Source organism: Chiloscyllium punctatum, chromosome 20 (genome assembly GCF_047496795.1).
Source record: "Chiloscyllium punctatum isolate Juve2018m chromosome 20, sChiPun1.3, whole genome shotgun sequence".
Lineage (NCBI taxonomy): Eukaryota > Metazoa > Chordata > Chondrichthyes > Orectolobiformes > Hemiscylliidae > Chiloscyllium > Chiloscyllium punctatum.
In genome coordinates, this window is record NC_092758.1 from 70,879,667 (window position 1) to 71,023,845 (window position 144,179).

Here is a 144,179-nt window from a genome sequence, read left to right on the forward strand (position 1 = left end):
ATAAGCCTACCATGGGGAACCTTATCAAATGCCTTACTAAAATCCATGTACACTACATCCACTGCTCTACCCTCATCCACATGCTTGGTCACCTCCTCAAAGAATTCAATAAGACTTGTAAGGCAAGACCTACCCCTCACAAATCCATGCTGGCTGTCCCTAATCAAGCAGCGTCTTTCCAGATACTCATAAATCCTATCCCTCAGTACCCTTTCCATTACTTTGCCTACCACTGAAGTAAGACTAACTGGCCTGTAATTCCTGGGGTTATCCCTATTCCCTGTTTTGAACAGGGGCACAATGTCCGCCACTTTCCAGTCCCTTGGTACCACCCCCGTTGGCAGTGAAGACGAAAAGATCATTGCCAACGGCTCTGCAATTTCCTCTCTTGCTTCCCACATAATCCTAGGATATATCCTGTCAGGCCCGGGGGACTTGTCTATCCTCAAGTTTTTCAAAATGCCCAACACATCTTCCTTCCTAACAATTATCTCCTCTAGCTTACCAGCCTGTTTCATACTCTCCTCTTCAACAATACGGTCCCTCTTATTTGTAAATACTGAAGAAAAGTACTCATTCAAAACCTCTCCTATCTCTTCCGGCTCAATACACAGTCTCCCACTACTGTCCTAGATCGGACCTACCCTCGTTCTCGTCATTCTCATGTTTCTCACATACGCATAAAAGGCCTTGGGATTATCCTTGATCATACCCGCCAAAGACTTTTCATGCCCTCTCTTAGGTCTCCTAATCCCTTTCTTCAGCTCCCTCCTGGCTACCCTGTAAGCCTCCAACCCTCTGTCTCAACCTTGTTTCCTTAACCTTATGTAAGCCTCCTTCTTCCTCTTTACAAGACATTCACCCTCCCTCGTCAACCAAGGTTCCCTCACACGACCATCTCTTTCCTGCCGGATAGGTACATACATATCAAGGACACGTCGTATCTGTTCCTTGAAAAAGTTCCACATTTCAACGACATCCTTCCCTGACAGCCTATGCTCCCAACTTATGCTCCTCAGATCTTGTCTCGTATTTACCCTTCCCCCAATTGTAAAACCTACCTATTGCACACACCTATCTCTCTCCATAACCAAGGTGAAAGTCACAGAATTGTGGTCACCATCACCAAAATGCTCACCCACTAACAAGCCCATCACTTGTCCCGGTTCGTTACCAAGTGCCAAATCCAATATGGCCTCCCCTCTGGTCGGACAATCTACATACTGCGTTAGAAAAGCTTCCGGGACACACTGCACAAACACCACCCCGTCCAATGTACTTGATCTAAAGAGCTTCCAATCAATATTTGGGAAGTTGAAATCGCCCATGACTACTTCCCTGTGGCTTCTGCACCTTTCCAAAATCTGTTTCCCAATCTGTTTCTCCACATCTCTGCTGCTATTTGGGGGCCTATAGTAAACACCCAACAAGATGACTGCTCCTTCCCTATTTCTGACCAGCCCATACTACCTCCAAAGGCAGATCCCCCTCGAACTGCCTTTCTGCAGCTGTTATACCATTTCTAATTAGCAATGCCACCCCCCCTCCTTTTTTACCACCCTCCCTAATCTTACTGAAACATCTGTAACCAGGAACCTCCAACAACCATTCCTGTCCCTCTTCTATCCACTTTTCCGTGATGGCCACAACATCGTAGTCCCAGGTACCAATCCACGCCTTAAGTTCACCCACCTTATTTCTGATACTCCTTGCATTGAAGTATACACACTTGAACCCATCTCTGTGTCCGCAAGTATCCCCTGTCAGTGCTACCTTCTCCACAGCCTCCCTACAGTCTTGGACATCCTGAAAAACAGCTACCCTACTTGCTGGACTACAAGTCCGGATCCCATCCCCCTGCCAAATTAGTTTAAACCCCCCCGAAGAGTGCTAGCAAACCTACCTCCCAGGATATTGGTGCCCTTCTGGTTCAGGTGCAACTCGTCCTGCTTGTACAGGTCCCACCTTCCCCAGAATGCAATCCAATTGTCCAAATACCTGAAGCCCTCCCTCCTACACCATCCTTGCAACCACATGCTCAACTGGTATAATCATATTTGGCGATGGAGAAGGAAACCTTGAGCTACAGCATATCAACATTTATTTTGTCCATAATGTGTCTGAGATATTTGCGTATTCTGATTGTTATGATGCTGCTCTTTTGACAAAGTTATGTTGCCTTGGCTTTTTTCCAAATAGGTCGTGAAATATTGACTTGAGAAAGCTTTTAAGTGTTATTTTTAACACTTGTACAATGAAAAGGGAATGGCAAATTCTCCTAGTTCAGTGTTTGATTTGTTTTGGTTTGGTTGTGTTTGGTTTGATTTGGTAGGGTTGGGTATGGTTGCCTTGGTTTGGTTGGTGCAGTGACTCCGGACTACGTTCAGACCAACAAAATCACTGCAGCCCCCCAGATCATCTCCTCTGCCCTGAAGCTTTTCAGCCACGTCCTCAAACAGACTCGCTACCACAGCCACATCTCCTTCCTCAGCACCTGCCTACGGAACCGACTGACCCCGCATGGACTCCGGACTACGTTCAGACCAACAAAATTTGGTTTGGTTTGGTTTTAGCAGTCTGGCTGTTTTGTTCGCATCTGCTGGTCAAGTTTTAGTTGGGAACCCAGAGAAGCTGCTGGACTCAAAGAAGCAGTTCCATGTTGATCCTCTCTCCCTGACATCTCTCCTGTCAGAAATTGTGCTTGAGTTTACCTTTTTGCCAAGGCATGTTTATGTAATGTGACAGGCATTTGGAACAGCGTCATTAAGTTGCATTTTTGTGTCCGTTGGGTTTTCAAATAGTTATGTTATTTTAAATTATTGTTGTGTTTGCTTTTGTGTAAATAAATTGTTTTATTTAAAATTGAGAGGTTTGACCAGCTGCACCACTCCTGGATTATCCACTGTACAGCTGCTTAAAGCAACTAGAAAAGTTAGGGCCTGGGCTACCTTCCTGAAATATTTTGAGGGGGTCTGGCATGGTCCATAACATGATCATAAAACCTTAAAGGTTTTGGGAAAACAGTTCCTGACTGCTTATATGCAGCTTATTATTGCAGTCATTCAAATTGAAAATGATTCACGTGCAGGACGAGAGAATTTAATTGCATTGCATAACTTTGATAAAGGAAGAGGGAGACTGCCCATGGCAGGAAAAATGGACTGAAAATAATTGTAGTGATGTATGTTTGCATGCTTAGATTCAATGTAATGTATATGTAGCATCGTGTACAAAAGCATAAGAGTAAAAGTTTATAAAAATTGAGCCCTCTTTGTATATTGACGGTTCATATTCTTCTCAGAAGCAAGGCGTAACGATTGTGTTGCTTTAAGAGATGTACTTTTATTTATTCAAAGCGAGATTTTGAGACAGAGATGACAAACTGTCTATTTGAATCCAACAAATGATACAGCTTGTGAGGTCTTGGGGTGTTACTAACATTTTGAAGTTGCCTGAATCGGTGGGGCCAAGCTCCCCCAGAGCCAGGATTTTTAATTTTAGTTTCTCAGCAACAGTTCCTGCTGGGGACTTGAAGCTGGGTTTGGAAGCTCTAGTACATCCCTCTCTCTCACTGTTCTCTCTCTCGCTCCCTCTCTCAAAGATTTCTCTTGATGCTTTTCATTCTGGACTGGGGAATTGCTAGTGAGACAATCTATTTTACTGAATTTGCCCTTGCCCACAGTTTGTTTGTGTGCTGTTACTGTATTAGAACAATAACTATTTAATATAACATTTAATACAAAGTGCTTCCAAACAAATCTATTGGACTCTAACCTGGTTTGTGATTTTTAACTTTGTCCACCTCTGTCCAGCACTGGTACCTCCAAGTCAATATAAATATCCCATTACTCTGTTAAGATTTCCATTTGAATTAGCTTATTCCAATTCTTGCTTTTGTCGTATTTTAATGATAGTGTATGACTAAAGTGTGTTTTGTATCAAATCAGATAATTTGACCAATCAATTTGCATCTGAAATGCATGACTGATTTTTGCTTTAAAATAAGAAAAATGTAAGGGTGTAGGCTATTGTCTGAATATATTTGTAGGGGTTTGGGCTGTGAATAATAAATCAAATCAGATCAAACCCCCTCCTGTAATCACTGACCAAACCAATAGACGCTATCTCAAGTGTATGACTGCCTCTTGAAAGAAGGTGAATAGGTGACTTACCCCATCTGTCATTAACAACACATCTTTCTTTACTGAACATTTGACTACATTATGCAGTGAATTAAATAGTGATGATCTTGACAGTATTCCCCCGTTTAGATTAGATTCTCTACAGTGTGGAAACAGGCCCTTCGGCCCAACTAGTCCACACCAACCCTCCGAAGAGTACACATCCTGTCCCATTTCCCTCTGACTAATGCCCATTTCCCTCTGACTAATGCACCTAACACTATGGGCAATTTCTCATGGTCAATTCACCTGACATACACATCTTTTGACTGTGGGAGGAAACCGGCGCAAATCCACGCAGACAATGTACAAATTTCACACTGACAGTCACCCAAGGCTGGAATTGAACCGGGGGTCTTGGTGCTATGAGGCAGCAATGCTAACCACTGAGCCACTGTGCCACCGTTTGGTCAAGAAACTGCAACTAGGAACAGTGCCAATGAACCTTATACAATCACCAGGGATTTGTCACAGTTTAAATAATGAACAGCCATCCCTCACTGTGTCATTATAACAGGGGGATTAACACTTGAAGCTGGAGAGTAATTCACTTTCAGAAAGATGTTGTTTGGGACTAAAACATATTTGATAAAGGTTGTATTCTATCCTGTTCTGGCAGCAGTTGGTGTACCTGGTAAGACATTTCTGGGTTATGTTGCTTATGAAATACAACATTCCAACTCTGTGTTACTCTTTAGCTTTCTGGACTGATAACTATCACAAATTCATTGATGCTCTTTCTTCTTGGCATATCTCTTGTTCAGTTTCAGTCTTTGTTTTCTTCAATGCACTTTTATTGTTGGCCTTCAATTCTTTCTAGCATTTATTTTAATGAATGCTCTCATTTAGGTTATCCTCTGGGTTACTCTCTCCAATCTCTCACATTGTCTTTCTCTCTCTCTCTCTTTCTCTCTCTCTACCTCCCTCCCTCTCTCCTGCTGTTCATTTGGTTCCTGGTGTTCAGGTTTATCCTGCTTCATTTCTCTTTGCTGCTATCCTCAGTTGTACTGCCTTTCTCCAGAGTAACATCTTGCTCTTTTTGATTCTATCTGGGTCTTTCCTGTATACATTCCATCTCACCATTTCCAGTATTTGGCCTGGGCTGGAGAGTTTCAGTTGTGAAGAGAGGTTGGACAGACTGGGATTGTTTCCCTTAGAGCAGAGGTGACTGAGAGGGGATATGATTGAAATGTAAATATTATTAGATTAGATTAGATTAGATTACTTACAGTGTGGAAACAGGCCAGGTCTCTGGTGCTGTGAGGCAGCAGTGCTAACCACTGTGCCACCGTGCCGCCCTTATGAGATAGGGTATACAGGAAGTAACATTTCCCCTGATGGAGGCATCATCTGACCTCTCACAAGGGTCAGAGGTTGGGAGGAAATGGGAGGTAAATCTCTTTCAAGGAGTTGGTGATACCACATCTACAGTAGTGTGAGACGATTTGGTCCCTTTATCTATGATATTTATTCGAGGCCATTCAGAGGGATGATCCTCAGTATGGGAGAAGTGTCTAATTAGCAAAGGTTAAACTGGTTGGGATTCTACTCCCTGGAGTGGTGGGAATGTGGAACTCACTACCTGTAGCAGTGGGAGAGGCAGAAACCCTCATTACATTGAAGAAGTGTTTTGATGTGCACTTGCATTGCTAATCCTATGGGCCAACCTCTGGGAAATAAGTTTGAATAGTTAGGTGGTTGTCTTTCATTGCAGCAGACTCGATGGGCCAAAAGGACATTTTTGTAACACTGTGGCTGACCTGTGAAGTATTTTGATATCAACATCATCTTCACTCATACTCACTTTATCATCTCTCTTAATATTTTTGGAATTTTAATATAAATCCTCAACATTCCTATATTTCCTAATCCCATTTAAGGTCATTTCATCCCAGGAACCTGAGTCTCCATCCAATATGATCACAGTTGATCATTAATCATTGCATTTCCCTCTTTCCTGGTATCAGTAAGAAGTGACAGAGGCAACTGTGGTAAAAATAAACAACCTGAGATTCTGATGGTGAAAATGACAGCAGGTCAATGGAAGTGTTTGTAAACAATTTAATTCTCCTGATTAATCTGAATGTCTCCTTGCTGAAACACAGAGCCCAGTATGGAACACTGACAAACTAAGGGATAACAGAAATTAGCAGAAATATTTCAAAGATGGATCAAAAAGAGGATGAGGAAAGAATCTTGTGAGTTGTGTCAACCTCCACACCAAGAACTTTTCAATTAGATAATGAACTACAGGTTGTTCAGGAGCAATTTGGAAAATGGACCATATCAATGTGGTAAATGAATCAAAGGAAATGTGAGGAATGCTGAATGACAGTTTTGTGAAGGGGATCAGTGGGAGAGAGAAGTGGTCAGCCTGCCAGATACCTCACAAAAAGGAAGATTTAATCAGGTAAAATCACAAAATAATGTTGTAATAAAAGCAAGAGCAACAAACCAATTCCTGACATGATTTTGTGACAGGTCCCCAGAGCTTACCAGATAGTCATGGTATGGTCTTAAACAAAGTAGCAGAGAATAATATTGATTTGTGAACTAACTTTCCAAGACCATTTTAATCAGAAAACCTTCATCTCGCTGGTGGTCTTGTGACACAGCGCTAGTGTCCCTATCTCTAAGCTCGGAGACCTGATTTTGAGTGCTGCTAGCTCCAAAGGTGTGTCATAACACTACTGAACCAGTTGATTGAAAATAGCAAGAAAACAAATTCAATATCCCCTGTGATTTAACGAAATGAGGCAAAGATAAAAGGCAGAAATGATATGCAGGTTACTATCAGGTATCTTGGCAGGATATTACCGGAGTCAGTGCATAAGAAATAAACTCGCTACCACCTGCAAATGTTAACAGAGAAAGCGAATGTCCATTTGCAAACGTTACATTTTTCTTCATTCTTTTAGGATTTCTGGGGTTGGTTTTCAACCTAGTGACAGTGAAGATGCAGCAAAATATTTCTGAGTCAAGACTTGAGTGTGGGCTTTTCATATTTATTTCAATTGTAGGACTCATGGATAAAAGTTAATCTGTTCCTCACACTAACTTTGATCGTTGCCCACCACATCTCTGTGAGCTGACCCTCAGCAAAGCAGTACGAGGGGATAGGCTGAAATATTCGAGAGAGATCAGTCTAATTCAAGGAAGTGGTGCAGTGATGATGTCACTGGACAAGTAATAAATGTTCTGGGAACATGTCTTCCACCCAAGTAGGTAGTGAATTTTGAATTCAAAGAGAAACTCGTTAAACAGTAAACATGTATCCATTGACAGTTGATGTAAAACCTGATCTGATTACATAATGTGTTCCAGTAAAGGAAACTTGTTGTCGTTACCTGGTCTAGCCGACACAAGTATGGAGTTGAAGAGTCTTACTGCAACTTACTTACAAATTATTGGTGATGCCACATCTGCAGTAGTGCAAGACGGTTTGATCCCATTATCTATGACATTTATTTGAGGCAGTTCCGAGAAGTTTCACTGGGACGATCCCCAGAATGGGAGGGGTGTCTAATGAGCAAAGGGCCTCTACTCCCTGGGGTTGAGAAGACTGAAAGGTGAACTCATTGAACCATTCAGGATTCTTAAGGGGCTTGACAGGGTAAATACTGAGAGGATGTTTGACTTGATTTATCTGATTTCATTTATTGTTGTCACATGTACCTAAGTACAATGCAGAGTTTCATTTTGCTTGAAGTACAGACATAACATACAAGACATACAGGAAGTAGGGTGATTGGACAGAATGAAGCATACAGAGTTACAGCTGCACGGGAGCTATACAGAAAACATTTTCAACATTAGTTTTGAACCTTGAGAGGTCCATTCAGTGGTCTCATAACCACGAGGAAGAAGTTGTTTTTGAACCAATTGATATTTGTATTTAAAAATCTGTATCTTCTGCTTGACAGAAGAGGTTGGAAGAGATTATAATCAGAGTGGGAAGGATCTTTGATGTTGTTGGCTGTTTTTCCGCAGCAATGAAAAGTGTAGATGAAGTCATTGAGTGGCAGGTTAGCATGTGTGATCATCAGGGCTGCATTCGCACCTCTCTCTGGTTTCTTACGGTTCTGTGCAGATCAGTTGTTGCACCAAAATGTGATGCATCCAGATGGAATGTGTTCTGTGGTGTGTCTGTAAATGTTCATGAGGGCCCTTATGGACATGCTGACTTTCCTTAACATCCTGAGGAAGAAGAGGTACTGGGGCCCTTCATTGGGAGTTTAGAATGAGAGGGCATTGTTCTAGAATGAAGGGGTAGCAATTTAACACTGACATGAGGAGAAATTTCTTCCCTTAGATGGTTGTGTGATAGATTCTCCACGAATCAGAAAATCAAGGGCTGTGGGGAAAAGACAAGATAGTGGATGTGATGAGTGTTGGATTAGCCAAAATCAATTTGAATTGTGGAGCAGGATTAAGCAGTCAGACAGCAGAATCCTGTTCCTACTTTCCAATGGTATTTTGGTCTCACACACACTACTCAGATCAAAAGTAATGTGGTTGACTCGAAACTGTCCTCGGGGCAGTTCGGGATGGAAAAGGGGAGCATATTGGTTAAGGATGGCACAGTGGCTCAGGTTGAAGGGAAACAGCAGTGGTTAGCACTGCTGCCTCACAGCGCCAGGTCCCTGGGTTTGATTCTACCTTTGGGTGACTATCTGTGTGGAGCTTGCATATCCTCCCTGTGGTTGCATGGGTTTCCTCCAGGTGTTCTGGTTTCCTCTCAGTCCAAAGATGTTCAGATTAGTTGGATTAGCCATGGGAAACACAGGCGTGGTTCTTGGTCTGATGCTATTTGGAGGTCAGTATTGATTGATTGTTGGAATGGCCTGTTCCCACACTATAGAGATTCTATAATAAATATTGGCCTAGCCAGTGGCTCCTATGTCCTGTATATGAATTAAAAAGTCAAATCATGATTTAAATCTGTTTTTCTTTCCTCACAGTAAACTTTCTAACAATTAGAATCTTGTCTCAGGGAAGGTGCAGTCTCTCTAAATGTATTACTCACTATCTGTTGGCCATGGCTACAGCAGATCTCATGGTGATTATGTGCAACGTAATATTGTATTGTGTGGCTGCACTTTACTGGTGAAATTCTTTCCTGCTGTACACTCCAGTGTGCAAACTTGTTCTCTATCTCTCTCCCACAAGTGTCGATTGCTTTGTCAGGCTCACCGTGGCTTTTACCTTTGATCACTTTGTAGTTATTTGCTGTCAGAATCTGAAAACAAAGTATTGCACTGGAAGACAGCTGGTGTTGTTATCGTGATCTTGACCGTGCTGTTCTTCTTAAAGAACATCCCATGGCTCTTTGTGTACAGATCATCTACTGTAATTCACAATACACAATGGGGATGCCGTGTATCAACAAACCTTTATATTGCAAGTGCATGGAAAGCATTTTCTTGGCTTGAGCAACTGATTACTCCAGTGTTTCCATTTCTCCTGGTTTTATTGCTGAAAGTTCTCACTGCTAGATATATTTTAGTTACTAGCCAGGCCCGAAGGAGACTTTGGGATCAGAACTGCAGCAAGAACAACAAAGAACCTGAGCTTCTGAATCGCAGGAAGTCGATAGTTTTAATTTTCACAATATCCTGCAGTTTCATTCTATTCTGGATGAGCTCACTCACCTATTTCATGTTTTATAGATTTTCTGCTGCGTTTAAGCGCAAATTGATATTTCACCCCTTTTCAGTATTTCAGGAAGCTGGAGTCATGCTTCAGTTACTGAGCTCCTGCACCAACACAGTCAGTTATACAGCAACCCAGAGAATGTTCAGGCAGCAGCTGCTTGATTTGCTGAAGTTTCCTTTTAGTCTGATCAGAAATTGTATTGAACGAGTAAAATGGCATAATTGAAAGGTGTAATGCCTCCCTCAGTGCCACACTTTAGAGGGAAACCCAAACTTTGGGGGAGCTTGTGGCACATTAGCACTGTCCTTACCTCTAGACCAGGAGGCCCAGTTTCATGTCAGAGCAACCTCTGAGTTGTGTTATAGGTTCTCTAAATAGAATAATCAGTATTTCTCTCCAAACGAAACTTAGCAAAAGTGTTCTGTGAAGGACCAATGTATAGAGCTCTTTCCAATTCCTTTTACATTAAAAGTTAGAATGTGGAGATGCTGGTGTTGGACGGTGGTTGACTAAGTCACAAATCACACAACACAGGCATTTTTAAAATTCCTACTTTGGAAGTAAATCCAATCAGACTCCAGGATGAAATACAAACAGACTTGAAACAAGGCCTCACACCTAAAGCACACTTGCTGACCTAAAACCTGAAGTTATCTTGGGGCAGTGATTTAAATATTCATCAATCAAAACCTGCACCTCCATTTTAACTGATTAAAGTCTTAATTGCCACCGAGGTTTGTTTAATATATTGTTTCAGCTACATGACACTGAGATCTTTTGCTTTAGATTCTGTGTCTTATACTCCAGCTCCACAGATCCGTGATGAAGGACTAGCACTCCAAAAGCTAGTACTTCGAAATAAATCTTTTGGACTATAACCTGCTGTTGTGTGATTTTTTTTAACTTGGAGCTCCCTGATGAAGGAGCAGGGTTCTGAAAGCTTGCCATTTCAAATCAATCTGTTGGACTTTAACCCAGTGTACTGGGAGTTTTGATTAAAAGTTAGACTTAAATCAACTTTTTACAATTCTTACCAAAATAAACAGCTATAAAAGCTGGTCACATTTTGAAAGAATATTGCTTCACAAATACTTTTTCTTTAAGTTACAAACATAGGTATAGCTTTGCCACAGATAGACCTATTGCACAACATTGGGCTGATAAACATTCTCTGTAGCTTCTATAGGAACGGAATGAGTCTTTTTGTTTTTTGGATCTAAGCAATGTAACACCTTCTTGCATTTTGATTCAGTCACCTAACAGTGCAAATGATCAAATAAGGAAGGTGATATTATTTCTAGTCATAGTTGAAATGTCCAAAATGATATGTTCATGTAATATCATTAAGGATAGGTTGTAGAAACTGTATGTTTGTGGAAATTAAAACTGAACATAAAAAACGTCTGTGTATTTCTGTCTCTGTAAGTGAGAAAGAATAAGGCCAGTGTTTGTTTTACAGCCACAATTCTGATCCTTTAGCCCCACAGAACAAACCCATCATTCTGTCAATCCCGGGTTTGTGGCTGAAATAGTGGGATGAGTGTGTGCGAGAGATCGTCACAAAAGCTGGGACCATGTGGAGTGGTAAAGATAAACTCTTAAGAACTAGTCTCTCCATGTTGCTCCCTGCCTGGCTGTGTCTCTAAGCTTCCACTGATCACTATCAGTTTGAGTGTATCTTATTTGCCATCCAGATTACAGAGCAGTGATTGATGGGTCCTCTAATCTACAGAGCAGTGGCTGCTGTGTCGTCCTTATTCGGAGAGAGTGAGGCCTGCAGATACTGGAGATGTCAGAGTCGATAAAGTGTGGTGCTGGAAAAAGCACAGCTGGTTAGACAGCATCTGAGGAGCAAGAGAGTTGTTGTTTAGATTAGATTAGATTCCCTACAGTGTGGAAACAGACCCTTGGGCCCAACAAGTCCACACCGACCCTCCGAAGAGTAACCCACCCAGACCCATTTCCCTCTGACTAATGCATCTAACACTATGGGCAATTTAACATGGCCAATTCACCTGACCTGTACGTCTTTGGACTGTGGGAGGAAACCGGAGCACCCAGACACATGGAGAATGTGCAAACTCCACACAGACAGTCGTACAACGCTGGAATTGAACCCAGGACCCTGACGCTGTGAGGCAGCAATGCTAGCCACTGAACCACCATGCCACCCATTGTTTCAGGCATAGCCTATCATTAGGGCTGGGGAAGGGGAAGGGGCTGAGAAATAAATAGGGGCAGCAGGGTGTGGTAAAGGGAAAGCTAGTTGACATTTTGATAGGTGGGCAAAGGAAGGAAGTAATTGTGATCGGTCCATGGGAAGTATGGAGTGGATAGGTGGGAAGGAAGATGGGCAGGTAGGTCAGCTCAAGAGGGCGGAGACGATTGGCTCTGGGATGGCATGGGGGGAGGGGAGATTTCAAAATTGGTGAATTCAATGTTGAGGCCATGTGGTTGTAGGCTCCCAAGGTGGAAGATGAGGTGGGGGTGTCAGGGTTGAGTAGGGGGGCTGTCCTCCAAGAAGCTGGACATAAGCCATGCATTTCTGCAAATGAGGCATATCAGACATTATTATATGGAGCAACAGTGATTGTCCTGAGTGAAGGTCGCTGCCCGATGTTGGCTGAAATCTAACTGAGTCATTCACGGGTTTCCAAAATGAAGACGTTGGCAAGAGGTTCCATCTGGTGGCCAAGATCGGATGCCACTATTGTTGCATTATTCAGATAGTGTCCAGACTACCAACAAGGACAAAAATTACTGCCAGCAGCACTGCCCACATTCCTGGGAACAGCCAGGTAAACCCTGGACTCAGTTACATGTCAACTATGTATTGATTGCAGTTCCCCACTCAAAGTGGTTGGATGGGTATAGAATTAATTTAGCAAACTCTGGGATGATGATTGAAAGGCTACAAGCATTGTTCATGATACGTGGTCTTGAGAAGCATTAGCAAGGACAAAGAAGTATAATTTACCAGCAGAGATTTCGAGCTTTTCCTAACGTCAAATTGCCTTCAGTATATTTGGGCAGCTCCATACCATCCATTGTCCAATGGTTTGGTTGAAAGATCAGTCAAAACATTGCAGGCAATCTGAAAGAAACAGCCTTCAGCTTCACTCAGTACCAACAGTTCCTGCTGGGGACTTGAAACTGGGCTTGGAAGCTTCAGTACATGTATTATGCTCCAGTTTTTCAATTTGGGATGCTTGGCAAGTATTGAATCAACATTGTGTGTTCCCTTATTGGAATATTCTGATGCACTTCATATTCTGGACTCCAAGGTATACAGAGCTTAAAAATGTGTTGCTGGAAAAGCACAGCAGGTCAGGCAGCATCAAAGGAACAGGAGAATCGACGTTTCGGGCATAAGCCCTTCCCGAAATGTCGATTCTCCTGTTCCTTTGATGCTGCCTGACCTGCTGCGCTTTTCCAGCAACACATATTTAAGCTCTGATCACCAGCATCTGCAGTCCTCACTTTCTCCAAGGTACATATCCATGATTTGTGAAACATCAAATTGCTGTCAGTCAATGAAGGAATGCTAGACAGAGCCATCATTACCATTTCAAATTCTGTATTCAAGCATTAGATGTAGGACCAGAATTAGGCCATTCAGCTTATTGTGTCTGTTCTGAAAAAGACACCTTTATCCCTTTCTCTGACTTCCGCCAGTCAGCTAATCCTCTATCCATGCCAGTACTTTATCCATAACAACACGGACTTGTATCTTATTTTGCAGCCTCCAGTGGAGCACATTGTCAGAGGCCTTCTGTAAATCCAAATTGATCATGTCAACTCCTCAGGGGCAACTTTTTCACACATGTATGGAATGAGCTGCCAGAGAAAGTGCTGGAGGCCAGTACAATTGCAATATTTAAAAGGCATCTGAATGGGTATATGCATAGGAATGGTTTGGAGGGAGCTGGGTGCTGGCAAGTGGGCTTAGGTTGGGATATCTGGCAGGCGTGGACACGTTAGACCAAAGGGTCTGTTTCTGTGCTGTACATCTCTTTGATTCTGTCTTTCTTTCTCTTTTTTTCCCTCTCTCTCAGAGATTTCTCTTGATGCTTTTTGTCCTGGAGTGGAGAATTACCAGTGAGTCAATCTATTTTACTGAATGTACCTTTGCCAAGGGTTTGTTTGTGTGATGTTACTATTTTGGAACAATTACTATTTAGTACCGAAACAATCTATTACTCTGTTAAGTTTTCCATTTGAGTTAACTTATTCCAATTCTTGCTTTTGTTGTACTTTAACTATGGTGTATGCATAAAGTGTGTTTTGCTTCAAATCAGATAACTTGACCAATCAATTTGCATCTGAAACGTAATGACTGGCTCTTGCTTATAAAATAAGAGAAAAGCTAGTTCCTAGGCCATTGTTTTAATATATTTGAGGGGGTTTGGGCTGGACCATAACACTGTATGGCATGAAAAACAATACTTTTCACTCTATCTCTGTACATGAGACAATAAATAAAATAAAATCAAACCCCCTTCTGGAACCACTGACCACACTAGTTGACACTATCGAAAGTGTGTGACTGCCTCTTGGAATAAGGTGAATAGGTGACTTACCCCCTCTGTCACTAACAACACCATCTTTCTTTAACTGAACATTTCGCTGCATTATGCAGTGAGTTGGATAATGAAGATCTTGATGGAATTGCCTCGGTTGCTCAAGAGGTTGTAACTAGATACAGTGTCAATGCAATTTCAAATAATTACTGGGGATTCATCACAGTATAAAGAATGGACAGCTATTCCTCACTGTGACATTGCGACAATTGGATTGAGTACCTAAAGCTGGAGAGTAATTCAGTTTTAGAAAGATGATGTTGAGGTCTCAAACATAGAAGTTGTATTTTATTCTATTCTGGCAGCAGTAGATGAGTCTGGTAAGATATTTCTAGATTCTGTTACTTGTTAAACACAAATTTCTGAATGTGTTACACTTTAGCTTTCCGGTAAATGTAACGAGTTCATTTAGTGCCTTTTTGCTGTGCACATTCTCTTTCTCAGTTCAATCTTTCTTCTCTCCAACACACTTTTGTTTTTGGCCATTAATTTGCCCCAGCAACTTTTTAAAATAATTTTTTTCTGCCCTTTTCTAGTTCACCCTTTGGGTTGTTCTTCCTCTATTTTGCCCTCCTTTTCTTTCTATCCCTCTTTCTTTCTCTCTATCTCTCCCTCTGACCCTCCCTCCTTCCTGCTGTTGCTGTGCATGATGTTAGATTTTCTCATGTGCCTCTGGTCATTGGTGCTGATCTTTCCATGATCTTTTCTCACTTCAATGTTTTTTGCCTTATTCTCCAAGTCTCCATGGCATTGTCTTCCCTTCGTCTCCTCTTTGTTCTTGGTGCTTCATTCTCATTGTTTGGTGATGTTGTTTTCTACATTGATAGCTTTCATCATTAATGATCCCTTCTCTCCAGCTTGTGCGACCCTTGATAAAATCATCCTTTATACCTCCAATCTTACTGACTTTTGTTGAAGATTACTTCCTTTTCTCCTTCATAACTGCCTTCCCTGAAACCTGTTTCCTTGATGTCATCTCCCCTGCTTTGGTCCTTGGTGTTCAGGTTTATCCTGTGTCATTTCTCTTTGCTGTTATCCGCAGCTATACTGCCTTTCTCTGGAGCAACATCCCTGCTTCTTTTGATCCTATCTGGGTCTTTCCTGTGTACATCATGACATCTGTTTCCATCTCATCTTTTCCAGGACGTTGCCTGGGCTGGACAGTTTCATTTATGAAGAGAGGTGGGACCGACTGGGATTGTTTCATTTTAGAGCAGAGGAGACTGAGAGGACATGATTGAAATGTATAAATTATGAGACACGGTGGACAGAAAACAACATTTCTCCGCAATGGAGGGATCAATGACCAGGAGCGTAGACTGAGTTAAGGGTGAGGCGTTTTAGAGGAAATGGGAAGAAAATCCTTTTCACCCAGACAGTGGTCTGAATCTGAAACTCACTGCCTGTGAGGGTGGGAGAGGCTGAAACCCTCATTACTTTGAAGAAGCATTTTGATGTGCACTTGGGATGCCAAGGCAATGGGCCAACTGCTGGGAAACAGATTTAAAACAATTAGGTGGCTAGTGCAGACTTGAGGAGCCAAAAAGCCTATTTGTGTAACTCCATAACTGACCTGTGAAACATTTTGTTGTCGGTGTGGTCTTCCTCATGCTCACTTTATCAGTCATGTTACCTTCTCTCTCATTTTTGTTGAATTTTAGCTTTAATCCTGTGTTCCTTTAATTCTGGAAACAATTTAAGAAAATCAAAGCATGCGAAGTAGGGGCCATTAAGCCTTGGGAACCTGCTCCTCCTTCCAATATGATCACGGTTGATCATTAATCATTGCATTTTCGTGCTATCAGTGTGAACCAACAGAGACAGCCTGTGTAAAGAGAAGAAAACTAGCTGAAATTCTGATGGTGAAAATGAGAGAGGTTCAGTGGAAGTGCTCATAAAGAATTCAATTCAACTCAACCATCTGAATATCTCCTTGGTAAAGTACAGATCTATAGAACGCTGAGGATTTGAGATATAACATGCAGTTACTTGGAAAATTTCAAATGAACGCCAAAAAGAGGGCAAGGAAAGAATCTCGGGAGGTGTGTCAAAGTCCACACCAAGAAAGTTACCAATAAATAAACAAATGAAGATCACAGTGTTCATGATGATGTTGTCAATGAAACAAAGGAACTGGGAAGGATGTGAATTCTTGTTTTCTGCCTGAACTTAAAGGGGTCAGTGGGAGAGAGGAGTAGTCAGCCTGCCCATGACCTCATAAAAAAGATTTCATCAGGTAAAAAGCCTGACAGAAATGTCATCATCAAAACAACAGCAACAAACCAATTCCTGATATTATTTTGTGACAGGACCAGAGCTGGGTTGGGGGTTATACGATGGTCTTAAACAAAGTAACAGAGAATAATGACAATGTGTTAATTAACTTCCCAAGGTCAATTTAATAAGAAATCATTCCTCTTGCTTTGTGCTTCTGAGGATACGAGATCTACATTCGAGTCCCCGAAGGTCCAGAGGTGTGTCTTAATGTTCCTGGACCAGTGGATTACAAATAACAAGGAAAATAATTCGATGCTGTCTGTGATTGAAGGAAATTAGGCACAGGTATAAACCAGAAATGGTGTGAAGGTTCGGGTAAGGTATCTTGTCAGAAAATTGGTAGAATTCTTGCATAAGAAATAAATCACTCACTGCTTGAAATGCCACTGTCCACTTGCAAAGATAGCACTCTTTTCTTTATTCTTTCAAGAGTTCTGAGGTTAAAATTTAACCAGGTGGACAGTGAAGATATAGTGATATATTTCTCAGCAGGGACTTGAGAATGGGGATTTTCATATTTATTGAAATTGCAGGATCATCAGATAAAAGTTCAGATATTCTCACTAAATTTGATTGTTCAGTATTGCAGTCCTCTATATCTGTGTGATCTGGACCCTCCACTAAGCTGTGTGAGGGGATAGGATGAAATATTTAGGAGTGATCAGTCAAAGTAGAGATAATGGTGTAGTGATGATGTCACTGGACAAGTAATGCAGAATCCCGGGCTAATGGTTTGGGAACAGGAACTCAAATCCCACCATGGCAGGTAGTGAAATTTAAATTCGATGAGAATTTAGTTTAGAAGTTGCTCCTCTTGGCTTTGTCGCTGACAGCCAGAGAACGTTGGTCGACTTCTTCTGGGACCAAAAGATGCACTGGGTCGCCGCGCAGGTTCTGAGTCTCCCTATTGAGGAGGGCGGCCAGTCGCTGGTGTGCGTCCGCACCCAGGTCGTGACGTTCCGTGTTCAGACCTTGCGGCGATACCTTTACGTCGAGCCTCCTCCTAGATGGTGCGCCCTGGCGATGTATTTTTTCCGCAAGGTGCGTAACCTCAACTACGACACGCAGCTCTTGTTCATCGACTGTGACGGTTTGGAGGTCGCCCTCAAGGCGCTGCCTGTCCTTTACCAGGACCTGATCACTGTTTGGAACATGGTCGAATCACGTCGCGCCTACCCTCCGGCTGGAGTAGCGGCTGTCGTCAGGGAGCCGTTGCTCAGGAATCCGCACCTCCGTACTCGCGGGTTCGAGTGGCTGTCGGAGGGGAGGGCCATGGCGGCGAGGGTGACCAGGGCCGGGGACGTGCTGGATGCTGGGGGCCAAGGCTGGACGCTGCCACAGGACCGAGCTAGCAGGGCAGCGGTAGACGTCCGGTACGTGGCCACCGCCATCCGACGCCTTAAAACGGCGGTGCTCGGACCCGATGTAGTGCACCAGTTGGAGGACGCTCAGGTGTGCAGTGGGATCCCGTCCGCGCACACCTCAGCCCGGACGGAATTTCACATTGGCCCCAAGGTCCCGTACTTCCCGCGGGAGCCTGTGCCCCACAACCTGAGCCGCCTCCGGAATTTTAATTTTCTTTCTTTCAAAGATGTCAAAATGAGGGCCCTGTATAGACTGCTGCTGCACACCGTCCACCTCTTCTCCCTCATCCACCGTCTGGACACGCCTTGGCGTGCCCATTTGCCACCGGGTGGTGGGGATCCCCAGTGGAGGGCTCTCTACGTGGGAGCCCTCCCCCTTTCTCTCGGGGATCTGGGGTGGAGGGTGCTGCACGCAGCACTCCCCTGCAACCGCAGATTGTGGTGGTTCACGGACTCCCAGCCCAACTGCTTGTTCTGTGGAGTCCGTGGACCATGTATATATTGGGTGTGGGCGTTTGCACTCCCTTTTTGATTTTCTTAAAAACCTCCTCCTCTGCTTTTGTTTGCACTCTAGTCCCATGCTCCTGATCTTCAGGCACCCGGTACGGAGGAGGGAGGGCAGGTCTGAAGACCACCTCGTGGGGTCTGCTCCTGGGCCTGGCCAAACTGGCCATCAACAGGTCCAGGCAGCGGGCCGTGGAGGGGGTCGTGAGGGCCGACTGCCTGCCCCTCTTCCGTGGTTACGTTAGAGCCCGGGTGTCCTTGGAGAAGGAGCGCGCGGTGTCCACCAACACACTGGAGTCGTTCAGGGAGAGGTGGGCGCCGCAGGGAGTGGAGTACATTATTTCCCCCTCCAACTCTATTTTGATTTAATCCCTGCCCTCCCCTTCACTGTTTGATCACACAGCATTGCCCTTTTGTGAAGGGTGCTGCTTGTCACTGGCCAATCGGGTGTTTTCCTATCTTCCTGGTGGTGGAAATTGAAGAAAGATTCGTACACCTTGTGTCTCTCACTGTGTCTCACACCTGCACAAACACAGAAAAAGATTAAAAAAAAACAGGAGATTCAGAGAAATTTCTCTTTCGAGGAACTGTTTATGATCTGGCTGGTCAGAGTCCATGTAAATAAACGGTGACTTGGTGATAGGAGACCAGCCTCTGTTCAGTTATTTCTGTTCTGTGATGACAGTTGAGAAAAGTATCCTCTGGAAGACAATTTGCTCACAACAGTTGTCTTTGAGTTATCTTAAGCATTTCTGGCATCATGCCTTTCTTTGTGAAGCTTCACTCTTTCAATCCTGCTGTCGATGACTGTGAAACAAATGTATTATTTCGTTCCAGGCGAATGACAATGGGGCAGGTGAAGTGCAAAAAGTAATCCTCGCATAGATCAGCTGGAGCAGCAGGTCAAGGCAATGATACATTTACAGGAGCTAAGGCATGTGATGGATGGCAATTGCAGGAAGGGTAATAAACCGAATATACTGTTAGGTAGATGGGTTACCACCAGGAATGACAGGAGAGGGAAGCAGATAGTACAGAAAACCCCTGTGGCTATCCCCATCTCAAATAAGTATATGGTTTTGGAAGATGTAGGAGTAATGGACTCTCAAGGAAATGTTGCACTGACAGTCAGGTTTCTAGTACTGAGACTGGCTCTAATATATCAAGGGGTACATCAAGATCCAAGCGATCGATTGTGATAGAGGTCTGTCTAATCAGAGGTACTGACAGATGTTTCTAGAGTTGACAATGAGATGTCAGAATGGTGTGTTGTGTCCCTGATACCAGGATCAAGGATATCTCCAAGAGGATGCAGCATATTCTCAAATGGGAGAAGAACCAGCAAGAGGTCATTGTACACATTGGAACTAATAACATAGGAAGAGAAAAGGACAGGATTCTGAGAAGATAATACAGGAAGACAGACAGGAAGTTACAAAGTAGGTCCTTAAGGGTAATAACATCTGGATTACGCCGGTTTCATGTAGTAGTGATAGTAGGAATAGGAGTCTAGAGCAGATGAATCAGTGGCTGAGGAGCTGGTGCAGGGGAGAAGGGTTCACATTTTTGGATCATTGGATTCTCGGCTCGGGCAGACGTGACCTGTCTAAGAAGGATGGATTACATCTGATTTGAAAGGGGACTAATATACTAGTGGTGAGATTTCCTAGAGCTGCTTGGGAGGATTTAAACTCGTAAGGTGGGGATGGGCGGTTGGGGCCAGAAGGGTGGGAACCAGGGAGATCACGAGAAGCGATAGCAGTCTGAGATGGATACAGCTGTGTAAAGCAGTAAGTCAAGTAGTCAGGAACAAAGCAGATAAATAGGTAGGATTGAGAAATTAAACTGCATTCATTTCAATGCAAGAAACCTGACAGGTAAGGCAGATGATCTGACGGCATGGCAGGGAACATGGAACTGGGGTAGAATTACAGAATCCCTACAGTGTGGAAACATGCCCTTCAGCCCAAAATGTCCACACCGATCCTCTGAAGAGTAAACCACCCAGACCATTTCCCTACTCTATTTCTCTACATTTATTCCTGACTAATGCATCTAGCCAACACATCCCTGAACACTATGGGCAATGTAGCCTGGCCAATTCACCTAAACTGCACATCTTTGGATTGTGGGAAAAACACAGAGCACCTGGAGGAAAACCACACAGACACAGGGAGAATGTACAAACTCCACACAGACAGTCACCTGAGGCTGGAAACGAATCCAGGTCCTTGGCACTGTGAGGCAGCAGTGCCAATCACTGAACCACTGTGCCACTCCAATATCGTAACAATTACGGAGATGAGGCTCAGTGATGGACAGGACTGGTAGTTTAATATTCCAGGGTACAGATGCTATGTGAAAGATAGAAAGGGGGCAAGGAGAGGTGGGGGAAGTAGCTGGAATACTGATGTATTTATGGAGAATATTGCTGGGAACACATTCATTTATTTGGGTTGAACTGAAAAATAAGAAAGGGAGGATCATCATAGTGGGGTTGTACTATAAAAGCGTCAATAGCAGGAAATCGAGAAACAAATTTGTCAGGCAATCTCAGTTTTCTGTAAGAGTCATAGGGTGGTTATGGTAGGGGATTTTAACTTTCCAAACGTAGACTGGGGGGTGCTATTGCGTTAAGGCCTTGGATGGACAGGAATTCAAGTGCATATAAGGAAATTTTCTGATTCAGTATTTGGATCTAACTACTAGAGAAGGTGCCAAACTTGATCTTCTCTTGGGAAATAAGGGCAGGGGACAGTGACATAATTCTATTAGTTTTAAAATAGTGATGGAAATGAATAGACCTGATCCAAAAAGTTAAAATTTTAAACTGAATGAGGCTAATCTAGACAATATTAAACAATAACTTTCAAAAGTTGAGTGAGGGCAAATGTTTGCAGGGAAAGGGACAGCTGGAAAATGGGAAACTCTCAAAAATGAGATAACTAGAGTCCAAAGACAGTATGTTCCTGTTCGGGTAAAGGGCATGACTGATAAATTTAGGGATTGGCGGATGACTAGAGAAAGTGAGGTTTTGGTTAAGAATAAGAAGGAAGCATATATCAGGCATGGACAACAGAGGTCGAGTGAATCCGGAGAAGAATAACAAGGCAGTCGCACTATACTTAAAAGGGAAATCAGGAGTGCAAAAGGGGGCATGAGATAGCTTTAGCAAATAAGGATATGGGATTTTACAAATACATTAAGGACAAAAGAGTAACTAGGGAGAGAATAGGGCCCCTTAAAGATCAGCAAGGCTACCTCAATGTGGACTCACAGAAGATTGGGGCGATTCTAAATGAGTATATTGCATCAGTATTTATTTTTGGGAAGGATACGGAAGATAGAGAATCTGGTGAAAGACAGAGCAACATCTTGATAAATGTCCATATTATAGAGGAGGAGGTGCTAGATGTCTTAAAAATATAATAACGTGGGACCAGATCTGGCATACACTACAACTCTGTGGGAAGGCTAGGGAAGTGATTGCTGGGATGCTTGCTAAGATATTTGTATCATTGGTAGTCACAGATGTGGTGCCACAATTTAAGAAAGATTGTGATGAAAAGCCAGGGAACTGTGGACCAGTGAGCCTGACATGGCTGTTGGGCAACTTGTTGGAGCAGACTCTGAGGGATGGGATTTATATGCATTTGAAAAGGCAAAGACTGATTAGGGATAGTCAATATGGCTTTGTGCATGGAAAGTCATGTCTTACGAATTTAATTGAGTTTTCTGAAGAAGTTCCTAAAAAGATTGTGAGGGCAGAGCAGTGGATGTGAACTATATTACTTCAATAAGGCATTGACAATGTTCCCCATGGTTGACTGATCAGCAAGGTTTGATCACATGGAATACAGGGAGCTATGTTGATACAGAACGAGCTCAAAGGTAGAAGATAGAGGACGGTGGTGGAGGGTTGCTTTTCAGACGGGAGGCTTGTGACCAATGGTTTGCCACAGATATTGCTGCTGGGTCTGCTGCTTTTTGTCATTTATATGAATGATTTGGATGTGAACATAGGAGGTATGGTTAATAAGTTTGCAGATGACACCAAAATTGGAGGTGTCGTGGACAGTGAGGAAGGTTAACGGGACCTTCATCAGATGGGCCAAAAGGCTGAGGCATAACCAATGGAGTTTTATTTAGATATATATGAAGTGCCGCATTTTGGAAGGTCAACACAGGGCAGGACTTTTTCACCTAATGGTTGGGTCCTGGTGAGTGTTTCTGAACAAAGAGACCTGAGGGTGCAGGTTCATAGTTAACTGAAAGTAGAGTCATCGGTCGATAGTGAAGAAGACTATTGATCAGTTGCAGCTGTGCAGCATGTTAATATGGCCACTTCTGGAATACGGCATTCAATTCTGGCCTCTCTGCTGTAAGAAAGTTGTTGTTAAACTTGAAAGGGTTCAGAAATTATTCATAAGGATGTTGCCACAGTTGGAGGCTACAAGGCTGAATAGACTGGAGTTATCTTCCCTGCAGCGTCAGAGTCTGAGGGGATGACCTTATAGAGGCTTATAAAATCATGAGCGGCATGGATATGGTAAATAGACAAGGCTTTTCCCTGGTGTGAGGGTGTCCATGACTGGAGGGAAAAGATTTAATGTGAGAGGGAGAAGATATAAAAGGGACCTTATGGGGCAACATTTTTACGCACATTGTGGTGTGTGTATGGAATGCGCTGTCAGAGGAAGTGGTTGGGCCAGTACAATTACAACATTTGAAACGCATCTCGATCCTTATATGAATGGGAAGTGTTGAGAATATTATGGAAAATCCTGAGGAGAAGGAGCCTAGGTCAGTCCACAGCAAAATGCCAAAACAAAGCCGAGCCTCGACCTAATGAGTACAATGTTCTTCAGGATCTGGGCAACTTTGAAGTTGCTGCTGGTAAATGGACTCAATACAGCAGGGAGCCCTTTAAGGCCTGACCTGAATAAGGGAGGCGGGTATCCATGAGAGTGCACACCCTGGAAAGCCCACCTATATGTGTTTAGGAATGACTAAATTGTTTAGCAACATCTAAATCAGGAACAATGAAGATAAATGTCTGGTTAAATGATCACACGCTTCTCATGGAGGTTGATGCCAATGTGCCTGTATTAGTGATTGGTGAACCATTCATAGAATCAATAGACAATAGACAATAGATGCAGGAGTAGGCCATTCAGCCCTTCGAGCCTGTACCGCCATTCAATATGATCATGGCTGATCATTCCCAATCAGTATCCTGTTCCAGCCATATCTCCATAACCCTTGACTCCACTATCTTTAAGAGCTCTATCCAATTCTTTCTTAAATGAATCCAGAGACTGGGCCTCCACTGCCCTCTGGGGCAGAGCATTCCACACAGCCACCACTCTCTGGGTGAAGTAGTTTCTCCTCATCTCTGTCCTAAATGGTCTACCCCGTATTTTTAAGTTGTGTCTTCTGGTTCGGCACTCCCCCATCAGCGGAAATATGTTTCCTCCTGCCAGAGTGTCCAATCCTTTCATAATCCTATACGTTTCAATCAGATCCCCTCTCAGTCTTCTAAACTCAAGGGTATACAAGCCCAGTCGCTTCAGTCTTTCCGTGTAAGGCAATCCTGCCATTCCAGGAATTGACCTCGTGAACCTACGCTGCCCTCCCTCAATAGCCAGAATCATACAATCCCTACAGTGTGGAAACAGGCCCTTCATCTCAACAAGTCCACACCAGCACTCTGAAGAGTAACACACCCAGACCCATTCCCCTATCCTGTATTTACCCCTGACTAAGGCGCATAACCTATACATCCCTGAACACTATGGACAATTTAGCGTGGCCAATTCACCTAACCTGCACATCCTTGGATGGGGATAATGTGCAAACTCCACACAGAGAGTCGCCCGAGGCTGGAATCGAACATGGGTCCCTGGTGCTGTGAAGTAGCAGAGCTAACCACTGAACCACCATGCTGGCCGAAATAAGGGAGTCTTTGCGAAGCAGGAGATGAATCAGATATGTCTGCAATTGTGACTGTATGAGGGGTGTCAGACATATGCTGACATATTGGTACAAGTGCTTGCACCAATATACAAGTTTTTAACAAGATTCCCTTTGAACTCCAATCCTAAAGTTTGCACAAAATCACGGCCAGATTAAGAACATACACTGGTGAACCAATACAGATTAATGGTATGACGTTAGTCCCAATCTCGTATGAGAAACAATTATAGAATCATAGAGTCATAAAGATGTACAGCGTGGAAACAGTTACCACCGATTGTAATAAAAGTCTCGGGCCCAAGCCTGCTGGGATGGAGTTGGGTGAGAAAGATTCACCTTGATTGACTCAAAATGTTTTGATGAGAAAATGGCTGCCTATGTGATGTCCAAATGAAATACCCAGAGCGTTTTCAGGAAGGTCTAGGCATTCGCAAAAGAGTTCCCTGATTCTGCAAGGCCCATTCAGTGTCATTTGCTTTATGGCAGTAGAGGTAGAAGTCAGGAGATTGGAAAGCGAAGGAATCATCAAACCGTGACAGCGTGTGGAATGGGCAGTACTATACGTACTGATTGTGAGGCCTGATGGGTTGGTTCACATTTGTAGGGATTTTAAGCAAACAGTAAACTACTTCTCACAAATGGGAAACTACCATTTGTGGGCGGCACGGTGGCACAGTGGTTAGCACTGCTGCCTCACAGCACCAGAGACCTGGGTTCAATTCCCGCCTCAGGCGACTGTCTGTGTGGAGTTTGCACATTCTCCCCGTGTCTGCGTGGGTTTCCTCCGGGTGCTCCGGTTTCCTCCCACAGTCCAAAGATGTGCAGCTCAGGTGAATTGGCCATGCTAAATTGCCCGTAGTGTTAGGTTAGGGGTATGGGTTGGTTGCGCTTCGGCGGGGCGGTGTGGACTTGTTGGGCCGAAGGGCCTGTTCCCACACTGTAAGTAATCTAATCTAATCTAATCTACCCAATCCCTCAGAGAGACGAATTGTAATCAAAACTTTGTGGGGGGGGGAGGGGGGGTTGTCTCCATGAAGTTGGAAAAGAGCAATGCATATCTACAATTGCAACGAGATGAGGGGTGTCAGACGGATGTTACATACAGTCATAGAGATGTACAGCATGGAAACAGACCCTTCGGTCCAACCTGTCCATGCCGACCAGATATTCCAACCCAATCTCGTCCCACCTGCCATCACCCAGCCCATATCCCTCCAAACTCTTCCTATTCATATACCCATCCAAATGCCTCTTAAATGTTGCAATTGTACCAGCCTCCACCACGTCCTCTGGCAGCTCATTTCATACACATACCTCCCTCTGTGTGAAAAAGTTGCCCCTTAGGTCTCTTTTATATCTTTCCCCTCTCACCCTAAATCTATGCCCTCTAGTTCTGGATTCCCCCACCCCAGGGAAAAGACTTTGTCCATTTACCCTATCCATGCCCCTCATAATTTTGTAAACCTCTATAAGGTCATCCCACAGCCTCCGATGCTCCAGGAAAAACAACCCCAGCCTACTCAGCCTCTCCCTATAGCTCAAATCCTCCAAACCTGGCAACATCCTTATAAATCTTTTCTGAACCCTTTCAAGTTTCACAACATCTTTCTGATAGGAAGGAGACCAGAATTGCATGCAATATTCCAACAGTGGCCTAACCAATGTCCTGTACAGCCGCAACATGACCTCCCAACTCCTGTACTCAATATTCTGACCAATAAAAGAAAGTATACCAAATGCCTTCTTCACTATCCTATCTACCTGCGACTCCACTTTCAAGGAGCTATGAACCTGCACTCCAAGTCTCTTTGTTCAGCAACACTCCCTAGGACCTTACCATTAAGTGTATTACACCTCCTAAGATTTCCTTTCCCAAAATGCAGCACCTCACATTTATCTGAATTAAACGCCATCTGCCACATCTCAGCCCATTGGCCCATCTGGTCAAGATCCTATTGTAATCTGAGGTAACCCTCTTCTCTGTCCACTACACCTCCAATTTTGGTGTCATCTGCAAACTTACTAACGGTACCTCTTATGCTCACATCTGAACCACTTATGTGATTGACAAAAAGTAGAGGACCAAGCACCGGTCCTTGTGGCATTCCACTGGTCACAGGCTTCCAGTCTAAGAAACAACCCTCCACCACTATCCTCTGTCTTCTACCTTTGAGCCAGTTCTATATCCAAATGGCTAGTTCTCCCTGTATTCCGTGAGATCTAACCTTGTTAATCAGTCTCCCATGGGGAACCTTGTCGAACGCCTTAGATCACACCTACTACTTTGCCCTCATCAATCCTCTTTGTTACTTCTTCAAAAAACTCAATCAAGTTTGTGAGACATGATTTCCCACGCACAAAGCCATGCTGACTATCCCGAATCAGTCCTTGCCTTTCCAAATACATGTACATCCTGTCCCTCAGGATTACCTCCAACAATTTGCCCACCTGTGACATCAGGCTCACTGGTCAATAGTTCCCTAGCTTGTCCTTACCACCCTTCTTAAACTACGTCAGCCAACCTCCAGTCTTCTGCACCTCACCTGTGACTATTGATAATACAAATATCTCAGCAAGAGGCCCAGCAATCACTTCTCTAGCTTCCCACAGAGTTCTAGGGTACACCTGATCAGGTCCTGGGGATTTATCCACTTTTATGTGTTTCAAGACATCCAGCACTTCCTCCTCTTAATATGGACATTTTGCAAGATGTCACCCTCTATTTGCCTACATTCTATGTCTCCCATATCCTTTTCCACAGTAAATACTGATGCAAAATACTCGTTTAATGTCCCCCCCCCCATTTTTTCGGCCTCCACACAAAGTCCACTTTGCTGATCTTTGAGGGGCTCTAATCTCTCCCTAGTTACCCTTTTGTTCTTAATGAATTTGTAAAAACCCTTTGGATTCTCCTTAATTCTATTTTCCAAAGCTATCTCATGTCCCCTTTTTGCTCTTCTGATTTCCCTCTTAAGTATACTCTTACTGCCTTTATATTCTTCTAAGGATTCACTCGATCTATCCTGTCTACACCTACATATGCTTCCTTCTTTTTCTCAACCAAACCCTCAAATTCTTTAGTCATCCAGCATTCCCTATACTTACCAGCCTTTCCAATCATCCTAACAGGAATATACTTTATCTGGATTCTCGTTATCTCATTTCTGAAGGCTTCCCATTTTCCAGCTTTCCCTTTACCTGCGAACATCTGCCCCCCAGTCAGCTTTCAAAAGTTCAAAAATACTGTCAAAATTGGCCTTTCTCCAATTTAGAACTTCAACTTTTAGATCTGGTATATCCTTTTCCATCATTGTTTTAAATCTAATAGAATTATGGTCGCTGGACCCAAAGAGCTCCCCCACGGACACCTCAGTCACCTGCCCTACCTTATTTCCCAAGAGTAGGTCAAGTTTTGCACCTTCCCTAGTAGATACATCCACATACTGAATCAGAAATTTTTTTTGTACACACTTAACAGATTCCTCTCCATCTAAACCCTTAATGCTACGGCAGTCCCAGTCTATGTTTGGAAAGTTAAAATCCCCTACCATAACCACCTTATCATTCTTACACATCGCTGAGATCTCCTTACAAGTTTGTTTCTCAATTTCCCTCTCACTATTAGGAAGTATATAATACAAACCCAATAATGTGATTATCCCTTTCTTATTTCTTAGTTCCACCCAAATAACTTACCTGGATGTTTTTTCCAGGAATATCCTCCCTCAGCACAGCTGTAATGCTATCCCTTATCAAAAATGCCACTCCCCCTCCTCTCTTGCCTCCCTTTCTATCCTTCCTGTAGCATTTGTATCCTGGAACATTAAGCTGCCAGTCCTGCCCATCCCTGAGACATGTTTCTGTAATTGCTATGATATTCTCGTCCCATGTTCCTAACCATACCCTGAGTTAATCTGCCTTACCTGTTAGGTCCCTTGCATTGAAATAAATGCAGTTTAATTTATTAGTCCTATCTTGTCCCTGCCTACTCTGACTGTTTGACTCACTTCTGTTCTCAACTGTACCAATCTCAGATTGACCTCTTTCTTCACAATCTCCCTGGGTCCCACACCTCCCCTCCCCCACCCCACCTTACTAGTTTAAATCCTCCTGAGCAGCTCTAGCAAATTTCCCTGCCAGTGTATTAGTCCCCTTCCAATTTAAGTGCAATCTGTCCTTCTTGTACAGGTCACTTCTACCCCAAAAGAGATTCTAATGATCCAAAAATGTGAATCCTTCTCCCATACACCAGCTCTTCAGCCATGCATTCATCTGCTCTATCCTCCTATTCCTGCCCTCACTAGCTCGTAGCACTGGGAATAATCCAGATACTACTACTCCCGAGGACCTCCTTTTTCAGTTCCTGTCTCCCTGTAATCTCCTTTCAGAATGTCAACCTTTTCCCTTCCGATGTCGTTGGTTTCAATGTGGACAATGACCTCTTGCTGGCCCCTCTTCCCCGTGAGGACATTCTGCACCCTCTCTGAGACATCCTTGATCCTGGCACCAGGGAAACAACACACCATTCTGATTTTTCACTGCTGGCCACAGAAACGTCTGTCAGTACCTCAGACTAGAGAATCCCCTAATACAATTGATCTCTTGGAACACAACTCGTGGGCGGCACGGTGGCACAGTGGTTAGCACTGCTGCCTCACAGCGCCTGAGACCCGGGTTCAATTCCCGCCTCAGGCGACTGACTGTGTGGAGTTTGCACGTTCTCCCCGTGTCTGCGTGGGTTTCCTCCGGGTGCTCCGGTTTCCTCCCACAGTCCAAAGATGTGCAGGTCAGGTGAATTGGCCATGCTAAATTGCCCGTAGTGTTACGTAAGGGGTAAATGTCGATGTATGGGTGGGTTACGCTTCGGCTGTGTGGACTTGTTGGGCTGAAGGGCCTGTTTCCACACTTAAGTAATCTAATCTATGTTCTATGTACCCCTCATTGCATTAGAGCCAGTCTCAATACCAGAAACTTGGCTGTTTGTGATACGTTCCCTGAGAATCCATCACCCCCGACATTTTCCAAAACAGCATATCTGTTTGAATGGGTATAGCCACAAAAGACTCCTCAACTAGCTGCCTACCTCTTTTACCTTTCCTGGAGTTAACCCATCCACGTGATTGTATCTGAGATATTTCCCCCTTCCTACAACTCCCATCCATCACATACTGTTGCTGTTGCAAATCCCTCATTGCTTCTAACTGTTTCTCCAACCGATCCATTTTATCTGATAATGCAACCGACAGCATTTATGGCAAAAAGGTAAAAAAAAATGACTGCAGATGCTGTAAACCAGATTCTGGATTAGTGGTGCTGGAAGAGCACAGCAGTTCAGGCAGCATTCGAGGAGCAGTAAAATCAACATTTTGGGCAAAAGCCCTTCCAGCACCACTAATCCAGCATTTATGGCAGACATAATCCACAGTAACCCTTAAACTCTCTTTAAACTCCCACATCTGACAAGAAGCACATATCACTCTACTAAAGGCCATTTTTGTTCCTTCACAATCTACAGACCGAGAAAATAACACTGTCTTGTTCCTCTATAAAGACTGCCCCAGGTTAAATTAACAGTTATGCCTTATATTTTAAGTTTAATCAAGAGACATATCTCCAAAAACATAAAATCAAGAAAGAACCCGCTCTACTCACTACTGCAGACTTTCTGTATGCCACACTTAAAACAAAATACACTTATCTGATTCTGTGCTGTGAACTTCACCCAACAGTTCCTCCAAGATCAGTTGAGAATTTCACTGTTTGTTAATTTTCCCAGACGCACTCCGATGTCCAGTGATTCATGAATTCAAACAGCAAAGGCAGTGTCAGTTTCTTTCTCTCTCTCTCTCTCCAGCACTGACCTCACCGTGTGCTTCCTTTGTCTGTTCTTTTCCCTTTTAAAACTGCTGTTGTTTTGACTTTTTTCCCGCAAAGTTCCAAAACAATGCATCAGCATATAAAACAGTAAATGCTGCTCCTGGAATTCAAGGAAATCACCTCGAGCAACTAAAATACCTCAAAAAAGAAGCAGCTGTTACAGCTAGAAACTTTTCCCAACCTCCATCTTGGATTACCAGAATCCTCCAAAAATACCTATTAAAGTTTGTACCAATACATAAAACTGCCACTTGGGGTATCATCAGCCTACACCTTTTTCCAGTGGACAATGGAGAACATTTTAAAAGGGTTACCCCAGGTTACCAATAATCTGAATTAAGTCCAATCAAACAAGAAGACAAGTAAGAGCACTTAGGGAACTTGGACATAGTGCTTATATGTTTCTATGAGAGTGGTTATGCCTGAGAAGGGAAAAATGTGTTCCAGGTGCCCCAAGTGATCGACTTGGGTCAAGAAGTTGGCAAGATCAGATTACAACTATTGGAAGATAAAGTGAGTGTGATCATAAGTGCCTGGCTCTACTGGAGCTTATGTCTGTCATAGGATTGTTGAATTATTATAGAAATTTCATATGTTAACCTGGCCTCCCTCTTGGCACCCTTGCACCTGCTATTGTAAAAGGGTCAGCCTTTGAAATGGTCATGCAGCCAAGAAGTAGCATTCATGGAAATGAAAAAAGCAGCTATCTTTAAAAGGGTGTTGGCACACTGTGATCCCAAGTGAGCGGTGATCCTGACAGACGATGCCTCCCTATAGGGTATCAGGATAATGTCAGCTCACTGGTGGCTCAACAGAGAGGAACGCCCAGTAACGTATGCTTTCCAGTCTTTGGCTGATGTCAAACTCAAATGCACTCAGAGCAGGAAGGTTTAGCGGTCTTCTTTGCTGTGAGAAAGTCGCTTTGAGAATTTAGAATAGTGGGAATGGAGGTTAGGGCAGTTGAATGTTCCTCTTGCAGAATGTGGGAGGTAAGGGTCACCACAAGTGTCTCTGCTAACTACATCTGCAGGACATGCACCCAACTCCAGCTCCTCAAAAACCGTGTTAGGGACCTGGAGCTGGAGCTGGATGAACTGCGGATTATTTGGGAGGCAGAGGGAGTTATTGAGAGGAGTTACAGGGAGGTAGTCACTCCTAAGGTACAAGAAAAAGGCAGATGGTTTACAGTCAGGGGATGGAAAGGGAACCAGCAGGCAGTGCAGGGATCCCCTGTGGCCATTCCCCTCAACAATAAGTATACCGTTTTGGATATTGTTGTGGGGGATGACTTATCAGGGCACAGAGTCTGTCCCTGCTGCTCAGAAGAGGGAAGAGGAGCAGAGCAGTAGTCAGTGGGGACTCCATAGTTAGGGGGACAGATAGGAGGTTCTGTGGGGATGAGAGAGACTCATGGTTGGTGTGTTGCCTCCCAGGTGCCAGGGTTCATGATGTCTCTGATCGTTTTTGGGATCCTTAAGGGGGGGTGGGGAGCAGCCCCAAGTCATGGTCCACATAGGCACCAATGACATAGGTAGGAAGAGAGATGGGGATTTAAGGCAGAAATTCAGGGAGCTAGGATGGAAGCTTTGAGCTAGGACGAACAGAGTTGTTGTCTATAGTTTGTTGCCCGTACCACGTGCTGTGAGGGAAGGAATAGGGAGAGAGAGGAGTTGAACACGTGGCTACACAGATGGTGCAGGAGGGAGGGTTTTGGATTCTTGGATAATTGGGGCTCTTTCTGGGGAGGTGGGATGTCTACAAGCAGGATGGTCTTAATCTGAACCAGAGAAGTACCAATATCCTGGAGGGGATATTCGCTAAGGATATTGGGGTGGGTTTAAACTAATCCAGCAGGGGGATGGGAACCAAAATTGTAGTTTGAGTATAGACAACGTTGGGAGTAGGGAGGTCTGAAATCAAGTTTCAGGGACGCAAGATGGCATCGGCAAGCAAGAAGTTGGTTTGAAGTGTGTCTACTTCAACGCCAGGAGCATCTGGAATAAGGTGGGTGAACTTGCAGTATGGGTTGGTACCTGGGACTTCAATGTTGTGGCCATTTTGGAGATACGGATAGAGCAGGGACAGGAATGGTTGTTGCAGGTTCCAGGATTTAGATGTTTCAGTAAGAATAGACAAGATGGTAAAAGGGGGGGAGGGGGGGTGGTATTGTTAGTCAAGGACAGTATTACAATTGCAGAAAGGATGTTTGGGGACTCGTCAACTGAGGTAGTATGGGCTGAGGTTAGAAACAGGAAAGGAGAGGTAACCCTGTTGGGAGTTTTCTATAGGCCTCTGAATTGTTCCAGAGATGTAGAGGAAAGGATAGCAAAGATGATTCTCGATAGGAGTGAGAGAGACAGGATAGTTGTCATGGGGGACTTCAACTTTCCAAATATTGACTGGGGACACTATAGTACGAGTACAATAGATGGGTCAGTTTTTGTCCAGTGTGTGCAGGAGGGTTTCCGAGACAGTATGTAGAAAGGCCAACAAGGGGCGAAGCCACATTAGATTTGGTACTGGGTAATGAGCCCAGCCAGGTGTTAAGACTTGGAAGTAGGTGAGCACTTTGGTGATAGCGATCACAATTGTGTTATGTTTACTTTAGTGATAGAAAGGGATAGGTATATACCACTGTACAAGAGTTACAGCTGGGGGAAAGGCAATTATGATACGATTAGGCAAGATTTAGGAAGCATAGGATGGGGAAGGAAACTGCAGGGGATAGGCACATTAGAAATGTGGAGCTTATTCAAGGAAAAGTTCCTGTGTGTCCTAGATAAGTATGTACCTGTCAGGCAGGGAGGAAGCTATAGAGTGCGGGAGCTGTGGTTTACGAAGGAAGTGGAATCTCTGGTCAAGAGGAAGAAGAAGGCTTATTTTAGTATGAGATGTGAAGGCTCAATTAGAGTGCTTGAGGGTTACAAGGTAGTCAGGAAAGACCTAAAGAGAGAGAGCTCAGAAGAGCCAGGAGGAGACATGAGAAGTTGTTGGCAGATAGGATCAGGGTAAGCCCGAAGGCTTTCTATAGGTATTTAAGGAATAAAAGAATGACGAGAGTAAGACTAGGGCCAATCAAGGATAGTAGTGGGAAGTTGTGTGTGGAGTCAGAGGAGATAGGGGAAGCACTTAATGAATATTTTTCGACAGTATTCACTCTAGCAAATGACAATGTTGTCGAGGAGAATACTGAGATACAGGCTACTAGACTAGGTGTGATTGAGGTTCACGAGGAAGAGGTATTAGAAATTCTGCAGCATGTGAAAATAGATAAGTCCCCTGGGGTGGATGGGATTTATCCTAGGATCCTCTGGGAAGACAAGGAGGAGATTGCTGAGCCTTTGGCATTGATCTTTAAATCGCCATTGTCTACAGAATAATGCCAGAAGACTGGAGGATAGCAAATGTGGTTCCCCTTTTCAACAAGGGGAGTAGAGGCAACCCAGGTAATTACTTCAGTTGTTGGTAAAGTGTTGGAAAAGGTTATAAGAGATAGGATTTATAATCATCTAGAAAAGAATAATTTGATTAGGGAGAGTCAGCACAGTTTTGTGAAAGGGTAGGTCATGCCTTATTGAGTTCTTTGAGAAGGTGACCAAACAGGGAGATGAGAGTAAACCGGTTGATGTGGTGTATATGGATTTCAGCAAGGCGTTCGATAAGGTTCCCCACAGTAGGCTATTGTACAAAATGCAGAAGAATGAGATTGTGGTAGATATAGCAGTTTGGATATCAGTAATTGGCTAGCTGAAAGAAGACAGAGGGTGGTGGTTGATGGGAAATGTTCATCCTGGAGTCTGGTTACCAGTGGTATACTGCAAGGGTCCAATGCTATTCGTCATTGTTATAAACGACCTGAATGAGGGCGTAGAATGGTGGGTTAGTAAATTTGCAGACGACACTAAGGTCGGTGGAGTTGTGGATAGTGATTAGATTAGATTACTTACAGTGTAGAAACAGGCCCTTCAGCCCAACAAGTCCACACCGACCCTCTGAAGAGCAACCCACCCAGACCCATTCCCCTACATTTACCCATTCACCTAACACTACGGGCAATTTAGCGTGGCCAATTCACCTAACCTGCACATCTTTGGACTGTGGGAGGAAACCGGAGCACCTGGAGGAAACCCATGCAGACACGGGAAAAATATGCAAACTCCACATAGACAGTTGCCCAAGGCAGGACATGAACCCAGGTCTCTGGCGCTGTGAGGCAGCAGTGCTAACCACTGTGCCACCGTGCCGTGATGAAGGATGTTGTAGGTTACAGAGAGACAGATAAGCTGCAGAGCTGGGCTGAGTGGTGGCAAATGGAGTTTAATGCAGACAAGTGTGAGGTGATTCACTTTGGTTAGAGTAACCGGAATGCAAAGTACTGGGCTAATGGTAAGATTCTTGGTAGTGTAGATGAGCAGAGAGATCTCGGTGTCCAGGTACACAGATCCTTGAAAGTTGCCATCCAGGTTGACAGGTTGTTCAGAAGGCATACAGTGTTTTAGCTTTTATTAATAGAAGGATAGAGTTTCGGAACCATGAGGTTATGCTACAGCTGTACAAAACTCTGGTGCGGCCGCACTTGAAGTATTGTGTACAGTTCTGGTCACCGCATTATAAGAAGGATGTGGAAGCTTTGGAAAGGGTGCAAAGGAGATTTACTAGGATGTTCCCTGGTATGGAGGGAAGGTCTTATGAGGAAATGCTGAGGGACTTGAGGCTGTTTTCGTTAGAGAGAAGAAGGTTGAGAGGTGACTTAATAGGGACATATAAGATAATCAGATGGTTAGATAGGGTGGACAGGGATAGCCTTTTTCCAAATATGGTGACAGCGAGCACGAGGGGGCATAGCTTTAAATTGAGGGGTGATAGATATAGGACAGATGTCAGAGATAGTTTCTTTACTCAGGGAGTAGTTAAGGTATGGAATGTTTTGCCTGCAACATTAGTAGATTTGCCAACTTTAAGTACATTTAAGTCATCATTGGACAAGCATATGGATGTACATGGAATAGTGTAGGTTCGATGGGCTTCAGATTGGTATGACAAGTCGGCGCAACATCGAGGGCCGAAGGACCTGTACTGCGTTGTAATGTTCTATGTTCTATATTTATGTTCTAAAGTTCCATCTATACTTTTATGGGCATAAATTGCAATAGTGACAGATCACAAAAATCCTGCTCGAGCTACTTAAAAGGGAAAGTGGTACCATCCATCGCTTCTGGTCAAATTCAGTGGTAGACCCTTATTCTCAAAGCATACAATTACAAGTTATAACATCACCTGGGAGGACACGGGATGGATGCTGATATCTTGAGCTGCCACCCATTGGCAGAAACACCACCTGTGGTGCCTCCCCTGGAAGAGTTTTGTTTCAAACTTTCTGCACACCCTTCGGATCACTGCTGAAAATATCTAACTGTGGACACTAAAAGACTCCGTCCTGGCAGAACTAAAACAGCTGGTGGTGAATGGGGGAAACAGAAGGGTAATTACAACCAGGATTGAAACTTTCTGACCCTGGTGAGACCAGATCACTGTAGAGCTTGGCATTTTATTATGGGGAGAAGAGTGATTGTCCCAAGTAATGTTCGCTGCCAGATATTGGCTAAAATCTGCCAGGATCATCCAGGTATTTCCAAAATGAAAATAGTGGCAAGAGGTTATGTCTGGTGGCCAGGATAGGATCGTGGCATAACCACCTTGGTGCAGCAGTGCCCAGAGTGCCAATTTAGGACAAAATCTACTAGCACCAGTGCCCCATTTGTGGGAATGGCCGGGTAAACCCTGGATTCAGTTACACGCTGATTATGTTGGTTCTTTCATGGGCTCCATGTTCTTGGTTATTGTGGATGCTCGTTCAAAGTGTTTGGATGTGCATAGAGTTCATTTGGCCAACTCAGGGATGATGATTGATAAGAGGTGAGCATTAGTCATGACACACAGACTCCCAAAAATATTGGTCATGGACAATGAAGCATCATTTACCAGCTGGAGTTTAAAGTATTTCCTGAAGTTGATTTGCATTTGGCATTTTCAGACAGTTCCATACCATCCATCATCCAATGGTCTGGCAGAAAGAGCAGTTCAAACTTTGAAGGCAGACTTAAGAAACAACCAACAGCTTCACTTGATACCAAACTGTCCTATTCCTGTTCAATTATAGGACCACCCCTCACACGACAACAGGGATAGCTCCAGCAGAGTTGCTGATGGAGAGGAAACTCCACACCAAGTTAAGCCTGATATTCCTGGAGGGCTAGGGTGAAACAGCATCAGGTACAGCAACACTAGCCACATGCCTCCTCTAAGCGCAAGAGACAGTTCACTTCAGAGAATGAAGTTTGATGTGGAATCCACGGAAATGGCTGTGCCTGGGTATGGAATGAGGTTGACGTGAGGTGGTCCATGACAAACAAATTTCCAGTCAGTGAGGTAATCATGAACATACAAGTGGATTACCTGAAAGCTGCTAGCTCACAAACGGAGCAGGAGCAAAACATACCTGGCCAGTCAGAAATGCTGTCAGGAACTGTGGGTTTGCCCCCACTGTCTTGCATCAAAGAAACCTCTGAGTCTGAGATGGATGTAATCTCAGCACCATTACAGCCTGAAGAAGAGGAGGCAACTCTCCCAAGGTGCTCCAGAATCAAATGACTGGCTATAGTCCGGTTCACACCACCGTATTAAAGTCACAATCAGGACCTGGAGGAAAAATGACTCAGGAGAAACTACAAGAGAAAGAACAGATCTACATCCCTGGACTTCGAGCGTGAGGGATGTAATAACTGGAGTGAGGGCCAGATGGATCACACTGACTGTAAGACCCTTGTAATCTGGGTTGTTAACCTGGCACCCAGGGAGCCCTGGATGACAGTTATAAACAGGAGTTTCAAAGAGTTTCCTCATTCTCGGGACTGGATGTGAACGGCTGGACAGAACCCATGTCCTGTGCACATGTAAGTAAAGGGTGACTTGGTGATGGAATAGCGGCCTCTGTGCAGTTTTTTCATAGATCCTTCATTTCATTAAGCAAAGGTTGATATATCCCCAACATTGCTGAAAATGTGTTGCTGGAAAAACGCAGCAGGTCAGGCTGCATCTAAGGAGCAGGAGAATCGACGTTTCGGGCATGAGCCCTTCTTCAGGAATGAGGAAATTGTGCCATGCAGACTAAGATAAAAGATAGGGAGGAGGGACTTGGGGGAGGGGCGTTGGAAATGTGATAGGTGGAAGGAGGTTAAGGTGAGGGTGATTGGCCGGAGTGGGGGTAGGGGTGGAGAGGTCAGGAAGAAGATTGCAGGTTAGGAAGGTGGTGCTGAGTTCGAGGGTTGGGACTGAGACAAGGTGGGGGGAGGGGAAATGAGAAAACTGGAGAAATCTGAGTTCATCCCTTGAGGTTGGAGGGTTCCTAGGCGCTCTTCCTCCAGCCGTCATGTTGCTATGGTCTGGCGATGGAGGCATCCAAGGACCTGCATGTCCATGATGGAGTGGGAGGGGGAGTTGATGTGTTGAGCCAGGGGTGATTGGGTTGGTTGGTCTGGGTGTCCCAGAGGTGTTCTCTGAAATGTTCCGCAAGCAGGCTGCCTGTCTCCCCAATATAGAAGAGGCCATATCGGGTACAGTGGTTGCAGTAAATGGTGTGTGTGGAGGTGCAGGTGAATTTGTGGCGGATATGGAAGGATCCCTTGGGGCCTTGGATGGAAGTAAGGGGGGAGGTGTGTGCGCAAGTTTTGCATTTCTTGCGGTTGCAGGGGAAGGTGCCAGGAGTGCAGGTTGGGTTGGTGGGGGCGTGTGGACCTGACGAGGGAGTCATGGAGGGAGTGGTCTTTTCGGAACGCTGATAGGGGAGGGGAGGGAAATATATCCCTGGTGGTGGGGTCCGTTTGGAGGTGGCGGAAATAACGACGGATGATACGATGTTTATGGAGGTAGGTGGGGTGGTAGGTGAGTTCTGTCCTGGTGGCGATTGGAGGGGCGGGGCTCAAGGGCAGAGATGCAGTGGAGAGCATCGTCGATCACGTCTGGGGAGATGCAGTGGAGAGCATTGTCGATCACGTCTGGGGCGAAATTGCGGTCTTTGAAGAAGGCCATCTGGGTTGTTCGGTATTTGAACTGGTCCACCTGTGAGCAGATGCGGCGGAGACGAAGGAATTGGGAATATGGGATGGCGTTTTTACAGGGGGCAGGGTAGTCTAGGTAGCTGTGGGAATTGGTCAGTGTATAGTAAATGTTTGTGTTGTTTCAGTCGCCCAAGATAGAAATGGAGAGGTCTAGGAAGGTGAGGGAGGAGTGTGAGACGGTCCAGATAAATTTGAGGTCGGGGTGGAAGGTGTTGGTAAAGTGGATGAACTATTCAACATCCTCGTGGGAGCACGAGGCAGCACCAATACAGTCATCGATGTAGCGGAGGAAAAGGTGGGGGGTGGTGCCGGTGTAGCTGCGGAAGATGGACTGTTCCACATATCCTACGAAGAGGCAGGCATAGCTGGGGTCCATGCGGGTGCCCATGGCTACTGCTTTGGTTTGGAGGAAGTGGGAGGATTGGAAAGAGAAGTTGTTCAGAGTGAGTTGCAGTAAATGATGTGTGTGGAGGTGCAGGTGAATTTGTGACGGATTGCAGTAAATGATGTGTGTGGAGATACAGGTTACACATCTAGTTGCCAGGAAAGGCTGCCAACATCATCAAAGACCCATCCATCCTGGTAACGCTCTCCTACAACTTCTTCCATCTGGCAGAGAAGCTTGAACACACGCACCAGCAGGTTCAAGAACGGTTTCTTCCCTGGCGTTATTAGACTGATAAATGGAATCTCTAACTTCAAGTATTCCTAATCTTGTTAACACTGATCTTGGCTAGTGCATGGTGTAACCTGTATGCCTTACTCTGTCCAAGGTTTCTTTCCCCGTTTGGTCTGTAAGTCCTTGCTTACTACAATCTGCCTGTCCTGCACGCAGCAAAGTCTTTGCACTGTACTTAGGTATACGTAACAGCCTGTTTAGCCATTGCTCATAAGACAAGCCCTCCCATCCGAGTGAACCTTCTCTTAACTGACTAAATGAAATAATATATTTGATAATTTGGGACCAAAACTGCTGACCATGATGCAACCATCACATGGTCTAGCTGCAGTAAAGTTCTTCTACTCCATACTTGTGAAGGCTAAATGAGGTAAAGGCAGCAAAGGTCCTTCCCTGTAACACATTTGTAAACCAGAAGGGTTTTTCCAGCAACTGACAATGGTCTCCATTAAACTAGCTTCTCACTGAACTTAAACATCACCAGCTGCCATGGTGGGATTTGAAGCCGTGTTCCCCTGGGATTCTGGTCTATTTGTCAACTGGCATTTTCACTATACCATTGTCTCCAATTTGATCTCTGTCGAATATTTCAGCCTATCCCCTCATTCCATTTTGCTGAGGGTTGAGAACCCAGAGATTCAGAGGGCTGCAAATCAAACTGAATGTGAAGAACAGCTGAACATTTATCTGTTGGCCCTGGAATTGAAATCAATATGAAAAACTGACAATCAAGTCCTGATTGAGAAATTTATCACTGTCACCAGGTCAGAACCTAACCTCAGAATCCCTGAAAGAATTAAGAAAAATACAACCTTTACAACTGGCAATTTTTCGTCACACATGGAAGGAATATTTGCAGCATTGACCAGAATTACTCAATTAAGTCTGCAAGGCACACTTAATGATAAAGATGTTGAACAGTGAATTCACAAAAGCCCAAGTCACATTTCTGAGCCATGTCTTTGGACACAGAAAAATGGCCCTTTGGGAGTTAAAGCAAAGGTTATTAGGGAATTTCCCATAACATTGATGAAGAGGGAGGTCCAATGATTTCTGGGATTGAGTGGTTTTATTTCCATTTCTATTGATTTTTAACGATGTGGTTGCTCCACTGACTGACGTTTTGAGAAAGTGCAGAGATTTCAGTGGACAGAAAAGGCATTTGACAGCCTGAAATCTATGTTAACCACTGCCCCTGATTTAAGTCACACTTACATTATGCAAAGAAAGCTGGAGAGTAATTCACTTTCAGAAAGATGATGTTTCAGTCTGAAAGGTCTTTGATAGAACTCATAAGCTACCCTGTCCTGGCAGCAGTTGGTATAACTGGTAAGACATTTCCAGCGTCAGCAGCTGAGGGGTGACCTTATAGAGGTTTACAAAATTATGAGGGGCATGGATAGAGTAAATAAGCAAAGTCTTTTCCCTGGGGTCGGGGAGTCCAGAACTAGAGGGCATAGGTTTAGAGTGAGAGGGGAAAGATATAAAAGAGACCTAAGGGACAACATTTTCAGGCAGAGGGTGGTGCATGTATGGAATGAGCTGCCAGAGGAAGGAGGCTGGTACAATTGCAACATTTAAGAGGCATTTGGATGGGTATATAAATAGGAAGGGTTTGGAGGGATATGGGCTGGGTGCTGGCAGGTGGGACTAGATTGGGTTGGACAGATTGGCCCCAAGGGTCTGTTTCCATGCTGTACATCTCTATGACTGTAACTCTATGAAACAAAACAGGTTTTTACATTTTTCTGACCAAATGTAGGCAACATTTGCACATATTTAAACAGATCCCCAGCAGGTCTTTGGCGATGTGGGATTGCTCTCCATTCGTGTCATCACCACTACTCCTACATTTCACTTCTACCTCTGCCATTTTAAATTGACTTTGTATTTTCAGTTCCAATCGCTGAAGTTCAAAAGTTTTCTGTTTCTGCCTTGCTTTGTGTAAAACATCTGAAGTGACTTCTTCCATCCCCAGGAAACTCTGAGTGACTGAAAGAGTCATTAATATACAGGGGTCACCCTATTTACAGCAACTGAATGGAACAGCAGAAATGAAAAACAACAACACTCAGCACTCAGCCTTTAATTCAACAATTCGAAACCCAATCAAGAATTAAAGGTTTCATCCCAACAAGAGTCCTCAGTTTGTTATGGCCCAGATCAAACCTCCTCATAATCTATTAGGATGATAGCCTAGAGATAAACGTTTTCTTATTATAAAGGCTAGTATAATGTGTTGCATTCCTCATGCAAACACACTAGTCAAAATAACAGATATGAGGCAAAACACACTTTATTTGTACACTCTAGATAAGTGCAACAAACTAAGTAAATGATTTAAATCTATTGGAAAGTGGAACAGAATAATAGATTTAATGAATTACCTGTAACTGTTCCAAAATAGTAATGCCCAACAAACGAACTCTTGTCAAAGGGAAATTCAGTAAAATGGATTGTCTCACTGTCAATTCTCCAATCCAGGAGATAAAACAACAACAGAAAGCTCTGAGAGGGAAAGTAGCAGAGAGAGATGTACTCCAGCTTCCAGTCTAAGCTCAAAACCTATGTAGCAACTGCTATGGAAAAACTATAATAAAAATCCTGTCTCCAGGGAACTTGAGCCCATCAATTCAGCTAGTCTCTATTGTTCCAATCCCTTTTAAAATACCCAAGACCTGCACGGTATTTTTTGGATTCAAATAAAAAGCTCTCCACTTCTGTCTTAAATGCTCTCTGAAATTAAAAAAGTACAAAATACATCCCTTAAAGCCATAGTAAAGACAAAACAGGCAAACTTTACCTTACGTAAGTATAGCATGGTAATATAAAGGAATGCAGAATATACAGCTACAGAGAAGTGCAGAGAAAGATCGATGCTAATATATAAGAAGTTCATTCATAAGTGTCAGAACATTAGGGAAGAAACCATTCTTGAATCTTTTTGTATGCATTTTCTATCTTCTGCCCAATGGAAGAGGTGGAAGAGATTATAACTGAAGTAGGAGGGCTCTTTTATTATTTTGGTTTCTTTCCCAAAGCAGCAGAAAATATGGACGGTGTCAGTGGATGGAATCCTAGTTTGTGTGATGGACTGGGGTATATTTACAGTTCTCTGTAATTTCTTGTACCAAGCTGTGATGTATCTGGATAGGATGCTTCCTGTGGTGCACCTTTGAAAATTGAGGCTGATGGTGGCTTTGTGAACAAGGTGCCTCTGAGATCTTTCTTGCATCTCATTGAAAAGGCTATGATGATAATACACCTCTTGCAATCTCTACCTTCAAAAAAGTGACCGAGTGTGCTAGACTCTCCCAGAAAAGGAAATGTCCTTCCCATATTCACCCTATCCAAGCTGCTTATATTCCTCTTTCTCTTCTAAACTCTGCCGAATATGAGTCAGCCTGTCCAGCCTTCCCTCACACAATCCCCATGCCAGTGATTATTTGTGTAAACATTTTCTGAGCTGTTTAAATGTTTTACATCTTTCTTTAAGGATGGGGGTCCAATGTTATCCTTACTGCTCTAGATGTTGTCTCAGCTATGCATTGAATATGTGAATATGTGATGCATTACCTCACTGCTTGTGTATTTAACTCCCATTGAAGTAAATGACAGCAAGTTGTTAGTTTTATTCCTTACTTGCTCTGCCTGCATTCTCACCATTTCTGACACATGATCAAGGACACCAAGATACCTCTGCTTCTCACAGATCTGAAATCTCTGTCGATTTAGATATTAGGCTTCTATTTGACAATCTTTCTGTCAAAATAAACAACTTCACATTTTCTCACATTGTACTCCATCTGTCAGATCTTTGACCCCTCACTTAACCGATCTGCACTCACTTTCAGCCTCCTTGTGTTCTCCCCACACCTTACCCACCTATCCCTTTCTACTCAGGATATTTAACATACACATATTCTGCTCCTAGTGATTCATATCAATTGTAAACAGTTGAGAACCAGAAAAATATCAATTTGTGACTGTAGTCTGCTCCCAATCAACCATCTAACTTTCTACTCATGCTCATTTTGTTACATCCTACACTTAAGTCTTTTTTTCCCACAATAATAGCCCTTAATATAAGCCATACCATACGATTTCTGGAAAGTGAAGTACAATTTGAGCTCTGCTGCTGCTCTGAACATGGAATCTAACGCCCTCAAATGTCTAAAAGACACTTAGCTCATGACATGAATAGGAGGGGTCTGGAGGGATATGGGCCAGAAGTAGGCAAGTGGGACTAGTTTAATTTGGGATTATATTTGGCATGTACTGTTGGACCTAAATGATTATATCGTGTTTTTTTATCACTGTGACTCTATAAGTCCTGTCAGTTTGGTGAATAAGCTTCACCTTCCACAGAACCATGTTGTACCATCATTTTGCAACAATTTAGTTTAATTTGAATAAAAAGTGAGTCAGACTGTTTGGTGATAAATTAATTAACCACTCAAACATGTTGGTGTATTTTACTTTGTGATAATTTCAAAACCAGAAAAGAGCCAAGCATAATCTTAGCAAATTACTTTTCACAAAAGTTGTATGTAACCTTTGTTACAATGTTTTGTTTTCAGTTTCTAAAACAAATTATGAAAACATCTTTTTTGTTTAACTAGACAGCAAGTCTGTGTATCTCTGCTTGACATTTACTGCCGCCAACTATGGGGGTTCATGTATGCATGTGTGCGCTGAGCGGGGAATTTGACATCTTCAGTGCTTTGGAGCCTCCTGTGAAGCACTGCTGTATTGTTGTCTGGAATTTATTTGGTTCCATTCCTGCTGCTTCCAGTTGCCGGTTCCAGTTGTTCATTGTAGGAGCTAGTATAGAACATAGGAAAATACAGCACGGAACAGACCCTTTGGCCCACAATGTTGTGCCTAATGTAAAATATAATAACTTAAGCTATGCACCCCTCAACTCACTGCTATCCATGTGCATGTCCAGCAGTCGCTTAAATGTCCCTAATGACTCCACTGCTAGCAACGCATTCCATGCATTCACAACTCTCTGCATAAAGAACCTGTCTCTGACGTCACCTCTATATCTTTCTCCTAATATCTTAAAACTATGACCCTCGTACCAGTCAATCCTGCCCGGGGAAAAGTCTCTGGCTATTAACTTTATCTATTCCTCTCATTAGCTTGTATACCTCGATCAGGTCTCCTCTCTTCCTCCTTCTCTCTAGAGAGAAAAGTCTGACCTTATTCAACCTTTCTTCGTAAGGCAAGCCCTCCAGTCAAGGCAGCATCCTGGTCAACCTTCTTTGCACCCTCTCCAAAGCCTCTGTATCTTTCCTATAGTAGGGCGAACAGAAATGGACGCAATATTCCAAGTGTGGTCTCATCAGGGACTTGTAGAGCTGTAGAAAAACCTCGCAGCTCTTAAACTCGATCCCCCTGTAATGGGTCTTGATCAATGTGTTTGTGGATGGAGTCCCTGGATGAGCTCCATGCGTCTATAAGTTGCCTGGTTGTCCTCTGTTTAGCTTGTCTGATCATTGTGTTGTCCCAGTCCAATCTGTGGTTCCTGTCATTAGATTACTTTACAGTATGGAAACAGGCCCTTCGGCCTAACAAGTCTACACTGACCTGCCGAACTGCAGCCCACCCATACCCCTACATTTACCCCTTACCTAACACTACGGACAATTTAGCATGGCCAATTCACCTGGCCTGCACATCTTTGGACTGTGGGAGGAAACCCATGCAGACACGGGGAGAATGTGCAAACTCCACACAGTCAGTCGCCTGAGGCAGGAAATGAACCCGGGTCTCTGGCACTGTGAGGCAGCAGCGCTAACCACTGTGCCACCGTACCGCCCATCTATATGGAAAGCTGCTAGGGACAGCTAGTCGTGGTGTTTATTGGCTAATTGTTGCTGGTGGATGTGGATTTCTAGTTGTCTGCCTATTTGTTCTGTAAAGAGTGTGTGTAATGTTTACAGTCCCCAGAAGAGGGAGATCAGAATGTGATTGGCAGTGTAGAAAAGTGATACTGACAGAGCCCTGAAGAGGGAGATTACTGTTGGTGGTGTGTGTGCAGTAATTGACATTACCTTGAAACATCTTTAACACAATTTGTGTTTAGCAGCTAATTCTGAGCCCTGATAGATGAACTTTCAATGAAAACGTGAAACAGCTTTGTAATATCCCTTGGCATTGGAAATGCTTGTTTCATTATCTTATGTTCAATCCTATCATGCACTTCTGTTCATTTTTGTGATAAACAAATGTTCATTTCTACAAACACCTTCTGTTAAATTGTAAATACACTGTGTTCAATTATAGTACAGGTTTATCTCATTTGAACAAAGCACAAGCTCATTGAGCTTGCTGACCCCACTTCTTCATTTCAGTGACATTAATGTTTGCAAAACTCTTGTGCACAATTGTTCAAGAATTTTGTTTTCATTTGTAGACTCCTCCCATGTTGTGGCTGATCTGAGTTTGAAGCTGTGGCTTTGTGTCTCTGTGTATTCCAAGTCTGGGTCTATTCCATTGGGGATAGGGGAAAGACAGTGGAAGACTCGGGCAAGATTAGGCTAAAATTCTGATTTACTGCTTTCCCCCATACACCTCACCTATCCACAAAGATGATTGTTAGTGTGTTTCACATCTGCGGGAGGTATGCTTCAGCTTGAGGAAGCTGCACACTGATTGATTGAAGTAGCATTTGGGACAAGATGGGCTTTTAATGACAGACCTGTGGGGAATTTAGACCTGACTCTGTCAGCCACAGTCCTCGTGTAATGTTGACCGACCAGGGATAAGGTTTGTTGTCTCTGTTGCCACCGCCGCCACCACCACCACCACCATCTCTGTGTGTGAGAGAGACCTGCTTGAATCTTAATCCCAGTTTTGATCCTTTAAGTCTGCCCAAAGCAGCCATGCTTTCCCTGTCAGCAGACTCAAATTGTGTCTATCCCTGATGGGAGACAAAGAGAGAGACAGACAGACAGAGAGAGAAACCATGGAGAGAGCTCTCCCTCTCTCACTCACTGGCAGTCTCATTTTTGTTTCTTTCTCTATTACACTTTTTTTTCCTGTCTCTTCTCTTGTGATTTCTTTACTTTCTGTGCCTCTCTCTTTACTTTCTGTGCCTCTCTCTTTATTCTCTGTCTATCTTTTTTAGTTCTCTTTCTGACTCCTCTCTCTTCCCCTTCTGTCTGCTTTCTCTCATTAATTTTTTTAACTTTATCTCTTTGCTTTCTCGTTCTGACTTCTACTTACGGTTCTAGCTTTTTCTCTTCACACTATCTTTCATCTCTCCCTCTCTCTTTTCCATCTCTCTTTCTCTTTCCCACTCTGCTTTGTGTCCATCTCCTTCTCTCTTTGGTCTATCTCTTCTCTCCTTGCTTCTCTCTCTCTCGTCACTCCAGACCTACATTCTCACTGCTCCTCTGGCTTCCTGTTTTCCCGTAGGACATATCGCCCCAGAACTTCCCAACCCCTGTCTCCCTACCCTCTCAATACTCTACCATCAGACTCACTCTCTCTGCAAATATCTCTTCCCCTGATTACGCAACTCCCCCTTCAAATTTGTGCCTCGTGCACTGTCAGCCATCCCCCAAACAAACTTTCAAACTTGAACATGTACTCCTCCTTCCCAAAAATTTGCATCTCCCCAACTCATGCTCATTCTTTTCAGAATCATTTTAATGGATTATTAAGTATTGATTTAAATCTTCGAACAGAAACAATATCTTTTGGGGTTCCTTCCACAGATATTCCATTGTACCTCCTAAATAAGGGTAGGTTTCTCGGACCATGCCTATTAGGGTTCTCCTACAATGTATTACATTTAACCGTGGAAATTGGAACTGAAAGACAAATTTAAACCGGTGATATATTTTACCTTTTGGTCAGTGATGGTAATTTTTGTACTATGGTATTTTTCCAATGCCTGCCTGCCCAATTACTACAGTTGTTCCAAACCTGTCTGTTTCATTGTCTACTCAACAATTTATTGAACTGAAGGACATGTTTTCTCCGGAGGTATTCATTTGGTATGTTTTCATGATCTTCTCGATCTTTTCACTCGTTTTCAATCATTTCAGCAGTGCAAATAGAAGCAGTAATTGTTAAGTGTGTGTAATTCTCATCCAATGCACAATCTCTTGCAAACTGCTTTCCTGTCACTAGGGTGAATTAGAGTTTCTTCCTCTGCTTTTGTAGGTGATCTTTGTGCCGAAGCTCTATCCCTTCAATATAAAGCGATAATCCAAAATATTCATGTGGCATTCAATTCAGTGAACCTTTTGATCATAAAGAACTTGACTTTGCTGAAAGAAAGTTAATTTTTTCCATATGCATGCATCAGAAAAAAAAAAACAAGAATTACCAATATAACAGGAAAATCATATGCCTCCATTCTGAAAGGACAGTGCTAATTGGTGGTAAGAGGTCTCTGATAGATGGATTTCCCATGGCAATGATTCTTCTTTATTTGCCAACCAATCAGCAATCTCACCCAGTGCAACTGAATTGTTTCTTTTACTTCATATTGATATTTCTTGCCAATTGTCCTGATGTGCATGAAATAAAACTCTTGGACAATATACTTTATTTTTCCACAATACACAATGATGAATAATAATTATACAGAAATAATTTTTAAACAATCAAATACATGAAGGAAATTTAACCTTATATACAGTCTAATATATACCCTCTGCTCTGTAATATGGAGGTAGCATCAACCACTGCTATATACTGTTGGGGATACCTAACACCCCACCAACCTCCATATACAGCGTATCATCCATAGTCATTTCTGCCACCTCCAAACTGACCCCACCACCAGGGATATATTTCCCTCCCCTCCCCTATCAGCTTTCCAAAAAGACCACTCCCTCCGTGACTCCCTCGTCAGGTCCACACCCCCCCCCACCAACCCAACCTCCACTCCCGGCACCTTCCCCTGCAACCGCAAGAAATGCAAACCTTGCGCCCACACCTCCCCCCTTACTTCCCTCCAAGGCCCCAAAGGATCCTTCCATATCCGCCACAAATTCACCTGCACCTCCACACACATCATTTACTGCATCTGCTGCACTCGATGTGGCCTCCTCTATATCGGGGAGACAGGCCGCCTACTTGCGGAACATTTCAGAGAACACCTCTGGGACACCCGGACCAACCAACCCAACCACCCTGTGCCTCAACACTTCAACTCCCCCTCCCACTCCACCAAGGACATGCAGGTCCTTGGACTCCTCCATCGCCAGACCATAGCAACATGACGCCTGGAGGAAGAGCGCCTCATCTTCTGCCTAGGAACCCTCCAACCACAAGGGATGAACTCAGATTTCTCCAGGTTTTCTCATTCCCCCTCCCCCCACCTTGTCTCAGTCCCAACCCTCGAACTCAGCACCACCTTCCTAACCTGCAATCTTCTTCCTGACCTCTCCACCCCCACCCCCACTCCAGCCTATCACCCTCACCTTAACCTCCTTCCATCTATCGCATTTCCAATGCACCTCCCCCAAGTCCCTCCTCCCTCCCTTTTATCTTAGCTTGCTTGGCACACTTTCCTCATTCCTGAAGAAGGGCTCATGCCCGAAACGTCGAATCTCCTGCTCCTTAGATGCTACCTGACCTGCTGCACTTTTCCAGCAACACATTTTCAGCTCTGATCCCCAGCATCTGCAGTCCTCACTTTCTCCTAGAAGATTTTAACCTACTGCGAATCCTCTTGCAAGGATGCCTTCCTTGAAGAAGCTCTCTTCCTCCCTCTACAAGGATTTCAGTGAGTCCCTCTCTCACTGCACACCCCAGGTCATCTCCACTGTCCAGAAGCTCTTCAGCCATGTTCTCAAACAGACTCGCTACCACAGCCACATCTCCTTCCTCAGCACATGCCTACGGAACCGACTGACCCCACACGGAATCCGGACTACGTTCAGACCAACAAAATTTGGACCCAACCAGGACAACCAGTACCTACAACAAATCCGAAGCCTCCAGCAACAGACCTCCCTCCGGATCCTCCGCTCCACGCTTGCAGCCATGCGCCGCTACCCACATTCCCTGCAATTAGACCTACCCCAGCTCAGGAGAACACTCTCACAGCCCTGCAAAGGACCTCTACTGTTCTTCATCCACAGAAGAATCCATACACTAAACAAACATTTCTTCCTAGCCATATCAGAAATTAAAGACAGTAAGTACCAAAAACTTTCATGTACTTACCCTCACACTCTGGGTTCCTTAACTGTTCCAGAAACTTCCATCGGCCTCTGAAATCACTCGGGCGCCATTAACCACGCGGCCGCTGCAGCACCCGCGGCAGCAACCACCCCCGCGAACCATGATGCCACTTCTGCCCCCACCGACCTTGCAGCTTCCGTGATCACCGCCCAGACAACTGCCTCCACGAGCGCCAGGAAGACCATCGCCGACAGATTCGCAGCCTCCGCAGGGTCCACAGCTATCGGGAACAACACCGCTCCTGCTGTCGCCACAGCCACTTCCGCCCCCTGGGTTGCTGTCGCCGCAGCCACTTCCACCCCCAGTGACATCACTAACCTGCACAACGACCACGCTGCATGCGTCTCCGCCCCCACGCCGATCTCCGTCATGCTTAACCCCGCCCCCACGCCAATCTCCGTCACCACGCCTAACCCCGCCTATGCCGATCTCCATCTGCACGCCTAACCCCGCTCCCACGCTGATCTCCGTTCGCACGCCTAACCCTGCCACCACTCCCAGCTCCAGCCCCACACCAGGTCCTAGCTCCCAGCCCTGCTGTGTTTTCACCATCCCTCCAGAACTACCCCTCTCTGAGGATGAAAAGTCAGTCATCGGCAGAGGTCTCATTTTCATTCCCCTACGCTCTTGGATTAACGAGTTCAACACGCGGCGAGACATTGAACAATTCTTTCGCTGACTTCACCTCCTTGCCTACTTCTTCAACCAGGATTCTCGCCCACCCTCTGACGACCCCTTCTCCCACCTCCGCCCCCATCCACCTGGACACCCAGTGCTGGCCTCTTACCTGCCCTCGATCTCTTCATAGCCAACTGCCGCCGCGACATTAACCGCCTCAACCTCTCCACACCTCTCACCCACTCCAACCTCTCACCCCTGGAATGTGCAGCCCTCCACTCCCTCCGTTCCAAACCCAATCTCACCATCAAACCGGCAAACAAGGGAGGCGCGGTAGTAGTTTGTCGCACCGACCTTTACACCGCTGAGGCTAAATGCCAGATTGCGGACACCTCCTTCTACTGCCCCCTTGACCATGACCCCACCTCCCACCACCAAACCATCATCTCCCAGACCATCCATAACCTCATCACCTCAGGGGATCTCTCATCCACCGCCTCCAACCTCATAGTCCCACAACCCTGCACCACCTGTTTCTACCTCCTGCCCAAAATCCACAAACCTGACTGCCCCGGCCAACCCATTGTCTCACCCTGCTCCTGCCCCACCGAACTTACCTCTGCATACCTCGACACAGTCCTATCCCCCTTAGTCCAAGAACTCCTCACCTACATTCGGGACACCACCCACGCCCTCTACCTCCTCCATGATTTTCGCTTCCCCGGTCCCGAATGCCTTATCTTCACCATGGACATCCAGTCCCTGTACACCTCCATCCCCCATCACGAAGGACTCAAAGCCCTCCGCTTCTTCCTTTCCCACCGTACCAACCAGTACCCTTCCACTGACACCCTCCTTCAACTGACTGAACTGGTCCTCACTCTGAACAACTTCTCTTTCCAATCCTCCCACTTCCTCCAAACCAAAGGAGTAGCCATGGGCACCCGCATGGGCCCCAGCTATGCCTGCCTCTTCGTAGGATATGTGGAACAGTCCATCTTCCGTAGCTACACTGGCACCACCTTTTCCTCCGTTACATCGACTGTATCGGCGCTGCCTCGTGCTCCCATGAGGAGGTTGAATAGTTCATCCACTTTACCAACACCTTCCACCCCGACCTCAAATTTACCTGGACCATCTCACACTCCTCCCTCCCCTTCCTAGACCTCTCCATTTCTATCTCGGGCAACCGAATCAACACGGACATTTACTATAAACCGACCGACTCCCACAGCTACCTAGACTACACCTCCTCCCACCCTGCCCCCTGTAAAAACGCCATCCCATATTCCCAATTCCTTCGTCTCTGCCGCATCTGGTCCCAGGAGGACCAGTTCCAATACCGTACAATCCAGATGGCCTCCTTCTTTAAAGACCGCAATTTCCCCCCAGACGTGATCGACGATGCTCTCCACCGCATCTCCTCCACTTCCCGCTCCTCCGCTCTTGAGCCCCACACCTCCAATCGCCACCAGGACAGAACCCCACTGGTCCTCACCTACCACCCCACCGACCTCCATATACATCGTACCATCTGTCGTCATTTCCGCCACCTCCAAACGGACCCCACTACCAGGGATATATTTCCCTCCCCTCCCCTATCAGCGTTCCAAAAAGACCACTCCCTCCATGACTCCCTCGTCAGGCCGCACCCCCCCACCAACCCAACCTCCACTCCCAGCACCTTCCCCTGCAACCGCAAGAAATGCAAAACTTGCGCCCACACCTCCCTCACCTTCCAAGGCCCCAAGGGATCCTTCCATATCCGCCACAAATTCACCTGCACCTCCACACATATCATTTACTGCATCCGCTGCACCCAATGTGGCCTCCTCTATATTGGGGAGACAGGCCGCCTACTTGCGGAACATTTCAGAGAACACCTCTGGGACACCCAGACCAACCAACCCAATCACCCCGTGCCTCAACCCTTCAACTTCCCCTTCCACTCCACCAAGGACATGCAGGTCCTTGGACTCCTCCATCGCCAGACCATAGCAACACGACAGCTGGAGGAAGAGCGCCTCACCTTTTGCCTAGGAACCCTCCAACCACAAGGGATGAACTCAGATTTCTCCAGTTTCCTCATTTCCCCTCCCCCCACCTGGTCTCAGTCCCAACCCTCGAACTCAGCACCACCTTCCTAACCTGCAATCTTCTTCCTGACCTTTCTGCCCCACCCCCACTCTGGCCTATCACCCTCACCTTAACCTCCTTCCACCTATCACATTTCTAACGCCCCTCCCCCATGTCCCTCCTCCCTACCTTTTATCTTAGCCTGCTTGGCACACTTTCCTCATTCCTAAAGAAGGGTTCATGCCCGAAATGTCGATTCTCCTGCTCCTTGGATGCTGCCTGACCTGCTGCGCTTTTCCAGCAACACATTTTCAGCTCTGATCCCCAGTATTTGCAGTCCTCACTTTCTCCAACTAGACGTGTAAATGGAGTCCGCAGATGGGAGGTTCTATGATGGTCCTGGGTGTGCACATAACCTTCCGTAGTTTCTTCTGGTCCTGGGGAGCACAGTTGCCGTACCAGGCTGTTATGCACCTGAATTAAATGCTTTCTGTGGTGCATTTTTAAAAGTTGGTGAGGGTCGTTATGGACTCACCACATTACCTGAGCCGCTTGAGGAAGAAAAAGTGTTGTTGTGCCTTTGGCGACAATCACATCTACATGGGAAGTTCAGGACTGGTTGTTAGTTATCGTAGGAAGTTTACACTCTCAACCTCTGTTCCATTGCTGCAGTTGGAGGCCTGTTCGCCTCCATTCTTTCTGACGTCAATCATCAGTTCTTTAGATTTGCCGACACTGAGAGAGAGGTTGTTATCATTGCATCAGGTCATCCGTCATACTGCGGTGGTGTCACCAGCAAACTTGTAGATGGTGTTTGTTCACAATTTGGCAACAGAGTCATGAATGTACAGGGAGAACAGTAGGGGTCTGAGAACGCATCTTTGGGGGGGATCCACTGTTGAGTGTTACCGTGGAGGAGGTATAGTTGTCTATCTTCACTGATTGCAGTCCGTGGGTCAGGAAGCTGAGGCTCCTTTTGCAGAGGACTGAGGTACGACCTAGGTCTCGGAGTTTTGAGATCAGTCTGGAGGGGATAATGGTGTTGAAGCTGGAGATGTAGTCAATGAGTAGGAGTCTGACATAGGTGTCATTGTTAAAAAGTGTGGAGCTGGAAAAGCACAGCAGGTCAGGCAGCATCTGTGGAGAAGGAGAATTAATGTTTCAGACATAAATTCTTCATCAGGAATGCGGGGGCCCCACAGAGGCTGGGAGATAAATAGGAGGTGGGGTGGGGCTGGATGGGAAGGTGGCTTGGAAGGTGTAAAGTAGATGAATGGGGTGTGTGATGATGATAGCTCAGAGCGGAGGGTGGAGACGATAGGTGTGAAGGAAGATGCTCAGAGAGGATAGTTCAATAGGGTGATGTCAAATTGGAGGGTTGGATCTGGAATAAGGTAGGGGGGAGGGGAGATGAGGAAACTGGTGAAATCGACATTGGCGCCATGTGGTTGGAGGGTCCCAAGGTGAAAAATGAAGCATTCTTCCTCCAGGCATTGTGTGGGTTGGAGTTGGCTACATCCTCCAGTCTGAACGATCACCATCACCCTCCATCTTCATCTACCTATCGCCTTCAAAGCCACCTTCCTGCTCACCCCACCCCACCCCTCCTATTTATCTCTCAGCCCCTTTGGGCCGCACAACCCCCCAATTCCTGATGAAGAGCTTACGATTGAAAACTGGGTTCCAATTGCAGTCTGTGACTCATTATGTTAAAATTAAAATTCATCAATATTTGACACTCACCATCATTGTGTTAAACTCATTGTGTTAGGTACGATAAATCAGTCTCACACCTTCACTGGGTGTTACAGTGACAGTACATCAGTCTATGACACATTGTCTCTTACAGTGGTGCCAAGACTGTAACTGCAGCACAGTGAATGTAACTGATATACAGTGAGTAACAAAGGCTGCTGTGCTGTCACTGTAACACACTAAAGATTGGCATGATGATGAGGATGTTGTACTTAAATATATGCAGTGCAGGAAACAGGGCAAATGAGCTCGTACTGTAGATTGAAATTGGGATGTACAACTTTGTGGGTATCTCAGAGATTAGATTAGATTAGATTAATTTAGATTATCTTACTTAGATTACTTACAGTGTGGAAACAGGTCCAACAAATCCACACCGACCCGCTGAAGCGCAATCCACCCAGACCCATTCCCCTATATTTAACCCTTCACCTAACACTACGGGCAATTTAGCATGGCCAATTCACCTAACATGCACATATTTGGACTGTGGAAGGAAACCGGAGCACCCGGAGGAAACGCACGCAGACATGGGGAGAATGTGCAAACTGCACAGTCAGTTGCCTGAGGCGGGAATTGAACCCAAGTCTATGGTGCTGTGAGGCAGCAGTGCTAACCACTGTGCCACCGTGCTGCCCAGATGTTGCTGCAAAGGGATTAGGGCTAGGAACTAAATATCCTAGTATACATGTTGTATCAATAGAATAGGCACAAGGCAGAGCGGTCAGGGTTGCCCTGTTCATACGAAGTGAAATTAAATTGATAGCAAGTAGTGTAGAGTTGGAAAGCATAGAGTCTTTGTGGGTAGAGTTAAGGAACCACAAAGGAGAAAATACCCTGATGGAAGTTATATATGGGCCTCATAGCGGTGGCCAGGATGTGGTGCAGAAAATAAACTGGCAGACAGAAAAGGCATGTAAGAAAGCAAGGGGGATTTCAATATGCAAGTGGACTGGGAAAATCAGCTTGGTAGCAAATCTCAAGAAAAGGATTTCATGGAATGTCTACAAGCTTTGTTTTGGGGCAGCCCACTCGGGAAGAAGCAATTCTGGATTTGGTGATGTGATGTTAAAGTGAAGCAACCTCTAGGGGGAATTGGCCATAATTTCATAGAATTCACCCTGCAGGTTCAGAGTGAGAAGCTGGAATAGTTTTAAAAATTCAATTCATGGGTTGATGGCATTGCTGGATTTATTGGCCAGCATTTATTGCCTTTCCCTAATCGCTTAGGAGGCAGTTGGGAGTCAACCACATTGCTGTAGGTCTGGAATCACACATTGGCCAGCCCAGTTGAGGATTGTAATTTCCTCAATTACAAGGAAACTGGTGAAATCGGCATTGATGCTGTGTGGTTGGAGGTTCCTAAGGCAGAAGATGAGGCGTTCTTCATCGAGGCATTGGGTGGCTTGGATTAGGCTATACCCTCCAGTCCAACTGATCACCATCACCTCCCGACCTTTATCTACCTTCTTGCCAGCCCCACCCCCTCCTACTTACCTCTCAGCCCCCTTGATCCTGCGCACCCCCCCCCCCACCATTCCTGATGAAGAGCTTACGATTGAAACATCGACTCTCCTGTTCCTCGGATGCTGCCTGACCAGCCGTGCTTTTCCACACTTTTTGACTCTGATGTCAGCAGCTGTAGTCCTCACTTCCACATAGGTGTCATTGTTGTCAAGATGTCCCAGGGATGAGCACAGGCCTAGTGAAATGATGTCCACTGTGCACTTGTTATGTCAAGAGGCAAATTGCAGGGGATCGAGACAGGCTGGGAGACTAGAGTTGATGTGCACATGACCAGCCTTTCGAAGCACTTCATGATGTCAGACTTCAGAGTCAATAGGCAGTAGTCATTAAGGCATGTTGTATGTATCCTTCTAAGGTACTGTGATGATGGTGGTCTTCTTGAAGCAAGTAGAGATTTTTTATTCAAAGATCCAAGTTACCACATTACCCTTTAGACTTGAGCTAACAAATCCAAGACAGACCACAAAGACATCTCTTATCATTGTCCCCACATTCAATTCCCCTGGCCAGGGCATTAGCTTCCTCTGCAAATACCATGAGAACACAACCTCCAAAAGAACTATGACACCTTGCTCACACCTCAAGAATTGTGGTTGATTTAAAAACCATAAACTAAAAGAAGATATCTTTAACATGCTGTAAAGCATGGTTTCGACCAGAGAGAGTGGGTGATGTTGATGGGCTGTCATTCCTGATCTTTGGAGACACGTGCTCACGATCCCCAGGCCCAGGGCTGTTTGCTCTGTCCCGGTGCTGGAGCAGATCTCTTGGATGGGTGAAAGGAGCCTCCTCCTGCCTTCTGGTCTTAAGTTCATGCTGTGACATGGAAAGGGAAGGATTTGTATGTGAACAGTCGATCATGTCAACTCCTCTTTCATACAAAAGGAAAGAAAGAACACTGAAGAAATAACTCAGAAGCTGTGAAGAAATAGACAAACTGTGATAGAAGAAGTGGGGACTTAGCGTCAGAGATCTATTTTCTAAAGAATGAAGATTAGTAACAACAGTTCAGGGATTAAATTAAGTCAATGGACAAGCAAGATGCAGATAAACTAACAATGGAAGGAAAAACATAACAGCACAGAAAACATCATTGGTATAAGTTTTAAATTTAAAGCAAGAGGAAGGCATTAAATAAAAAAATAAGTGAAGATGCCCAAATCCATCACATTGTTTTAACTCAAGGTCAGTAGGTAAAAAATGCAGGAAGGGCAAAGTAAGTCAATACACAGTACAAGGACTTCCACTCACCTCTCTGAGAAGACTCCAGGAAGCATGGCATAACTCCAATTCACTCATGCAGTACACAGTGCACCTACAAGTCAAGAGCAAACAACATACTTGTACAGTCAATTACTGTTCATCATAGACCTGTACACGATTTTAACATGGTAGCACAGCCATGGAGCAGGACAAGTTCCATCACGACACAAAATACTCTATATACAGTACAACTAGCTCCACAACACTAGTTCAACAACCTCCATTCCCAAACTCCTACACAACCAACTCTATTATCTAACAGCCCCCTTGAACCAGCTCCATTACTGCAGCATGGTGGCTCAGTGGTTAGCACTGATGCCTCACAGCACCAGGGACTCAAGATTGATTCCCACCTTGGGTGTCTGTGTGGATTTTGGACATCCTCCCCTGGGTGCTCCGGTTTCCTTTCACAATCCAAAGATGTGCAGGCCAGGTGAATTAGCGAGGCTAATTAAGGGGTAAACATAGGGTAGGGGAATGAGTGTGGGTGGGTTACTCTTCAGAGGGTCTGTATGGACTTGTTGGGCCAAATGGCCTATTTCCACACTGTAAGAAATCTAATCCAATCCCACAATCTGTACAACCCCCTCTCCTACCACACAATCAGTTCCATTGCCCCTATCCCCACATAAACTGTCCCATCACTTCCATACCCTCTTCATATACAACCAGCACCATCCTACTGTAACTGTCCCAACACCCACTCCCACGTCTCCCCCCCCGAAACCTACTCCTGTCACCCCCCCGACACCCACTTCCGTCTCCCCCCCCGACACCCATTTCCGTCTCCCCCCCCGACACCCACTTCCGTCTCCCCCCCCGACACCCATTTCCGTCTCCCCCCCCGACACCCACTTACGTCTCCCCCCCCCCCGACACCCACTTACGTCTCCCCCCCACCGACACCCACTTACGTCTCCCCCCCCCCCGACACCCACTTACGTCTCCCCCCCACCGACACCCACTCCCGTCTCTCCCCCCCGACACCCACTCCCGTCTCTCCCCCCCTCCCGACACTCACTCCCGTCTCTCCCCGACACCCACTCCCGTCTCTCCCCCCCCGACACCCACTCCCGTCTCTCCCCCCCTCCCGACACTCACTCCCGTCTCTCCCCGACACCCACTCCCGTCTCTCCCCCCCCGACACCCACTCCCGTCTCTCCCCGACACCCACTCCCGTCTCTCCCCCCCCGACACTCACTCCCGTCTCTCCCCCCCCCGACACACACTCCCGTCTCTCCCCGACACCCACTCCCGTCTCTCCCCGACACCCACTCCCGTCTCTCCCCCCCCGACACTCACTCCCGTCTCTCCCCCCCCGACACCCACTCCCGTCTCTCCCCGACACCCACTCCCGTCTCTCCCCCCCCGACACTCACTCCCGTCTCTCCCCCCCCCGACACACACTCCCGTCTCTCCCCGACACCCACTCCCGTCTCTCCCCGACACCCACTCCCGTCTCTCCCCCCCCCGACACCCACTCCCGTCTCTCCCCGACACCCACTCCCGTCTCTCCCCCCCCCGACACCCACTCCCGTCTCTCCCCCCCCCGACACCCACTCCCGTCTCTCCCCCCCCCGACACCCACTCCCGTCTCTCCCCCCCCCGACACCCACTCCCGTCTCTCCCCCCCCCCGACACCCACTCCCGTCTCTCCCCCCCCCGACACCCACTCCCGTCTCTCCCCCCCCCGACACCCACTCCCGTCTCTCCCCCCCCCCGACACCCACTCCCGTCTCTCCCCCCCCCCGACACCCACTCCCGTCTCTCCCCCCCCCCGACACCCACTCCCGTCTCTCCCCCCCCCCGACACCCACTCCCGTCTCTCCCTCCCCCCCGACACCCACTCCCTCCCCCCCGACACCCACTCCCTCCCCCCCGACACCCACTCCCTCCCCCCCGACACCCACTCCCTCCCCCCCGACACCCACTCCCGTCTCTCCCCCCCGACACCCACTCCCGTCCCCGACACCCACTCCCGTCTCTCCCCCCCTCCCGACACTCACTCCCGTCTCTCCCCGACACCCACTCCCGTCTCTCCCCCCCCGACACCCACTTACGTCTCTCCCCGACACCCACTCCCGTCTCTCCCCCCCCGACACCCACTCCCGTCTCTCCCCCCCTCCCGACACTCACTCCCGTCACTCCCCGACACCCAATCCCGTCTCTCCCCCCCCCCGACACCCACTCCGTCTCTCCCCCCCGACACCCACTCCCGTCTCTCCCCCCGACACCCACTCCCGTCTCTCCCCCCCCTCCCGACACTCACTCCCGTCTCTCCCCGACACCCACTCCCGTCTCTCCCCCCCCGACACCCACTCCCGTCTCTCCCCCCCCCCGACACCCACTCCCGTCTCTCCCCCCCCGACACCCACTCCCGTCTCTCCCCCCCCGACACCCACTCCCGTCTCTCCCCCCCCGACACCCACTCCCGTCTCTCCCCCCCCGACACCCACTCCCGTCTCTCCCCCCCCCGACACCCACTCCCGTCTCTCCCCGACACCCACTCCCGTCTCTCCCCGACACCCACTCCCGTCTCTCCCCGACACCCACTCCCGTCTCTCCCCCCGACACCCACTCCCGTCTCTCCCCCCCCCGACACCCACTCCCGTCTCTCCCCCCCCGACACCCACTCCCGTCTCTCCCCCCCCGACACCCACTCCCGTCTCTCCCCGACACCCACTCCCGTCTCTCCCCGACACCCACTCCCGTCTCTCCCCCCCCCGACACCCACTCCCGTCTCTCCCCCCCCGACACCCACTCCCGTCTCTCCCCCCCCCGACACCCACTCCCGTCTCTCCCCCCCCGACACCCACTCCCGTCTCTCCCCCGACACCCACTCCCGTCTCTCCCCGACACCCACTCCCGTCTCTCCCCGACACCCACTCCCGTCTCTCCCCCGACACCCACTCCCGTCTCTCCCCCCCCCGACACCCACTCCCGTCTCTCCCCCCCCGACACCCACTCCCGTCTCTCCCCCCCCCGACACCCACTCCCGTCTCTCCCCGACACCCACTCCCGTCTCTCCCCGACACCCACTCCCGTCTCTCCCCGACACCCACTCCCGTCTCTCCCCCGACACCCACTCCCGTCTCTCCCCGACACCCACTCCCGTCTCTCCCCGACACCCACTCCCGTCTCTCCCCGACACCCACTCCCGTCTCTCCCCCCCGACACCCACTCCCGTCTCTCCCCCCCCCGACACCCACTCCCGTCTCTCCCCCCCCCCCGACACCCACTCCCGTCTCTCCCCCCCGACACCCACTCCCGTCTCTCCCTCCCCCCGACACCCTCTCCCCGACTCCCACTCCCTCCCCCCGACACCCACTCCCGTCTCTCCCCGACACCCACTCCCGTCTCTCCCCCCCCCGACACCCACTCCCGTCTCTCCCCCCCCCGACACCCACTCCCGTCTCTCCCCGACACCCACTCCCGTCTCTCCCCCGACACCCACTCCCGTCTCTCCCCCCCCCGACACCCACTCCCGTCTCTCCCCGACACCCACTCCCGTCTCTCCCCCGACACCCACTCCCGTCTCTCCCCCCCCCGACACCCACTCCCGTCTCTCCCCCGACACCCACTCCCGTCTCTCCCCGACACCCACTCCCGTCTCTCCCCCGACACCCACTCCCGTCTCTCCCCCCCCCCGACACCCACTCCCGTCTCTCCCCCCCCCGACACCCACTCCCGTCTCTCCCGCCCCCCGACACCCACTCCCGTCTCTCCCCCCCCCCGACACCCACTCCCGTCTCTCCCCCCCCCCGACACCCACTCCCGTCTCTCCCCCCCCCCGACACCCACTCCCGTCTCTCCCCCCCCCCGACACCCACTCCCGTCTCTCCCCCCTCCGACACCCACTCCCGTCTCTCCCCCCCCCCCGACACCCACTCCCGTCTCTCCCTCCCCCCCGACACCCACTCCCTCCCCCCCGACACCCACTCCCTCCCCCCCGACACCCACTCCCGTCTCTCCCCCCCCGACACCCACTTACGTCTCTCCCCGACACCCACTCCCGTCTCTCCCCCCCGACACCCACTCCCGTCTCTCCCCCCCTCCCGACACTCACTCCCGTCTCTCCCCGACACCCACTCCCGTCTCTCCCCCCCCCGACACCCACTCCCGTCTCTCCCCCCCCCGACACCCACTCCCGTCTCTCCCCCCCCCGACACCCACTCCCGTCTCTCCCCGACACCCACTCCCGTCTCTCCCCGACACCCACTCCCGTCTCTCCCCGACACCCACTCCCGTCTCTCCCCGACACCCACTCCCGTCTCTCCCCGACACCCACTCCCGTCTCTCCCCGACACCCACTCCCGTCTCTCCCCGACACCCACTCCCGTCTCTCCCCCCCCCGACACCCACTCCCGTCTCTCCCCCCCCCGACACCCACTCCCGTCTCTCCCCGACACCCACTCCCGTCTCTCCCCGACACCCACTCCCGTCTCTCCCCCCCCCCGACACCCACTCCCGTCTCTTCCCCCCCCCCGACACCCACTCCCGTCTCTCCCCCCACGACACCCACTCCCGTCTCTCCCCCCCCGACACCCACTCCCGTCTCTCCCTCCCCCCCGACACCCACTCCCTCCCCCCCGACACCCACTCCCGTCTCTCCCCGACACCCACTCCCGTCTCTCCCCGACACCCACTCCCGTCTCTCCCCCCCCCCGACACCCACTCCCGTCTCTCCCCGACACCCACTCCCGTCTCTCCCCCCCCCCGACACCCACTCCCGTCTCTCCCCGACACCCACTCCCGTCTCTCCCCGACACCCACTCCCGTCTCTCCCCCCCCCGACACCCACTCCCGTCTCTCCCCGACACCCACTCCCGTCTCTCCCCCCCCCGACACCCACTCCCGTCTCTTTCCCCCGACACCCACTCCCGTCTCTCCCCCCCCGACACCCACTCCCGTTTCTCCCCCCCCCCGACACCCACTCCCTCCCCCCCGTCACCCACTCCCTCCCCCCCGACACCCACTCCCTCCCCCCCGACACCCACTCCCTCCCCCCCGACACCCACTCCCTCCCCCCCGACACCCACTCCCATCTCTCCCCCCCCGACACCCACTCCCGTCTCTCCCCCCCTCCCGACACTCACTCCCGTCTCTCCCCGACACCCACTCCCGTCTCTCCCCCCCCCGACACCCACTTACGTCTCTCCCCGACACCCACTCCCGTCTCTCCCCCCCTCCCGACACTCACTCCCGTCTCTCCCCGACACCCACTCCCGTCTCTCCCCCCCCCGACACCCACTCCCGTCTCTCCCCCCCCGACACCCACTCCCGTCTCTCCCCGACACCCACTCCCGTCTCTCCCCGACACCCACTCCCGTCTCTCCCCGACACCCACTCCCTTCTCTCCCCCCCCCGACACCCACTCCCGTCTCTCCCCCCCCCGACACCCACTCCCGTTTCTCCCCCCCCCGACACCCACTCCCGTCTCTCCCCGACACCCACTCCCGTCTCTCCCCGACACCCACTCCCGTCTCTCCCCGACACCCACTCCCGTCTCTCCCCGACACCCACTCCCGTCTCTCCCCGACACCCACTCCCGTCTCTCCCCGACACCCACTCCCGTCTCTCCCCGACACCCACTCCCGTCTCTCCCCGACACCCACTCCCGTCTCTCCCCGACACCCACTCCCGTCTCTCCCCGACACCCACTCCCGTCTCTCCCCGACACCCACTCCCGTCTCTCCCCGACACCCACTCCCGTCTCTCCCCGACACCCACTCCCGTCTCTCCCCCCCCCCGACACCCACTCCCGTCTCTCCCCCCCCGACACCCACTCCCGTCTCTCCCTCCCCCCCGACACCCACTCCCGTCTCTCCCTCCCCCCCGACACCCACTCCCGTCTCTCCCTCCCCCCCGACACCCACTCCCGTCTCTCCCTCCCCCCCGACACCCACTCCCGTCTCTCCCTCCCCCCCGACACCCTCTCCCTCCCCCCCGACACCCACTCCCTCCCCCCCGACACCCACTCCCTCCCCCCCGACACCCACTCCCTCCCCCCCGACACCCACTCCCTCCCCCCCGACACCCACTCCCTCCCCCCCGACACCCACTCCCTCCCCCCCGACACCCACTCCCGTCTCTCCCCCCCCCCGACACCCACTCCCGTCTCTCCCTCCCCCCCGACACCCACTCCCTCCCCCCCGACACCCACTCCCGTCTCTCCCCCCCCCCGACACCCACTCCCGTCTCTCCCTCCCCCCCGACACCCACTCCCTCCCCCCCGACACCCACTCCCGTCTCTCCCCCCCCGACACCCACTCCCGTCTCTCCCTCCCCCCCCGACACCCACTCCCGTCTCTCCCTCCCCCCCGACACCCACTCCCTCCCCCCCGACACCCACTCCCTCCCCCCCGACACCCACTCCCTCCCCCCCGACACCCACTCCCGTCTCTCCCCCCCCGACACCCACTCCCGTCTCTCCCCCCCTCCCGACACTCACTCCCGTCTCTCCCCGACACCCACTCCCGTCTCTCCCCCCCCCGACACCCACTTACGTCTCTCCCCGACACCCACTCCCGTCTCTCCCCCCCCGACACCCACTCCCGTCTCTCCCCCCTCCCGACACCCACTCCCGTCTCTCCCCCCTCCCGACACTCACTCCCGTCTCTCCCCGACACCCACTCCCGTCTCTCCCCGACACCCACTCCCGTCTCTCCCCGACACCCACTCCCGTCTCTCCCCCCCGACACCCACTCCCGTCTCTCCCCCCCCCCCGACACCCACTCCCGTCTCTCCCCCCCCCGACACCCACTCCCGTCTCTCCCCCCCCCGACACCCACTCCCGTCTCTCCCCCCCCCGACACCCACTCCCGTCTCTCCCCCCCCTCCCGACACTCACTCCCGTCTCTCCCCGACACCCACTCCCGTCTCTCCCCGACACCCACTCCCTTCTCTCCCCCCCCCGACACCCACTCCCGTCTCTCCCCCCCCCGACACCCACTCCCGTTTCTCCCCCCCCCGACACCCACTCCCGTCTCTCCCCGACACCCACTCCCGTCTCTCCCCGACACCCACTCCCGTCTCTCCCCCCCGACACCCACTCCCGTCTCTCCCCCCCCCCCCCGACACCCACTCCCGTTTCTCCCCCCCCCGACACCCACTGCCGTCTCTCCCTGACACCCACTCCCGTCTCTCCCCGACACCCACTCCCGTCTCTCCCCCCCCCCGACACCCACTCCCGTCTCTCCCCCCCCCCGACACCCACTCCCGTCTCTTCCCCCCCCCCGACACCCACTCCCGTCTCTCCCCCCCCGACACCCACTCCCGTCTCTCCCTCCCCCCCGACACCCACTCCCGTCTCTCCCTCCCCCCCGACACCCACTCCCGTCTCTCCCTCCCCCCCGACACCCACTCCCTCCCCCCCGACACCCACTCCCGTCTCTCCCCCCCCCCCCGACACCCACTCCCGTCTCTCCCCCCCCCCCCGACACCCACTCCCGTCTCTCCCCCCCCCCCCGACACCCACTCCCGTCTCTCCCGCCCCCCCGACACCCACTCCCTCCCCCCCGACACCCACTCCCTCCCCCCCGACACCCACTCCCGTCTCTCCCCCCCCGACACCCACTCCCGTCTCTCCCTCCCCCCCGACACCCACTCCCTCCCCCCCGACACCCACTCCCGTCTCTCCCTCCCCCCCGACACCCACTCCCGTCTCTCCCTCCCCCCCGACACCCACTCCCGTCTCTCCCTCCCCCCCGACACCCACTCCCGTCTCTCCCTCCCCCCCGACACCCACTCCCGTCTCTCCCCCCCAGCATTGTCCCTTTTCCCCAGCCCTGTCCCACACCTTCAGCCAGGTATTCACACACTCCCAGCTGCGCTCCCACATCCACAGGCCCGCCCTCATCGATGGCCCGCCCTCATAGACGGCTGCCCCACCCCCACAGAAGCCCAACCCCCAGAGTCCCAGCTCCGCCCCCAGGCCCCTCAACATCAGTCCCCCCCCCCCGATACATCGGCCTATAGCTCCGCCCCACGTGCCTGTACGTCGGTTTCTGTTCCGCCATCTGTTGTTGGTTGTGAAGAGGGTCTTGGGGTTGACGGTTGTTATGGTGACCATGGGGGATATTACTGGATGCTGTTCCCCCGATCTCCCGCACAACCCAGTCCGGGAGATCGCGACTCCGTTGCGCCATTTCACCCGGAAGCGGAAACTGCCCCCTGTCAGAGGTGGTTCCGGGGCGCAGGCACAGCGTAGACACGAGGTGAGTGTCCATAATTCTCAGCAACGTCAACAAAGAGATAATATACCACTCAGGTCCCATCACTAACATTTCTGTGTCTTAAGCTTACAGTACTACATGGTATCTGACACTGTACAGTGACAGTATTTCAGTCTCGGACTTACAGTACGACATTACTTAGTATCTGGTAACAGTGTTACAGTGATAGTTAGTGTCTCACTCTTACAATGCTACCTTACCTTTCAGTGATAGTCTCACACGTACATTACATAATATCTGACACTAGTACAGTGACAATATATCAGTCTCACAGTACTACGTTACATAGTATTTGACACTGATGCAGTGACTGTATATCAATCTCACATTTACAGTATGACATTACATACTATCTGACACTTTGTTACAGTACAGTTTGTCATGTCCCCATACTTAGTACTACATTGCATATTATCAGACACCGTTGTAGTGATAGTAAATCAGTGTCTCACGCCAGTACATTGCATAGTAACTGACACTATTATAGTGATAGTAAGTCAGTGTCTCACACAGTACTACATTACAATGTATCTGGTGTGGTGTGACCGTGATTGTAAGTCAATTTCTCACACTTGCTGTACTACATTATAAAGTATCTGACACTGTGTTACAGTGATAGTATATCTGTCTCACACAGGACTACATTACATTTTGTCAGTATCAGTCTAGCTACAGTACATGAGGCTGTAACACTGCCTCAGAATGCAGTACATCAGTCTTGCATTCACTGTATTATACTTTCAGTCCAATAATCTGACATTCATTATGGATTTCAGTACGTTAGTCCGTGACATTCATTGTGTTAAAATGAAAGTTCATCAGTATGTTAAACTCACTGTGTTAGGTATGATACATCAGTCTCACGCCTTTACTAGGTGTTGCAGTGACAGTGCTTCAGTCTATGGGACACCCTTTGTTATAGTGGTGCTGAGTGTGAAACATTGTACTGTAACTGCAATACAGTGAATGTAACTAATATACAGTGAGTAACAAAGACTGCTGTGCTGTCAGTGTAACACACTAAAGATTGTCATGACAATGAGGATGTTGTACGTAAATATAATCAGTGCAGGAAACAGGGCAAATGAGCTCATAGTGTATATTGAAATTAGGACTTGCAATGTTGTGCACTAGAAACTAAATATCCAAGTATACATGTTGTATAAATAGGATATGCACATGAGTAGAGCGATCGAGGTTGCCCTGTTCGTATGAAGTGAAATTAAATTGATAGCGAGAAGCGGTGTAGAGTTGGAAGGCGTAGAGTCTTTGTGGGTAAAGTTAAGGAACCAGAAAGAGAAAATACCCTGATGGAAGTTATATATGGGCCTCCTAGCGGTGGTCAAGATGTGGTGCAGAAAATAAACTAGCAGATAGAAAAGGTATGTAAGAAAGCAAGGGGGATTTCAATATGCAGGTGGACTGGGAAAATCAGCTTGGTAGCAGATCTCAAGAAAAGGATTTCATGGAATGTCTACAAGCTTTGATTTGGGGTAGCCCACTCAGCAGCAAGTAATTCTGGATTTGGTGATGTGATGTTAAAGTGAAACAACCTCTAGGGGGAATTGACCATAATTTCATACGATTCACCCTGTAGGTTGAGTGAGAAGCTGGAATGGTTTTAAAAATTCAATTCATGGTTTGATGGTGTTGCTGGATTTATTGGCCAGCATTTATTGCCTTTCCCTAATTGCAGTTGAGAGTCAACCACATTACTGTAGGTCTGGAAATACGCATTGGCCAGCCCAGGTATGGATTATAATTTCCTTCTCTAACAGACATTAGTGAACTAGATGTATTTTTCTGACAATGAACTTTTAGACTTTAGACTTTTAATTCCAAATTTTTGTTGAATTCAAGTTTCACCACATGTTGTGGCAGGAATCAAGCCCAGATACCCAGAACATTAGCTGGATCTCTGGATTAACAGTCAAGCCACAATGCCGTGAGGCCATCACCTCCGCTATAATGGTGCGACAATTAAGTAAAGATAGGAATGAAGACAGGGAGGAGCTAGCCAGAGTTAAATAGAAGAGAAGCCTAGTAGGCTGATAGTGGAGCAGCAATGATAGGGGTTTCTTGGGGTAATTTGGGAGGCACAGCAGCAATTCATCTCAAGGAAGAGGAAACGAAGGGGAGGACGAGGCAACTATGGCTGAAGAGGTAAGTCAGGGACAGCAAAAGAAAAAGTATTCAATGTTGTGTACACTAGTGGGAATGTGGAGGATTGGGAAGCCTTTAAAACCTGGCAGAGGATAAAAATCAATAAGGGGTGAGAAGATGAAATATGAGAGTAAGCTTCGGAGCAACCAGTCCACGTTGAACACAAACCCAAACTAAGCTGGTCCCACCCTGCCTACTCCTGGCCCATATCCCTTCAAGCCTTTCCTGTTCATGTATGCATCCAACTCTCTTTTAAACATTGTAATTGTAACGGTATCCACCACTTCCTCGGGAAATTCATTCCACAAGCAAACCATCGTCTGTGTTTAAAAAAAAATTTGCTTCTCATGTCATTTTTAAAATCTCTGTCCTCTCACCTTACAAATGTCAACTGTGTCTTGAAATTCTCCATCTTAGGGAAAAACCAACTTCCATCAACTCCCTCTATACCTCTCATTATTTTATAAACTTCTGTCAGGTCGCTTTTCAACCTCCCACGCTCCAGTGAAAAAAGTCCCAGCCTTTGTTGCCTTTTTTTTTATAACTCAAACCTTCCATACCCAACAATATCCTGGTAAATCTCCTCTGAAACCTCTCCAGCTTGATAATATCCTTTCTATAACTGGATGACCGAACTGGACACTATTCCAGAACAGGCCTCAATAATGTCCTGTACAACCTTAACATAACGTCCTATATTCAAAGGACTGAGCAATGAAGGCAAGTGTGTCAAATGCCTTTTTAACCACCCTGTCTATATGTATCACAAACTTCAAAGAATTATGTGCCTGCTCCCATAGGTCCCTCTCTTCTACAGCACTACTCAAGGCTCTACCATTAATTGAATGAGCCTACATTTGTTTCTTGTATCAAAATGCAATACCCCACACTTATCCAGATTGAACTCCATCTGCCATTTTACAGCCCACTGACTCATTTGATCAAGATCCTTTTATAATCTTAGAATACCTTCTTCACTGTCTATTTTGCCACCAAATTTGATGTCATCCACAAACTTACTAATTATGCTTTCTGTGTTCTCATCCAAATCATTTATTTAAATCACAAACAAAAGTGGACCCAGAACCGATCCCTGTGGATCACCAGGCCTCCAGTCCAAAAAGCAACCCTCCACCATTACACTCTGTCTCTTGCTGTGAAGCCAATTATGTATCAAATTGGCAAGCTCGCCCTGAATCCCATGTGTTCAAACTTTAAGAATTAATCTACCTTGTGGAACCTTGTCAAAGGCTTTACTAAAATGTAAATAAACAAGGTCTACTGCTGTGCCACCATCAATCTTTTTGATAACGTCTTCAAAACATTGTCAAGTTTTTGAGAAACCATCCTGACTATCCCTAATCAATTTTTGCCTCCCTTAAGTGTCCATAAATTTTATAATCGCCTCCACAACCAAAGTCAGTGTCACAGGTCTATAGTTCTCCTTACAACCTTTCTTAAGCAAAGGTTAGCCTCCCTCCAATCATCATGCACCTCACCTGTAGTTATAGATGATGCAACTATTTCTGCAAGGGATTTCATGATTTCCTCCCTTACTTCCCACAATGTTCTAGGATACATTAGATCAGATCCTGGAGCATTATTGATCTGTATGTTCTCTAAGACCTCTCGAACTTTCTCTTTTTAAAACATCTAAGTTTATTTTTCTGCATTCTCTAGACTCCATTTCATTCTCCACAATAAAAACTGATGTGAAGTATTAATTTAGTATCACTCCCATCTCGTGGAGTTCAACATAAAGACAAGCTCCTTGATCTTTAAGAGGCCCTATCCTCTCTTCAGTTGTCCTCTTGCTTTTAATGTATTTGTAGAACCTCTTTGGATTATCCTTAACATTATCTGCCAGTGCTATCTCATAGCATATCTCTACATCCTCTTTGCCTTCCCAATTTCTCTCATAAGCATGCCCCTACACTTTATATTGATTAAGACATTCAATTGAACCAAGTTGTTGACACCTAAAATAAGATACTCTTTAATTCTTGACTAGAACCTCAACATCTTTATTTATCCATTATTCCTTAATCGTACCAGCCTTACTCTTCACTCTAACAGGAACATAATGTTTCTGAACTCTTTTCATCACACCCTTGAAAGCCCCCCACTTGTCACACTTACCTACGAACAGTCTACCCCAATCAACTTTTGAAAGTTCTTGTACCATTAAAAATTGTCTTCCTTCAATTAAAAACTTTCAATTTTATGGAAATCTTATCCTTTTCCATAATCATTTTGAAACTAATCGAACTATGATCACTAGACCCAAAGTGTTCCCCCACTTTAACTTCAGCCACTTGCCTGCTTTATTGCTCAAAAGAAGGTCTAGTTTTGCTCCTATTCTAATAGAGCATCTACATATTGTAAAAGAAAATTTTCTTGAACATATCTGACAAATTTTTAACCATCCAAACGTTTAACACTCTAGTAGCCCCAGTCACTGTTTGGAACATTAAAATCCCCCATTATTACAGCTTTATGCTTAGATAGTAGATTAGATTCCCTGCAGTGTGGAAACAGGCCCTTTGACCCAACCAGTCCACATTGACCCTCTGAAAAGTAACCCACCCAGACCCATTTCCCTCTGACTAATGCACCTAACACTATGGACAATTTAGCATGGCCAATTCACCTGACCTGCATCTTTGTGACTGTGGGAGGAAACCGGAGCACCGGGACAAAACCCACGCAGACAGAGGGAGAATGTGCAAACTCCACCCAGACAGTCACCCAAGGCAGGGACCTGGGACCCTGGTGCTGTTAGTAGTAGAACCATTGAGCCACCGTGCTCTATATCTGAGATATCCCCACATATTTGTTTCTCTATTTCTCGCTTACTATTGGGGCGAGGAGGGGGAGCTATAGCATAATCCCAAAGTGATCTTTCTTATTTGTAATTTCTACCCATAAACTTTCACTGGATGATTTTCCAGAAATATCTTTTCTAGTTACAGCAGTAATGTATTCCTTAATCAAAATCGCTATTCCCGCTTTCCTTTCTTGCCTTTTTTCCTATCCTTCCAGTAGCATCTAAAAACCAGCACATTGAGATCCAGTCTTGTCCATTTTTCATCCAGTTTCTGTAATAGCTATGACGTCCCAATCCCATGTTCATAAACATGTCCTGAGTTCATCAGCCTTACTTTTAAGACCCCTTGTATTGAAATAAATGCAATTTAGTTCTTCAGATTTACTACTTACTCTAACTCTCTCCTTGTTTTCCTTTTTCTAATTGATGTGCTCTTCTCTCTCTTTCCCCCCCCCCCCCCATTCAGAACCTTCCCCATCAATCCTTCCATTTACACTGCTACTTAGAATTCCTCTACTTGCCTTAGCTAGGCCAAACAGGGAAGGCAGATGAACTTGGAGCATGGGACTGGACAATCATAGCAATTACAGAAATGTGCTTTAGGGATGGACAGGACTGGCAGCTTAATGTTCCAGGATACAAATGCTATAGAAAGGACAGAAAAGGAGGCAAGAGAGGAGGGGGAGAGGCGTTTTTGATAAGGGATAGCATTACAGCTGTACTGAGGGAGGATATTCATGAAAATACATCCAGGGAAGTTATTTGGGTTGAACTGAGAAATAAGAAAGGGATGATCACCTTATTGGGATTGTATTGTAGAGCCCTCCCCCCCCCAACAGTGAGACGGAAATTAGGAAACAAATTTGTGAGGAGATCTCAGTTATCTGTAAGAATAATAGGGTGGTTATGGTAGGGGGTTTTAACTTTCCAAACATAGACTGGGACTGCCATAGTGTTAAGGGTTTAAATGAAGAAGAATTTGTTAAGTAGGTACAAAAAAAGTTTCTGATTCAACATATGGACGTACCTACTAAAGAAGGTGCAAAACTTGACCTACTCTAGGGGGAAAAAGGTAGGGCGCGTGACTGAGGTGTCAGCAACTTTGGGGCCAGCAACCTCAATTCTATTAGTTTTAAAACAGTGATGGAAAAGGATAGACCAGATCTAAAAGTTGAAGTTCTAAATTGGAGGAATGCCAATTTTGATGGTATTAGGCAAGAACGTTCAAAAGCTGGTTGGGGGCAGATGTTCATGGGTAAAGGGAAGGCTGGAAAATGGGAAGCCTTCAGAAATGATATAACGAGAATTCAGAGACAGTATAATTCTGTTAAGGCGAAAGGAAAGGCTGGTAGGAGTGGGGAATGCTGGATGACTAAAGAAATTAGAAGACTATAAAGGCAGTAGGAGTATATTTGGGCGGCACGGTAGCACAGTGATTAGCACTGCTACCTCTCAGTGCCAGAGACCCGGGTTCAATTCCTGCCCCAGGCGACTGACTGTGTGGAGTTTGCACATTCTCCCCGTGTCTGCGTGGGTTTCCTCCAGGTGCTCTGGTTTCCTCCCACAGTCCAAAGATGTGCAGGTCAGGTGAATTGGCCATGCTAAATTGCCCGTAGTGTTAGGTGAAGGGGTAAGTGTAGGGGTATGGGTGGGTTGCGTTTCGGCGGGTCAGTGTGGACTTGTTGGGCCGAAGGGTCTGTTTCCACACTGTAGGTAATCTAATCTAATTTAAGAGGGAAAGCAGGAGGGCAAAAAGAGGACATGAAATAGCTTTGGCTCATAGAGTTAAGGAGAATTCAAAGGGTTTTTATAAATACATTAAGGACAGAGTTAAAGATCAGCAAGGTGGCCTTTGTGTGGAGCTGCAGGAGATGGGGGAGGTACTAAACAAGTATTTTGCATTAACGTTTACTATGGAAAGGGCATGGATTATATAGAATGTAGGGAAATAGCTGGTGACATCTTGAAGAATGTCCATATTGCAGAGGAGGAAGTGCTGGATGTCTTGAAGTGCATAATATTGGATAAATCCCCAGGACCTGATCAGGGAAGCTAGGGAGGGGATTGCTGGGCCCCTCGTAGAGATATTTGTATCATTGATAGTCACAGGTGAGGTGCTGGAAGATTGGAGATTGGCTAATGTGATGCCACTGTTTAAGAAGGGTGGTAAGGACTAGCCAGGGAACTATAGACCAGAGAGCCTGACATTGGTGGTGGGTAACGTGTTGGAGAGAATCCTGTTGGACAGGATATACATGTATTTGGAAAGGCAAGAACTGATTAGGGGTAGTCAACATGGCTTTGTGCGTGGGAGATCATGTCTCACAACTTGATTGAGTTTTTAAAAGAAGTAACAGAAAGGATTGATGAGTGCAGAGCAGTAGGTGTGATCTATATGGACCTTAGTAAGTTATTCAAAAAGGTTCCTCATGGGAGACTGTTTAACAAGGTTAGATTTCATGGAATACAGGGAGAACTGGCTCAGAAGTAGAAGATAGAAGGTGGTGGTGAAGGGTTGTTTTTCAGACTGGAGGCCTGTGACCAGTGGAGTGCTACAAGGATTGGTGCTGCGTCCACTGTTCATCATTTATATAGATGATTTGGATGTGAGCTTAAGAATTATAGTTAGTAAGTTTGTAGATGACACCAAAATTGGTGATGTAGTGGACAGCGAAGAAGGTTACCTCACATTACAATGGGATCTTGATCAGACAGGCCAAGGGGCTGAGAAGTGGCAGATGGGGTTTAATTTAGATAAATACGAGGTGCTGCATTTTAGGAAAGCACATCTTAGCAGGACTTATACACTTAGCGTAAGGTCCTAAGGACTGTTGCTGAATAGAGACCTTGGAGTGTAGGTTCATAGCTCCTTGAAAGTGGAGTCGCAAGTAGCTAGGATAGTGAAGAAGGCTTTTGGTATGCTTTCCCTTATTGGTCAGGGTGTTAGTGCGGGAGTTGGGAAGTCATGTTGCGGCGGTACAGGACATTAGTTAGGCCACGTTTGGAATATTGCGTGCAGTTCTGGTTGTCTTCTCATCGGAAGGGTGTTGTGAAACTTGAAAGGGTTCAGAAAAGATTTACAAGGATGTTGCCAGGGTTGGAGGATTTAAACTATAGGGAGAGGTTGAATAAGTTGGGGCTGTTTTTCCTGGAGCATCGAAGGCTGAGGAGTGATCATATAGAGGTTTATAAAATCATGAGGGGCATGGATAGGATAAATAAATAAATACTCTTTCCTGGGGTGGGGAGTCCAGAACTGGAGGGCATAGATTTAAAGTGATTGGGAGACCTAAGGAGCAATACTTTCACGCAGAAGATGGTACGTGTAGGGAATGAGCTACCCGAAGAAGTACAATAGCAACATTATTTTCCTATAGATTCCATACAGTATGGAAAAAGGCCCTTTGGCCAACAAGTCCACACTGACCCTCTGAAGAGTAACTCATCCGAACCCATTTCCCTCTGACTAATTTTCCTAACACTATGGATAATTTACCATGGCTGATTCACCTGATCTACACATCTTTGAACCGTGGGAGGAAACCAGAGCACCTGGAGGAAACCTACGCGGACACAGGGAGAATGTGCAAACTCCACACGGATAGTTACCTGAGGCTGGAAACAAACCTGGGTCCCTGGCACTGTGAGGCAGCAGTGCCAACCACTGAGCCACCATGCTGCCCCAAACCTTGATGCCACAGAACACTCGGAACCTCCCCAGCAGCGAATTGTACCTCAATCACCCGCATGATAGGTGGGGATACTAACCACTATACTACTGAGGGCAGAAAGACAACTGGATTGATATATGAACAGGAAAGGTTTTGAGGGATATGGGCCGGATGCTGGCAGGTGGGATCAAAAGGTCTGTTTCCATGCTATACATCTCTATGACTCTATTACATAAAGTCTCCCTAATGGAATGAACAAATATCCCTCCTAGGATATTGGTCCCTTTCATGGAACAATACAGCGCAGAACAGTTCCTTCAGCCTTGATGTTGCGCTGACCTGTGAACTATTCTCAGCTCGCCCCCCTACACTATCCCAAAATCATCCATGTGCTTATCTAAGCATTGTTTAAATCTCCCTAATGTGGCTGAATTGGCTACATTCGCAGGTAGGGCATTCCACGCCCTTACCACTCTCTGTGTAAAGAACCTGCCTCTGATATCTGTCTTAAATCTATCACCCCTCAATTTGTAGTTATGCCCCCTCGTACACGCTGATGTCATCATCCCAGGAAAAAGTCTTTCTCTGTCTACCCTATCTAATCCTCTGATCATCTTGTATGTCTCTATCAAATCCCCTCTTAGCCACCGCCTTTCCATTGAGAACAGACCCAAGTCTCTCAGCCTTTGCTCATAAGACCTTCCCTCCAGACCAGGCAACATCCTGGTAAATCTCCCATGCACCTTTTTCCAATGCTTCCACATCCTTCCTGAAATATGAAGACCAGAACTGTATTTCAACTGTGGCCGCACTAGCATTTTGTATAGCTGCAGCATGATATTGTGGCTCCAGAACTCCATCCCTCTACCAATGAAACTGAACACACCGTATACCTTCTTAACAGCACTATCTGCCTGGGTGACAACTTTCAGGGATCTATGTACATGGACTGTGCACATCCATACTACCAAGAATCTTTCCATGACTCTGCCTTCCTGTTATTCTTCCCAAAGTGCATCACCTCATATTTAGCTGCATTGAACTCCATTTGCCACCTCTCCTCCCAAATCTGCAGTTTATCCAAGTCCCCCTGCAACCTGTAACATTCTTCCAAACTGTCCACTACTCCACCAACTTTAGTGTTGTCTGCAAATTTACTAATCCATCCACCTATGCCTGCGTCTAAGTCATTTATAAAAATGACAAACAGCAGTGGTCCCAAAACAGATCCTTGTGGCATGCCACTAGTAAACCGACTCCAGGCTGAATATTTTCCATCAACTACCACTCGCTGCCTCCTTTCAGAAAGCCAGTTTCTAATCCAAACTGCTAAATCACCCTCAATTCTATGCCTGTACATTTTCTCCACAGCCTACCATGTGGAACCTTATCAAAGGCTTTACTGAAGTCCATGTATACCACGTCAACTGCCCTACCCTCATCTACATGCTTGGTCACCTTCTCAAAAAATTCAATGAGGTTTGTGAGACATGACATGCCCTTGACGAAACCATGTTGACTATCTGAAATCAAATTGCTGCTTGATAGATGATTACAAATCTTATCTCTTATAATCCTTTCCAAAACCTTACCTACAACAGAAGTAAGGCTCACTGGTCTATAATTACCTGGGTCCTCTCTACTGCCCTCCTTGAACAAGGGAACAACATTTGTAATCCTCCAGTCCTCTGGTACTAAACCTGTAGACAATAACGACTCAACTATCAAAGCCAAAGGCTCTGCTATCTCCTCCCTAGCTTCCCAGAGAATCCTCGGATAAATCCCATCCGACCCAGGGGACTTGTGTACTTTCACTCCTTCTAGAATTGACAACGCCTGTTGGTAACTAACCTTAACCCTTTCTAGTCTAATATCTCCTACCTCATTCTTCTCCTCTGCAATATTCTCCTTTTTGAGTGAAAACTGATGAGAAATTTTTGTTTAGCAGCTCTCCGATCTCCACAGGGTCCACACTCAACTTTCCACTTCTGTCTTTGACTGGCCCTATTCCTATCCTAATCATCCTTTTATTCCTCACATACCCATAGAAAGCTTTAGGGTTCTTTATTCTATTTGCTAAAGACTGCTCGTGTCCTCTCTTTGCTCTTCTTAACTCTCTCTTTAAATCCTTCCTAGCTGATCGATAACTCTCCATCACCTCATCTGAACCATCTTGCCTCATCAACACGTAAGCCTCCTTCTTTTGCTTAACAAGAGATGCAATTTTTGTAGTAAACCATGGTTCCCTTACCTTACCACTTCCTCCCTGCCTGACAGGGACATACCTATCAAGGACATGCAATATCTGTTCCTTAAACCAGCTCCACATTTCGATTGTCTGCATCCCTTGCATTTTGCTACCCCAGTCTATGTATCCTAATTCTTGCCTAATTACATTATAATTGCCCTTGCCCCATCGATAACTCTTGACCTGTGGCATGTATCTATCCCTTTCCATCACTAAACTAAACGTAACTGAATTATGGTCACTCTCTCAATTGCTCACCTACAACTAAATCAAACACCTGGCCTGGTTCATTACCAAGCACCAGATCCAGTGTAGCCTCCCCTCTTGTTGGCCCATCGACATACTGTGTCTAGAAATCCTCCTGTGCACATTGAACAAAAACTGATCCATCCGACATTCTAGACTTGTAGCATTTCCCGTCAATGTTGGGGAAGTTAAAATCCCCCATAAAGACCACCCTGTTTCTTTCACTCCTACCCGGAATAATTTTGCCAATCCTCTCTTCCACTTCCCTGGAACTCTGTGGAGGCCTATAAAAAAACTCCAAGCAGTGTGACCTCCTGTCCTGTTTCTAACCTCAGCCCACAATACCTCAGTAGACGAGTCCTCGTCAAAAGTTCTTTCAGCCATCGTTATACTGTCCTTGATTAACAAGACCACACCTCCCCCTCTTTTACTGCCTTGCCTGTTCTTAAAGAAACATCTAAACCCTGGAACTTGCCACATCCATTCCTCACCCTGTTTTATCCATGTCTCCGAAATGGCCGCAACATCGAAGTTCCAGGTACCTCTCCATGCTGCAAGCTCACCTACCTTACTTCGTTAAAAATCAAACAACACCAGGTTATAGTCCAACAGGTTGAATTGGAAGCAGGTAAAGGAGCGTCACTCCGAAAGCTAGTGTGCTTCCAATTAAACCTGTTGGACTATAACCTGGTGTTGTGTCATTTTTAACTTTGTACACCCCAGTCCAACACCGGCATCTCTGAATCATGACTACCTTACTTCAGATACTTCTGGTGTTGAAGTAGACACACTTCAAACCAATCTGCTGTCTGCCAGCACATTCCTGTGACCCTGAAATCCTGTCCCTGTCCTTCCTACACTCATCCTCCTGTGCACTGTAATTACACCTCAGGTTCCCATCCCCCTGCTGAGCTGGTTTAAACCCATCCGAATAGCACTGGCAAATTTCCCACCCACGATATTAGTACGCCTCTGGTTCAAGTGAAAACCATCCTGTTTGTACAAGTCCCACCTTCCCCAGAATGAGCCCCAATTATCCAAGTACCTGAAACACTCTCTCCTGCACCATCCTTGCAGCCACGTGTTTAGCTGATATCTCTCCCTATTCCTTGCCTCACTATCATGTGGCATGGGTAACAAACCAGAGATAACAACTCTGTTTGTTCTAGCTCTCAGCTTCCACCCTAGCTCCCTGAAATCCTGCCTTACATCCCTAAATCTCTTTCTACCTATGTCGTTAGTACCTACATGGACAACGACTTGAGGCTGGTCACCCTCTCCCTTCAGGACCCCAAAGATACAATTTGAGACATCATGGACCCTGGCACCCGGAGGCAACACCCCAACCGCGAGTCTCCTTCGTTCCCAACAAACCTCCTATCTGAGCCTCTAACTATTGAGTCTCCAAAGACTAACACACTCCTCCTTTCCCTCCTTCCCTTCTGTGCAACAGGGAGACGCTCGTTCCCCTCAACAGTATCCAAAACAGTATATATGTTTTTCAAGGGAACAACCACAGGGGATCCCTCCACTGACTTTTTTTCCCCCTTTGAACAGTCACCCAGCTTTCTTCGTGCCTAGGAGAAACTACTTCCCTGTAACTCTTATCTATCACAGACTCTGCCTCCTGAATGATCCGAAGTTCATCCAGCTCCCGCTCCAGCTCCCTAACACGGTCTTGGAGGAGTGAGAGATGGGAGATGTACTTGGATGGGACACTAATGGCATCCCTCACCTCAAACATCATGCAGGAGAAACATTGCTCTCCCTGGGGCACTGCCATTCCTGCTAGTCCCCTTATCACAAAGTGAAAAAGAAGAGACGCTTAACTGATGTGTCCTAGTGTTTAAGGTTAGAGGAGGTAGTTGGGTGGGAGGCCCTACAAAGGTAGCGTCTCGGGATGAGAAAACACTGACTTATGTAGCTGGATGGAAATTTAGGTTAGATCCATCCATTTTGAATATGTTTTTTCTATCCCAAAATACATTCCAATTGTCCAAAAACCTGAATCCCTGAACAATATGCTAGCTGATCAGCCATTGATTTAGCTCCTTTAACCTTTTTTGTTCCTTCCCTCATTTGAGTTTGTCATTGGGAGTAAATCAGAATTTACTACTTCCAAGATTTTATTTTTTAATCTTCTACCTAACCTCTTAAATTGACTCTGTACCGCTTTAATCTTTTCCCTAAAATGTTATTCCTACTAATGTGTACAATAATTTCTATATCCTGAATCTCATCTTTTAATAATACACTTGAAATGCTCAGCAATGTCCTTGATCCCAACACTAGGAAAGCAGCAAAGCATTCTAAACTTAATGCCACAGAATCTCCTGCCTATGCACCTGACGGAGAATCCCTTATAACAATAATTCTATTAAATACTGTCAAACGCTGCTTAACATAAGAATCATTCCGGGTCCAATAACTAACTGGCCCTTCCATTTTCCTCTGAGAGACAATCACCTTCAACTGTTCCAAAAACTGCATATCTGTTTGATAGAGGAATAGCCAACGGAGACTTTTGAACTACCTTCTTACCTTTCCTGACATTCACCCATCTATTTGATTAATCCTGCTGCATCATAACTTTTCTAAATCTACTAGCCATCTTACTCTGTACCTTTATATATGGCCTTAATAACATTAAGTCTGAAAAAAGGATGTTTCAATAAGACCTTAATATATTAAAATAAACTACCGTTCATTATCTACAGAAAATAACATTAAAGTGGAAATAAAATATATTAGATATATAAATGATTCTGTTTCAATAAATTTCTCAAAGAAAAAAAAATTCTCCAAAGCTGACCAGGTCTAAGACACTCTGGAGTGAAAACGCAATTCTTTATTTTCAAAAAAAACCTTCTAAAACATGTATAGATTTCGAAAATGTCTGAATTAAGAATAAAGTAAAGGGCGGCACGGTGGCAAAGTGGTTAGCACTGCTGCCTCACAGCACCAGAGACCCAGGTTCAATTCCTACCTCAGGCGACTGTGCAACTCCACACAGACATTCTCCCCGTGTCTGCGTGGGTTTCCTCCGGGTGCTCCGGTTTCCTCCCACAGTCCAAAGATGTGCAGGTCAGGTGAATTGGCCATATAAAAATTGCCCGTAGTGGTAGGTAAGGGGTAGATGTAGGGGTATGGGTGGGTTGCGCTTCGGCGGGGCGGTGTGGACTTGTTGGGCCGAAGGGCCTGTTTCCACACTGTAATCTAATCTAATGTCGACTGTTAAAAAGCTTGTTTTTAAAAAAGTCCATTTGAGGAAAAAAAACACAATTCTTTTGTTTGGTGTTTGAACGTTAAAAAACCAAAATGGAAAAAGAAACTTATTATTAAATTATAATAACTAATAAAAATTGTAATAACTGTTTTACTAATGTTATGATGGGGGTAAACCCTTCTGCTAATTTAAACCAAACACACAGAAAAGCTCACCTCGCCCTGTAATCTTTAACATATGAGTGACCGAGAATTACCCAAATTCGGGTGTTTAAAGAAAAAATTAACAACTTATTCTTTAACTCTAAAAGAGAACATCAAACAACTATCTACACTGTAAGCCTCCTTTCTCTTAAAATTTGTTATCTACCTCCCACACTGTAACAATATACTGATCCAATAAAGCCCCTACAGAATTTACAGCAACTGAATTTTCAAAACCAGTTGTCGTCTTCGGGTGTCGAAGTTCCTCTATATCTGTAGATTCCCCTTGGGTTGTCTTAGGTCTTCTGCTGCATAGATTTTTCATATGAGAAAGGTACTTTTTAGAGAGAGGGTCTGCGGGGAGCCTATTGATGGCAAGAGATGCTCTTTGTCTCTCTGGCGAACTGTTCAAAATGCCTGCTTTTTATATCCTAAAACATTGGACTGTCTGATCAGTTTGATGTCAAAACAGTAAAATTCTAATTCAATTGGGTTTTTGTATCTTAGGATATAATTTTAAACTGGTTGACAGGAGAAATTGTATGAATACGCAAGAGGAAAAGGGAAGCGTACACAAGGTCTAGGCAGCTTAGAACAGAACGGGCCCTGGAGGAATATCGGAAGAGTAGGACAAGTCTTAAACAAGGAATCAAGCGGGCTAAAAGGGGTCCTGAAATAGCTTTGGCAAGCAGAATTAAGGAAAATCCCAAAGCATTTTATTCTTATATAAGAAGCAAGCGGGTAACTAGAGAAAGAATTGGCCCACTAAAAGATAACGAAGGAAGGCTATGTGTCGAGCCTGAGAGAATGGGTGGGATTCTGAATGATTATTTTGCATCAGTGCTCACTGAGGAGAGGAACATAATGAATCTTGAGATCAGAGATAGAAGTTTGATTAGTCTGGATTACGTTGACATAAGTAGGGAAGATGGGGAAATCATGTCTCACAAACTTGATTGAGCTTTTTGAAGAAGTAACAAGACAATTGATGAGGGCAGGTCAGTAGATGTGATCTATATGGACTTCAGTAAGGCGTTTGACAAGGTTCCCCATGGGAGACCGATTAGCAAGGTTAGATAGAACGTAGAAGAGTAGCACAGAACAGGCCCTTCAGCCCACGATGTTGTGCCGACCATTGATCCTCATGTATGCACCCTATAGAACATAGATCTCATGGAATACAGGGAGAACTAGCCATTTGGATACAGAACTGGCTCAAAGGTAGAAGACAGAGGGTGGTGGTGGAGGGTTGTTTTTTAGACTGGAGGCCTGTGACCAGTGGAGTGCCACAAGGATCGTTGCTGGGTCCTCTACTTTTTGTCATTTACATAAATGATTTGGATGTGAGCATAAGAGGTACAGTTAGTAAGTTTGCAGATGACACCAAAATTGGAGGTGTAGTGGACAGCGAAGAGGGTTACCTCCAGGTTACAACAGGATCTGGACCAGATGGTCCAATGGGCTGAGAAGTGGCAGATGGAGTTTAATTCAGATAAATGTGAGTTGCTGCATTTTGGGAAAGCAAATCTTAGCAGGACTTATACACTTAATGGTAAGGTCCGAGGGAGTGTTGCTGACCAAAGAGACATTGGAGTGCAGGTTCATAGCTCCTTGAAAGTGGAATCGCAGGTAGACAGGATAGTGAAGAAGTCGTTTGGTGTGCTTTCCTTTATCGGTCAGAGTATTGAGTACAGGAGTTGGGAGGTCATGTTGCGGCTGTACAGGACATTGGTTAGGCTACTGTTGTAATATTGCGTGCAATTCTGATCTCCTTCCTATCGGAAAGATGTTGTGCAACTTGAAAGGGTTCAGAAAAGATTTACAAGGATGTTGCCAGGGTTGGAGGATCTGAGCTACAGGGAGAGGCTGAACAGGGTGGGGCTGTTTTCCCTGGAGGGTCGGAGGCTGAGGGGTGACCTTATAGAGGTTTACAAAATTATGAGGGGCATGGATAGGATAAATAGACAAAGTCTTTTCCCTGGGGTCGGGGAGTCCAGAACTAGAGGGCATAGGTTTAGGGTGAGAGGGGAAAGATATAAAAGAGACCCAAGGGGCAATGTTTTCACGCAGAGGGCGGTAACTGTATGGAATGAGCTGCCAGAGGATGTGGTGGAGGGTGGTACAATTGCAACATTTATGAGGCATTTAGATGGGTATATGAATAGGAAGGGTTTGGAGGGATATGGGCCGGTTGCTGGCAGGTGGGAATAGATTGGGTTGGGATGTCTGGTCGGCATGGACGGGTTGGACCGAAGGGTCTGTTTCCATGCTGTACATCTCTATGACTCTGTGTTAGGTATACTAAAGGTTATTTAGGTGGACAAATTCCCAGGGCCAGATGGGATCTATCCCAGGTTGCTGAGGGAGGCGAGTGAGGAAATAGCTGGGGCCCTGACAGATATCTTTGTGGCATCCTTAAGTACAGGTGTGGTACCGGAGGACTGGAAGGTTGCTCATGTTGTCCCCCTGTACGAGAAGGGTAGTAGGGATATTCCGGGTAACTACAGACCAGTGAGCCTGACGTCATTGGTGAGGAAGTTGTTGGAGGGGTTACTGGGAGATAGGATCTATTTATATTTAGAAAAGAATGAGCTTATCAGTGATAGGCAACATGGTTTTGTACGGGGGAGATCGTGCCTTACCAACTTAATAGAGTTCTTTGAGGAAGTGACCAAGTTGTTAGATGAGGGAAGGGCTGTCGATGTCATATACATGGTCTTTAGTAAGGTGTTTGATAAGGTTGCCCATTGTAGACTAATGGAGAAAGTGAAGTCACATGGTGTGCAGGGTGTTCTAGCTAGGTGGATAAAGAACTGGTTGAGCAACAGGAGACGGAGTAGTAGTTGAAGGGAGTTTCTCGAAATGGAGAAAGGTGACCAGTGGTGTTCCACAGGGGTCAGTGTTGGGGCCACTGTTGTTTGTAGTATACATAAATGATCTAGAAGAGGGCACTGTTGGTATGATCAGCATGTTTGCAGATGACACAAAGATTGGTGGAGTAGCAGAAATCATAAGGGACTGTCAGAGAATACAGGAGGATATAGATAGACTGGAGAGTTGGGTGGAAAAGTGGCAGATGGAGTTCAATCCAGGCAAATGTGAGGTGATGCATTTAGGCAAGTCTAATTGTAGAGGGAATTATACAATGAATGGAAGAGCCTTGGGAAAAGTTGATGGGCAGAGAGATCTGGGAGTTCAGGTCCATTGTACCCTGAAGGTTGCTGCACAGGTGGGTAGAGTGGTCAAGAAGACATATAGTATGCTTGCCTTCACTGGACGGAGTATTGAGTATAAGAGCTGGCAAGTCATGTTAACTTTGTTCGAGACATTGGTCCGGCCGCATTTAGAATACTGTGCACAGTTCTGGTTGCCACATTACCAAAAGGTTTTGGTGAGGGTGCAGAAATGCAGAGAGGGATTATGAGGATGTTGCTTGGTATGGAAGGTGCTAGCTATGAAGAGAGGTTGAGTAGGTTAGATTTCTTTTCACTAGAAAAAAGGAGATTGAGGGGGGACCAGATTGAGGTTTACAAAATAATGAAGGGTAGAGACAAGCTTTTTCCCAGGGTGAAGGATTCAATAATGAGAGGTCACGGTTTCAAGGTGAGAGGTGGAAAGTTTAAGGGGGATACACGCAGCAAGTACTTCACACAGAGGGTGGTGGGCATCTGGAATGCATTGCCAGCAGAGGTAGTATAGGCAGGCATGGTAGATTCATTTAAGATGCGTCTGGACAGATGCATGAGTTGGTGGGGAGCACAGGAATACTAATGCTTAGGAATTGACCGTCAGATTTAGACAGTACATTTGGATCGGCTCAGACTTGGAGGGCCGAAGGACCTGTTACTGGGCTGTAAATTTTCTTTCTTTGTTCTTTGGTTGAATTTGAATTGTTGTGTAAACAACTCGGTAGCTGAGTTACATCTCAAATATTACATCTTCAAATTATCCAGTACACTTTGTGCCTGCAGTCAGCCACACGACAGACTTGCCAGCTTTTCAATTTTAACTCTATCTTAAAGGTACAGTACATGCCATCAACTCCACAACACTAAGCCTGCAATCCCAGGAGCAGGTGCAAGATCCATGCTGCTCCCCTGCAAGAGTATTTCGGGAGATCTAAAAGGTAAGAGAGATTGGACTACTGGAAAATGAGGCTGGAGAAGTATGGGGAACAAAACAATGGTGGAACTGAATAAGTACTGTGTATCAGTTTTCACAGTGGAAGACACCAGCAGCACATCAGAACTTCAAAAGAGTGAGTGTAGTGGCCATCACAGAGGAGAAGGTGCTGGGGAACCTGAAAAATCTGAAAGTGGATAAATCACTTGGACTGGAAGGACTATGCCTTAGGGTTCTGAAGGAGATATCTGAGGAGATTACAGAGGCAATGATGGTGATCTCTCAGGGATAACTGGAGTCAGGAAGGGTCCCAGAGCTCTGAAAAATGGCTTATGTCAAAACTTGTTTGGGAAGGGTGGGCGGTAGAAGACAGAACTGTAGACCGAATAGCCCGATCTTGATCATTGGTAAGATTTTAGAGTCCCTTATTAAGGGTGAGATTGAAGAATACTTGAAAGTGAATGATAAAATAAAGCTGAATTAGTGGACTTTCATTAAGGGAAGATCATACCTGATAAATCCATTAGAATTATTTGAGGTGGTAATGAATAATGAATAAGGAGAGCCAGTGGACATGATCTTTTTGGATTTCCAAAAGGCCTTTGACAAATGCTGAACAGGGGGATGCTAAATAAGAGAAGAGACCATGGTATTAGGGACAGTGTACTGGAAAGAGGATTGGCTGACTGGTACAAGAGTAGGAATAAATGTTTATTTTTGAGGATGGCAGCTGGTGACTAGTGGAATTCTGTAGGGGTCTATGTTGGGACCACAACAATTCACATTGTCCATTAATGATCGAGATGAAGGAACTGAGGGCAATGTTGCTAAATTTGAGAGGGTGATGTACTATCATTGAGTGTGAGAGACTGATGTAACTAACTCAATGAGTGTCATAGACTAACTTTCTGTCACTGTAACACAGTGAGCATCAGTGATTGATGTATAGTGTGAGAGACCGATATAGATTAGATTACTTGCAGTATGGAAACAGGCCCTTCGGCCCAACAAGTCCACACCGACCCGCCGAAGCGCAACCCACCCAGACCCCTACATTACGGGCAATTTAGCATGGCCAATTCACCTAACTTGCACATTTGTTTGGATTTTGGGAGGAAACCGGAGCACCCGGAGGAAACCCACAGACACTGGGAGAATGTGCAAACTCCACACAGACAGTCGTTTGAGGCAGGAATTGAACCTGGATCTCTGGCGCTGTGAGGCAGCAGTGCCACCCAGACTATAACTGTAAAACACAGTGAATATTACAGATTCCCCAAAGCCTGTCTGCCATCTAGCAGTGACAGCAGTGTGTTCTATCTATAAGACACACTACAGAAATTCACCAAAGATCCTTAGACAACGCCTTCCAAATTCACAACCTCTTCTATCTAGAAAGGTAAGGGCAGCAGATACATGGGAATACCACCAAGTTCCCCTCCAAGACGCTCACCTTGCTGACCTGGAAATATATCGCACATGCCTTTGCTGTCGCTGAGTCAAATTCCTGGAATTACTTCCTTAGGGACATTGTAGGCCAACCTCCATGAAGGACTGCAGCTCCAGAAGGCACTCACCACTGCCTCCTCAAAAACAATGGGGAGCAAGCAATAAGTGCTGCTCCAGCCAGTGATGCCTAAGTCCCATGAGTGGGTAGTAACATTCCTCAATACCCGCTATGAAACCTTTTCCAATCTCATTAATAATCCCCACACAATCACCTCCATCTCCACATAGTCCTGTACGACCAGCTCTGTTCACCTCCCTCTGCTCCTGTACAACCAAATTGTTTTGCTTGGAGCAAAGGAAATTGAGGGGAGTCATTGGAAGTTTCTGAGATAATGACAGGTTTAGATAAGGTAACAATAAGAAATGGTAGTGATGCATCTGTGGATTGTACAGGAATTTGTCAACACAGAATTTAAAGTCTGAAATGCTGTGAGAATCTACAGTGAGTGGCAACTGCTACAGTGAGTGGCAATGTCCTGGAATTTTTGCCTGGCAGCATAATGGAGGAAAAGAAACATTAATAATTTGAAAGGGAATTTGAATAGGGTCTTTGGTGAACTTAAGTTGCATAGTTGCAGTGGTTGACTGGAGGAGTGGAACTACATTGCTGTACAGGGATTGCTCAAGTTCTGAAGGCTTACAAGAGCCAAAACATTAACTCTGCTTTCCCACTCCAGATGCTGCCAGGTTTGCTGAGTTTCTTCAGCAGTTTCTGGTTTTGTTACTCTACAGAGAGCCAGTATGCAAGTGATAGACTTAATAAGGCCATAAGACATAGAAGCAGAAATTAGGCCATTCAGCCCATCAGGTCTGCTTCGCCATTCAATCACTGCTGATAAATTTCTTAACCGCATTCACGCACTTCCTCTCCATAACCCTCGATCCCCTTGACAATCATGAACCTATCTATCTCAGTCTTAAACATACTCAATGATCTGGCCTTCTACGGCAGTGAATTCCATAGATTCACAATTGTCTGCTGAAGACATTTCTCCTTATCTCTATTCTAAAAGGTCTTCCCTTTACTCCGAGGCTGTGTCCTCGAGTCTCAGTCTCTTCTCCCAATGGAAACATCTTCCCAATATCTACTCTTTCCAGGCCAATCAGTATTTTGTAAGTTTCAATTAGATCCCCCCTTATCCTTCTAAACTCGAACGAATGTAGATTCAAAGTTCTCAAACGTGCCTCATATGTTAAGCTTTTCATTCCTGGGACCATTCTCGTGAACCTACTCTGAACATGCACCAGGGCCAGTACACCCTTCCTGAGGTATATGGCCCAAAATTGCAATCAGTACTCCAAATGTGGCCTGACCAAAGCCTTCTAGAGCCTCAGAAAAACATCCCTGCTTTTATATTCAAGTCCTCTCAAAATAAATGCCAACATTGCATTTGCCTTCCAAATAACTGACTGAACTGGAACTCCCAAGTGTCTTTGCATTTCACACTTCTGAAACTTTACCCCATTTAGAAAACAGTTCTTCTATTCTTCTTACCAAAGTGCATGACCTCACACTTTCCCACATTGCACTGCATCTGCTACTTTTGCCCATTCTCCTAACCTGTCCAAATCTTTCTGCAGCCTCCCTGCCTCCTCAATACTACCTGTCCTTCTACCTATCTTTCTATTGTCTGCAAGTTTGGTCAGAATGCCCTCAATTCCTTTAACTAGATCATTAATGTATAAAGTGAAAAGTTGCCCCAGCACTGACTTGTGTGGAACACTATTTGTCTCTGGCTGTCATGCTAAGAAAGACCCTCTTATTCCCACTCTGCTTTCTGCCAGACAGCCATGCTTCTATCCATGGTAACACCTTACCTCTAACAGCATGAGCTCTTACCTTACTCAGCAGCCTCCTTTAACATCTTATCAAAGGCCTTCATAATGACCTCCTCAGCACCATGAATGACTGTATTAGTGTGTTGTAAAGTTGAAATACATTGAGAATGTTTGTATCTTAGCCAGACACGAGGGGTGTCCTCAGATTGACCTGAGCTGAGATTTTCCCTAACCTTGTATGTAGGCTGCCTTTTTAAAAATGATCAGCAGTCCAGTTTTATGTTTAAACCAGGAGCAAGTTTAGCATATTCACAACTATTCTGCAAGATATTTAATCCAAAAATGAGAAACCTATTTGCTAAAATACAAATGCACAGGTTTAAAACCAATTACTTAAGTATAAAGATAAAAGTGAGATCAGTCTCTACTATACTTGCAAACCTAGTTTGCTTGCAGATTCACTTTCTAGACTGAAGGGTTCAAAAACTTGGAGGCTGCTTTGTTTCACTTTTGCGGGTCAGCAGACTGTTGTTCTTTATACAAAAATAGAAAATGCTGGAGAATCTCAGTAGGCCTGGCAGCATCTCTATTGAGAAAACAGAGATAGAAAACGCTCACCAGAGTCAAAATGTTATCTCTTGTTTTCTGCCCTCAGATGGTGCCAGACCTGCAGATCTCCAGCATGTGTAGTTCTTTGTTTAATTTTTTTTGTTAATTTTGTTCTGGAAGCCACTCTGTGTCTCCCTATTGAGAAGCTTTGGTGTTTCGCAATCTCTCTCCCATATGCGCATGGTATTCAGATGCTTCTCCTCAAAATGGCTGTTTTTCCAGCCACCTTTATCACAATAAACCAACATTGTTACATTCATTTTGAATCATTGCAGCACAAAGGTAAGAGAGTTCAAAGAACTGAAATGTATCATAGAATTCCTACAATGTGGAAAGAGGCCATTCAGTCCATCGAGTCTGCACCAACGCTCCAAAGAGTGTCTCACCCAGACCCAGCCTCCACCCTATTGCTGTAATCCCACATTTACCATGGAGAACCCACGTACCCTGGACATCCCTGGGGCAATTTACTATGCCAATCTTCCTAAAGTATTCTTTGAACTTTGGGAGGAAATCAGAACACCCAGCGGGATCCCATGCAGATGCTGGGAGAGCAGTCACCCGAGGCTGGAATCAAACCCAAGTCCCTAGCACTGAGACAGTAGTGCTAACCACTGAGCCACAATGCCACCCTAAGTCGAAACACAAGCTAGTACAAACATCCAACCAGTCAGTTGCAGTGGAATTCCCTAATGCTGCCCCTCCTGTCTTCTGTTCAACGCTGCTGCAGGTTTTGTTGTTTCACGCTTGAGAGATCTTGAAAGTCTTGAATTATTCAGTAGCCTTTTGTGATTGATAGTTTGAGCGGCTGAAATTGAATCCGTAAGAGAAGGTACGTTGCTTTAATGAGGCATTGTAAGGCTCCCTTTGTCCATTTAAAGACAGATTAGCTTCCTTTACAAAACATGTATATTATAACTACACCATCATCCTTGTTCATGATGTTCAAGATCATGTATTTAATACGAGGTTTTATTTGAGCATTTTACATGGTGGAAATGTCTTTGTAATTCATTTATACCATTGTGTCTTAACAATGTGCTTTCTTTAAAACTTCTTCAGGGACAAGCAGCACACCAGATGATGTTAAGAGGATCTATCTTCAAAGTGAGCTCATCATTTAATTAATTATTCATTATGACTTCTTTGGGTTTGATTATGCCAGATAGTTTGGATCAAAGTCTGTCTTCTGATTGTTTATTTGTGTCTTGGCACAGTGGAGAGATTGTATTGATCAGTCCATCAGCTGAGGTAACAGTGAGGCTTACTGAAGGCAGTTTATTGGGCGTGAAGTGTATTGACTTTCATAAGGTGCTCAGTAAAGTGCCACATCATAAACTTGCTAGAATAATTGAAGCCTGTGCAATAACAAGGAATTGGTCCAAGCCACTAAAATGAGAGAAATATGAAGGCTGTGGGAAAGGGCAGGTGATTGGGAGTAACTGAGTTGATCTTGCAGGTGGACAGCATGGATGGAGTGAATGGCCACTTGCTGTATTATAACCATTCTTAGACAGTTGGTTAACAGCCTGTCAGTCAGGCATTTCAGCCCTTGATATCGGATTACATTATGAAATGGTGTTCCTCCTCACTGGGAATCCAGTCCATTCCCAGAGTTGTCACAAAAGTTATGATTTCATCAAACTATACAAAATGTCCCCAATTTAGCTGTCAGTTTAAACAAAGTCCCTCTGATTGAACAATGCAGCCATATAAGCAACACTTAGGATGAATTTCAGTAATTTGCTTTTAAAAATGCAGCAATCCCATCACACTGCTTGGTTTCCATACTTCAGTCCACAATCAAAAATACAGAAAAGTAAAAAGATATGATACTTCCCACCATTCAGTGAGGCTAGTCTGACTGTTCTCCTGGCTCAGGACATGTTAGTCTGAGTGTATGATTTTATACTGCTGTGTTAGACTGACTGTTCAGGATTAGTCTGGTTGGACCACCTGTTCGGGATCAGACTGGTTGGTCTGACTGCCTGTTCAGCATTATACTTGTCGGTCTGATTGCAGGTTCATGATTGGACCTCAACTGTTTGATTCTCTATATGATGGTTATGTTGATATTCCTTCAGGTAATCCATCAGCAAGTGAGACATCGAGTCACTGATGCCTCTTCTCTTATATTGGAGAGATGTAAGTACACTGATTTTCTTTTACTCAATATTTAATTTGCATTCAGACCTGCTTCCACTACCCTCTCCCTCCCTCCATTCCCCCCAACTACCCCTCTCTCCACCCTCTCCCCTACCCCTCTATAGTTCCACCCTCTCTGCTAGGTGATATAGAATGTGCTTACCATTGAAGTGGAGGTGCCGGTATTGGACTGGGGTGGATAAAGTTAAAAATCACTCAGCACTAGGTTATAGTGCAACAGGGTTATTTGAAAGTACAAGCTTTCAGAGCGCTGCTTCTCCGTCAGATAGCTAGTGTGCAGGATGATAGGACACAGAATTTATAAGTAATAGATCAACTGATGCAATGTTTTAGACAAACCCAGGTAGCTGTTAAGTCTTTAATCACTTAGAATGGGGATGCAGGTTTCAATGGATTCATATGTAAACCACAGAATTTCTTTCAAGTCACTGCCCCAAGATAACTTTTTAAGTTCTATCAGTGGTGACGTCTTAGTTCAGACAATGCATTAAAGATGTGAGGTTAGAGTCTGCCTGTATCCCAACCTGGAGTCAGACTGGTTTTATTTCCAAAGTAAGAATTCATAAAATCCCACACAGACTGATTGCCTACAGATTGTGTGCTTTTTGAACAAAATAGAATTTATCTGCAAATACAAATTCACCCCATAGACTTTTATATGTGTGTGTGTGTGTATGAGAGAGAGAGAGAGAGAGAGAGAGAGTCTCTGCGAGAGTGTGGGTGTGTAAGTGTGTGTAGTGCAGTAGAGTCACTTATAGTGTGATATGAACCCAAGATCCCAGTTGAGGCCATCCTCATGGGTACTGAACTTGGCAACCCTGCGTTGTTGCATATCCCAAAGTCCACCTTGGAGGACAGTCACCTGAAGATCCAAGGCCAAATGTCCTTGACCACTATTTTGTTCGAAACACACACAGTCGGGAGGCAATCAGTCAATGTGACATTTATAAATTCCTACTTTGGAAATAAATCCAGCCTGATTCCAGATTAGGATACAGACAGACTCTAACCTCACACCTTTAATACATTGACTAAGCTGAGATTTCACCTTCTTTACCCACTGTTAGAACCTTAAGTTATCTTGGAGCTGTGACTTGAAAGACATTCTGGGATTTACATATTAGTTAATCGAAACCTGCATCCCCATTCTAAGTGATTAAAGACTTAACAGCTGTCTAGTAAGATGCCAGTCAAATAGTTGAACAAACTGCATTTGGACAAATTTCTACCCACCTTTTTAAAAGTTGTTCATGGGATATAAGTGTTGCTGGCTAGACCAGCACTTATTGCACATCCTTAATTGCCTCGACAGAAATGTGTCAACCCAACTGCTGTGGGTCTTACACCATGTAGACTGGACTTGGTAAAGATGGCACATTTACTTTCCTAAAGGATGTTCGTGACCCAGATGTTTTTATGACAATTGACACTTGTTACATGTTGCTGTTTTGTCAGCTCTATTCCAGATTTCTGTTTAATTCAAATTTCACTATCTGTCATTGTGAGTCTAATGACAGTACCACTATGCTACCACCTACCCATCTGCTATTTCTCACTTAATAATTCCCAATATCTGTATATGAAATGGAATTCAATTTTGTAACATTGTGCATTTATGGTATCTCTGAAGTAAAGCTTACTGCAAATCCTCTTGCAAGGATGCCTACCTTGAAGTTCTCGTCCACTCTCCACAAGAATCTCAGTGAGTCTCTACTCTTTGCCACCTTCCCCCACCCTCACCCCTTCCCCATTTATCTCTCCACCCTGGAGGCTCCCTGCCTCCATTCCTGATGGAAGGCTTTTGCATGAAACGTCGATTTTCCTCCTTCTCGGGTGCTGCCTGACCTGCTGTGCTGTTCCAGCACCACTCTAATCTAGATAGCTGTCTAGGTTTGTTTAATACATGGCATCAGTTGTATCACACTTTGATCTTTTATTTACAAATTCTGTGTCCTATGTACCTGTCGCACTAGCTACCGGACGGAGGAACAGCACTTCAAAAGTTTGTATTTTCATATAACCCTGTTGCACTATAATCTGGTGTTGTATGATTTTTAACTCTTCCCGTTGGAGTCCTGCTGTCTGCTTTGTACCCATCAGGACAAAATTGTAAGATTATCAAATCTTAAACAGGAGCAACTATTCCAATTGCTCATGAAATGGGTACAATTGATTGAAAAAATGCCTCTGATTTAAGCTGTTGCCATGCACAAAGCCCAAGAAACTATAATCCCTATTAACATTTCACAAAAGCACAATGCTTTGGGTTGGCAGTGGGCGAGAATCCATTTCGTACTGCTTGAGTATATCCTCTTGCCCCACCTGTTCGATCTTATTCTCCAATCCGATGCTTTGTGAAGGTGCCCCAGCTATGCCTGCCTCTTTGTCAGCTACATCAAACGGTTCCTCTTCAGTGCATACACAAGCACTGATGCCCAACACTTCTGCCGTTGCATCGATGTTGCATCCTGCACCCAGGCTAAACTAGAGCAGTTCGTCGACTTTGTCAACAACTTCCACCCACCCTTTAATTAATGTGGTATATCTCGGACATCTCCCTTCCCTTTCTTGACCTCTTGTTTCCATCTCCAGTGAATTACACAGACAGGCATCTACTATAAATCCACAGACTCCCTTAACTATTTGGACTACACCTCCTCCCACCTAGTATCCTGCAAGAACTCCATCCTATTTTCCCAATTCCTTTGTCTCTGTTGCGTCTGCTTTGCCAAGGAGACATTTCACGCCAAAGCATCCCAGATGTCCACCTATTTTCGACAACGTGCTTTCTTCCCTCTGTCATCCAGACAGCCTCCACTACACCGTCTCCATTCCCCGTACCACTGCTCTAAACCACCCCCACTCCGAATGCAGTGAAGACAGGATTCTTCTTGTCCATCAGTTCTTCCACTCCATCAGTCTCTACATCCAACAGATCCTTTGTACTGTCATCCTCTGCATCCGTAAGCACTTCCACAAACTCCAACTAGACCACATGGCCAAGTACATCTTCGCCTCCCCTTTCTGCCTTCCGCTAGCATTGTGCCCTTTGTCACTGCTTGGTTCATGCCACTCTCCCCAGCAACCCTGCCAACATAAAAAAATGCAAAACCTGCCAGCACACCACCCCTGTCACCTCCATTCAGGGTCGCAAACAGTTCTTCCAGGTGCGACAGAGGTTCATCTGCCAATCTACTTTACTGTATCTGGTGCTCCCAAACTGGTCTTCTCTACATCGGGGAGACAAAACATAAACTCGGCATGTTTCGCTGAGCATCTCAGCCGGGTCCACAGGGGCTGACCGAACCTCCCAGTTACTGACCATTTCAATTCCCCTTCCCATTTCCTCTCAGACATGACATCCTCCATTGGCACAATGAATGAGACCTCAAATTGGAGGAACAACACCTCATCTTCAGTCTGGGCAGTCTACAGCCTGTAGGACTAAACATTGAGTTCTCCAATTTCAAATAACCTCCTTTTCCATCTCTGACACCCTTCCCATCTCCTCCCCCTCCCTTTCACTCCTCTGACCGACCCTTCCTTCCAGCCACCAAACGGATTAATTCCTTCCATCAACCAACCAGGTCGTACCTTCTACCTGTGTTTATCTGTCATTACCTCACCATTCTGCCCCTCTCCCACCCTCTTTTTTTTTTCCCCCACCACCTTTTTATCTGCAGGTCTCCTTACACCCCTCCACCCCCAGATCTGATGAAGGGTTATACCTGAAACGTTAATTTCTCGATCTCCTAATGCTACCTGGCATGCTGTGTTCTTCCAACCTCCTGCTTGTCTACTTGTGAAGATATTACCATGTGGTTTCTGATGCAGACTGGGATTGCTTAGAGTGTTGGCATTCTGCATGTTTCTTTCTCTCCAGCCCTGAACCGGGTTCAGCTGCTCGGCCGAGTTGGGCAGGACCCTGTGATGCGACAGGTGGATGGCAAGAATCCTGTGACAATTTTCTCCTTGGCAACCAATGAAATGTGGCGGTCAGGGGACAGTGATACATTTGCATCAGGTAATGGTACTGGACAGCAAAGACCTAGCAATGCTGTCTGAATATATGCTGCTGAGAAGTTATTTGAAGTTTTATTTATTCCAATGCTGTGAGCGTCTCTAGCCCAGCATCATTGCAAATCACTAACTGCCCTTGAGAAGATACTACAGTGAGTTTCACAGTGTCCAACTTGTGAATCTCAGTGGCCAACCATCATAACATGTTATTTCACTGGATTTGTTAAAATATCGGAAAAATATTAACCTCTTAGCACACGCTTTTCTCCACCATGTTTCATGTCCCTTTTTCAAGTTACCCTCATCTTTCTTGATTAGTGATTTCCATTCTATGTACATGCTCATGTCAGTACTTCAGACTAGAATTACATTCTTGCATCAGTGATTGAATTCTGGTGCATTATTTTACAAAACAAGTATACATTCATGACATGTGGGCATTGTTGGTGTGATCTGTGTTTATTGCCCATTCCTAATTGCCCAGAGGGCAGTCAAGAGTCAATCGCATTGATGTCACATGTAGGCCAGACTGAGTTATGGTGGCAGTTTCTTTCCCTAATGGACATTAGTAAACCAGATAGTTTTTTTTTTCCAACAATCAACAATAGTTCCATGGTCATCGTTAGATCTTTAATTGCAGATTTTAATTGAATTAAATTCCACTACCTGTCATGACAGGATTTTAAACTGAGTTCCCAAGGCAGTGAAGAAGGCATATGGGATATTTACGTTCATTAGCTGAAGATAGAAAAACTGCACATACTGAAATCCAAGGTAGACCAGCAGGAGGCTGGAAGAACACAGTAAGCCATGCAGCATCAGGAGGTGGAGATGTTAACGTTTCAGGTGTAACCCTTCAGTTTGGGTATAGAGTGTAGCGGCTTGGAGATGTTGTCACAACTGTATAAAACATTGGTAAGGCCACAGATGGAGCATTATATGCAGTTCGGGGTCACCACACTATTGGAAAGGCATGATTACACTGGAGAAGGTACAGAGGAGTTATGAGAAGAGAGTGGATAGGCTGGATTTGTTTTCCTTGGAGCAAAAAAGGCAGATGTGCGGATTGAGATATATAAAATTATGAGGCATAGACAGAGTTAGTTGTGAGAATCTCTTCCCCATGTCTAAGACCAGAGTGCACGAGTTTAAGGTAAGGAGTAAATGGTTTAGAGGAGATCTGAGGAAATAATCTTTTCACCCAGAGGCTGGTAAATATATGGAAAGTGCTGCCAGAGAGGGTGGTGGAGGCAGATACTTTCGCAATATGTACGAAGCATCTGGGTGAATACTTAAAGTGCAACTAAATGGGATTAGAGTTTTGGTGTTTATTGGTCAGCATAGATATGGCGAGCCGAGGTTTCCATGTTGTTTAATGGAATTAAAAAAGCAATTGTCATTAATTGTCATTAAAATGGCAATTGTCATTAAAATACCACTTGGTTCACTAATGTCCATGAGGGAAGTATATCACAGGAGTTGTAATCTAATGCATGCTACATACCTATGGCCCTTTGGGTCATAGGGATTGATGGATAATTTGAGAGTTTCCAAAACATGAACCGCCTATAAAAATAGGAGGTGCTGGAGGTCTTAAAATATATAAAGAGTGATAAATCCCTAGGACTTTAATCATGTGCACCTTAGGTAATCATGGGAAGCTAGAGAAGAAATTACGGGACCACTGGCAGTGACATTTATATCATTGACAGCCATGAGTGAGGTGCCTGAAGTCTGGAGGATGGCTAATGTTTCTTCATTATTTAAGAAATGCTGCAAAGAAAGCCAGGGAGCTACACACTGGTGAGCCTAGTATGTCAGTAATGTAAGGGTTCTTACAGATAAGGCTGATGTACTCCGGGCATGTTTAAGAACATGGGATTGGGAATTAATAGCTATTACAGAAACTTAGCTGAGAGATGGTCAAGTCTGGCAGCTCAATGTTCCAGATTTTAGAAGCCATAGCAATGATAGGAAAGGAGGCAAGAAAAGTGGGAGTGGCGATTTTGATTTAAGGACAACATTACTGTGGTAACTCGAGATATTTCTGAAAAATGGTCCAGTGAAAATACAAGAGGGGGAGAAAAGAAATAAGAAAGGAATTGATGGGATTGTACTGTAGGCCCCTCTTCATAGTCAGCAGGAAATTGAGAAACAAATGGGCAGCATGGGTGGCTCAAGGGTTGGCTCTGCTGTCTCGCAACACCACAGACCTGGGTTCGATTCCCACCTCGGGCCACTCTGTGTGTGGAGTTTCCACATTCTCCCCATGTCTGTGTGGGTTTCTACCGGGTGCTCAGGATTACTCTCCTGTCTAAACCTGTGCAGATCAGGTAAATTGGCCATGCTAAATTGCCCATAGTGTTAGGTCCATTAGTCAGGAGTAAATATAGGGTAATAGGTAGCGGAATGGGTCTGGGTGGGTTACTCTTCGGAGGGTCGGTATGGACTTGTTGGACAAATAGCCTGTTTCTACACTGTAGGGAATTAATCTAATCGCTCTATGTAAGCATAATAAGGTTGTAATAATGGGGGGTTTTAATTTTCCACACATTGGCTGGGGTTACCATAGTGTTAAAAGTTTGGATGGTGAAGAATTTGTCAAATGAGTTCAAGAAAACTTTCTTTATCAAGATGTGGATGCTCCTGCTAGAGAAGGAGCAAACTAGACCTCCTTTTGTGCAATAAGGCAGGGCAGGTGACTGAAGTAAAGTTGGGAGAACACTTTGGGTCTAGTGAACATAATTCTATTAGTTTCTAAATGGCTATGGAAAAGGATTAGCTTTCCATAAGAGTTAAAGTTTTTAATTGGAGTAAGACAGATTTTAATGGTATGAGTCAAGAACGTTCAAATGTTGTTTGGAATAGACTGTTCACTGGTAAAAGGACATCTGACATATGGGAGGCTTTCAGGAATGTGATAACGAGAATTCAGAAGTATTATTAAATTAGATTAGATTAGATTACTTACAGTGTGGAACCAGGCCCTTCGACCCAACAAGTCCACACCGCCCCGCCGAAGCGCAACCCACCCATACCCCTACATCTACCCCTTACCTAACACTACGGGCAATTTAGCATGGCCAATTCACCTGACCTGCACATCTTTGGAGTGTGGGAGGAAACCGGAGCACCCGGAGGAAACCCACGCAGACACGGGGAGAATGTCCTGTTAGAATGAAGGTTAAGGCTGCTCCGAATAAGGAACAATTAATGAATAAAGACATTGATGTTCTCGTCAAGAATAAAAGAGAATCTTATTTTTGATATAGGCAACTTAGTTCAGTTGAATGTCTTAATCAAATAAACGGTGTAGGGGCATTCATAAGAAGGAACTCAGGAAGCCAAAGAGGAAATGTGAGATAGCATTGACAGATAAGATCAAGGATAATCCAAAGCGATTCTACTAATACATTAAGAGCAAGAAGGTAACTAGAGAAAAGGCAGGGCTCTTAAAGATCAAGGAGATCGTCTTTGTGTTGAACCCGAGGAGATGGGAGAGGTAGTAAATGAATATTTTGCATCAGTTTTTATTGTGGAGAAAGAAATAGTGTCTAGAGAATGCAGAGGAATAAACTTTGATGCTTTAAAAACAATTTACATTGCAGAAGAGGACGTTCAAGAGGTTTAGGGAATACAAAAAGTAGATAAATTTCTGGGATTTGACCTAATGGATTCCAGGATATTGTGGGAAGTAAGGGAGGAAATTATGAGATCCCTTGCAGAAATATTTGCATCATCTGTAACTGCGGGTGAGGTGCCTAATGACTGGAGGATGGCTAATGTTGTATCTTTGTTTCAGAAAGGTTGTAAGGAGAAACTGGGGAACTATAACCTGTGAGTCTGACTTCAGTTGTGGGTAAATTGTTGAAGGTGTTATAAAATATAGGATTTATGGGCATTATAGAGAGGCAGAAATAATCAGCATGGTTTTGTACAAGGAAAATTGTGTCCCACAAACTTGATTGAATTTTTTGAGAACGATGCCAAAAAGGTGGCCACAGCAGTTGACCTTATTTATTTGAATCTTCATGAAGCCTTTGACAAGGTTCCGCACGGTAGACTAATTAGTAAAGTTAGGTCACGTGGGATTCAGGATGAGCTTGCCAATTTGGATACATAATTGTCTTAATGACAGGAGTAATGGTGGAGGGTTGCTTTTCGAACTGGACTCTGTGACCAGCAGTGTTCCATAGGGATCAGTTCTGGATCCTGTTTTGTTTGTCATTTATATAAAAGATTTGGGTGAGAATATAGAAGGCATAGTTAGTAAATTTGTGGGTAACACCAAAATTGGTAGTATAGTAGACAGTAAAGAAGGTTTTCTAAGATTACAGAGGAATCTTGATCAAACAGGTCAATGGGCTGAAAAATGGCAGATCGAGTTAAATCTGGATTAATGCGAAGTATTGCATTTTGGTACAACAAACAAGGGTACACTTAATAGTAGGGACTTGGGTAGTGTTGTCGAACAGAGGGACCTAGGGCGCAGGTACATTATTCTTTAAAGTTTGAGTCACATGCAGGCAGGATGGTGAAAAAGGCATTTGGCATGTATGCTTTCATCCCTCAGTCCTTGAGTATAGGAGTTGGGAAGTCATGTTGAGGTTATACAGGACATTGGTGAGACCTCTCCTGGAATACTGTGTCCAGTTCTGGACGTCCAGTTATAGGAAAGATGTTATTAAGCTGGGGTCCAAGGAGAGCTCGCCAAGTGGATTGGGAATTGGCTTAATGGTAGGAGACAGTGTGGTGGTAGTGCATTGTGGTTTAGACTGGAGACCTGCGACTAGTGGTGTGTTGCAAGGAACTATGTCTACTGCTGTTTATCATTTATATAAATGATTTGGATAAGAATATAGGAGACATGGTTAATAAGTTTGCAGATGGTACCAAAATTAGTGGTCAGTAAACAGTGAAGAATGTTATCTAAGAGTATAATGGAATCTTCATCAACTGGGCCAGTGACCAGGGGAATGACAGATTAAATTTAATTCAAATCAATGCAAGATGTTACATTTTGGTAAGTAAACCAAAGGCTGGATTCACACACTTAATGGTAGTGCCCTGAGGAGTGTTGTTGAACAAAGAGACCTAGGGATGCAAGTACATAGTTCCTTGAAAGTGATGTCCAAGCTTGAAAGCTTGGTGATGAAGGTATTTGGCACGCTTCCCTTCTCCAGCCAGACCATTGAGTAAAGGAGTTGGGACAACATGATAAGGCTTTCCAAGAAATTCGTAAGGGTCACATTTGAAGAACGATGTACAATTTGAGTCACCCTACTGTAGGAAGAATGTTATTAAACAGGAAAGGTTGCAAAAAGATTAACAAGGCAGGTTTGAGCTATAACAAGAGGCTTGATAGATTGGGACTTTTCTCCCTGGGGTGTAGATGGCTGAGGGGTGGCCTTTTGGGGTTTATAAAATAATGGGGGGCTTGAATTAGATGAATAGTCAAAGTCTTTTACCCAGAGGAGTCCAAAATCCAAAGGCATCGGCTTTGTGTGAGGGGAAAGATTTTAAACAGAACCTGAGGGGTAACTTTTTCACACACAGGGTGGTGCATAAATGTAATGAACTCCCGGAGGGTGTGGTAGAGATGGGTATAATTACAACTTTTGAAAGACCAAGGAAAGGAGTGCAGGAGAGCTGTTGTCAGCAAATGGTACAAAAGCATCAAACAGATGGCACTACTGAAAAGTGACTGAAGAGGATTCTGGGAGGAGGTGGTTCATATTCATAAAAGGGGAAATAGCTAAGGTCTTTTCCCTGGGGATGGGGTGTCCAAAACTAGAGGCATAGACTTAACATGAGAAGGGAAACATATAAAAGGGACCTAAGGGGCAACGTTTTCACGTAGAGGGTGGTGCGTGTGTGGAATGAGCTGCCAGAGGAAGTGATGGAGGTTGGTGCGATTACAGCATTTAAAAGGCTGGATTAGTATATGAATAGGAAGGTTTTAGAGTATGGGCCAAATGCTGGCAAATGGAATTTGTATAGGATATCTGATCAGCATGAACAAGTTGAACCAAAGGGTCTGTTTCCCTGTTGTATATCTCTGACTCTGAGTTAAAGTTCTAAATTGGGGCAAGACCCCAACTTTGATAGTCTTAGGAACTCTCAAAAATTGATTCGGAAGCTGTTAGCAAGCAAAGGGGTGTCTGATAAGTGGGAGCTTTTCAAAGGTCAGTTAATTGAGGGTTTAGGGTCAGCATATTCCTGTTGGAGTGAAGGGTAAGGCTGGCAGGAGTAGGGAACCCTGGATGTCTGAAGTTATTGAGGCTCTGCCCTTGAAAAAGAGCAAGGCGTATGACATGTATAGGCTGCTGAGATCAAGTGAATCCTTTGAGTATAGAGAATATCAGAGTACACTTAAGAGAGAAATCAGGAGGGTAAGAAGGGGACACAAAATGACATTGGCAGGTAAGGTAAAGGAGAATCCAAAGAGATTCTACAAATAATGAAGAATAAAAGAGTAACTAGCGAGAGAATAGAGCCTCTTAAAGAACAACAAGGTCATCTATGTGCAGAGCCACAAGAAATGAGTGTAATCCTAAATGAATATTTCTTGTCTGTATTTATCATTGTGAAACGTATGGATGTGAGAGAACTAGGGAAAATAGATAGTGACACTCTTGAAGAGTGTCCACATTACAGAAGAGGAGATGCTGGAAGTCCTAAACTGCATTCATGTAGATAAATCTCTGGGACCTGATGAACTGTATACCAGGATGTTTTGGGAAGCTAGAGAGGAAGTTGCGGGGCCCCAGGGGAGACATTTGTGTCATCAACAGCCATGGGTGAAGTATGCAAAGACTTATGTTGTGCCATTATTTAAGAAAGGCTGCAGGGAAATGCCTGGGAAATACAAACCTGTGAGCGTAATTAAGAGATTCTAAGAGGCAGGATCTACGAGCATTTGGAGAGGCAAGGACTCATTTGGGATAGTCAGCATGGCTATCACAAACTTGATGAGGTGGAGTCAATGGATAGAAGGTTGGTTTGCGTGATGGACTGGGCTGTGTTCACAATTCTCTGTAGTTTCTTACAGTCTTGGGAAGGAGCAGTTGCCTTACCATGTTGTGATAGTTCCAGGTAGGATGCTTTTTATGATACGTCTATAAAAATTGTTAAATCCTTGTGGACATTATGAATTTCCTTAACTTCCTGAGGAAGTAGAGATGTTGATAATTATATCAACGTGAGTGGACCTGGACAGATTGGTGATCATCACTCCCAGGAACTTGACACTCTTAACTATCTCCGCTTCAGCACCAATGATGTGGTTGGGGCGTGCCCTCCTCTCCACATTCTGAAGTCAATGACCAGCTTCTTTTGCTGATGTTGACCAAGAAGTTGTCTTTATGCCACTAAGCATTCAACCTCTTTTCTGCATTCTATCACGTCATTGTTTGAGATCCAACCTACAGTGGTGGTGTCGCCAGCAAACTTGTAAATGGAGTTGGTGTAGAATATGGCCACAATGTCATGAAGTGTCTGAAGAATATAGTGGGGGGCTGGATACACAGTCTTGCAGGGTACCACTGTTAAGGATTATGGTGGAGGTGGTGTTGCAGCCTATTCTCACTGATTGCAGTCTATGGGTCAGGAAATCGAGGAGCCACTTCCGGGGGCGGGGGGGAGCAAAACCTCGGTCTTGGAGTTTAGAGGTGAGTTTGTTTGGAATTATGATGTTGAAGACGGAATTGTAGTCAATAAGTAGAAATGTGACATAGGTATCCTTGTTATCCAGATGTTCCAGGGATGAGTGAAGGGCCAAGGAGATGGTGTCTGCTGTGGACCTGTTGCACCAGTTGGCGAATTGCAAGGGATCAAGGCAGTTTGGAAGGCTGGCGTTGATATGAGCCTTGACTAACCTGTTGAAGTGCTTTGTAAATGTGGAGTTCAGAGCTACCGAGCAGTAGTTGTTAAGGCATGCTACATAATTATTTTTTAGACACTGGAGTGATAGTGGATTTCTTGAAGCAGATGGGGACTTCGGATTGAAGTAAGGAGAGGTTAAAGATGCCAGCTGATCCACACAGGATCTGGTGGACATGGAGCTGAAACAAAAGTTATTCTCATGTGATATTTAACTCCAATTGAACCAGGCATGTTGACTCTAATTGGTTGCTGTGTTACCATCGGGATGCAACAGTGATTTGGCTGTCTGCAAATTCCTTTTCTCCGTGTATGGACAAACAAAAACAGGGTTCCTTGTGTACATTTCTACTCGTTGTTTCCACCTGCCAAGTCCCTTGTCAGTTGGTGTCCAGCTCAGAGTGCACTCCTTTAGGGTATTGTCACTGCCAGCAGTCTTCAGCACTGAGTGCATGTTTGAGAGTGACACACTTCTAAACATCCTACCTCTTCCTGCTCTTCCTGATGGTCACCTATCTCTCAGCCTGAATCCTTGCTGACCTTTAGGCTAAGATCCTCCTCAAATTTACAACCCAGGGAACTCTCACCCTCCCAGATGCTGCAAAGTGATTCCAACTTCCCTGTAAACTCAGAACCCCTGCACCTAAGCTGAAGCAGCGGAAGATATTTCCTACACCTCTGTCTTCAAGATGCATGAGTGTCCCAAGCTCCCACAAAGAACAGAAATTATGGGCAACAGCTGCTCATGCATGATGTCAAAGAAAAACATTCCAATTCCCTTTTAACAGTGTAGCATGTGCCCTGTTTAAATTATTTCAAATAGTATCCCAGATCTTATTTAATTTGCTATTATAGTGACTTGACTTAAACGGGGAGGTGAGGAGAGGTGATGGGCGTCTAGTGTTATCACTGGACGTATTAACCCAGTGACCTAGCTTCTAGAACATACAACAGGACAGCACAAGAATGGGCCCTTCAACCCACGATGTTGTGCTGAACATGATGCCAAAGTAAACTAATCCATTCTGCTTGACCTTGGTCCATATCCCTCCATACGTTGCGTTTTGATATGTGATTATCGAAAACTCCCTCAAACGCCTATCATGTGCGCCTCCACCACCAGCCTGGCAACATGTTCCAGACTTCTGCAACTCTGTGTTTAAAAAAAATTCCTCTCACATCTCCTTTGAGTTTTCCCCCTCTCACCTTCAATGCAGACCCCCTGGTATTAGACATTTCAATTCTGGGAAAAAGATTCTGACCATCAACCCTATCTATGTATCTCATAATTTTATAGACTTTAATCAAGTCTGCCTTCAGCCTCCGCTGCTCCAGAGAAAACAACCCGAATTTTTCAACTTCTCCTTTATAGCTCATACCCTCTAATCCAGGCAGCACCCTGGTAAACCTGTTCTACACTTCCCCAAAGTCTCCACATCCTTCCTGTAATGTGGTGACCAGAATTGAACACAGTACTGTAAGTGTGGCCTAACCAAAATTTTATAAATCTGCAAAATGACATCCTGACTTTCATACTCAATTCCCTGACCAATAAAGGCAAGCATGCCATTCACCTTCTTTACCACCCTGTCCAGTTGTGCCTGGATTAAACTCCATTTGCGATTTCTCCACTCGTATCTGAAACTGATCTACGTCCCACTTCAACCTTCTACACTATCCACAACTCCCCTGATCTTTATGTTCACTGCAAACTTACTAACACACCCACCTACATTTTCATTCAGTCTTTGAGATGTATCACAAACAGCAGAGATCCCAATACGGACCCCTGCAGAATACCACTAATCATGGACCTCTAGCCTTTCTGGAGAGAGAAAAAAGTCCCCTTCTACCACTTTCCTCTGCCTTTTACAGGAAAGCCAATTCTGAATCTGACTATCCATGTCACTGTAGATCCCAAGCATCTTAATCTTGTGGACGAGCCAGTGATGAGGGACCTTGTCAAAAACCCTGCTAAGATCCATGTAGACAACATCCACTGCTGTACCCTCATCAATCACCTTCGTCATCTCCTTGAAAAGTTCAATCACATTAGATATGACTTGCCCTGCATAAAGTCATGCTGATTGATCCTGATTAGACCATACTTTTCCAAAGTTTGTAAATCCTATCCCTAAGAATTCACTCTAATAGCTTCCTAACCACTGATGTGAGACTCGCCGGTTTCCTGGGTTGTCCCTATTTTCCTTTTTGAACAGAGGAACAACATTAGCTACTCACCAGTCCTCAGGGACCTCTCCAGTCACTAGTGTGGATACATAGGCCTTGATCAAGGCCCCAGCAATCTCTTCTCTTGCCTCTCTCAATAACCTGGGGTAGATATCATCAAGCCCTGGCGACCTATCCACCTTAAGAGAACCAACATCTTTCTTTGTCTCAAAGTGCCCCAAGATTATTAGCATGCTGTACACCAATCTCCATATCCATCTGGGTGAATACCAATGCAAAGTACTCATTTAGGATCTCTCCCACATCCTCTGCCTTAAAGCACAAGTTTCCTCCTTTATCATTGAGTGGTCCTACCTTCTCCTTAGTTATCCTCTTGCTTTTAATCTTTGTATAGACTACCTTGTGATTCTCTTTAACCCTACTTGCCAAAGTCAGTTCATGGCCCCTTCTTGCTCTCTAATTCCCTGCTTGAGTTCTTTCCTGCTTTCCTTGTATCCCTCATGTGCCCTATCCGATTTTAGCTTCCAAAACCTTATGTACGCTTCTTTTTCCCTTTTGACTAAAATCACAACTTCCTTTGTTATCCAAGGGTCCCTTACCTTGCCATTCTTGTCTTTTCTCCTTACTGCAACATGCTGGTCCTGAACATTGATCAGTAGGTCAGGGAACCTGAGTTCAAATCCTTCGTGGCAGAAATTTCGTGTGAATGGAATTCAAGTTTTGAAAGTCTGGATTTGGAAGTTAATGAATATGTTGTCGATTGTCAGGAAAATATCCATCTGGTTCACTAATATCCTGCAGGAAAGGAAATCTGCTCTCCTGATCTGCTCATCTGACTGACGTTTGGGGTTGAAAAATAAAATGCTGCCCTAGCCAGTGATGTCCTCATCCTGTGAATGAATAAAAGAAGTTTCTCACATTCTCACACCAACAATACAGGTAAAAAGAGAGCACAGGACAAGATCTTACAAGCTGAGTTTATGGAGTTAGGTGTTAAACTGAAAAGTAGGACCTCAAAGATGGTAAGCGTAGGATTACCAGTGCCACATGCTAGCCAGAGCAGGGAATAGCAGGATAGCTAAGATAAATATGTGGCTTGCAGGATTGTGCAAGAGGGAGGCATTAAACTTCCTGGAACAATGGAACCAGTTCTGGTGAATGTGGGACCAGTACAACCTGGACTGTACGGGGACAGGTGGGACCAGTACAAACCGGTCTGCACCTGGACAGGTGGGACCAGTCCAAGTCGGTCTGCGCCTGGGCAGGTGGCACCAGTCCAAGCCGGTCTGCACCTGGACAGGACTGGAACCAAAATCCTTGGGGGAGTGTTTGCCAGTGATGTCGGGGAGGGTTTAAACCACTATGGCAGGGAGATAGGAGCCAGTGCATGAAGTTAGAGGGAAGTGAAGTGAGGACAGATACAAAGGACAGTAAGGGGGGAAAGTGAAAGTGGAAGGTAGAGAAACCAAAGACAAAAATAATGGCTATGTTTCACAATGATTCTAAATGCCAAAAATATCAGCATACAGGCTCTGCCTCTCAATGCAAGGAACATTTGTAATAAAATGGATGAATTAACTGCACAAACAGTTATTAATTGGGATTACGAAGACCTGTCTTCAGAGTGGCCACGGATGGGAACTCAATGTCCGAGGGTATCCAATTTTCAGGAAAGACAGACAGAAAAGTGAGGTGGGGTAGTCTTGCTGATTAATGAGGAGATTAGCACAATAGTAAGGAAGGGCATTAGCCAGGACAATGGGGAATCTGTATGGGAGGACCTGCAGAACACCAAAAGAAAAAAAATGTTAATGGGAGTTGTGTACAAACCAGCAGAGTAGTTTTGAGGTTGGGGATAGCATCAAACAAGACTTAGAGATGTGTACTATAAGGGTATAGCAGTTATGGGTGATTTCAATCTACATGTTGATTGGACTAACCAAACTTGTTGCAATGCAATGGAGGAGGATTTCGTGGAATGTATGAGGGTTGGCTTCCTCGACCAATATGTCAAGAAACCAACTGAAGAAAAGTCATCCTAGACTGGGTATTCTATAACTAGAGAGGATAAATTTGCAATATGACAGTGCAAGATCTTTTGGGGAAAGGTGACCATAACATGGTAGAATTCTTCAGTAAGATATAGAGACTCAATTAAATCTGAGACTCGAGTCTTGAACTTAAAGAAAGCTAACTTTGGTGGTATGAGGCATGCATTGGCTGGGATAAACTGGCTAAGGATACTTAAGGGGTTGACGGTGGATAGGCAGTGGCAGACATTTATAGAACACATGGGTGAACTTCAACAATTGGACATGCCTGTCTGGCATAAGAGTAAAACAAGGAAGGTGACCCAACCATGGCTAACAAAGGATATCAGGAACAGTGGTAAAGCCAAAGAGGAGACATATAAATTGGCCAGAAGAAGCAGCTAACACAATGACTGGAAGAAATTAAAAATTCAGCAGAGGAAGACAAAGGGTTTAATTCAGAAAAAAGAAATAGAATATGAAAATAAGCTTGCAAGAAACGTAAAATCTGACTGCAAAAGCTTTGAAAGATATGTGAGGAGAAAAAGACTGGTGAAGACAAATGTAGGTCCCATGCAGTTAGAATCAGGTGAATCCATAATGGCAGACCAGTTGAACAAATACTTTGCGTCTGTCTTCACTGAGGAAGTAACCTTCAGGAAATGCAAGGGGACAGAGGGTCATGTATGAAGGAGGAGCTGAGGAAATCCTTATAAGTCAGGAAATGGTATTTGGGAGATTGATGAGATTAAAAACCAATAAGTCCCCAGAGCCTGATGCTTTGCATCCGAGAGTACTTCAAGAAGTGGCCGTAGAAATAGCGGGTGCGTTGGTGGTCATTTTCCAGCATTGTGTAGACTCTGGAAGAGTTCCAATGGACTGGAGGGTAGCTCAAAAAAAGGAGACAGAGAGAAAAATGACGAATTGTAGGCCAGTTAGCCTGACATCAATGGTGGCTTCAATCATTAAGGATATAATAGCTGAGCATTTAGAAAATGGTGACAAAATCGGTCCTAGTCAGTTAAAGGGAATTCAAGCTTGACAAATCTACTGGACTATTTTGAGAATGTGGTCTGTAGAGTCTACAAGAGTGAATCTGTATATACGGACTTTCAGTGGAGAAAATGCCTGTCAACAACTGCCTTCTTAACCCTTTCCTTTAAATCCATTGACTCCCCATATCTCTACCCCGTCTGTCGCAGCGCTCCATCTATTTCCTATCACCTCCTTTCCTTTGAACTAACCATTCTATGTGAAGCCCACTTGCAGAAGTGATTGATAAGAATGAGAAACTTTGGTTATGAGGATGGATTGAAAAGGAGAGCTGTCCTCCGAGGAGCAAAGAAGCATGAGCAAAGATTTGATGGAGGTTTTCAAAACCACGAGCGAGTTGATCAGGGTAGATGGAAAGAAGTTCCTGCTCAGAAAAGGAACAAGAACGAGAGGGCATAGATTTTAAAAATGATATGTGATGAAGGGTGATGTGAGAAATTTTTTTTCCCCCAGATCTGCCTTAAAGGGACCAATTGGGCGGGTCTTTCACTGAGCGGGAACCTTCATGAGAATCGGCACGATTCTGAGACTCAGATTATGACCAGTTTGAGAATCCGCTCAGTATGATGATGTGTATCAGTCTGTACATTGAAGAACCGCATACTAAAATTCTTAATGAATTATTGCAGGTGACATCAGTCAGAAGACAACGTGGCACCGAGTTTCTATATTCCGACCCGGTTTGAGGGACTTGGCTTATCAGTACGTGAAGAAAGGGTAGGTGCAGTCACATTACACTTGGTCATTTGCTCTCACTTCCCTGTTGAGCTGAGGTTGATTATCAGATGTTGGAAGGTGTATAGAGTCTGCTCGCCACTACGCAATCACAGAACAATCATAGTGTAGAAGTAGGCCACTCGGCTTATTGTGTTTCTACTGGCTGTTTGCACGAGCTACTCCCCCAGTCCCAAATCTTCCCTCTGGCCTTGCAGATTTTTTTCTTTTCAATGAGTTGCCCCACCAATTTTGAATGCCTCTCTTGTGCATCACACTCTCAGTTCAGATCTGAAACACTCACAGTAGAAAACCTCTTTCCTGGTGTGCTGTCACTTCTTATGGGACGTGTGCCAGTGTGGAAATGTGGAAAGACCTGGACAACATTTAGGTTTGCTGGAAAAGCGCAGCAGGTCAGGCAGCATCTAAGGAGCAGGAGAATCAATGTTTCGGGCATGAGCCCTTCTTCAGGAATGAGGAAAGTGTGCCAAGCAGGCTAAGATAAAAGGTAGGGAGGAGGGACTTGGGGGAGGGGAGTTGGAAATGCAATAGGTGGAAGGAGGTTAAGGTGAGGGTGGTAGGCCGGAGTGGGGGTGGGGGCGAAGAGGTCAGGAAGAAGATTGCAGGTTAGGAAGGTGGTGCTGAGTTCGAGGGTTGGGACTGAGACAAGGTGGGGGGAGGGGAAATGAGGAAACTGGAGAAATCGGAGTTCATCCCTTGTGGTTGGAGGGTTCCTTGGTGGAAGATGAGGCGCTCTTCCTCCACCTGCATGTCCTTGGTGGAGTGGGAGGGGGAGTTGAAGTGTTGAGCCACGGGATGGTTGGATTGGTTGGTCCGGGTGTCCCAGAGGTGTTCTCTGAAACGTTCCTCAAGTAGGCGGCCTATCTCCCCAATATAGAGGAGGCCACATCGGGTACAGCGGATGCAGTAAATGGTGTGTGTGGAGGTGCAGGTGAATTTGTGGCGGATATGGAAGGATCCTTTGGGGCCTTGGAGGGAAGTAAGGGGGGAGGTGTGGGTGCAAGGTTTGCATTTCTTGCGGTTGCAGGGGAAGGTGCTGGGAGTGGAGGTTGGGTTGGTGGGGGTGTGTGGACCTGACGAGGGAGTCACGGAGGGAGTGGTCTGTTCGGAATGCTGTTGGGGGAGGGGAAGGGAATATATCCTTGGTGGTGGGGTCCGTTTGGAGGTGGCGGAAATGACGACGGATGATACGATGTATATGAAGGTTGGTGGGGTGGTAGGTGAGGACCAGTGGGTTCTGTCCTGGTGGCGATTGGAGAGGCGGGGCTCAAGGGCGGAGGAGCGGGAAGTGGAGGAGATGCGGTGGAGAGCATCGGTCACGTCTGGGGCGAAATTGCGATCTTTGAAGAAGGAGGCCATCTGGGTTGTTCGGTATTGGAACTGGTCCGCCTGGGAGCAGATGCGGCGGAGACGAAGGAATTGGGAATATGGGATGGCGTTTTTACAGGGGCAAGGGTGGGAGGAGGTGTAATCTAGGTAGCTGTGGGAGTTGGTTGGTTTATAGTAAATGTCCGTGTTGATTCAGTCGCCCGAGATAGAAATGGAGAGGGCTAGGAAGGGGAGGGAGGAGTGTGAGATGGTCCAGGTAAATTTGAGGTCGTGGTGGAAGGTGTTGGTAAAGTGGATGAGCTGTTCAACATCCTCGTGGGAGCACGAGGCAGCACTGATACAGTTATCGATGTAGCGGAGGAAAAGGTGGGGGGTGATGCCAGTGTCGCTGCGGAAGGTGGACTGTTCCACATATCCTGTGAAGAGGCAGGCATAGCTGGGGCCCATGCGGGTGCCCATGGCTACCCCTTTGGTTTGGAGGAAGTGGGAGGATTGGAAAGAGACGTTGTTCAGGGTGAGGACCAGTTCAGTCAGTCGAAGGAGGGTGTCAGTGGAAGGGTACTGGTTGGTACGGCGGGAAAGGAAGAAACGGAGGGCTTTGAGTCATTTGTGATGGGGGATGGAGGTGTACAGGGACTGGATGTCCCTGGTGAAGATAAGGGGTTGGGGACCGGGGAAGCGAAAATCATGGAGGAGGTGGAGGGCGTGGATGGTGTCCCGAATGTAGGTGAGGAGTTCTTGGACTAAGGGGGACAGGACGATGTTAAGGTGTGCAGAGATGAGTTCAGTGGGGCAGGCGATCGCCAGGAAGACCATCGCCGACAGATTTGTGGCCTCCGCGGGGCCCACTGCTATCGGGAACAACACCGTTTCTGCTGTTGCCACAGCCACATCCGCCCCCTGGGTTGCCGTCACTCACTCTGCCAACTCCTGGCCTCCTCACCCCTCCCTCTTTCCCTCTATTTCTGCCTATGTTGCTCCCAGCATCTCACTGTCTGCCTGCTCCAAGCCTTGCACTGTCTCTCCTGACTCAACTCCCAGTCTCATTCTCTAACCTTGACTGTGGGCATGGGTCAGACACACTCGTCGTCTTGTTACATACTCAAAAAATTCTCATCAGTTTATCAGTCACGTTTTCCCTTTCAGGGCCATATTGATTCTATCTTATTGTGTTCTGATTTTTGAAATGCCGTTCTAATACCAGCTCATTATTGGATTCTAGCAGTTTTCCAATGACTGATGTTAAAGTAACTGGCCAAACGTTTCTTATGTTCTCTCCATCCTTGCGTGAAGGTATTACGTTTACAGTTTTCTAATTCACTGGAACCTTCCCAGAATTTACGGCATTTTGAGAACTATTGATTCCAATGCCTCTCTAGCCCATTTCTTTAAGACTTTAGGAAATCAGCCATTACATCAGGAGAACTTGGCAGTCATTGAGTTTCCCATGACTTGTTCTGTAGTGATTGTGACTACTTAGCTCCCTTCGTCCCTTTTTGTTCCTTGATTTTCTACAAGTTTTGGGATTCTTTTTGTGATGTCTGCTTTGAAGACCGATGCAAAATACTTATTCAAAGCCTTTGTTGTTTTCTCAATTTCCCCTTATTAATTCCTCAACCAAAACCTCTAAAGGATTCCACGCTCACTTTAGCCACTTTTATATACACTTGAAGAAGCTATTACTTGTTTGTTGTTTACGTTTCTTGCTAGGTTACTCTCATACTCCAATTTCTCCCTTTTTTTTTCAGTCCTTATTTGCTGTTTTCCATCATTTTCCCAATCCTTTGGCCAACCACTGACCTTTGCAACATTGTATGTCTTTAATGTTCTCTTTGATTTCGCCACATTTGATTCATCTTTGGTATATACATTTTGATTTTTTAAGACAAGATAATTTCTCATTTTGGTACTGATATCATCATTTATTAACAAAGCTACCTCACCTCTTCTTCCTTGTTTCCGGTTCTTCTGAAATGCCAGGTACCTTTAAATAAGGAGATTCCAGCCATGATCTCTTTGCCATGACACAGATGTGGTTGAGTCAAAAGAAACAAGTTTTTAATCAGAAACGGAATGATGGATAATGGTGTAAAGGCAGGACTTGGAGTTAAAAAAATTACCAGATGAGTCAAAATTGAATGGCAGGATGGAATCAGTGGGTTGAATAGGATACTGCCGTTCCTAGGTCTTTTGGTCTTTTGTGTCAGGTGTCATTGGGTAGTGCACTAAAAATCAAGCTCTACTATCCCTCGAGTCGTGATGAGTTAAAGTTTGTGAGAAGTATGCAGAGTTTCCCAATTTACCTACCATTTACACCAAGGTTGACAGAAAGAATGGACCAGGTTTTTGAACTTTGGAGGAATTGCTTTTTTTTTACAAATAGATTGCAATTACAGGGAAACAATAATGAACTATCCATTTAAGACTAACCCATTTTTAAGTCTCCCTCTGTACAAACAGACGCAAAGAAACATGGGTGTCATGGATGGAAAGGAAGTCTGGGAATTTGCAGATCAGAATGCTGCTTCTCGATCTTCCTTATCATCTCCAGATGCTTTTGTTTGCTTGCAGGAGGCACAGAGTGACTGGTTTGCACTTCTAAATGTCTCAGTGTTATTCCTTTAAAATTACATGTTATAGCAACTGATGAGGGAAGAAAAAACTAGCTATCTTCAGATTTGAGATGCTTTTTACTGCAGAGCAAGAACAGGCAGCTGCCTCCCTCCTGGAGGTCTGATGGCTTCTAAATCAAACATTCACACTCGCAAACCATTCAGTTATTTGTGAGTCAATAGACAATAGACAATAGATGCAGGAGTAGGCCATTCTGCCCTTCGAGCCTGCACCGCCATTATATATGATCATGGCTGATCATTCCTAATCAGTATCCTGTTCCAGCCTTATCTCCATACCCCTTGATTCCACTATCTTTAAGAGCTCTATCCAATTCTTTCTTAAAAGAATCCAGAGACTGGGCCTCCACTGCCCTCTGGGGCAGAGCATTCCACACAGCCACCACTCTCTGGGTGAAGTAGTTTCTCCTCATCTCTGTCCTAAATGGTCTACCCCGTATTTTTAAGTTGTGTCCTCTGGTTCGGCACTCCCCCATCAACAGAAATATGTTCCCTCCTGCCAGAGTGTCCAGTCCTTTCATAATCCTATACGTTTCAATCAGATCCCCTCTCAGTCTTCTAAACTCAAGGGTATACAAGCCCAGTTGCTTCAGTCTTTCCGTGTAAGGCAATCCTGCCATTCCAGGAATTGACCTCGTGAACCTACGCTGCACTCCCTCAATAGCCAGAATGTCTTTCCTCAAATTTGGAGACCAGAACTGTACACAGTACTCCAGGTGTGGTCTCCCCAGGGCCCTGTACAGCTGCAGAAGCACCTCTTTGCTTCTATACTCAATCCCTCTTGTTATGAAGGCCAGCATGCTATTAGCCTTCTTCACGACCTGCTGTACCTGCATGCTTGCCTTCATTGACTGGTGGACAAGAACACCCAGATCTCTCTGAACAGCCTCTTTACCTAATTTGATACCATTGAGGTAGTAATCTGCCTTCCTGTTCTTGCCACCAAAGTGGATAACCAGACATTTATCCACATTAAACTGCATCTGCCCACTCACCTAACTTGTCCAGGTCACCCTGTAATCCCCCAACATCCTCATCACATTTCACCCTACCACCTAGCTTTGTGTCATCAGCAAATTTGCTAATGTTATTGCTGATACCATCTTCTATATCATTTACATATATTGTAAAAAGCTGCGGTCCCAGCACGGATCCCTGCGGTACCCCACTGGTCACTGCCTGCCATTTCGAAATGGAGCCGTTAATCACTACCCTTTGTTTCCTATTAGCCAACCAATTCTCTATCCAATCTAGTACTTTTCCCCCAATCCCGTGCGCCCTAATTTTACTCACTAACCTCTTGTGTGGGACTTTATCAAAAGCTTTCTGAAAGTCCAGGTACACTACATCCACTGGATCTCCCTCGTCCATCTTCCGAGTTACATCCTCAAAAAATTCAAGAAGATTAGTCAAGCATGATTTCCCCTTCATAAATCCATGCTGACTCTGTCCTATCCTGTTACTATTATCCAGATGTGCCGTAATTTCATCCTTTATAATAGACTCCAGCATCTTTCCCACCACTGAGGTCAGACTAACTGGTCTATAATTTCCTGCTTTCTCCCGCCCACCCTTCTTAAAAAGTGGCACAACATTAGCCGCCCTCCAATCCTCAGGAACCGACCCCGATTCTATTGAACTCTGGAAAATAATCACCAGCGCATCCACGATTTCCCGAGCCACCTCCTTCAGTACCCTGGGATGCAGGCCATCAGGTCCCGGAGACTTATCAACCTTCAGACCTAACAGTCTCTCCAACACCAAATCCTGGCAAATAGAAATTCCCTTAAGTTCAGGTCCTTCAGCCACTGTTACCTCAGGGAGATTGCTTGTGTCTTCCCTTTAGTCAAACATGTGGTAGTTGGCAAGAAAAAGACCTTTGTCATCAATAACAAGTCACTAGTGTGCAAACCAATCAATGATTTGTTCCATTCCTACACTCCTCCCAGGTCCAGCTTGTAGAGATTGTGACTTTGAACTGCATGGACAGAGAAGCAGCTGCACTTACAATAAGTGCAGCAATCCTTCAAGTAGCCTTGGACTGGAAAACAATTCTTTTCTCATTTCAAACCAACATAACAAAGATAAAAAGAAGTGGTCTTTGCAGTTGTGACCATCAGTTATAACTATTTGGACTTGGAATTCTTTTATCTTGTTACCCAATCAGTGAATGTTCAGATAAGGAGCCTTTAATTTTGTCATTTTGTAATTTTTCCCAAACTGACCATACTTACTCATATGCACCCTTCTGTCTGTACACGGTGTCCTTTCCTGTAGCACTCTGGTTACCATAATGCATACACTCAGCACTGTTAGATTGCCCTTCTCTTTAGCTTTCCTGTTCATTGTACCATTCCACCCCCCACATCCCCCTCAATCATTTACCCACTCCACCATCCACACAGCCCTCTCTGCATTCTGTTCTACCACTTGCCAGGTCTCAGCATGGTCTAGGTATAGCCCATCCCAATAGTGCATCTGTCTTCCTCCGTATTAATGCCGAATTAAACTCCATTTCTTTGACACCATTCTGTGAGCCATACATTCAATTCTGTGAACTTTATTTCCACTTTGCCAATTTGCCAGAGTTGAGGTAGTAATCTAGAAGTTATTTACCTTTTTTGAAGTTCTACTGATTAGTTTAGCCCCTACCTAATCAGTAGAACCTCATTTTTACAACCGACCTCTTTGTTGCATTCCCCTGGACCATGACCACTTTAATCATTTCTCAGCCACTGCCAGTTCCTCTCTGGCTCCGGGGGAAACGTCCACAACCCTTGCCCTGGACAGACCACATAGCCTTGGATACCGATGTTCAGCCAAAGCACTGAATGATAAGTTGCCTGTTAAGACAAAGCACTCAGTAAGAAGTTTCCTTTCCGAATAGAGCTCTGATAATTCCTAAACTCAGCTGGGGGATTTTCCCCATTGGAGATTTGTTGAAGAACACCATCTTTAACTCCAGCATTTGAGTCAACAGAAATCACTTGACAAGTAGTCCCATGCTCAGGAGATCCGTGCTGCTGCTTCTGGAATTATTTATCATTTTTGTTTACTGAATAGGGCCAGAATTTATGTAGAGGGGAAACTAGACTATGGTGAATATGTGGACAAGAGCAATGTTCGAAGACAAGCAACGACAGTGGTGGCAGGTAAGCCTCTCCCTGTGACCTGGCTTTAATCTCTCACACAAGGTAAAAAAGAACAGAAATGGCAAATGGGTTTTCAAAGGTCAAGTCATGTTACTTCATGACAAGGCCGGAAATCTTGTGAATGTTGAAGTGCTAAATCGTGGGATCTTACAGCAATGAAGGAGAATGTTCTTTAAAAGCATTGTCCAATAATTCTCCATACTCTGTCTTTTCTCCACAGTTCTGCAGATTTTATCCTATTCTTTTTGAAAATATACATTGTTCTGTTTTTATGACTATTTGATGTAATATATTTAATTTTTTCTGCAACAGTCTGACTCATAGAATGCTTGCAGTGCAGAGGTGGCCTTTCAACCCATTGTGTCTCTGCTGGCTCTCTAAAAGATCAATTCAGTTCTTGCCCCTCCTTAGGCTTCTGCACATTCTTGCTCTTCAGATAAAAACCCTGAAGCCTGGTTTAGGACTCAGTGCCTTCAGTTCCTAACCACTTGAGTGAGCCTGCCTCCATTATGTCTTCAGACAGTACATTTAAGATCCCAACCATTGAAGTGAACCCATCTCCACAGGACATTGGGAGAAAGTGAGGACTGCAGATGCTGGAGATTGGAGTCAAACAGTGTGGTGCTGGAAAAGCACAGCCAGTCAGGCAGCATCCAAGGAGCAGGAGAGTTGATGTTTTGAGCAGAAGTTCTTCATGAGGATGAAGAGCCTATGCTCAAAACATCAACTCTTCTGCTCCTGACTGGCTCTGCTTTTCCAGCACCACACTTTTTAACTCCACAGGACATTGCAGACCCAACCATTCGAGTGAACCTGCCTCCATCTCACACGCTCATGCCGTGCAATCCAGACCCTAACCACTCCCTGGAGAAGTGGTTTCTCCTCATGTCCATTTTGTTTCTCTTGTCAGTTACTTTAACTCTGTGGTCTATAGATGAGAGTTGCTGGCCAGTCCAAACCACATCACTGTTCAGTGCTAGACATTGCTGGGACAATATGTGGCAATCCATGAGGAAATCAGCATGGGTCCCCCAAAGGCATGCAAGGTGCAGCTTTTTGGACAGGAATGTGTTAGGAATTGTCTGGGTAGGAGATTGGGGCTAGCATTGGAAGCTTGGTCAACGTTAGATACATTTCTCAGGGGGTGCCTCTAACACCCACCTTGTATCCTGTGAAGTAGGTACAGCCTTTCCTCCTTGCCTTCTCAGCAGTGAGCAAATGGTGAGGAATAGGTTTTGCCACTCTCACCCATCTGCCATTGCGAATGGGATTGAATATCGGATGTGGACATTGGTTGGCCATCTAAGGCCACAGTGGACATAAGGTCAAGCAACTTATCCATCCCAGTGTCCTGGAGACCAGGTCAGAGGTAGCCAGAGAGGCAGTAGACCAGACAGGCGGCACTTATTACATTTCTTCCAACCTGAAACACTCTTGGCTGATGGGAGGGGACAGTGATTGCACAGGTCTCTATTGAAGCTAAACTCTCTCACAGATGTACAACTGGCTATTTGGATCTGCATTTAATAATGATCTAAAATGTGAAATAATCTAAAGTTTAGAATATACCATAAAATCAAAGTAATGTGTTATTATTCACCAAATTTCCCTGTTGAACCTATTTGTTATTTTCCTTTACAGATAATATAATATTTCTAAGCGACTCTGGCAAGGATAAAGTCTAGCCAGCGCCTTCCCAGTGGTGGTTTTTGATTGTTTCTCTGTATCTATGTTTATGAGTGTGAATTAGACTCCAGCAATGGGCCATAGCAATCTTACTTTCTGAATGGATCATGTAATTTTGATATTTTGATAATTGTTCAATGTGCTGAGATTTAAAATAAAGTAATGACTGATCATAGTAACCTGTCAGTTGCCTTCAGTCACATACTGAGGTAATGAAGGAGCAGCGCTCTGAAAGTTAGTGCTTCCAATTAAACCTGTTGGATTATAACCTGGTGTTGTGTAATTTTTAAGGTAATATCAGTAGCTCACGGCTGCGGTTTACAGCTGTTATTTTCAAAGAAGTGAAGGAGCTGTCAACGTCCCTGGAACTTTTTTCTGTGTCAATTGAGGCTCTATTGGTAACACTGTATCTGAGTGGGAAAGTTGTCAATTTATATGTCACTTCAGAGACTCGATTCATTGTTTCAGACTAGTGCCTCAGTGCAGTGCTAAATATGTCGTCAGGACTATCACCTTTCAACAAGATGTTAAACTGAGGCCTTGCCTTCCCTCTCATAGCAACAGTTTTGTTGAAGCTGGTTCTCCACAGTATCATGGTCAGGTAAAGAATACAGTTGGTAACAGGCTCAATATTGAAGGTCCAGGAGAGAGAAGGAAAAGTAAATATAAGAGATAGATAGAGCATGGGCAGTGACTAATAACAAATATAAAAGGGAATCCCAAAGACAGTATATAAATATAAATAGTAAAAGGGTAGAAAAAGGAGGAGTAGGACAATTTAAGACCTGAAAAGCGATTTCCATCTAGCAACAGGGCATTTCAAGGACACACTCAGAGCCAGCTCCAGGCATCTGGCATCAGGAACAAAGACTCCATTGAGAACCACACCCTGTCCTTGCTACCAACTACCTATCCCCACTCTCCCCTTCAATCATCATCCGAGAACACCCTTCCTATCACTGCTCACCAATGCCTGGCTCCCTCCTTGATCTGTGGTTTTGAATGGCAATAGCAGTGACCACCATCTTCCACTACTCATTTGTACAGAGAGCTGCCGCCACTGGGATCCTCAACATTCCTATCGGAAGGATGTTGTGAAACTTGAAAGGGTTCAGATATGATTTACAAGGATGTTGCCAGGGTTGGAGGATGTGAGCTAGGGGAAGAGGCTGAATAGGCTGGAGCTGATTTCCCCGGAGGGTCAGAGGCTGAGGGGTGACCTTATGAGAGGTTTATAAAATCATGAGGGTCATGGATAAGATAAATAGATGAGGTGTTTTCCCTATTTGGGGGGGTGGTGGAGAAAGAGTCCAGAACTAGAGGGCATAGGTTTAGGCTGAGAGGGGAAAGAGGTAAAAGGGACCTATGGGGCAACTTTTTCACAGAGGGTGGGTACCTGTATGGAATAAGCTATCCGAGGAAGTGGTGGAGGCTGGTATGATTACAAATTTAAAAGGCATCTGGATGGGAAAATGAATAGGAAGGGTTTAGAGGGATATGGGCCATGTACTGGCAAATAGGATATCTGGTCAGCATGGATTAGTTGGACTGAAGGGTCTGTTTCCAGACTGTACTTCTCTATGACTCCATGATCGATCCAACAGAGGGTGGCAGAAAGGTGTCACTGAGGAGCATTCTAGGAGGAGTTGGCTCAGTCACCATGACTGAATAGTGGATCGTAGAAGAACTATTGTTAAGGAACAGTAATGTTCCAGTCAGGAGGAAGGAAAAGGATGGCAAGGTAAGGGACCTTTAGATAACAAGGGTCAGAAGGAAAAAAGAAGAATATGGAAAGTTTAGGAAACGGACAGGCCCATGAGGAATATAAAACAACAAAGAATTCAAGCAGGGAGAGCAAGAACAAACAATTCAAGCAGGGAGAGCAAGGAGGAGCCATAAAATGACCATGGCAACTCGGGTTAAAAAGAATCCCAAGTATACACATCAAAAACAAGAGGATAAGGGGGAAGGTGGGACCAAGCAAAGATATAGGGGTGAACTCGTGCTTGGTGGCTGAGGATGTGGGTGAGATCCTAAATGAGTACTTGGCGTCAGTATTCACCCAGGAGAAAGATACGGAGGATGGTGAGATTAGTGTGGAGTATACTAATATGATAAGGCATTTTGAGATCAGGAAAGAAATGTTGGGTCTCCTGAAGAGCATCAATGTGGGTAAGTCCCCAGGGCCTGATGGTATCTACCACAGGTTATTGAGAGAGGCAAGCTAGGAGATTGCTGGGGCCTTAACCAAGATCGTGGTTAGCCACTGGAGAGGTCCCAGAGGAGTAGCTAATCTTATTCCTCTGTTCAAGAAGGGAAATAAGGATAATCCAGGAAACTATGAACTGATGAATATCTCATCAGAGGTTGAAGAGCCATGGTCTAATTAATGATAGCATGATTTTGTGCAGGGCTAGTCATGTCTTACTAACTTGATTGATCACCTTCGTTACCTCCTTGAAAAATACAATGAGGGAAGAGGAGTGGATGTTGTCTACATGGATTTTAGTAAGGCTTTCGACAACATCCCTCATGATAGGCTCATCCAGAAGATTAAGATGCATGGGATCCACGGTGACTTGACCACATAGATTCAGAACTAGCTTATCCATAGAATGTAGAGGGTAGTGGTGGGAGGGTGTTTTCCTGGCTGAAGGTCCGTGACTAGTGGTGTTCCATAAGGATCCATGTGGGATCTCTGCTGCTTGTGATATATATAAATGATTTGGCTCTATGCATAGTTAGGTGGGTTAGTAAGTTTGCAGACAACACAGATCTGTGGAGTTGTGGACAGTGTAGAAGGTTGTCAGAGTATACAGTGGGAAATAGATCAGTTGCAGATATGGGCAGAGAAATGGCAGATGGAGTTTAAGCTGGGCAAGTATGATGTGCTGCACTCTGGGAAATCAAATGTTAAGGAAAAGTATACAGTGAATGCCAGCATTGAGATGCAGAGGGATCTTGGGATTCAAGTCCATTGCTCCTTGATAGTGGCCACCACAAGTAGATAGGGTGTTAAAGAAAACATATGGCTTGCTTGCATTTGTTGATCAGGGCATTAGGTACAATAGTCAGGATGTCATGTTGAAGCTTTATAAGACTTTGGTTAGGCTATGCTTCGAGTATTGCATTCAATTCTGGTCACCACTTTATAGGAAGAAAGTGGAAGCTTTGGAGAGATTTACAAGGAAGCTGCCTAGATTAGAGGGTATGAGCTATAATGAGAGGGTAGAAAAACTTGAGTTAGTTTCTCTGGAACAGCAGAAGCTGAGAGGAGACTTGGTGGAAAAGTATGAAATGCATAGGTAGGGTTGGCAGTCAAATTTTTTTTTCCCCTCAGAGTCGAAATGTTTATTACCGGGGCCATGCATTTAAAGTGAGAGGGGAAAGTTCAAAGGAGATGTGAGGGGCATGCTTTTTTTACAGTGTGTGGTTGGAGTGTGAAACATGCTGTCAGGGATGATGGTGGAGGCAGATACAGGCATTTAAGGGGCTTTTACATTAGCACATGAATATGCAAGGAATGGAGGGATATGGACTAAGGGCAAGTGGAAGGGATTAGTTTGATTTGGTATTATGTTCGGCACAATGCTGTGGGCTGCAGAGCCCATTCCAGAGGACTGTTCTCTATGTTTTATGGTGGGGAGAGCCTGCCACTGGCATGTTAATTGCTCAGGTGGCACAAAATGCTGAGGCCTTCTCAAATAGAGATGATTATGGTCTCTAGCTGGCTCGCCAATCAGTGGCTAGTTGACAAAAGTTGTGACTGACTGACACTCCCTGTGACTGACAGTCCTTGTAATTATCTCCTCCAGTGACTAACATTCCCAGAGACTGAAATTCCCTTTCAGTCGTCTTTGGAAACCTGTCACCTCCAAGCATGGAACCTGCTGTCCCAGGTGACTGATATTGTCAGTAATTGAGATTTCCAGTGACAAACATTCCTAATTACTTACACAGGCTTTCCAGGTGACTGGTTCTCAGATTCCCCATTTCTCTCTGTGAGTGGACCTTGGAGTGAGTGAATCTGAGGTTGCTAATTATCCTCTTAGTCTCTTTCACCAGTATTACCATACCTTAAACATGGCTTTTAAGTGTTTCTCAACCTCTACCTCTGCCAGAGTAGACATTTATTGTCATTTCACAGATTGTATTTGATGCAATGTGTATTGCTCCTTGTGATTAGCAGCTAATTGCATTTGATCCCCACTATCTGACCGACTCTGCTGTTTTTCTTCATAGTGTTCAGCACCATTCACAACTCCTTAGGTAATTATACGATCTGTGTTCAAATGCAGCAAGACCTGGACAATATTCAGGCTTGGGCTGACAAGTGGTAAGTAGCATTCACACCATACAAGTGTCAGGCTATAACTACCAGCAACAAGAGAAAATCGAAACATCCCCTATTGACATCCAGTAGCACTACCGTCACTGAATCCCCTACAATCAACATCCTGGGGCTTATCATTGACCAGAAACTGATGGGATTTGCCATATGAATACAGTGACGAAAAGAGCAGGTCAGAAGCTAGAAATTCTGTGGCAAATAACTCACCTCCTTGACTTCCCAGAGCCCCATCAATATGGTGAGATTTGTGGCTTACAGACTGTTATCAGTATTGACTGTGGTTTTAAAGTCTGTTTTGTGAGACATTCTGAACTAAATAAGAAACCAAGACTCTAGAGTTTTGAAAATCAAGTTTGGGTTTGTGGTCTAACATTGAATCCCTCTTGTGACATTAGGCTTATGAGTGATTCAGTTGAATCAATGATGAATTTACAGCTAAGTTCGATGTCCTACAGAAGCTGTTCCAGGAAAATGAGAAACTTAGTTAAATTGACATTGCCGCATCAAAATTAGTCGGGGGAGAGACCAAAAATGACTTGTTTTGGAACAGAGCTAAAAATGAAGGAAAAGTAATTTTCTCTCCAGGCCACTAAACATTCTGACTTGGAAATATATCACCTTAATGTTGCTTGCTCAAAATCTTCAAACTCCCTTCCTATTAACATTGTGGGTGTACCTACAGCAAACAGACAGTGATTCAAGAAAGCAGCTCACTACGATCTTCCCTGGAGAAATAAGAATGGCCATTAAAATGGCTATGTTAAAAACTCACTAGAAGCATGCATCATCTATAAGAACTGAGACAACAAGCGTTTAACATTCAATTACTGCTCGTCTGCACTGCACGTTTACACCATGTTAGGCCTGACAGGATATACAGTCATCAAAAAATGCTGTTAACCAGTTTGAAAGAGCGACACAAGCAAAAATTGGGTGCTGATGATAGCAAGAGATGGAACAGAAGCAGCTTAGTTTACAGTGCTCAGTGTGGGATTCCACAGGCAGCACTTTAATTTCAACTTTGTAAACCTGTAATCATTAATTGAAATTTACACAATATAAATGTTTAAATAAGTTACATTGTCTGGCATAATCTAGAATTATAGAGGTTGTTAAATTAGAATACTGTTCGGTCAGGAACAGACACTGCTTGACTAGGATTACAACAACCTTAGTGAAAGATTGGAGTGAGTTACGGAGTGGATTCCAGAATAGCTGAGGACAGAGTTTCTTTTCCAGTGAGGCTGGAGAAATAGGATTTCACTAATGGGCACATAATGGGCCACATCAGAACCACACTGTACCTCTGTAAATAACAGCCACACATTAGAAATGGTGTCTACTCGTCTCAGGATGACTGTAAGTGACAAGAGGTATTTCTGACTGTTCAGAAGTATTTGTGAGTAAACTATTTCAATCACGTCAGTGCATATTAGGAAGTTTATGGTCATGTGTTAAAAAAGTTTTTTTTTAATCAGATGTCTGGTCCTTATAGGGAAAGGATGAAGTTCTGTGAATAACTAATTTGAAAGATTGAGCTACAGGCTGCTCCAAAATACCAAACATTGCTCAAAATGTCAATGTCTATTCTTCAAAAAGGAATCTACAACTGAGACTGGGAGAGGCCGAAATGAAAGCAGTAGGGGAAAAGATGATGTGATTCCGGGATTGACAAAAAGACAAAGGACTGCGCATGGTGGAAATCTGAAAGTAAAACACACATCAATCAGAACAGAATGCTCTTGCCTAATCTGGATTTTCATTGACTTCTGTTTCCAATTCACCTCTCACCTTCACCTTACCTTCCCTCTCAGTCTTCAATCCTGTGGATTAGACTAGTAACTAATATTCATTACAACCTCACGGACTCCCACAGTTACCTAGATTACACCTTGCTCCTTATAAGAACTCCTACCCATTCTCCCAAATTCTCCGGCCAAGTCACATCTGTTCTGATGATGCCACTTGCCACGCTGCTGCCTCCAATATGATCTTTTTTCTTATTAAAGATCCCCCTCGCCTCTTTTGTGGTTGACAGGATGTGTCTGACCCATCTCCTGCAGGTCTGTCCTCTCCCACTGCCTTACTATCCAGAAAAACCCCTTGTCCTCTCTTTTTAACCACCAGTCTCCCCATTTAAAGGATCATTCTCCACATTTAAAGGATCATTCTCCACCACTGACACTACCTTGAGTAGGATTCCATCAAGAGGTACATAGTCCCCTCCCCTCCCCCACTCCCCACTCCTCAGCAGCAGTATTCCACTGAGACACTCTGATCCATTCCTCAATTATCCTCTTAACTCATCCCCCTCCCATGACACCTTCCTATGTATTACCTGAACCTTTACCACCTCCATTTACTTCCCTGTATCATGGAAATTTATTTGTACTTCAATATATTGTGAAACCCCCCAAGAAATCATCCAACACTTATTTTTAAATTTCTTATTGTGTCAATTTGTTCAGCATTGCTCAAAGGTGGTGGAGGAGGGTTGTTTTTCAGACTGGAGGCCTGTGACCAGTGGAGTGCCACAAGGATCAGTGCAGGGTCCTCTACTTTTTGTCATTTACATAAATGATTTGGATGCGCGCATAAGAGGTACAGTTAGTAAGTTTGCAGATGACACCAAAATTGGAGGTGTAGTGGACAGCGAAGAGGGTTACCTCAGATTACAACAGGATCTGGACCAGATGGGCCAATGGGCTGAGAAGTGGCAGATGGCATTTAATTCAGATAAATGCGAGGTGCTGCATTTTGGGAAAGCAAATCTTAGCAGAACTTATACACTTAATGGTAAGGTCCTAGGGAGTGTTGCTGAACAAAGAGACCTTGGAGTGCAGGTTCATAGCTTCTTGAAAGTGGAGCCGCAGGTAGATAGGATAGTGAAGAAGGTGTTTGGTATGTTTTCCTTTATTGCTCAGAGAGTATTGAGTACAGGAGTTGGGAGGTCATGTTGTGGCTATACAGGACATTGGTTAGGCCACTGTTGGAATATTGCTTGTAATTCTGGTCTCCTTCCTATTGGAAAGATGTTGTGAAACTTGAAAGGGTTCAGAAAAGATTTACAAGGATGTTGCCAAGGTTAGAGGATCTGAGCTACAGGGAGAGGCTGAACAGGCTGGGGCTGTTTTCCCTGGAGCATCGGAGGCTAAGGGGTGACCTTATAGAGGTTTACAAAATTATGAGGGGCATGGATAGGATAAATAGACAAAGTCTTTTCCCTGGGGTAGGGGAGTCTAGAACTAGAGGGCATAGGTTTAGGGTGAGAGGGGAAAGATATAAAAGAGACCTAAGGGGCAACGTTTTCATGCAGAGGGTGGTACATGTATGGAATGAGCTGCCAGAGGATGTGGTAGAGGCTGGTACAATTGCAACATTTAAGAGTAATTTGGATGGGAATATGAATAGGAAGGGTTTGGAGGGATATGGGCCGGGTGCTGGCAGGTGGGACTAGATTGGGTTGGGATATCTGGTCGACATGGACGGGTTGGACCGAAGGGTCTGTTTCCATGCTGTACATCTCTATGACTGTATTCTGCATTTAATATGTAATTGGTTGCAAATATGTGTTCCATGAGCTTTTTCTCTTAAAAGTCAATTTGCAACCAAATATTGCAGAGGAACTGTGGGCCAGTGTACTCAGGAGCAGCAGATACAGTGTTGTGTTGAACCAACTTGGTAGTTCCTCTTGCTACTTTGATGTACCTCATCAGTTCTTTTCTGTCTTGCGCAACTATCATTGGCCACCCCAAACCTCTTTCCTGGTGGATGCAACAATTTCTGACATTCCGGATGGCTTAGTTCAATGTGTGTATTGTTGGACAACATAACAGTGATGAGGGATGGTCCCTGTCCAGTGCTGAGATAAGCCCTGGCTTGTAGAAACCTTCAAGGGAAATGCAGACTAAGCAGTACTGGCAGAGACTGTATGAAGCAAATGAAGCTGTGGTGAGTGAAAGCAGCAGCCAAACAGAAATCCAGCCCCTAAGTCAAGCTCGAGATTGAGAACCAAGAGATTCGACAGCCCTAAAGTCCAGTGTATTTTCACTTCCAGAAATGCACTGGAAGGAGTCTGGGAAAAGTGTCTTGCAGTCAGCATTGCAGTGAAGCAGTTTGTATCAGGATAAAGCAGTTCAGGAAGAATGTCCTGCCATCATCATCATGGAAAAACTGTTCAGGAAGAGTATGCTGCAGACAGCATCGTGGTGAAGCACTCCAGGAAAAGTGTTCTGGAGTTAGTATCACAGTGAAACACTCCAGGAAAAGTATGCTGGTTCCTTAAGTTACCAAGACAGGTGGATAAAATGGTTAAGAAGACATAAGCGTTACTTGCCTTTATTAGTTGAGGCATTGAGTTTAAGAGCAGGGAGTGTAGGCTGGAACTGTATAAAATATTGGTTAGTCCACAGCTAGAGTACTGTGTGCAGTTCTGGAATCCACATTATGTGATAGCACTGCAGAGGATGCAGACAAGATTTACCAAGATGTTGCCTGGGCTGGAGAGTTTCAGTTATGAAGACAAAATGGATAGACTGGAGTTGTTTTCCTTACAGCAGAGGAGACTGAGAGAGGACATGATTGAGATATATAAATTATGAGGAGCATAGATAGGGTGGATATGAAGGAACTTTCTCCCTTGACCAGGAGGCATAGCATTAAGGTAAAGGGCAGAAAGGTTTTGAGGAGATGTGAGGAGAAAGTACTTCACCCAGAGGATGGTGGGAATCTGGAACATACTGCCTGTAATGGTGATAGAGGCAGAAACTCTCAAAGCAATACACAAGGTGCTTGAATGTGCACTTGCAATGCCAAGACACACAAGGTTATGGGCTAAGTGCTGGAAAATAGATTAGAATTGTTTTTGACAGACACAAATGCAATGGGCTGAATGGCCATTTCCTGTGCTGTAAACCTTTCTAACTCTTTGACTAGTGAGAGTAGGGCCAACATATTCACATGAAGGTGAGGGGCAGAACCAAGAGGTCCAGAGAACCATGATGTTAAAGAATGTACAGGATTGAATGGTGGGGCGGGTGGGTGGAAATATGATAGAAATCCAAGGCTCAAACCAGCGTAACTCTAGAGGAGACCAGAAAGTGCAAGGGGCGACATACAAAAATAATTAAAAGACCAAAGAGTGACATGAAAAAAAAATAAGCAAGTAAGAGTAAGAAAGCTCCAAAGATGTTTTTTAGGTATATGTGGGGCAAGAGAATAATCGGAGATCGAGTAAAGCCATTGTGGGACCAATGTAGCAATCTGGGTGGAGGAGGTATTAATGGTTTTAGCAGATTTGAAAGTAGATCAATTCCCAGGTCCAGAAAAGGCCCAGGCTGCAGTGGAAGGCAATGGAGAAGATTGCAGAGACACGGATATTAATTTACAAATCCTCTCTGGCCACAGGATGGGTTCCAGGGGACTGGAGGAAAGCTGATGTCGTAACATTATTCATGATGAGTGGGTAGGGATAAACCAGGGAACAGCAGGCCAGTAAGTCTGACATGTATATTAGGAAAACTGTTGAAAAAGTCTGAAGGACAGAATTGATCTCCCACTTGGAGGGGAAAGGATTAACCAATGACAGCTTTGTCAGGGAAAGATCATGTCTGACAGGTTTGACAGAATTTTTCAAGGAGGTGACTAGATGTGTGGATGACGGTAGTGAAGCAGATGACAAAGTGTCGCATGGGAGACTGGTCGAGAAAGTCAGAGCACATGGGAACCAGGGCAAATCGTTAAATTGGAACCAAAATTGGCATAGAGGTAGGAACAGAGTGTGATGGTCAAAGTGCAGTTTGACGACTGGACACCTGTGTTCAATGGTGTACCACAGGGCTCGGTGATGAGTACCTTGCTTTTTGTTGTGTGCATTAATGATCTAGGTATGAACGTAAGAGGTGCGATCAGTAAGTTTGCAGGTGACACAGAAATTGGTGGTATGGTAAATGGTGAGGAGGAAAGCATTCGGCTGCAGGGCAATGTAGACAGGCTGGTTAGATTGGCAGAGCAGTGGCAAATAGAATTTAATCCTGAGAATCACAAGGTGATGTATTTTAGGGAGACTAGCAAAGCAAAGGGGTACATGATGAATGGTAGGACTATAGGAAGTACAAAGGATTGGAGGAAACTTGGTATGCATGTCTACAGGTCCCTGAAGTGGGTAAGATGGTTGAGGGGGTTAAAGGAGGTTATGATGGAACTATGTATAATGTTCATTAAGCCAGAGCTGGAGTATGGTGTACATTTCTGGTCACCATACTATAGGAAGGATGTCATTGTGCGGAAGAGTGTGCAGAGGAGATTTACCAGGATGTTGTGGCACTCCATCAGTGCTAGAGAGTTTCAGTTATGAACAGAGACTAGATAGACCGGAGTTGTTTTTCTTAGAGCAGAGAAGATGGGGGGAGGGGTTAAATCTGATTGGCATGTTTAAAATCACAGAGGGGCATAGACAGGATAGATTGGGAGAAACCTTTCCATAAATGGAGATATTACTGACCAGGGCACAGATTTAAGCAAGGCTTAGAGAGGACTTGAGGTAAAATATTTTCATTGAGAGGGGTGTCGTTATCTGAACCTACAGGAAGTCTTAAGACATTTAAGTAGCATGTAGGTGAGGACTCAAAATACCAGCATATGAAAGGCTTCAGGCCAAATATTGGAAAATGGGATCAGAATAGATGGATGTTTGATAACTGGCTCAGATTCAGCTCAGAGTCAGGCTCAGCTGAGGGGCCTCTTTCCATGCTGCAAAAATTTGATGACTCTGATGGGGAGCAAAAGGAATTGGTTCATGTATACCAGTACCTTCAGTTACCCAGTGTTGTCAAAGCTAAGGGACAGATAGTGTTGTGAAGGAGAATCACCAATTATCCGTATAGAAAAGAAGTAGTGAAAAGGAAAGCTTGGGGGTTGCTGGTTTTCATGGAGCTGATGGGTTTGTACCTGTAACTCTGAAATGACCACACAGAGAGGTAGAAGAGAAACCATTCTGTGTTCCTCTCCCATCAGCCGGGTACATTTCAGGATTCTGTACAGGCTGCTCATCGTGCAGTCTCATATATAACAGAAGACCAATGCAATCTGGGTACCCTCATAGTAGAAAACTCACAATCAGTCTGCAAACACAACACTGAGCTACCAGTGGTCTTTCATTTTCATTCATCATCTTATTCTCATTCTGACATCTCTATTCTCACTCTGATACATTGTTGCATGAAGATCAACATTTTCTGTTTCAGAAAGTTCATTGACCAGCTCTTCGCATCTCTTATGGACTCATCTGATGTTTCTTTACCAGTCCCATGCCCACTCCATTTGTCTATTTCCACCAACTGTGTTATCATTTAATCTTCCCCAGCTCTGTTCTTCCCATCTTTTTTCCTGCCCCAGCCACCACCCCCTCAGCTGCTTAAAATCTATTACAACTCCAACAGGTCATTGAGCTGAAACCAATGAAATAATCTGATGTTTTTGGGGTATAAAGCCAGATGTTTTTGAACAGTTGAGAGAGATCTGCCAAAAGACCAACAGATATAGGCTACTAGTTTAAGAGGTCTCTGAGAGGTACCTGTCTGTGGAAGAAGTTTGCACAGCAGAACATAGAAACCGACATGGAGAGAATCTACAAAAGGTGATTCGGCAAAGCTGACTGGTTTTGAAACGTGATTTTTTTTTTCGTAAATCGTAATCAGGACATTTTATCAGACTAGTATTGTAGAATTTAACATAAAAGATAGGTTTAAGAGAAAGGAGTTGTAAATAGTTGTTAGTTAATATTCTGTGTAGACTTAAAGAATAAAGTTTTTTTTTACTTTAACAAGTGACTTTTGGGATAGTTCTTTGCCTCTCGACTTTTAACAGATTACAGCATGGGGTGTAGCTAGTTTAAATTGGCAGAGGGGTTTATCCCTTGTCATAACAAACACACACAAATGCATAATCTTGCGAGACCAGCCAATGATCTTGGTCATTGGTTTCCAAAATAAATCTGGGCATAGTCCAGATTGTTCAGTAAATGATTTCCAATTTTCAGTCCCATCTAATAGTGAAACATTAACTCCATTTCTTTCTCCACAGATGCTGTCTGGTCTTCTGAATGTTTGCAGTGCGTCTTGTTTTTAAATCATGAAGTTAGTAGCTGTCAGGCAAGCGCTCTACTTTTAAGATTTAGCAAGGAAGGAATCAAAGAAGGAGATGAAGACTGACGCTCAGTCTCATTGTTGACCACTTTTCTATTAACACAATAAATAACACATCTTTTAGTGGTGATTCTAGTTGTGAAATAGAAGAGCATGGAGATTTGGGCACACCAGAGATCTTCAGCATGTCACAAAGAGTATTTGCTTAATTCGTCCTCAAATATATTACACATCAAACAGCATTTTGTCTAAAATATGTTGTCCAATCAATGATGGTGGAAGAAAGAAGACTCCATCTTGAAACATTGTGAGGGTTCAGAGGAGTTGACAGATTGGTGTCTTGGGTATCACACCATTCTGGGAGGTGGGTAAGGGAGCCACATGTAGCTCCAGTTTCGTATCAAAGTGAGTATCTTCCTGTTGATGAGTCACAAGCCCTGGATCATTTTCCACAAAAGACTCTTTATAATGGTTCTGCAAAACACAAAACATCTTTATTACACAACCAGCATCAAGGATTCACATTGTACCTAACAGGCAGATGTGGTCAACCCTAACCCTGATCCAGATCCTCAACACAGAAGCACAATGACAAATACTGAACTAATCAATAACAAAGCCAATAACAGTTAACAAGATAAGCTTGGTTCTCTATGGTTCCTGGTTTGAGAAAGCCCTTTCAATTTCCATTCATTCCTTCTTTGCTATTCCAATCATTTCACTTCCTTCTCCAGTCTCCTGTAGCTCAGTGATCCAATCCATCTGGCTCTGATAATGAGTGTTTTTTCAACTGAATCACAGATCAAGCAGAATTAATATTACCAGGGAGCACTGGCCATCATTCATTCTCCCCATTGCCCATAATGGTTTCCGCCCATCCACATCCCTGCCCACTGCCTGTCCCTGATCCTGCCCACCCCACATCCCTGCCCGTCCCTGACCCTGCCCATCTCACATGCCTGCTCACCATCCGTCTCACATGCCTGCTCACCATCCATCTCTGACTCTGCCCACCCCTCACCCCTGCCCACTGCCAGTCCCTGACTCTGCCCACCCCACATTCTTACCAATGCTGTTAGGATGCTCCCAACAAAAGGTACAAGTCTGTGATCTGCAGACTCAGTGGGAGGGATGTAGCAATTATAATGAGGTCAGCCAGCTGAATATTATAGAATGAATTCCCAGATCAAACAAAGAAAATGACAGCACAGGAACAGGCCCTTCAACCCTCCAAGCCTGCACTGATCCAGATCCTCTATCTAAATCTGCCGTCTATTTTCTAAAGATCTGTATCCCTTTGCTCCCTGCCTATTCATTTATCTGTCTAGATACATCCTAAATGATGCTATCGTGGGTAAGGTGTTGTCAACTTCATCTCAGAACAAACTGTTGCAATGCACTGTATGCATTTTTAAATGCTGCCATTTTTTAACAGCAATTTTCAGTTTGCAGGACTTGTGATGCACAGCTTAAATATGTTTTTTGCAAGTCTCAATTTCAATAGTTGAATGTTAAATCATCTGTTATAAAACCACTTCTGTAAACTGAGATCTCAATTAATTAATATCCTGAATGTGAATTTCCATAATATTGAATAAAAGCAACATAGAAGGCAGAATAAATTGAGAAGTTACAGGTAAATAAAATGAATGAAAGCAGAAATTGCTAGCAGTGTCTGTGGTCGGAAAACAGAGTTAACATTTCAGTACACTGGATCAGCGGACTCAAAATGTTGACTGTTTTCTCTTCATCAGCTGAATTTCAGAGTTAATGTTTCGAGTCCAGTGACCTTGTGTTCTGAAGAAGGTCACTGGACTCAATGTTAACTCTGTTTTCTCTCTACAGATGCTGCCAGATCTGCTTAGTTTCTCCAACAACTTGTTTGTTTCAGATGTACAGCATTCTTTGTTTTATTATAGCAGATAGAGGAGACAGCAGTTGGTTTCTAAAAGTGCCAATAAGAATTTGCTGGACACTAGGTGAGTTTTATCAGCACGTAGCAGATCCATTTGTATCACAAAATATCCTGGGATCATTTTCAAATTTCTTTTGTGTTTCTGATCTTGGCGGTGTCATTATTAGGAGTACAGCCATTGCCCTTTGTATCGCCAGTAGATTAAGAAGAGGGATATTTACCACATGTTTCACTCCTCAGTCCTGCTGGGACTGTGCAAGTTGTTATTTAGTGAGAATCAAATAATGGTGTTTGAAAGTTACAGCAAGTTGATTGGTCTCTGGAGTATTCCTTCAATGAGAAGGAATGGTCATTGAATAAATGTGAATGAAAATGGAATGTTGTAGTTTGGTTTGGTTCAGATTGGTTCCAAAGGTTGGTGCAACATCAGGGGCTGAAGGGCCTATACTGTGCTGTAATGTTCTATCTATCTAACTAATAGAGGTTTTAAAAGGGGGAGGTCACTGGAAGTGCTTTACTTGGATTTCCAGGAGACTTTTAATAATGTTTCAGAGAGATTAGCATGTAAAATTATTATGCATGGGATTCAGTATACTATACTGACATGGTTGGCAGACAGGAAACAGCAGGAATAAGGAGGTCTTCTTCTAGTTGGCAGATAGTGACCAGTGAGCTACGGAGGGATCAGTGCTTGAACCCCAGCTATTCACAATGGATATTAACTATGTTAAGTTCTCTCACTTAAATTATGTCTGCAAGCTGGCATCCTCGTTGCTGGGGCAAGGGTGATCTATGAGGATCTTCAGTCAGCACCAGCCAGTGTAAACACAGGAACAATGTTCATAATGACCATGGAGTCCAGACCCAGGGATCAAGTCTAAGGATACTGGATATGCTACTTAGGACTGAGCTGGGGAGAAATGTCTTCATCCAGAAGGTGTGAGCCTGTGGAATTCTCTGCCATAGAAAGGGTTGAATGTTTTCAAGAAGGTGTTTGATACAGTTCCTAGGGGTAAAGCATTGGGAAGGAAGCAGGAACAGGATACTGAGTTGGATGATCAGCAATGATCATATTGAACAGCAGAACAGACTCAACAGCTAAATGACCTACTCCTGCTCCTATTTTCTATTTTTATCTGTGTCTAACCAATCACCTCCACCTCATTCATTCTAACAGCAAATTGAGACATTTGGATGGTGAGTGTTGGAGGGAGCACTGTTTGGAGAAGGGACACAACATCGATCTATTGGGGGAGCTGAATGTGTTAAAAGTAATATCTTATTAGTAACAAGTGCAAGGACATCATGGATTCCTGACACAGTTACTTAATCTTCCAATTCTGAAAGGTGCTACATGGCACAGCAGCAAGCCATTTGGAGCATTCAGCTTATTCTGGTACCCCATTTGACCCCCTCACCCTTCCTCATCTAATCAACAGTAAAGGCCTCAATTCCTTTCTCCCTTACATGTTTTGCAAAGTTCCCAAAATCTGTGTCTATATTATTCAGCATTAATAGATTCTAATGGGAGGGGTCTGTCTTGTGTCATGTGGTCTTTAGAATATAGAACAAAACTGCACAGTACAGGCCCTTCAGTCCTCGATGTTGTGTCACGTTTTCATCCTACTCAAAGACCAAACTAACCTACATACCCTTCCCTTTACTATCATGCATATGCCTATTCAAGAGTCACTTAAATCTTCCTAAAGTATCTGACTCTACTACCACTGCTGGCAGTACATTCCACACACCCACCACTCTCTGTGTAAAGAACCTACATCTCCCCTAAACCTTCCTCCAATCACCTTAATATTATGCTCCCTTGTGAAAGCCATTTCTGCCCTGGGAAAAAGTCACTGGCTATCCACTCCATCTATGCCTCTCATCATCTTATACACCTGTATCAAATTGCCTCTCACCCTTATTCGCTCCAAACTTTTTATGCAAACACCTAATAGTTTGGGTTTGAGGACAAGGTCAAGGAGAAGGCAAGGGCAAGTTCTGTCTCCAGACTTGGGGCTTTCTTTAAACCCTGTTTATGTCATATGAATACAGGTACTGTTATATGTGGTAATTGTGATATACCAGTCTCAAAGTTTGCTGTTGCATGATTAAGGAACCATTCCCTGAACTCAATTACTCTCATCTTCTGTGTTGTCAATCTCCTTCCCGCTGTGCTATTATGTGGGGAGCAATTCATTGGCATCAAAGTGTCCCCTTTAGCTGATCCACCTTCATCGTATCATGGCTCATTGGATTGTAGATTGTGGCCTCAGTTCCACTTTCCTGCCAAGCTGCAACCTGTGAAAATCGGCGTATTCCAAAAATATACCTCGGTGATGTTCCTCTAGTTTGGCTTTTCTTGATCAATGCACACACTTTATGCTCTGGAATAGGATCCCTCAACTTTCTCTTTCCTACAACTAGGAGACCAAATCTGGTTCATCATTCCTGACTGATGTAACCTTACTTTTCCTTGAAAGTCTTTAGGCACTCCTCTCTAATTCCTCTATTTTGAAGCATGGTTTTATAATTTCTAAACAGCTTCCAATATCACGTTTCTAGTAAATGCAAAAAAAATAAATTTGTTTAGTATTTTTACATTTTGCTATACATTCGCTGTTCATCTCGTAGAGTCCCTACAGTATGGAAACAGGCCCTTCAGCCCAACAAGTGCACACTGACCCCCCCAAAGAGTAACCCATCCATCCCATTACTCCTACCCTATTGCTCGACATTTACCCCTGACTAATGCACCTAACCTACATATCCCTGAATACTATGGGCAATTTAGCATGGCCAATTCACCTAATCTGTACGTCTTTGGATTGTGGGAGGAAACTGGAGCACCTGGAGGTAACTCACAGTAACGCTATTAATATATTCTGTGTTTTGTTTTTCTGTCACTCAATTATTTTGTTGTTTTGTTTTATGTTTCTTGGTGGTTTAATTTTTAATCATCATTTTGCTTCTGAATTTTTTTTGGACATCCATAGGCGACTCTCTGTGTGGAGTTTGCACTTTCTCCCCGTGTCTGCGTGGGTTTACTCCGGGTGCTCCGGTTTCCTCCCACACTCCAAAGATGTGCAGGTCAGGTGAATTGGCCATACTAAATTGCCCGTAGTGTTAGGTAAGGGGTAGATGTAGGGGTATGGGTGGGTTGCACTTCGGCGGGGTGGTGTGGACTTGTTGGGCCGAAGGGCCTGTTTCCACACTGTAAGTAATCTAATCTAATGAGCTAAAAGCATTACCTTGGGATTCACAGAATCTCTCTATTTTTCCAGGCTTTAGATTCCCTATTAAACCTTCCCTTTATCGATTATAAAATGTCTCCTGCTTTCCAAACCTTTCCTTGTCAATTACAATCCAGGCGCTTTTGATATCAATCTCCAGAATATTTAGTCTATTTCCAACAATTCCAATAGCTTCCTAATCTTGAATCATCTGGAGCCTAATGTTACCTTTGCGAAAGAATCCTCGTCAGTGCTGATTCCCTGCATTGACATTCCCAGTGATGCTGTTGATGTAACCATTTCTTCTCGCTGAGAGTGTTCAGAGTGAACAAGTTTCTCCTCATCCAGAATGTTGGGTGAATTTATCTAGCAATGGAGACAGAGGAAGAAAAGTTGAAGCCGGAAGTTTATACTGCATCTGCTTTATGTGGAAGGAGGAGGAACAGCAGTGTTGTCTCAAGCACCAGGGACTTGGCTTCGATTCCAGCCTCGGACGACTATCTAGTTGGAGCTGCACATTCTCCCCGGATCTGCATTGGTCCCCTCTAGGTGCTCCAGTTTCTTCCCACATAATAAAGTTTAGTGGATTAGACTTGAGAATGCAGGTTTACAGGGTTAGGGTGGGTCTGGGGTGGATGCTTTTCACAGGGTCAGTGTGGACCTGATGGGCCAAATGGTCTGCTTTCACACTGTAGGGATTCTATGATTCTAAGTACAGAGTTTGAGAAGTTGGACTAAGGAGCTCTTGAACAGATTGATAGAAGCAAGGAAGTATTAGAAGTTTGTGGATTTAAAAGTGGATAAATCCCCAGGTTCAGATAAGTTGTATCTGTTGTAGCTGTTGTGAGAGACGAGAGAGGAAATCACAGGGGACCTCTAAACAAATATCAATGAACTGTGGGCGCTCAGAAATTGCTGGAAAAACTCAGCAGATTTGGCTGCATCTGTGGAGGTAAAGCAAAGTTAATGTTTCAGGTCCAATGACCCTTCTTCAGAACAATCCCGACTCATAGGTGCTGCCAGATCTGCTGAGTTTTTCCAATGATTTCTGACCTTGTTTAGGAAATTACAGAAGTTCTGACCCAAATGTTCAAATTATCTCTGGCTGCAGAGGAGGTTTCAGAGGACTAGAGAATAGCCAATGTGGTTCCATGTTACAAGAAGATGGTGGAGATAGATCAGTGAACTACTGACCAGTGAATCTAACACCAATGGTGAGGAAACGATTGGTTTAAATGAATCTCCATTTAGAGAGGCAAGATTTCATCAGGGATGACTTTGTCAGAGGGAGGTAATGTTGAACAAGTCTTGTGGAATATCTTGGAGGAGGAGGTTAGGGCAGTTGATGTAGTATATCTGGATTTCAGCAAATTCCCAAATGGGAAATTGACAAAGCAAAAGCTTTTTGGATTCAGGGTAGCTTGGCAAGATGGATACAAAGTTGGTTTCGTGACAGGAGCCAGAGATTGGGGGTAAAACATTGTTTCTGTGACTGGAGCCCAGTGTATTGTGCTGTGCCACAGGAATCAGTACTGGCTCCCTTATTATTTGTGATATTTATAATTGATGTAGCTGGGAATGTAGTGAGGGATGATAAGTAAACATATGGATGACCCAAAGATTGGCTGGGTGGTTGACTGTGAGGAGGAAGGTGTTAGATTAGAGGAGGATAGGAACAGATTGGTCAGATGGACCGATCAGTGGCAGATTGAATTTAATCCTGATGAATGTGAGATGATGTACTTTCGAAGAAGACGAGGGAGTTCTCAATGAATAGCAGAATAGTAGGAAGCTCAGCAGAATCGAGGGGCCTTGGGATACTTGTCCACATATTCCTGAAGGTGGCAGGACAGGTTAATAAGGTAGTTAAAGTGGCATACAGGGCCCTTGCTTTCATCAGTTGAGGCACAGATTATAAGAGCAGGGAGGAGTACATGCTGGAGGTTTAGTTAGGCTACAACTGGAGTAATGTGTACAGTTTTGGTCTATGCATTAGAAGAAGTGGTTGCCCTGAACAAGGCTGCAGAGATTCACCAGGATGTTGACTAGGTGGGATCATTTTAGCTAAGAAGAGATCCTGTGTAAGCTTTGAGTTGTTTTCAGTGAAGCAGAGAAGTTTGAGGGGGGACCAAATCAGGGTTTTAAGATGATAAGGGGTTTGGACAAGGAGAATAGAAAGCAGCTGTTCCCCTTAGTCAAAGGATCAATAACATGAGGAATAACTGTAAACAAAGGCTGGAGGTTTAGAGGGGATTTGAGGAAAACATTTTTTTACTCAGAGGGTGGTGCGTATCTGGAATGCAGTATCTGGAATGCAGTACCTGAGAGGGGAGTTGAGGTGGGAAAGCTCACAATCTTTAAACAGTACTTGGCTTAGTACTTGACATGTCATAACATATGGGCCATGTCTGTGAAAGTGGAACGAGTATTTATTAGTGTATTTCTGATGGTACAGGCTACATCTTTTATTTATGATTCTAAATGACAAAGTCAAAGAAAGATCCAACATGGCCCGAAGGATCTACCAGTCACTATGTGTGAACTCTGCACAGCATCATCTATTCATTTTCTGTGCAAATTTTGTAAAGCATTCCCTCCACTTCCTGTCTGTATCAACTATCTGTTCTTTCCATCATGGCTTGTGGACATCATTGGCACAGTCTGCACAAGAGGGCAGGCACGGTGGCACAGTGGTTAGCACTGCTGCCTCACAGCGCCAGAGACCTGGGTTCAATTCCTGCCTCAGGCGACTGACTGTGTGGAGTTTGCACATTCTCCCCGTGTCTGCGTGGGTTTCCTCCGGGTGCTCCGGTTTCCTCCCACAGTCCAAAGATGTGCAGGTTAGGTGAATTGGCCATGCTAAATTGCCCGTAGTGTTAGGTAAGGGGTAGATGTAGGGGTATGGGTGGGTTGCGCTTCGGCGGGGCGGTGTGGACTTGTTGGGCCGAAGGGCCTGTTTCCACACTGTAAGTAATCTAATCTAATCTAATCTAATCTAATCTAATTCCTAATTACCCTTGAATGGAGTGACTTGTTCAGTCATATCAGAGGGCAGTTAAGAATGACTGTGAGTCTGGAATCACATGGAGGCCAAAATGGATAAGGATGACAGATTGTCTTGCCTAAAGGATTTTATTGAAGCAAATGGGGTTTTACAAAAACTGATGTGATGTCCATGATCACTGGACCCAAAACATTGAGTCTACTTTGTCTCCACCAATGCTTCTAGAGCAGCTGAATCTTTCCAGTAATTTCTGTTTTTTCCTTGGGATGACTAATCCTGTGACATTAACACAGCATTAACACCCCTTAAGGCTTGGATAAAATGTAACCAGCGAGTCAGAGTTCTCTTCACTTCCCTGTATTAGGGGTTTTGTACATTTTGATATTGTAAACAGTGGATGTCTCACCAAGTCCCTCTTTCTACCCAATGACGATTCTGGTGTTAGGGTTGTTGTGCTGATTGCTTGAGTATCAAACTGTGGACAGGCTGCCTGTGCATTCCCATCCTTATCCCTCTTCCCCTTCAGCCAGTATGTTTCAATCTCCACATTCCCCTACAAAGAAGCAGAACATAGAGTTAGAGAGAACACAAAAGAGACAGTAGTAATGTGCCAGTGCACTATCCCAGTCCCAGACCCAGTTTCAGAGCTCTGCTTCAGTCTCAGTGTCTGTCCTCATCCCATTGTTCTGTCTCAGTCCCAGCGTCTTGTCCATTGCTTTGTCTGTCTCGGTCCTATGACTAGTGTTACATCTCAGTACCAGTTCTCCGTCACATGTCCTGTCCAAATCTCAATGCTCTGTCTTGATTTGAGTGCTCTATCCACTGACTCATTCACCCCAATGATCTATCCCATTCTACTCGGTCTCTCACAGCTCACCAAGAGCATGAGCATTAAAATCCATTAAAGATGCTTTAATAAGTAATGGACAGACTGTCTGTATGGTGTCAGACACACACACACACACACACACACACACACAGTGTATTAAGCAAACAGTGTACTACAGCATCACACACAAAGACTGAGTTTTAGTTTTGCACATGCACAAACTGACCGTCTCCACCAACTCCACTACAGACAGACGACTGTTCAAACACAATTCCTACATGTCCTGACCCACCTCCTTTGCCCCCATCCCATCCTACCCAACCTGTATTAGTCCAGAGCCCCAGTGGAGATTGCCATCCTCCTGCTCCCATCTCCTGTGCCCCCCAGTTAAACAAAGGAAACCCACTGATCTCAGATACACTGCACAATGTCAAATGGCTCACAGTGCTATCAATTTCTGGTCGTCAAATTGAAATCTCAGCTAAAACCTATTCAAGTTACCCCACAACCCCCTTGTTGCCTCATGAAACCTAACTTTTAGGGAAGTCTGTGCATTCCAAAATCATATTGTCCAAATACAAAGTTAGCCAGACAGACCTTAGTCAGAAACACAAACTATCCACAATTCCGTCCCTTGTTGACCTTGGAGTTGGCCAGAAGTGTACCTTTATTGTTATCGTCCCCCGTCGCTCAAAGATGAATGGACTGTCTATAAGGTGCTCGTAGGTGGCTCCACTCAACTGTATGTGCATCTCCTGAAGGGAGGGTTGGAAATAACAGTGGAAGTTTATATATTAAAATAACAACTAAAACTTCAGAGAATGGGAACAATAATATTGTGCTGTTTCAATGGGAAAACTCTATCCATGCCACTCAATTTTATATACTTCTATCAATTCACCCCTCAGCCTCTGGTGCTCTAGTGAAAACAATCCAAGTTTCATTATAGCTAATTTACTCCAATGTCAGCAATATCTTTGTCATAGAGTCAGAGAAATGTATAGCATCTCTCCTTTAAATAATATCAAATAATAGAAGAAATAGGTTTAAGGTGAGGGGGGTAGAAGTTTAAAGGAAGATTCCTGAAGAAGGGCTTATGCCCAAAACGTTGATTCTCCTGCTCCTTGGATGCTGCCTGACCTGCTGCGCTTTTCCAGCAACACATTTTTCAGCTCTGATCTCCAGCATCTGCAGTCCTCACTTTCTCCTTCTCTAGGACGTACATCCACATACTGAATCAGAAAATTTTCTTGTACACATGTAACAAATTCCTCTCCATCTAAACCCATAACACTATGGCAGTAAATCTTTTTGCACCGTCTCTCAACCCTCCATATCCTTCCTTCAGTGTGGTGACCAGAACTGCGCACACTATTCCAAATGTGACCTAACTAAAGTCTTATACAACTGCAACATGACTTGCAAACTTTTATACTCAAAGCCCTGACTAATGACTGTATGCTGTAGACATTCTTTACCATTTTATCCATTTTTGTTGCCATTTTCAGGGAGCTATGGACTTGCACCCCAAGGTCCCTTTGTATATCAATGCTCCTTAGACTCCTGCTACCTACTTTGTACGTTTCTCGAGCATTTGATCTCAAAAGATGCATCACATCACACTTTTCTGGATGAAACAGCATCTGCTATTAGTCTGCCCAAATTTCCAACTGATCTTGCTGTATCCTTCGATAACCTTCCTCACTATCTACAACTCCACCTATGTTCATGTCATCTGCAAATTTATTAATCAGGCCATCTTGGGTGATATAGAAGCTTTAGGGTGGCTCAGTGGTTAGCATTGCTGCCTCACAGTACCAGGGAACTGGGTTCAAATCCAGCCTTGGGCGACTGTCTGTGTGGGGCTTGCACATTCTCCATGTGTCTGTGTGGGTTTCCACCGGGTGCTCTGGTTTCCTCCCACATTCCAAAGATGTACAGGTCAGGTGAATTGGCCATACGAAATTGCCCACAGAGTTAGGTGCATTTGTTAGGGGCAAATATAGGGTAGGGGAACAGGTCTGGGTGGGTTTTCTTCAGAGGGTTGGTGTGGACTTGTTGGACCAAAGGGCCTGTTTCCATACTGTAGGGAATCTAATCTATTTTTTCTTAGGGATCCCAGCACTGATCCTTGAGGAACACCACTAGTTACATACCTATAGTAGGAAAAACATATCACCTCAAATACCCTCTGTCTTCTATGACCAAGCCAATTTTGTATCCAACTGGCTAACTCACCATGGATCCGAAGTGACTTAGTCATCTGTACCAGCCTACTGTCAGGAACCTTATGAAATGCTTCAGTAAAATCTATGTAAACAACATCCACCTTTATCAATCACCTTTGTAACATCCTCAAAAAGCTCAATCAAATTTTTGAGACAAGACCTCCCCCGCACAAACATACAAAGTCAATAGCAGAGTAACACACAGAGTCAAACAGGATAGAAACAGACCCTTCAGCCACTGTGTCAATTCTGATTAGCAAACACCGAACTACACTAATCCCATTTACCATTTGGTCCATAGCATAGTATGCCCTGGGATTTTAAGTACTCATCCCGATGTTTCTTAAATGTTGCAAGAGTACCCACCACCTTCCAGGCAGCACATTCCATATCCCTACCACCTTCCCAAAATGCACCGTCTTGTGTTTATCAGGATCAAATTCCATCTGCCATTGCTGTGCCCAATTTACCAGCAATATCAGATGGTAATCTGGGACAATCCCCATTATTAACACCACCAAATTTTGTGTCATATACAAAGGATAGCACAGTGGCTCATAACACCAGGGTCCCAGGTTTGATTCCAGCCTTGGGCAACTGTGTGAAGTTTGCACATTCTCCCCGTGCCTGGGTGGGTTTCCTCTGGGTACTCCAGTTTTCTCCCACAGTCCAAAGAGTTACTCTTCGGAGGGTTGGTGTAGACTTGTTGGGCCAAAGGGCCTGTTTCCACGCTGTAGGGAATCTAATCATACAAGCTTACTAATTAAACTTCTACATTCACATCCAAGTTGTTAACAAAAATAAATAGCAAGGGTTCTAGCATCAATCCCTGTGGCACACTGCTGGTCACAGGCTTCAGTTACAAAAACAACCCTCCACCATTACCTGCAATTTGTAGACCAGTTTTGGATCCAATTTGCCAAGTTGCCTTGGGTACCATGACCTTTTGGACCAGCCTTCTATGTGGGACATTGTCAAAGGCCAAATAGAAGTCCATATAAACCATATTAACTGTACTAGTCTCATCAACATATTTTGTAAACCTTTTTTTAAAACTCAGTCAGACAGATCAGCAAATCCATTCTGATGATCCCTGATCAATTCCTGCATTTCCAAGTATTTATTAATCCTATCATTCAGAATATTTTCCAATAATTTCCCTGATATCAGACTAATTGCTCTGTATAATTACCAGGTCTGTCTCTGCTTCCCTTCTTGAACACAGGAGCCATATTAACTCTCCTCAAGCGATCTGTCACTTTGCCTGAGGCTAGAAAAGTGATAACTAACTTCGCACAGGCTCTGACCTAGTTACATTTCATCAGGCCTTGGGGATTAATGCACTTGCATGTCCACTAATACATCTAATAGCTCCCCATATTAATATTAACATGTTCTCGAACCTGACCATGCAAACTGAACTCCCTGGTGACAAAGTCTTTTTACTCTGTGAATACGGATGAGAAGTATCCATTTTAAACCTCACCCATGTCCACTGGCACCATGCTCCTTTGGTTTCTAATGGGTCCCACCCCTACCCTCTAGTTCTCTCACTCTTAATATATTTATAAGGTGCCTTGGATGTTTCCTCAATCCCACCTAAGATATTTTGTGGACCCTTGTTGCCCTCCTAATTTCCTTTTTGTACAACCTCTACACACTCTATACTCCTGAAAGGCTTCCCCTGTTTGTAATGCACTGTGCTTGACACATGCTTCCTTTTCTTTCTTGATCAAACTCATGCTACCCTTGGATTGCCTGCCCTTGCCCTTCATTTTTAGGGCAATATGCTGGCCCTCAATTCTCACCATGATTGCATTGGCGCTACCTCGTGCTCTCACGAGGAGGTTGAACAGTTCATCCACTTTACTAACACCTTCCACCCCGACCTCAAATTTACCTGCACCGTCTCAGACTCCTCCCTCCCCTTCCTAGACCTCTCCATTTCCAACTCGGTCGACCGACTCAACACAGACATTTACTACAAACCGACTGACTCCCACAGCTACCTAGATTACACCTCCTCCCACCCTGCCCCCTGTAAAAATGCCATCCCAGATTCCCAATTCCTTCGCCTCCGCCGCATCTGCTCCCAGGAGGACCAATTCCACTACCGAACAACCCAAATGGCCTCCTTCTTCAAAGACTGCAATTTCCCCTCCGCATGGTCGACGATGCTCTCCACCGCATCTCCTCCACTTCCCGCACCTCCGCCCTTAAACCCCACCCCTCCAATCACCACCAGGACAGAACCCCACTGGTCCTCACCTTCCACCCCACCAACCTCCGAATACATCGTATCATCCTCCATCATTTCCACCACCTCCAAACAGACCCCACCACCAGGGATATATTTCCCTCCCCACCCCTATCAGCATTCTGGAGAGACCACTCCCTCCGCGACTCCCTCGTCAGGTCCACACCCCCCACCAACCCAACCTCCACTCCCAGCACTTCCCCTGCAACCGCAATAAGTGCAAAACTTGCACCCACACCTCCCCCCTCACCTCCCTCCAATGGATCCTTCCATATCCGTCGCAAATTCACCTGCACCTCCACACACATCATTTACTGCATCCACTGTACCCGATGTGGTCTCCTCTACACTGGGGAGACAGGCCGCCTACTTGCGGAATGTTTCAGGGAACACCTCTGGGACACCCGCACCAACCGCCCTGTGGCTGAACACTTTAACTCGCTCTCCCACTCCGCCAAGGACATGCAGGTCCTTGGCCTCCTCCATTGCCAGACCCTGACCACACAACGCCTGGAGGAAGAGCGCCTCACCTTCCTCCAACCACACGGGATGAATGTAGATTTCTCCAGCTTCCTCATTTCTCCTCCCCCCACCTTATCTCAGTCCCAACCCCCAGATTCAGCACCACCCTCTTGACCTGCAATATTCTTCCCGACCTCTCCGCCCCCACCCCCTCTCCGGCCTATCACCCTCACCCTTACCTCCTTCCACCTATCATATTCCCAGTGCCCCTCCCCCAAATTTCCTCCCCCATACCCTTTATCTCAGCTCGCTTGGCACACCAGCGTCATTCCTGAAGACGGGCTTATGCCCTAAACGTCGATTCTCCTGCACCTTGGATGCTGCCTGGCCTGCTGTGTTTTTCCAGCACCACATTTTTCAACCCTGTATAACTGCAGCAAGCCATCTTTACTCCTATACTCAAATGCTCTCATTATGAAGGTCAGCACGCCATTAGCTTTCCTCATCGTCTGCTGCACCTGCATCGCAACCTTCAGCGACTGTTCCACCATGACACTCAGGTCTTGTTCCATCTCACCTTTTCCTAAAGTGCCACCATTCAGATAATAATCTGCCTTCCTGATTCTGTGACCAAATTGGATATTTATCCACATTAAATTGTATTTGCCAAGGATTTGCCCACTCAGCCAACCTGTCCAAATCAACCTGCAGCCTCTTAGCATCCTCCTCACAGAACACACTGCCACCCAGTTTAGTGTCAAGCGCAACTTTGGAGGTATTGCATTCAATTCCTTTGCCCAAAGTATTAATGTATACTACGAACAGCTGAGGTCCATCACTGAACCCTGGGCGGCCCCACTTACCACTGCCTGCCACTCTGAAAAGTGCTCATTTAATCCAATTCCCTGCATCCTGTCTGCCAAACGGTTCTCTATCCATGCAAGTACAATATCTCCAATACCATGAGCACAGCAAGTCGGGCAGCATCCGATGAGCAGGAAAGTCGATGTTTTGGGCATAAACCTTTAATCAGGAATGTAGGGTGGGTGGTGGGTTGAGAGATAAATAGGGTAGTGGGGGTGGGGGGAAGCTAGCTGAGAAGATGATAGGTGGATGAGGTGGGGGTAATGATGATAGGTCAGAGAGGAGGGAGGGGAAGATAAGTAGGAAGAAAGATGGACAGGTAGGACCTTTAAAAACGGCAGTACCGGGTTGGAGGGTTGGATCCAGGATGAGGTGGGTGAAAGGGAAATGAGGAAACTGTTAAAGTTGATGTTAATACTGTGTGGTTGAAGGGTCCCAAATTGGAAGATGAGGCGTTCTTCCTCCAGTTGGCAGGTGGCTTTGGTTTGGCGGTAGAGGCCTAGGACTTACATGTCC

The 144,179-nt window shown here is 45.3% G+C and overlaps 2 protein-coding genes and 1 long non-coding RNA gene across 4 annotated transcripts in view; 1 reads left to right on the forward strand and 2 right to left on the reverse strand.

Moving 5' to 3' along the window:
- Nucleotides 1-55,434: 55,434 nt before the first annotated feature.
- LOC140492186 (uncharacterized) lies at nucleotides 55,435-64,526 on the reverse strand. The gene is made up of 3 exons (XR_011963514.1): nucleotides 64,463-64,526; nucleotides 56,653-56,716; nucleotides 55,435-56,217 (listed from the first exon to the last, which is right to left on the reverse strand). It is a non-coding gene; the product is annotated as an uncharacterized lncRNA (long non-coding RNA).
- A 192-nt stretch (nucleotides 64,527-64,718) lies between these two features.
- Nucleotides 64,719-116,644, forward strand: ssbp1 (single-stranded DNA binding protein 1). Of its 2 annotated transcripts, XM_072591045.1 has the most exons (8): nucleotides 64,760-64,880; nucleotides 83,505-83,608; nucleotides 88,564-88,608; nucleotides 89,586-89,646; nucleotides 93,551-93,691; nucleotides 107,471-107,558; nucleotides 114,602-114,690; nucleotides 116,332-116,644. In XM_072591045.1, the coding sequence occupies exons 3-8, from the start codon at nucleotides 88,582-88,584 to the stop codon at nucleotides 116,373-116,375; spliced, it is 450 nt and encodes a 149-aa protein (XP_072447146.1). In that variant the 5' UTR covers nucleotides 64,760-64,880; nucleotides 83,505-83,608; nucleotides 88,564-88,581; the 3' UTR covers nucleotides 116,376-116,644. The 2 variants fall into 2 exon arrangements, with proteins under 2 accessions (XP_072447145.1, XP_072447146.1); XM_072591044.1 differs by lacking the exon at nucleotides 83,505-83,608 and having other exon boundaries at nucleotides 64,719-64,880.
- A 12,296-nt stretch (nucleotides 116,645-128,940) lies between these two features.
- LOC140492187 (soluble guanylate cyclase 88E-like) overlaps nucleotides 128,941-144,179 on the reverse strand; it is a 275,822-nt gene continuing 260,583 nt past the window's right edge. Inside the window, exons 15-18 of the mRNA XM_072591046.1 lie at nucleotides 138,518-138,607; nucleotides 137,430-137,576; nucleotides 134,248-134,385; nucleotides 128,941-129,345 (exon numbers count right to left, since the gene is read on the reverse strand). Of these exons, the coding sequence (XP_072447147.1) occupies nucleotides 129,187-129,345; nucleotides 134,248-134,385; nucleotides 137,430-137,576; nucleotides 138,518-138,607 (534 nt within the window). The 3' untranslated portion in view covers nucleotides 128,941-129,186. The remainder of the gene's footprint in view (nucleotides 129,346-134,247; nucleotides 134,386-137,429; nucleotides 137,577-138,517; nucleotides 138,608-144,179) is intronic.

Coding starts and splice junctions, on each gene's coding strand:
- ssbp1 (XM_072591044.1), top strand. CDS start 64,725: ATGGTGACCATGGGGGATATTACTGGATGCTGTTCCCCCGATCTCCCG. Junction 64,881..88,563: donor AGGCACAGCGTAGACACGAG/GTGAGTGTCCAT, acceptor AAACTTCTTCAG/GGACAAGCAGCACACCAGAT. Junction 93,692..107,470: donor CAGTGATACATTTGCATCAG/GTAATGGTACTG, acceptor GAATTATTGCAG/GTGACATCAGTCAGAAGACA.